Below are 124,445 nucleotides of genomic sequence, written 5' to 3'. Positions count from 1 at the left end.
GTGCTATATAAATAAAACTGAACCGACACCGACCCTGACTTTAATGCACTTGTTCAAGCCCAAAGCAGACTAAATTTCTCTCACTGAACAAGAAAAAAGAACTGAACAACAAATGAAGCAATCGAACTACAAGCAAAACAGCATGTTGTAGAATTGTTGTCTATTTCACCTTTTCATTGTGTGATCGTAACTTTTTCTTTACCAGTGGCAGTTCATAGAGACATAAAATTTATAATGAGTTCAGCAGTCCCAGTTTTTCATGTGGCTCTTGAGAAAATTAGCTGTGCACCCTTGACTTAACCCTTGGACACACCTTCTAACTCAGTGGTTTTCATTATTTAAAAAGTGTCTGTGAATACTAAAGTCATCCAAACTATGAAGAAACACATATGGAATATTTAGTAAACAAACAAGTATTAAATAAACCAGAATATGTTATATATTTTAGATTCTTCAAAGTTGGCACCTCTTGTTTAGATGACAGCTTTGCACATCTCGGCATTTTCTCCATCAGCTTTATGAGGCAGTCACCTGGGATGACTTTAAGTTAACAGCTGTGCCTCATCAAGAGTTAATTCCTTGAACTTCTTGCCCTCTTAATGTGTCTGAGACCATCAGTTGTGTTGTATACAGTGAATAGCCCTATTCGAGTAATCTTCTAATCCTCATCATTGCAAAAACTATGACTAAATGATATATATCTTTTTAGATCTCATGGCACAAACTGCGGCCTGAGAGAAGGGAAGTCAGCTGTTGTGATGTTGAGAGCTTTAATGCTGATAAGGCGCATTTGTTTTCCTTTAGAGTCCGTTACTTCAGCACCAACAGGTGGAATGAATCGGTCAGGTAAGCAACATCGTCAGCTTTCAGCTGAATAAGAGTGTGTTTGTTAATGTCTTTCATGCCAATAAAGATCACCAAATTTAAATACTGATGACTTTGGCATGAGATTTGTTTGTCACAGGTCAGATGTTTCACATCCTCAAGTGCAACAATGTAGATACAAGGCAGGATGAATCCATCCTCTGAATTCCTACCATCAAAACGATGCAGTCGAAATCAAGACTCCTCAGACCAGACAACATTTTTCCAATCGTTTATTGTCCAGTTTTGTTGAGCCCGTGTGAACTGAATCAGTTTCCTGTTCTTAGCTGACAGGAGTGGCACCCAGTGTGGTCTTCTGCTGCTGTAGCCTGTCTGCTTCAAGGTTCAATGTGTTGTGCATTCAGAGACGCTCTTCTGCGTACCTTGTTTATAACGAGTGCCTGTTTGGGTTACTGTTGCCTTCTTATCAGCTTGCAGCACTCTAACCATTCTCCTTGGCTGTGCGGGAAAATCCCAGCAGCCATTTTTCCCCATTCTTGTGCTCAGTCTGAACTTCAGCAGGGTGTCTTGACCATGTCTACATTGCCACTGAGTTGCTGCCATATGACTGACTAATTAGAGATTTGGAATAATGAGAAATTGAAAAAGTGTACCTAATAAAGTGAACACAAACAGCTGGAAATAGTCCATTTGTTGGGATCTGTTTTTAGGGACAGATTAGTCCAATTTTTAACCTCTGGTGGATATTTGGAGGCAGCAGAACAGAGTCTGCAGAACCGTTCCAAAGTAAAACATCTGAAAATTTTGTACTTGTCTATTTAAAAAAAATAACAGCCAGTGATCAGTGACAGTAGTTGTTGCCTTGTGAGATCTGTGCCTAAAACATAAAATATGATTTGAAAAGCTTTACTTTTCATAAGCTATAAATAATGTGAACAAAGCAGTTAATGTGTTTCTTTGTCTTTTCAGGTCTCACCTGGAGATTTTTTGTTCTTCACGCTTTGGCATCTTTGTTGTTTTGCACATAGAAAAGGAAATTTATATATTTATATACATAAACACATTAGCTTGAAAACCTGTGAAGTCACATAGAATCAAAGTCACAGCCGTCCAGCAGAAACCTGAATAAAAACTTTGCTACAGTTCATGTGTGTCTGCTCATTATTTTTCCACAGGATGGGGAAAATTAACAGATTGAAAGCAATGACAGTACACACCTTTGTGACCTACATCTGCACCACCCAACAAACACCCAACACAAACAGTGCAGCTGTTCATATGTGATGTTTGGAAGTCAATCAGGTGGCAACAAAGAAACAAAGCAAAGCAAGGTAAATAAAAAACCAATGCAGAGGCAAAAACACAGAGACACAAAACTACAAAGAGCTGCAAGATGACCACAACGTGACAAACTGACTGAAAGAAGCTCGAACAACACGAACTAGAACGAATTTCAGAACCAAAGCAACAGGAACCTCTCACACAGAGAGAAAAATGACCACAAAGAATCTCCACCTGCCGCAGCTTCTGGGTTTTGGTATTGAATTATTCACTTGTCTGGTTAGTATCACCTCAGTTTCTCTGGGTTCTTCGCTGTGGACCCTGCCTGTGTTCCTCACTCTTTTTCTTTACCTGTGTTCTTCATGTCATGCCAACAAGTTTGACTTTTGCCATTTTTGCTGTACTTTGAATGTTGGCTGAGGACTATCCTGCAAATAAAAATGAAAGGACACGATTTCCTAAAGGAAATCACTACAGACAACAATTTAGTGGAAGAAATGATGGATTCCTTTCCTTTTCATAATTTCAATTTCTGTGCTGAAATATTTAGTGAAGTTTAATGAGGATTTCTCCTCTGGGGAAGAGGGACAGCACGCTGTGGTCCAACAGCGAAAAGCAAGGCTTTCCATTCAAACATGCAGGGGTCGTCTTCAGCCCAACAGAAGGCTTCAAAAGTGTGAAATTCTTAGTGACGTCTTAATATCTTCAGTTATTCAATAAAATGTGTTTCTGTTCCTACTACACAGGTATGAAAATGTATTGAAATTTTCTAGCATTTCTACATGTTGACAAATTGTTTGAATCATAACGAGTAAAATATCAGTCACTGAATTCCAAAAAGTCTGTATGTAAAGGTTTTATACTTTCATAGATCCCATGTGTGTTATGATTTAGCAAGAAGCCTCAAGAAGGCAGGACATTCAACTAAAGTTCAACAGGTTTAATAAAAGCGTGTTTTCTTCAATGAAAGCCCAATCAGGAGTTAGTGAATCACTTTTCCTTCAAGTTCAACTTTCCTCACATGGCCTGAACAGCAGCGCCACACGGAGGTCAACAATCTAGCAATGAGTAGAGCTGAGCCAGGAGAAGACACACACACACACACACACACACACACACACACACACACACACACACACACACACACACACACACACACACACACACACACACAGGGAGGCAGATCAGCACCTGGAGGACAAGGTCACTGATCTATAATCACATGTGATAAGATCTCAGGCCAGTGATCGTCTATTTTATAAATACTTGATTCATTTAAATGTGAACATTTACTTCTGTACTTACAACACAGAAAAGTAAATTACTGCACAGTATTGCTTTACCAGTGCGGCCCTCTTGAGATCAAATTGAGCATGTGGCTCATTAACCGATGTGGGTTTGACACCTTTGTATTTACAAATGCATCAAAAAGAGTTCAAACGGGACACTTACTGATACACAAACGTCCTCCTTAAAGAGGTTAGCGCAAAAGTTTTAATCAGGAATCAGCCATTATTAAAATATGACATACCTACCATAACATACCATACCAGACAAGCTTGTGGTTCAACACTATCAGGAGAACATACAGAAATGTTCTTTTACAGTCATGTCCTGGATCTTTGGCTCAGATGAGCCAGTTTGGGGGAGTGATGGGTTAAAGTGAGTGCTGAGCAGTACAGTCCAGCCTGTCCTGAATACTATGTTTTGTGATGAACACACAGAATGATACAAAACTGAGATGTAGCCAAAATGATTCAGTTGATCATTACTCCACTGTCTGAAAACACTGCTGATAACCTGTGTTAATGCTTAATATGATGTATAATTTTACAGTATCCCTCACATTTGCTTTACAGGCTGTAATAATGGAGCTGTTCCACTTGATGGTGATATTATCACAACCTACTCTAGCAAATACTCTTATGATGGAAGGACATGATTTAAAATGAGGATGATGAAGTCATTTTAGGAATAAACGTGTAGGTCAGGAACTCTAGATGTTGACAGGAACTATTTCTAGTATAATATTTATTCAGATGTGTTCTGTGAGGACTTGAGAATAATACAGAATAAACTACTGTGTGTTTATGCTGGCTCACAGAGCACTGAGAACGATGGGGGAATGTATGGATTAATGCAGGTTGAATATATATAATGATTCCATCCTAAACAGTACATATTTAGCATATGTACTGTTTAGGATGGAATCATCCTAAACAGTACATATGCTAAGTACATATATACAGTACATATGCTAAGTACATATATACAGTACATATTGATTCCATTTAGGATGGAATCAATCTTTGTTATAAAAGGAGCACTTGTCCGTGGTGGGGGAGGAAGAACTGCCTTTCAATTCAGTTCAGTTTTACTTATATAGCACCAAATCACAACAGTAGCCTCATGGTGCTTTATATGATAAGGTGAAGACCCTAGCTTTCAACAGGAGGAGATCGAGGAGACTATAAAGAGACCACTAACAAAACACAAACCATAAAAAAGAGACGACAAAAGCTAATGATATGTAATAGTGAGTAGTAGAACTCTAAAATACAGGGAAACCCCAACAAACAGACAACCTATGAGTCAGCACTTGGCAACAGTGGAAAGGAAAAACTCCCATTTAACAGGAAGAAACCTCCAGCAGAACCAAGATTGAGGGGCAGTCATCTGCTGTGACCCGCTGGGGGTGAGGCGAGGGAGAGACAGGACAAAAGACACGCTGTGGACTGTATGTTGTGTAATTTGTTCAACTGAGGGAACAGGGTATCTGCTGTAAACCTGAATACTAGTATAATGACCCACAACCCTGAACAGGATAATCGGAAGAGAATGGATGGATGGATGGATGGACGGACGGACAGCAAAGCTGACTTGGACAAAGCAACCAGCAGTAACAGTCACTGTCACTGTTACTGAGTAACAGTGACAGTGACTCATGTGTACTTGGTCCTCTGGATTTATGTGTTATCCTTAGTTAGAATTCTTTGCAGGCATTTTAACAATGCTCATGGAGATGTGTTACTGTAGCTGCCTGCAGAACAGGTTGCAAGAGTGCCTCAGGTGCTGTGGTGACATCTGTGACTGATCTGAGGACAGGTCTGGGTGAGTCAGCCCCCCCCCCAATCCATATTTACAGTTCCCTTGTAATCACAGGGGTCATTCCCAAATAAATTTACAATTTTACTAAATATCTCAAAGGCTGCCATATTAAACCCATTACGCTTCTGCTTCGAAACCTTAAGGCTGTCATGTAGTCTGCTTTCTGCAGAACTTCCCGGTGTACTACACTCAGTGCTGAGTCTGAATGCATCATGTGTGATGACGGTCTTGAGGCCGATATTGATAAAAACATGCAGATGATCACACTGGCGGGTACTGTTCTCTGGAAGGATGCTTCAACATGGCTGCCAGACTGTAAAGCTGCGCCTCCTAAATACGTGAAAACCTTTTGAACAAGGTCGACCCAAATTAAAAAAATTTAGTGAGAATGTCAACATATTCAAACAGTTTGTTACAAATGCCTGAGACTTATGATACAGGACACATGTATTATTAGTAACCCTGATATTTGTGTAATAATGTTTATCATTGACATTACAATTCAGGATCTGCTGTAAAAGTGACTGTAAAATGTAAACATACTGTCAGCAGCCAGTCCTCCTCAGCAGGTGAATCTTTAGGTGGCACAAATCCCTGGAAGCACAAACTGTGGCGCACATAATTCCAGTTCTCTGTAGATCTTAATGGGGTGCACATGAACCTCAGTGACTCACAAATGACTAAGAACCAGGAATAAGAAATGCTAAAATATAAACCACTGAGAATACAGAATCATTATGGTAAGAACTAACTCATCTGAGATTTTTATGGCATCAATTTTAACATCCTCTGTGATGTCATTCTTGAGTTATTGTGTTCAAAAAGTTGAAACTCGGCTGCCAAGCAGAGTGACTACAATACCCCATCAGCCTTTTTAGGCTGAGGGCCAAAAACTAGTTGTGTATCCAGTCAAAGTTTGATTTAAAAATCATCTAACACAAAAGAAAGTCAAAGTGAGCAATACTGTGCAGCTCTAAATGCTTTTGTCAATATAATTCAGGTACGTATGCGAGTAAAAAGTTACTGTGTGTCAGATTTAACACCATCTGTATGGTTTGTGTTATGGTGCTGATGTGCAGATTTAATGTCCAGATGATATAAATAACTTAAGACTACCCACCACAGTTATTTCGTTCTCATTTCAAAGGAAACAAATGTTTAGAAGAGACTGCAGACAGTGACATCACTGACTGGCACATATTATCTTCAACATCTTTCTGATAAATTACTTTAAAATATGCATCATTTTTTCCTTACCTGAGATAAGCCAGTGTAAGTTTAATATATAATCACGTAACTTTACGTCTGCTTATAAGACGGAGCATCTATTGTGAAATCACCTTACATATATTCCCAGCTCTTATACATCCTCTCATCTGTGAAGTGTTATTTGCAGTTCCTTCATTAGAAGATCCCAAAGCAAAATAAACAAATGAACAGATAAACGTCCTGTTTAAGGTCATGCTAAAGCATCTCAATCTGACTTAAGGCCGGACTTTGATCGGGCCACTCCAAAACCTTCATTCTTTTCTTTGAGCCATTCAGAGGTGTTTTGGATCATTGTCCTACTGCATAATCCGAGTGATCTTCAGGGAACAAACTGATAACATTCTCCTTCTCAATTTTCTGGTAGAGAGCAGAATTCATGGTTCCAGTGATTACAGCAAGTCATCCTGAAGCAGCAGAGCAGCCCCAAATCATCACACTACCACCACATTCGACTGTTAGCATGATGTTCTTTTCATGACATGCTGTTAGTTTGGTGCCAGATGTAACGGGACTCAAAAGCATTTTCTCACAGGCCCAGGTAGGTTCGGAGTGAATCATTTAAAAACTGCATTTTGTATTTACTTGTGTTATCTTTGGCTAATATTACAATTTGCTTTGATCTGAAACACGTAAGTGTGACAAATATGCAAAAAGATGGGGGTGAATACTACACTGTACATATCCACGAGACGCTGTTTCAGCTCCACGGGGGTGAAGTGAAAGTCTGAAACAACCCTTTGACCAACAGCTCCTGCCAACAATTATTGTACAGTCTTTGCCTTACAATATAAAGCACCTTGAGGCGACTGTTTGTTGTGATTTGGTGCTATAAAAATAAAATTGAGTTGATTAAACACACAGACCTGTTTCCCCCACCTTATGTACGGTTTTTCTCCAGTTTATTTCCTTCCCTCCAACATTTGTGATATTTGTACTTCTGTAATGATTAAATGATGTCAACTTTCTGAAAGAAGTGCTTCTCTTTCATTCATGGAAACAGCCCCCCCCCAGCAACAGAGCAACAATCATTTGCAGCATTTATTGTCAGGTTTTCTATATGCTTTGGGAAACTCAGCATAGGCAACAAAAACAATAAATATGACATTTTCCTAATGAAGCATTTTACACAATATACAATATTTGTTTTTCTTCCTCCACAGCTTGCTTGATAATGTTCTATACACAAATAAACATACCTCCATGCAGAAACCCTGAAAATGGGATGTGCAAGTAAAGAAAAAAACAAATGCACTTCTTGTGTGGATTTGTGTCATTAAAAACTGCTAATAAAACAACAAAGACAAATGAAAACTTGTGCTGTATAAGGGACATAAAACAGATGTAAAAAAAAATGGCCCTTCTGCTTAAGAGTTTCCTATGATGGTGCAGTGATCCTGATGCATCTGTCTGTGTGTGCGTGTGTGTTTGCGTGCGTGCGTGCGTGCGTGTTCAGATATGACTGCCTGTTCCTGCTCATTTCTGTAACTCAGTTTATTTGTGTGCACGTGTTGAACTGTCTGCATCAGTAGTCAGTGTCGGAGCCCTCGGCATTGTCCACATTCCGGGAGAGCATGTAGTTGTCCATGTCGATGGAACGGCAGTTGTTGATGGCATAGCGCAGCCTCTCAGCCATGACAGCCTGGCTCGAGTACGGAGGCAGGCGCAGCTGGAAGAAACACGTCTGGGAGGTGGGCAGGCTGTCGTACGGCTGTGGAGGACGCACGACAAATCCCACGAAATTACTTCAAACTCATCCACCTCCTTCTTGTGGCAGATCAAACTGCTCTCTTCTTCTCTTCACTAAAGCATTTACACTCTGAACTAACCTTTCCAACAGGAAGATCTACCATAACAGCTTGTCAGATCTCTAAATATCCTCAGAAACCCCTCTATAGTAAGCCTTATCCACAGATGTAGTTTGGATATCAAAAAATACCTGTCATCTCCAGCTAAGTTACAATTAGAGGTCAAGACCTTACATTCCCAAATAACATGGAATTATCCTTAATTGTGGTATTTATTAATGATGAGCATGCACTGCTTTACTCACCCTGTCCACTTTCATGATCTGAAATCTCTGGGAGATATCGGCTGTGTTCGCAGGAAGCCTCGAGCGGCCGGAGACAAAGCGCATGAAGAGGACTCGCTCCTCATTGGAGAACTCCTCGAGGGTCTGCCAAAACCACTGCACAAGGGCGTGCTGTTCATCCACCTCTCTGTAGCGCACCACCTTCTTGAGCACATCGCAGCAGATCTCAGGCATGCCACACACCATCTGCTCCAGCTGCTTGGCCGTGAGCAGGGACAGCAGCGGCACCGGCACGATCCACGACATGCCCTCACGCACTGCTGCCACCTGGAAGAAGTCAGCCCACAGGAGCCCTCAGCCTTCATTAAAATATTTTTATAACCACAGCTATTGTCATCTGATGGCCTTCTGATAGGATGCAGGTTTAAGGCACTTCCACATTGGCTTCATTTTTGGCTTCATGCTGTTACTGTTGTACTGTTATTAAAGTTAAATTAAATTTCAAGTCATGTGCCACAGACAGTAAAAAACTACTTAAAAGGCAACCTATCACATACATTATATTGCCAAAAGTATTCACTCACTCAACCAAATCATTGAATTCAGGTGTTCCAGTCACTTCCACGGCCACAGGTGTATAAATCAAGCACCTCAGCATGCAGACTGCTTCTACAAACATTTGTGAAAGAATGGGTCGCTCTCAGGAGCTCAGTGAACTCCAGTGTGGTACCGTGATAGGATGATAGCTCTGCAACAAGTCCAGTTGTGAAATTTCCTCTCTGCAAAATATTCCACCGTCAACTGTTAGTGGGATTATAACACAGTGGAAGCGACTGGGAACAACAGCAACTCAGCCATGAAGCGCTGGGCCACGTAAAATCACAGAGTGGGGTCAGAGGATGCTGAGGCACATAGTGGGCAGAGGTCACCAAGTTTCTGCAGGGTCAGTTGCTACAGACCTCCAAACTTCATGTGACCTTCAGATTAGTTCAAGAACATAGAGAGCTCCATGAAATGGGTTTCCATGGCTGAGCAGCTGCATCCAAGCCTTACATCACCCAGCACAATGCAAAGCCCTGGATGCAGCGGTGTAAAGCACACCGTGTTCTCTGGAGGGATGAATCACGCTTCTCCATCTGGCAATCTGCTGGATGAGTCTGTGTTTGGTGGTTGCCAGGAGAACGGTACCTGTCTGACTGCATTGTGCCAAGTGTAAAGTTTGGTGTGTGTGTGGGGGGGGGGGGGGGGGGGGGGGGGGGGGGGGGGGTGGAGTGGGATCATATTTCAGGAGTTGGGCTCGGCCCCTTAGTTCCAGTGAAAGGAACTCTTAATGCTTCAGCATACCAAGACATTTGGGACAATTTGATGCTCCCAACTTTGTGGGAACAGTTTGGGGATGGCCCCTTCCTGTTCCAACATGACTGCACACCAGTGCACAAAGCAGCTCCATAAAGACGTGGATGAGTGAGTTTGCTGTGGACAGAGTCCTAACCTCAAGCCGATAGAACACCTTTGGGATGAATTAGAGCAGAGACGGTGAGCCGGGCTTTCTCCGCCAAAATCAGTGTCTGACCTCACAAATGCGCTTCTGGAAGAATGGTCAAAAATTCCCATAAACAGTCCTAAACCTTGTAGAAAGCCTACTCAGAAGAGTTGAAGCTGTAATGGGTGGGCCGACATCATATTAAACCCTCTGAACTAAGAATGGGATGTCAGTCAAGTTCATATGTGTGTGAAGACAGACGAGGGAATCTTCTGGCAACATAGTACTTTTGGTTTGGTTCTTTTAAAGGGTTTTGATGACAGTAAAACTTAGAAAAACAGCAGCATTATCCTTTCAGCCAAAACATTCCTATAAATGCACTATATTCATATTAATTTAAACTCTTAAAAATAGAAATATGAGAAGGTGTATAGTAGGGTAGAGTTGTACTTTCATTGCCAGGAAAAGCTTAAGGAGCAGTTAGCTTTTGTGCAATCTCATGCTGATACTCTTGTATCACTTCTTAATCTGTTCCAGTTCTGAAAAATACTTCACACTTTCAAAAAGGTAACCATAAAACTGTCTTGAAACAGAGTCGTAGCTCTGCAGTCTTACTGTACCTGACGGTCGATCTCATGCAGTCTGTACTCAATGGCTCTTTCCACATATTCCTTCCTGTTGGAGAAAGTAAGAGGGATGCTGTTTCCTCCCGGGATGATGGGCACCATTTTACCATCTGCACTCTGCCCGACAAAGGAATCCAGAGGAATCATCTGCAAAACAAACACAAAAACCATGAATACAACACTCAAGTCCTGGCAAAGATCGAACTTTTCTGGGGTTTGAAAACTTTTCTTTGTATAAATAAAGGGGGGCTCTAATGGAAATATATTTCTGACTGAAAAATATCCCCAGTATCTCCACAACTGTAAGGCCATAATGATTAACCTTGGGTATAATCATTATGGTATAATCATTCTCCCATTTGTCCCAGACAAATGGGAGAAAAACCATTTCTGTCTCTGGAGTGAAATAAGAAAAACTGCTGTTTTTCTTTGTGAATGTGTGGTTGAAAAGCAAGTATATCAAAGGCCTAAAAGGGCATGTAGAAGCAGATCAAAATGAGGCTTTGTATTAGAACATGGCCAAATATACTCTCAAAGAGAATACATTAATAAGATATAAGACGAGACAAAATACAAGCGTTACCTTCTGCAGTCTTGGTAAATAAAAGTCAGTTTTTCACAAAAGCTTTTAACTGAATGTCAGCCAGTTATTTATCTGTTCGTGTGTTCACCTGGTCGACTTCTGGCAGCTCATGTGGCAGAATTTAAATTAAAGCTAACAAAAGCAGAAAAAGCTACCAAGGGGATTCTTTGCCCCTCACACTCCTTCCTTTCATGCCAAAGCAGCAGCTGCAGACCTTTCCTCTCCTCCCTCACCATGGCTGATGGAGCTTGCCATGTCAGTGTTGGGAAATATGCTCTTAAATGCCCCTTCTCGCCTCTACAAGGCTGGGAGTGGGGCCAAGGCTCCACCATGCAGCATCAACAGTGGCCTTGGCATTCCTGCATGACCAGAGCTTTACAGATGATTCAAACGACCTCTGTGAAAGAGCAAAATCAAGGGACCAGTTACCCTGATAAGAACAGGGTTACCGGAGGCAGGCCCTGGAGCCAGGCCTTGGGAGGGAGGTCAAGGGAGAGTGCCTGGTGGCCAGGCCAGACTCAGGCCGAAGAAGTGGCATAGGCCTGCCCTCCTGTGGACTCACCACCCACAGGAGGTGTTGCTGGGTGGCAGTCGGGGCAGAGGCCCTGACAGTCTGACCCTGGCTGCTGAGGCTGGCTATTGGGAAACACCATGTTTGAGCATAAGGGTGTTCGTAAGTGCACGTGGCACCAGGACACCCTAGGTTGCAGGCCAATGATTCCTATCAGATCTGCAGCCTTATGTTCTGGATACTTGGGAACACTACCTGGTGGTTAGTTGGATCATGTGGTGGGGGAGGATGTAGTGAGGGTATGCTGGGAGCATCTGGAAGAGATCCCGGCATGTGGGATCTTCAATTCTCAACTCCAGCAGAACTTTGACAGCATTCCGAGGGAGGCTGAAGACAAATGGACCCATGTTCTGCACCTCCATTGCTGAGGCTGTGGCATGAAGCTGCGGCTGCAGAGTGGTTGGTGCCTGTCGTGGTGGTAATCCCCAAACCAGACATGGACACCAGAGATGAAGGCAGCTGTGAATGCTTATAAATTGCTGATCCTGACATTTTTATTGCCTATTTATTTATTTATAGATTTATAGAGTGTAAAGGGTTTATACCTAGTATACTCCTAATTAGTAAGATTTATGGCTGGATTTTGGGAGACCAAACTGCCCTGAAGATGTAAACATGTCAACAATGATTAATTGTACGTTAATCAAAGCAAAGCATACTGTAAGTAAGCACATTTTAAACTTTTGTTTTATATTTGGACATAGCAACTACAGAATGGCACAGAGTCCAGCCCCTCTCCTGGAGACTGGTTCCAGAGCCCGAGATCGGTCCCTTTCCATCCAAAGAGATGTCGCTCCATATCCAGTAACGATCCAGTTCCCATGGCAGTGGGAGCCACTCTACCTTTGACCGCCACCCAATTCACATTGCACCAGACCCCTCCCATGGGTGGTGGTTTCACAGGAGGGCCGGCTTATGTGGCTCATTCAGTCTGAGTCCATAAACTTGGCCACAAGTTGCTTGCCAGTGAAGCCCTCTCCCAGACCTGGTTCCAGATAACCCTACTTTAAGCAAAGTAACATGGTCCATCACACAGGTTTTCTGAATCATTTTTGTCTGGCCCCTTACCCAATATTAATTTATCTAAAGTGCATTCTCAATTTTGCTTTATGAAAAATAAAATCCTCCAGCAATATATTTTACAAAATATAAAGCCTGCCACTGGCTTTGATAACTTAACTTTTTTGTATTACTGTTTTCAATTTTTCCACTATGGTCATCACTACTCTCTGTAGCCTACTCAGAGGTGTGCATGCAACCAGAAAACAAGAATTGCATAACTGGTAAATTGTTGTTAAAAACAAAACAAACAAAAAACAAACAAAGGCAGAAATGTTTGTATTCTCTGCTATAGTAAAAATATACAGAATGGGGAATTCTGTGTTCTACTAAACACCTCCAGTTAATAGAAGACTGTAACTGTGAATGTGTTTGTGGCTGGTGACTTGCATTGGTGTGAATTGATGCTCGATTCATTTAAATCTAAGTATCCCTCACACAATTCACATCACTGCCGCTTTCACTTCACATGCAATCAAAATGCTTTTCTCACCTCATGGAAATTATCCTCAGTGATGCCGCTGTCTTCAATGTGAAGAATGCTTTTGAGCGTCTGCACATAGAGGAGGTCCACTTCCTCCAAGTCCTCCAGCAACAAGGGAATGCAGCACAGCTGTTTCCACACCAAAGGAGCCAAGTGCAGATCCAGAGGTTTCTTGGTGCGGATGGCTACGCCCATCAGGATACCTAAAAACTTGAACTGGAGCATGTGTTCATCCAGGCAGGCTGATGGGTTGAGGAGGAATCTAGACCAATCAAAGGCAAAAGAATTGTTAGTCTTTTACTTCAGAGGATGGATTACAGTTGCTCTTAAAGTCCTAAAACTTCCTGCAGTGGAAAAATGTATGTATATGTTATAAAGGTCTTCTCACCTGTCTCTGTTGTAGCCCACCTCTGCTGTGGCATTGGGGGAAGGGATCAGTAGGTCTACAACTCCTGTCTCCAACTCCTATGAAAATTACACAACAGTACTACTGTAACGTCAAGCATTCAGTAAAAAACTGAAGTAAGATTCATTTTAACAAGACCAGACGTTTACATACCTGACACATCTCTGTGATTGTGTCGTCAAAGACTCCTCCTGCGTCGTCAGCACCTTCTCCAACCAGTTTGACCTTCCAGGCTCTTGAGGGCAGTCTGAGATCTGAGGCATTTAACTTTACAACTTGCCGAGCAATCTGCACAAAGATTGGTTTACACTTCCGACCTCTGCAGAGTTCAAATGAAAGTGGAACAGAAGAGAAGAGGGGGAAGTTTAAACACAAAGGTCACATTTATAACACCATTAGCTGCAGAAGTACTGATATATAATATTAAAACCATATTGCTTGTAGGAATTTCTGACATGTTATAGAGATGTATATATTTTTTTAAAGGATGAATAACAGACTGAATGTTTCTTATGTGTTACATTGCACAAAGCTGCTGTAGCTTCTTATGATGTCATTGCTATGCGACGCTACCTGGTCAACTGCGCTCCATTTGCTGTCTACCTACTTTGGTTTGTTTCTACTTACTTTTGTTTGAATAACTTAATAATTTTGACAACTCACAGAATGTGCCTCTTAGCAGTCTTCTGCTCTGTGGATTCCACCTAAACTTTATAAATTCCCATACTCAGAACTGTTCATCTTATAAGATAAATCCAAGTATCTTTGATCCTCTGGATTCCTCTTGGTCTACAATTACTAATACATCATTATCACTAAGTTTCCCAAACCACTTTCTCATATTAAATAATAATTAACAACAGACCAGTGACCAACAGGAAGCCAGTAACAGACCTCAAAAACCCTCTGCTCTTGTCCACATTTAACCCACCCTGGGTAAAGAAACAACTGTTAGTGACAGCAACAACCTCCAGAGGGCAGGAGTGAAAATATCACAATCTAATGTTTGCAGAAGATTTCATGAACAAAAGTACAGAGGCTTCACCAGAAGCTGCAAACTACTAATTAGCGAGAAGAACAGGAAGGCCAGGCTGGAATTTGCCAAGAAGTACAGAGACCAGCCTCAGAAATTCTGGGACAAAGTTTTAAGGACTGATGAGACAATGATGAACAGTTTACCAATGTGATGGGAAAGCTAAAGTTTGGAGAAAGAAAGGATCTGCTCATGAGCCCAAACATACGAGCTCATCTGTGAAACACAGTGGAGGTAATGTCATGGCTTGGGCTTGCATGGCTTCTTCTGGAATAGGCTCATTAACCCTCTAAGACCGGGCGATCGCTGCTGAAGCACCTGTTACCTGCCCTTACTTGCCGTGAACAGCTGGTCAACACCGAGCGTATCACAGCTGAGACGTCAGATCAAACGTGCTTTGAATTACCGTAATTACACGACTGTTTGTTCTACTGGAAAAATTCAAACAGTTTCTGAAAGTTGAGAAATTGCGCTTTGCAACCAACATAGGGTTATTACGGTAACTGTTGCCGGAAGTCCGCTGAAGTACGTTCTGTCACCAGCAACATAAACTATTTTTAACTAAACAAATACAGAATATATTTATGCTTTCTTCAATGTTTCAGGACTGCATACATACAAATCTACTTTGTAGACTTACCTGCGTAACAAATTCAGGTTTAATTTGCACAGAGGTCTACATACACGCATCACCTACTTAAAAGCCAAGTTCATGCCAGGAAACCAACCAATTTAATTTAACTCTACCAATTCTGTCAAGAACAGTGGTCAAATATCCATCCAGAACTACACCAGAAACCAAAAGTGTCTGGTACAGGTGCAACCTGCTAAGGGACATTTAACCAAATATTAGTGGGGGTATATGCAGGGATCTAGCCAGAAAGAACAGAAAGATCACAGCCCAGCAGTATCAGAGGATTGGGGGAGGGCTGTCAAATGACAGCTGGCTAGTGCTAAAAGCTACGTCTGTTTGATAATTGTGGCAATAGCGAACAGTTCCCATAGGGAGCTGGTGAAATTCTAAACGTCAGTACCTCAGCCCAGCATAGAGCTGGGCGTTCAACCGCTGGCTACAACCCTGGTATGTACTGTATACTTTTGACCCAGTGTGGATGAGAGAAAATCTTGTGCATCCAATTTTTGTTTTTGAAAGTCATTAAAGATGTATGCTGTACAATCATTTCACCATGAAAAAAAAAAACAGTTCAAAGAAATAATTAAATGGCCAGAATTATCCTGACATTCATGCCCATGATAAAAGTACAGAAACTTCTGACCAAAACTATACACTAAAAATTGTTACCAAACAAACTGTGTTGAGTACTGACCGTGTGGAGATCCGTTTGACAGTGATCTGGGGGCCGTAGTTCTTGCCCTGCACCATGGTCTTGCCTATTGACCGCACCATAGGCAGTGTGTACACTCTGGGAGCCAAGAGGGGCCTTAACTGGCCCTGGACAATCCCCCAGGTACCAGCGTTGTAGTGGGAGGTACAGCTCTGCAGAATAAAAATTACATTTAATAATTAAGAAGAACGCATAAAGGTTTTCCTATAGTGCAATGTCTAAACTACAAGGAAGAAAAACCTTCCGAATAAGATCATTAAACAGGTGCATAATGTAATTTTTCTATAGTTTCAGTTTTGTTTTGTTAAAACAAACAAACAAAGAGTATACTTGGCTGCTATTGGTGCTTGTCATGCTGAGTTCAGGGATAAAATTGCTAGCCAGCACCATTCTGATTGCAGTTTAATGAAAGGCAGCCACGGGCTCCTCTCTGCCTCCTTGGGACTTAGCAGAGGTTTTGGATGGCACCTGTGGACGCCATCTGACCCACTGCAGGAGGGTGCATGTGTCTCTGAAGACAGTGTTGCTGGATTTTGTGACATTCATGCACTTTCAGCACACCTTTCATGTACTCAAATTTATGAGGCAGGCTAAGGAGTCACTGAAGCTCAACCTGGCCTGTGTTTGTGTTTTGCCTGCAGACATTCCTGTTAAGAAGACCGCTGTTCCCAATAGCACTTCAGGTGGAGGTGGAGCTTCCACCTGGGAAGAATCTGCACTGAGGACTGCAGGTTCGGTGCTGTAACATCTAACTTGTAAAACCTAGCAAATGTGTGGGACAAGGCCCATCATGCAGCTGTGCTCACCTCTTGGATGGAAACTCCCTTAAAGAGAGCTCATGAGGTTACCAGACCAGATCACACCTTTAACTACATTTCCAAACATGTTGTCTTTTGTCTTTATTCTGGTTCTTTGCTCACCTGGTTGTTAGGGCTGAGGTTGAGCAGTCTCCATGACGAGTACATGAGATCTGAGAAGTGGTAGAGGAGGCGCAGGCGGGCCCTCACTGCCTCAATGCTCACCTCTTTCAGTCCACTGTACTGAGGAGGCACCGCCACTGGCAGACCGAGCTGGAGAGGAACTGATGAGCCTGAGGAGGATGAGAAAGAGTGAGAGGTGATAACTCCATCACAGGTCTGACACTTCCAGGTGTGTCCCTCCTCCTGCTGTATACCTGGAGGCAGCATTTACATCTGAGTCTGCCTTTGGTGGCATTTTGGCAGGATCATCCATGACTACACAACACACTAAACATATTACACTACACATTAACTATACGATCAAAATTCAAATCTCGCTATAAATATCGCTGTCTGTCTTTTGCCCCATCACTCCCACGACTTTCACTTGTTGCTTAGCAACCAAGTGGCACATGTTGCCATGTAATTTCTTGATTGGTTGATGCGGTGCATTTTCCCACCAACAGGAAAGCGTATGACGTGTTTTTTGTGTTTTATTTGCTTGCAAGCACTTTCTACTAGCAAATATCCCATTTTTACCCTTTTTTCCTGGACCAACGTGATGACAATATACAGGAAAAAGCGTGGTATAAATTATTTATCATAAGTCTAGTTTTACTTGGCCTATCAACACAATTTAAAAAGTGGTATACAGTTTGACATCTGTACTTTCGACACAAGTTGGAATGGAGACTCGGCGAGCCTGCTGTCCTGCTGCTCTGTCATCTTAATTTGGTGATGTCATTTGGACATGGCGGCGCACCTGGCGGCTCCAGAAGGTTAATTGACTGACAGAAGTCACATTAAGCAGATCTTTTGCTGTTGTAGCCACTGTTGTTTGTTGTGCCGCCACAATCAGATGGATGAGTCTGGGTTTGGTGGTTCCCCGGAGAACGATACCTGTCTGACTGCACTGTGCCAAGTGTAAAGTTTGGTGGAGGGGGGATTATAGTGTGGGGGTGTTCGTAAGTCATTTTTGCAGTGCAGGAATTGGGCTCATCCCTTAGTTCCAGTGAAAGGAACTCTTAATTCCCCCAAATTCCCATAAAAACACTCCTAAATCTTGTGGAAAGCCTTCCCAGAAGAACTGAAGCTATCATAGCTGTGAAGGTTGAGTAGACATCATATTAAACCCTATGGATTAAGAATGAGATGTCACTCAAGTTCATATGCGTGAAGGTAGTCGAGCAAATACTTTTGGCAATATACTCTCAGAAGCTGAAGAACTGAAGAAGCCTTTCAGATGAGAGGTGAAAGGTCTTCAAGAAACTTACAGAAGTCCAGTCGCCTTTTTTTCAAGCTCCAGACACCACTGTGACCTTGCCGGTGGCTCATGTGACAACTTTATGCTGTACCTAACTTTGGTGTCCCAACAGCACTGCAGGAAATCTGGCATCTGTGATATAGTATCAAAATATCAGGACACATTATGTGAAGTTTGTGTGATTGTGTCTAACCTGGTGCTCGAGGCGGCACAGATGGAGCCGTCCACGCTGCACTATGGCAGCGCCCAGCAGAGATCTGGTGGATGTTCTTGCCCTGCAGCACTGTTACCAGTGTTGGTTCTCTTACATGGTTGGTGTGTCCCAGACCCAGCTACACAACACAGCCAAAAATCAACACAAATAAAGTCAACACTTAAAGTCAACACTCACCCAAAGTCAACACCAATTACTGATTTTCAACCAGAACATTTAAGAATAAGTAATCTGAGCTTGAAATATTGTCAGTCATCAACATAATCTGCCATGTTTTATCAGTGTGGTGCATATTATTAGGCTAATTATCCTTTCCTCATGGTGCTTATACTAACTGGCCACATGGAGCCATTGTTTGGGATGTTGATGCCTGATTAAATCATACTAGTCTGGTGAAAGCTGTCAAGTTTAAACATTTTTCTAATTAGCTGCCTTCACATACAGTGGATTCATTTTACAGTGAATATTTATATTTTAATAGCTCAAATTAGTTATATTTTTTATTTAAAAAAAAAAGCCTGCTTAATAGTTTTCTGTCATTCATGTGATTAACGGTTTCAGTGGTTTCAAAGCTTCTAGAAGCACGTCTTTGCAATTGTCAACCACACTGGAATGTCTGCAGGAACTTACAGTAACTGGGCAATTATTTTGATTATCTAAATTTCCTTTAATTTAATTTATATAAATGAATGCCTAGAAAGCCAAACTAATTTCAAGTAATTTCACTGGAATATAAAAGCTGCATGTGTAAAACACTCAAGAAGATTTTTTGAAAGCTTTCTGAGAAGTTATAGTTCTTCCACCATGTTTACTGTTCTGCAGATTTCCATTCAGGACTCACTGAATAACACGTCTCAATGTCTGTTTCTGCTCCATGTGTGAGAATATTTGTAACATAAGATGTTTAAAGTGGATGCAGATCAGATCACAAGGTTTTAATGAATATAATGTATTTAATTTTTAGTAATGCCAATTATTTATAAAAAGATGAGTAGGCATCAGTCTTACTGACACTAATATAGACTGAAGGAGTACTGTCAGCAGGCTACCTGTCCCTCTGAGTTGCTGCCCCAGGTGTAAACATCTCCTGTGGAGGAGAGCACCAGAGTGTGTTCAGCTCCTACAGCGATATCCTGGATGAGGATCCCTGACAGAGCCGGAACCTGCTGAGGCCGGTTGTGGTTCCTGGCTCGGCCCTCTGGCAAGCCAATTAGACGATCTTTAACAGGAAAGGAAAAAATATATTTGAATAAAATGTCATGGAAAAAAAAAGCAGCATGTCTTCATTTGTTTAATCCATTACAACAGAATTAATGTTAATGAAAATGCCAGTGACCAAATCTACCTATTAATATACTTATTTTAACTTGTGATGTAAGCGACTAATGTTTTCACAAACAAGTGCGACTCTTACTGAGACACCACAGGACCCTGCATTTTTGTAGGGCAACAATTTGTCAGCCAAAAGCTAAATCATATTCTGCTGTATCGTCATCATCATGTCACATTCAGTACATAGACATAAATAGTAAACGATGTACGTAGCTTCCATTCCTAAAAAGAAAAGCCAATGCCCAACCACCTTAAGCCTGCATTCTTTTTAATGGATACCAAGGTGTGATCCAGGTGGTTGTAAAAAGACTACCGGCCATATAGAAGTCTGGGGGAAAACATCCTTCAGCCCTGACCTCAGTAAACACCTTCCTGGTAAATTCATGAGCTCGTTTTGGGTCTTACAAAACACATGACAACCACATTACTCGCCCGGAACTGGTCATTAACAAGAATGCAGACTTAAGGCAGCCCTTAGCTTTTAAAGTCCTTCTTCAAAAAGAAATGGAGCAAAGAAACCAACACTTACCTTGGCCAAATGTGAAAACCTTGCCATCTTTGGCTAAAGCCACAGAGAACTGAGTTCCACAGGCCACTTTTTTTATGCCAATCCCACACAGCACATCCACTTTCTAAAGATTTCAAAACAGATCAGCGTCACAAACACCTTCACTGTTTCACAGGCAAACATTAACTTCACTTTACTGCTCAAGCATCACAATGCTGCAGCGTGTACCTGAGGTGAGGACTTGGCTGTGGAATTACCAAGTCCCAGTTTTCCATAGTCGCCATCACCAAAGGCCCAAACCATCATTCCATCAGCAGAGACCACCAAGGTATGGTTCAAACCGCAAGCCACCTGAGGAGGGAGCACATGTGTTAACCTCAACCCTCAACAGTCCTCATATTTCACCATAGAGTAATTAATTGAAAATGAATCAAAACTGACATTCAGATACTTTATTTGACATAATCTTGTACATGTTGATTTTGTTTTTAAATTCTGTTAATACTTCCCCCATTAACTACTTTCCCCTTTAAAACATACTACCATGTGTGTTGTCATGAGATGCTGCCCTGTCCGTGGAAAAGTCAGACACCGAGCCAACTGGCCATCTCGAGAAGTCTATACCAAATAAAAATCCTGTGTCCGTTCTTTTGGAAGCATTTTTGGCTTTATTTAAGACAACATCAAACACAATGCTAAGCCCTCTATGCTACCCAAGTCATACCGGCTCAGATGTTGCGTGCCTTAACAAGGCTTGCATGAGATGTTGAGGAACCAGGACACACTGACACTGATGACAAGTGGGCTACTGGAACAACGTATACATGGACAAGGACTGATGATATGGAACCCAACCCAACAAGAGGGGTTACATGCAACACATATGGGAACACTGACCAAAAAGCATCCAGTAGCTCAGCGCAATAATGTCAGCTATGATTGAAGCTGGAAATATAGAGGCTACAGCACAGTGAGAACCATAGAGAGCAGTATAGACATAATGACATAATAACGGGCTTGGTGGAAGACAGCAGTGAAAAAATACCAGATATACAGGACAGCTTGGCTTCTATCTCCTTCTTTGGCCAGCTTATTATCCCAGCAGGGCATTGGTCTTGATTGCCTGGATCTTGCTCTTCCCATTCAGCCGACTCCTCAGGACTTGACTTACCCTTAAAACACTGGGCCACCGGCCCAGGACAGCTGAGTTCTTTTAGTAAAGTTCTGTTTTTTGTTTTAATTCTGGCTGTGTTTGTAGTTATGTATTAGGATTTTAGCTTGCCTTTGTTTTTAGCTTAGTTTTTTTTTAGTTCCCGTTTCCCTCTTGTTGTCCTTCCCGTGTTACTGTGTTCTGTCTCCCCGTGTTTTGGCCCTCGTTCCATGTTTTGTGTTTAACTTTTCCTCCTGTTGTTTCCCTGAGTGTTGTATTTAGGTTTCCGTTTTATGGTGCTCCCAATGGTGCTTTAGAGTCTGGTTCTTCCTGTGATTTCCCTTAGTGTTTCTCCACCGTGTTGTGGAGTCTCTTGTGTCTGTCTTTCCCGTGTTGTAAGCCTGTGTGTTCAAGTAGGTGTCTGTTTAGTCATATGTTTAAACTGTGTCAGGTTTTCGTGTGCCAAGTCTGTGTATGCGTTATGGTTGGTCACTTCCTGTTTTATTTCGACAGTCTTGTGTTCCTTGTACTTTGTGTTTAGTTTTGCTTCCTCTGTGTTATTAGTTTCATTTGTTTCACCTGTTGTTTCCACTTGCCCTGGTTACCTTGTGTGTATTTAAGCCCTCAGTTTTCTTCTGTTCATTGTTGCGAATTAAAGATAGCAATGGACAAAATGCGATGGCTAATCAACTGGACACAGTAGTGGTGGACAAGCAGAGGAAGAAAGCCGTAGAGATAGATGCAGCAATACCAAGTGATGGTAACATCAAGAAAGAAGACTCCGAGAAGCTCGAGGGCTCAGAGAAGAGCTAAACAGGATGTGGCAACAGTGGTCCCCATGGTAATTGGAACACTCGGGGCAGTGACCCCAAAACTGGGAAAGTTGCTCCAGCAGATTCCAGGAGCAACAGAGCGACTGAGATCTCTGTTTAGAAGAGCGCAGCCCTAGGAGCAGGAACAGCTAAGATATTGCACAGGACCCTCAAGCTCCCATAATAATAATAAATCGTCAATTAATCAAGATCATGGTAGAATGCTTAATCATGATTTTGATTTGAGGTCATATAGCCCAGCCCACAACAGACACCACTCGTAATAATGGTTCTGATGAATGCCTTACCTGTCCTACATGGTAGCCCTCCAGAGCAGTGACCTTCTCTGGCAGCTTCTTGTTTGAGGTGTTTCCCAGCCCCAGTCTTCCATAATCACCATTGCCAAAAGTGAAAAGCTTCCCATCGGCTGTTACTACGGCTGAATGTTTGAACCCACAAGACATCTAAAGAGCACAAAAAGCAAAGACCATTGTAACTGAACTGCCTTCAAAGGCCCGTGCCACTATGAGTCTGTTGTTAAAAGGCTTTTATTGCTATGAGGTAGCAAAATGGCACATTACAGATCTACGGTATATAGTTATAGAACTGAATGAAATTTGTTTTCTGCCTTGTGTTCTAGTATTCTGTGTGCAAGCGAGGAGACTGACCTGGACCACTTCCTCTCCTTGCAGTGCCTCAATCTGTCGAGGTCGTCGTTGGCGGTCGCTGTTTCCGTGTCCCAGCTTGCCGTAGTCCCCGTCTCCCCAGCTGAACACCTCGCCACTCTCAGTCAGAGCCATGGAGTGGCCATCACTGCCACATGATGTAACCAACTGGGTCACAACAAAACCTGATACAACAGTGAAATAGGACGTGTTCAGGGTTTACCTCAATCTGCTGACCACATGCTCCATATTTGGTGTCCACCAACTACTGATATACTTTGTTTTTTAGCTGCTAAATGTTTCACTACATTCAGCAACCAACTGTGCTTTTATTTATCTTTTGGTCATATACAGATGTTTGTGTCACCTTGAAGAGCTGAGATGACAGTGAGGACATGCAGATCATCTGAGTTTCCTTGTCCCAGGCGGCCATAGCTGCCCTCTCCACAGGCCAAAACTGTCCCGTTGGGCTGGATCACAAAGGTGCAGTTCTGACCGCACACCACCTGCAGGAAAGAAGAACATGAACAAGTAACCAGAATGAAGAGCTCTGGAGACAGATTCTTACTCAACTGGGTAAATACTGGGTATTTATTTTGTTTCTTAAAGGAAAAAAATACAATATAGCTCACACCTGTTACAGTTATAGAAAAGTGCCAAAAATATGTCCAGTGGTGTTGGTTTATGTGTTGTTTATGTACCTGTTGTGCCTGAGAGAAGGAAGGGGCGATAGTTGGGACTAGGATATTTCTGCCAGCCTCTGCCAGCTGGCCATGTCGTCCTGCGCCCCACAAAAACACATCACACTTCCCTCCGAGGTGCCAGTCCTGCACACAGACACATACATGAAAAATGGAAGTCAAAAAGTGGGTTCAAACTAGGGTTGTGCATGAAATTCAATTCAATTTAAATAAAGTCAACTATAAGTAATATTTATTAATTGGGAAGACATTTAGTTTTCAATTTTGGGATCCAGTTATTACGTTTTTGCGTGGAAATGTCCACCATCTCAGTCTGACATCGTTCTTAGTGAACTTCAGTTCACCTCACTGTGGTGAATTTGGTTGATTTCGCCACTTTCCATATCCCTTTAGAATGTGATTAACAGTTTCATATAGCTCAGGTGCACCATTTGCAAGTACAACAATTAGATTGTGGTCAATTGTGACTGTTTTCTTGTGTTTAGACTAGTTGATAAAAGTGTGTGTGTTTTTTTTAATTGATCATCAGGAACATTCCTAAATTTGCTGCTTATTTCAGCTAAACTATCAGTTACCTCTGGCCTGGAGGTGGCCCAAGACATGATTTGTTCATCCATACTAGCCGACCATTTACTGTTGTCCTGTAAAAACAAATGCAAAGGGTGTTATTCTGAGCTGTACAGGTGTTGATCACAAAACTCAGAGCTCAGTCAGCTTCACTCACCATGAGCAGAGCCATTTCATCTTTAGGCACAGGCTCCAAGTCAGGAACGGAAAAGGACTGAGGGAAGGTTGCACCTCGAGCAAGGGCCTCCGCCGCCTTTACTGTAGTAGAGAAACAGTCCAACCACGCCCACTCGCTGGAGCTCCAGACAGCGGTGCCAGACTCTGGTGGGCATTGTCGGAGATGGGGCGGCACAGGGGGGCGACACAGGAGCTGGTCCAGGTGGAGACCCACAGCCAGGGAGGCAAGGCACTGCATGTATGGGCTGTGGACAAGCTGCTCCCCGCATACAACATGGGGCTGGAAGTGGAGAACAAAGAGTGACTATTAGTGTTCAATATCATTAAACTGTCATAAAAACTGCACATTTGTTTGGGTTGCATTTATTAATAAACCACTGTTTAGCATATTTTTTCCCCAGGCCCAAAGACAGGCGATGAAAAACCATTGCAACAAACAACTGATTTGAAAATAAATCAACTGGACATCAATAAATGCTGAGGCTCCTCAGTATTAAGTGATCATTACTGCAGCCACATTCTTCTGTCTGGTATGGACTAGTTCTTATATGCACTCAAAGCGCTTATACAACATGTTTACATTTACCCATGCACACCCATTCATACAAGCACTTCCATGAACTAAGCTAAGTGCTTTAATTATCCAACATTCACACAATTCACACTCCAACAGTTGCGTCAGAGAGCAACTTGGGGTTAAGTATCTTGCCCAAGGATACATTGGCATGCAGCCTGGAGTGGCCAGGAATCGAACCGCTGACCTTCCAATCAGTAGGTGAACAGCTCTACCGCCTGAGCTACAGCCACCTGAGCTACAATACTGCTGTATTGCACATGTACTTGTGTGAAAAAAAAAGAAAAACACCCACAATAGAAGCCTGTAGAGTGTTTAGAGAGCTCATCGTGGAAAAGCAAATGTGTTGGGCACAACAGTACATTCAGATCATGATTCTGATTGCAAAAGCTGCCTGACAAGACAGATTATTATCAAAAAAATAAATAATAATGTTGACACTTCATTCAAATATTAAATTCTTTATATTAAATCTGGGGGTGTTGTACAGAGGCACAATTATTCAAATTGATTCCAAAAACATATGAACCTGACTCATACTCATAAAAAACGGACACATTTTCCAGGTTTTAAAATTGAAGTCAATGCAGAACTGCTTTAAACTTTCATTGCTTCTAAAGGCCAGCAGAAGGCAACTGTGTTTCAAAAAGAGGTCTACTGGTAAGCGCTGTCTCTGTCTCTCTCTCCAAGTTTGAAGTTCTATTGAATACATTATATTCATTTTTGGTCCTCATTGCACTCAGAAAGAATGAGAAAGCAGGGTAAGACTAGGGTGTGACAACCTTGTGATAAAAAAGCTCTTACCATGTGAGCATCCTTCTGAAACATTTCATGTATTCATATATAGTCATTGGACTGTACCAGTAGAATTTCTGCCATAACTATATGAACCAGTGTTTCTCAGTCATGTCTGACATTTAATCCTAATTTGGCTCTGTGTATATTATAAAGTATTAGACTGAAAATAATTGTTGCTCTGCTGAATGCATGCTGTCCTGTCTTGCTCGCAAACAAATGGCTAGCTGTAGTTGAAAGCCTAGCAAAATTCTGGGCCATAATCTGATCATTAAAGGGACAATTTTACTGAAATCAACTCTTGATAATCATCTAAACAATAAACAACTGTCAAATGATCACAGAAATGGAACTCACTTTGTTGATATGACTCTGAGCTTGATGGTCATTGACCAAGATTATTTATGTAATTATTCAGTTTAATTACATATTTATTTCCTTGATTTAAAATGTTCAGATCAAAAATCATCCAGTTTTTAATAAAGTAATTGTCTCCAAATGCCCATCATCACATCAGAAGCCTGCGAGGTGGACTTCAAGCAGAGGTGACGTTAAATCTGTCCCTACCTTCTCATAGGCATACTGCTCCTGCAGCATGACAGGCAGTCTCTCCAGGAAGGCTCTCATGCAGGGCGCCATGTTGAGGCCGACCACACCTTGCTTCTTTAGAGCCGTGCGGCAGGTGGCCAGCACATGGTTAGATGCCATGAACTCTTTGGAGCAGTTCACAACCAGCACATCCTAGAAATCAGCCATACAAAGGCAAATTAAACTAACTGAGGACAAATACAACCACACTAAATGGTGGCGAAATCTGAGGCAGGTGTGACGTCTTACCTTTGACCTATTGGAGCAGACAGCCACGCCTACATCTGGGACCCAGACAATATTCTGAACTGCCCCTGACCCAGCTACTACAGTCTGGAGTATTGACCCATCCTGTTGGAACACACACACACACAAAATAAAACACACTCCAATGGAAAGGCATTCAGTGTCACTATAATCATGTCTGCTATGATCCACAAACACCAATGAGGAACAATGTGTTTCTTCCACGCGTTATTAAACGTTATTAAACTTATGCTATTAAACCCTAACCATCTGGGTGTGTAGTTACAGTATTTACATGTGCTATATGCGTGTGCATTAATCTCCATCTGTGTGTTTCTTACTCGCAGCGACCAGATGTTCATGAGGCCTCCCACTCCTCCAGATGCCAGGGCCAGACCATCAGGACTGAAGCCCAGTGTTCTTACTGGAGTGATGTGGCCCTTCAGCTGGAACACACAAACTGCTCCATTTTCTGACCACTGGGAAGACTGGAACACATCAGCAGTGACAGCAATGCAACAATACATTTTGTATTGGTTTAAATTTACAGTAATTACTGTATGAAAAAAAATTCTAACAATACCATTAAATTGGGTTTTGCTTCATTCTCCCACCACCCTTCTAAGCCAGAGGAACAGGATTCTGGGAAGTTGGAAATTTCTTGAGGAACGGTCCAGACGGAGACCAGACCATTCTGGCAGCATCTGAAAAGCACAATGACCCATTAATAAAACCCACCAAAACAGGACAAATGCTCCTCTTTTTCACACTATATAACCCGTTTTACACCAGGACAGCACTGAGGACAGATTCCTTCAGATGGCAGCGCATCAAATGTTTCCAGAAAAAGAATATTCAGACCTTCAGGCCTTACAGAAAAGACTCTCACAGACACTACAGAATGTGCTGAAAGACTTTTATAGTCAGCAGAAAATTTACATTTTAAATATGCTGACTTTTATCTGCTAGACTATTTTTGTTAATAGTTAAAATACGTAACACAGCCAAAGCCCAGGTAGAATACAATACCACTTGTGTCCCTTTGTCACTCCACATTGTCTTACATACACATCCTTTAAAAGTTTCTCAAAGTTACTAATTTTTCAAATAGAAACTGTGTTCGAAAGGAAACCAACTGGAAGGGCATGCAAAGTGTATCTAAACACTGCTTCAGACAAACAGACTGCCCCTGCTATTATTTTGAAAGTTCAGTCATTACTGACCAGCAAACCCTTCCTGTCTTCTGCTTTCCATATAAACTGGCCATAGCTACGATGATGTTGTCCTCAATATCATTCAGCTATCATTCAGCCCAGCCAGAAGCTCCAACTCCACCACCTTGCACTGCAGCTACTACAGCAGCTATTATGTGACTACAGCAGCTCACACTCGCGGATGCTTCATGAGCTGGAGCGCCTGTCAACCGTGGGAAATAGGTTGGGTGCTGCTACGTTGACCTCACCAGGGCTGCAGAGCAGAATAAGAACTACACTCACTCATCCAAATCATTGAAATCAGGTGTTCCAATCACTTCCATGGCCACAGCACCAAGCACCTCAGCATGCAGACTGCTTCTACAAACATTTGTCTAAGAATGGGTCGCTGTCAGGAGCTCAGTGAATTCCAGCGTGGTACAGTGATAGGATGCCACCTGTGCAACAAGTCCAGTCATGAAATTTCCTCACTACTAAATATTCCACAGTCAACTGTTAGTGGTATTATAACAAGGCGTCTTCTCTGGAGTGATGAATCCTGTTTCTCCGTGTGGCAATCCGATGGATGAGTCTGGGTTTGGCAGTTGCCAGGAGAACGGCACCTGTCTGACTGCATTGTGCCAATTGTAAAGTTTGGTGGAGGGGGGGGGGGGGGGGGGGGGGGGGTATTAATGGTGTGGGAGAGTTTCTCAGGAGTTGGGCTCGGCCCCTTAGTTCCAGTGAAAGGCAAGACCAAGACATTTGGGACAGTTTCATGCTCCCAACTCTGTGGGAACAGTTTGGGGATGGCCACAACATGACTGCACACCAGTGCACAAAGCAGCTCCATAAAGACATGGATGAGCCAGTTTGGTGTGGAAGAACTCGACTGGCCTGCACAGAGTCCTGACCTCAACCTGATAGAACACCTTTGGGATGGATTAAAATGAAGACTGTGAGCCAGGCCTTCATATCCAACATCAGTGTCTGTCCTCACAAATGTGCTTCTGGAAGAATGGTCAAAAAGTCCCATAAACACTCTTGAACCTTGTGGAAAGCCTTCCCAGAAGAGTTGAAGCTATTATAGCTGCAAAGGGTGGGCCGACATCATATTAAACCCTCTGGATTGAGAATGGGATGTCACTCGAGTTCATATGCGTGCAAAGGCAATTGAGTCAATACTTTTAGCAATATAGTGCACCAGAATCCAGGATTGTGGAGTTGAAGTTCATCCACAGGATGAGAGGCTCACTGGAGAGACAACTGATTATATCGCTCTGTTAGTCATGAAGTACTTGGCAAATAAAAGATCTGAAAAGCAGAAACTTTAAAAGGTATTCATTTTGTGTGAGGAATTACCTTAAATGGCACCAAAAATCCAATGACTAAAAACAGCAGAAGTGAAATCACAAAACCCAAAATCATGGTCAACGTACATGGCGAACATGTTGAGGGGCTTCGGACTGCGTCCAGGTAAGCTGCACCAGGCCACACCATTAACCTGGGAGGGGTTTCTAAGGCTCTGCAGGCAGTGCCAGCCAGAACCTGAGTCAGAGCGGGAGTCTGGATTGGCCCACAGCTTCACAGTCTCCTCTTTGGCACAGGTCAGCAGGATCTGACCAGATGGACTCCACTTCATGCTGCTGATCGACTCCTGACAAAAACAGAGTGAGTGTCACCTATAAATGTAGATTTAATCCAACTAGGTTACAGTTAAACAGCTTTATTTCTATTGAAAGAATTACCAAAAAAAAAAAAGAAAAAAATAGAATTACAGCATTACTTCACCTTGTGTGCATCAATGACAACAATGGCTCCTTTTTCTAATGGCTCTTTGGATCCAATAAGAAGCTTGCCATCTGCGTAGCCCACAGCAAAAGGCTTGTCTTCACTGTACCAGGCAATGTGCATTATCGCCACTACAATAGGAAAAAAATACTGTCAGCTACCAGTGCTCTCCTCAGCCTCCTGCCAGTAGAAACTTTAGGTGGCACAAATCCCCTGGACGTACAAACTCTAGAACACATAATTAATGGTCTCAGTAGATCTTAATGGGGTGCATATGAGCCTCAGCGGCTTTATTCACCATCTCAATTCAAAAGCAAATGGCTAAGAAAGAACCAGGAATAAGAAATGCTAAAATGATAATAACTACGAACCACTGAGAATCCTGTCACTTTCTGTGATTGGCATAATTATGGTGAGAACTCATGCAGGACTTTTGGTACATTTGAACATCCTAAGTCAACATCATTCTTGAGTTATGAAAATTTTCGGAAAACTTCACCTCTGACCTTGACCTTGAGGAGAAGGTTGCTGAGATTCAAACTTGTCAAAGATTTTTAGCAGATGCATCTACTACTGTGTTTAACACTGTTTTTCTTACAGTTATGTGAATAAATATCGAATATGCATAAAATGGAGACGATCTGGCAGGGTTGGCCATTCAAATTGAAAGAAAAACCTCATACCGTCCTTCCTGTAGCAGTGCTCCAACTCGGTGCGGTGCATACTGGAAGAATCCAGCACCTCGATCAGACCCAGTGATCCATCCATTCGACCCACAAGGAGCATGTCTTTGGGCTCCCCACACCACAAGGACTCTGCCTCCTCTTCAGGCCAAGCCAGCGCAGACACCCAGTGAGGCTGCACGTCTAAAAGCCCTTTGCCACCTTGGAGATGATGAAAGCAGATCAAGTTAGTGTAATGTAATTTTGTTATAATTATACTGCGCAAAAAGATTAAAGGAACTTCTTTTAATCAGAGTTTAGCATCAAGTCAGTGAAACTTCTGGGATATTGATCTGGTCAGTTAAGTAGCAGAGGGGGTTGTTAATCAGTTTCAGCTGATTTGGTGTTTATGACATTAACAACAGGCACACTAGAGTGGCAAGAATGAGACAACCCTCAAAACAGGAATGGTTTCATAGGTGGAGGTCACTGATATTTTCCCTCCTCATCTTTTCTGACTGTTTTTTCACTAGTTTTGCATTTGGCTACAGCATGGTTTGGCAACCCGCAGCTCTTCAGCCTCCTTCTAGCAGCTCCTTCTGGCCTTGCCAACCCCAGAAGCTTTGCTGTGTCTCCCAGCACAGTCTCAAGAGCTCCTGGAGGAGATTACAGGAGACAGGCAGTTACTCTAGGAGAGCTGGACAGGGCTGTAGAAGGTCCTCAACCCATCAGCAGGGAGGAACAGGATGAGCACTGCCAGAGCTACAAAATGACCTCCAGCAGCCACTGGTGTGAATGTCTCTGACCAAACAATCAGAAACAGACTTCATGAGGGTGGCCTGAGGGCCCAACATCCTCTAGTGGGCGCTATTGCACACTGCCCAGCACAGCAGAGCCCGATTGGCATTTGCAATAGAACTGGCAGGTCCACCACTGCTGCCCTGTTCTTTTCACAGATGAGAGCAGGTTCACCCTGAGCACATGTGACAGTGTAAAAAGGGTCTGGAGAAGCCGTGGAGAACGTTATGCTGCCTGTATCATTCAGCATGGCCGGTTTGGTGGTGGGTCAGTGATGGTTTGCTGCAATGAAATTTTGGCAAAATGGACTAGCCTGCTGCATCGTTTTTTCACTTTGATTTTTGGGGTGTCTTTGAATTCAGCCTCTGTAGGTTGATCATTTTCATTTCCATCAAACAATGAAGCATCCATTCATTGTTAACACATTACAAAGTCCATTTCAGTATACAGTAGATATGCAGCATGATTTTTTTTCTGATGTGTTTTCAAAGTGTTCCTTTAAGTTTTTTTGAGTAGTATATATATGTTGCCCAAGTCCTCACCATGAATGGTCACCAGGACATAAACTCTGCATGAATAGAACCATCAGTTTAATTAAACTTTTTTACTTGGATGGGCTGTCCAGTTATACTGACAAATGCCCAGGTATGCTGTATTTCTACGTGTCTTTGAGTTATTTCACATCACTAAGCTGAGCTCACTTAAGTCCATGAGAGGAGCTGGCATTTGTCTATGAAACTCACGCAAGAGGCGCTTTGTTATTGCTTCATTTTTTATTGCCATAATGTATATTCTGTTATTCATCAACTTTTTAAAGAAAGTGTGGATTCCTTCCTTTCATGTATATGCCTCCACAAATACAATGTAATTCTGTGGGAAACACTAAAACTGAAAATGTTTGCCTATTTTGAGCCAATTTAATAAGTTTTTTCTCCTGAACGTTGCACCACCATCTTTGCTGTTGCAGAATTCTCTCATAGATGTCTATCCAGGTTTCTTTGGGCCGCCTTCCTATTTAATGTCTTTAATATGGCAGTAGCCTGTTTACCCTGTACACACTGCATAGGCAAAATCACTTAAACTAATTAAACCACCAGATCCAAAGAAAGACTTTATTGGTTGTCCAGTAAAGCGCATCGCCATCTTTCTTTGTCATGAGTAACATGAGAGAAATGTGTTTGTGGACTTTGATGGACAGATGGCTCACGCTGCAGGGTGTATGGTGGGAGGCAGGAAATGATGACTGGAACACATCCAGTCCAAAATCACATTTATGTTTAATGGAAGATATAAAATCTTAATCGCCTCTCATTCATATTATGTGGGGATAAGATCACTTTATACTAAACCAACTCCTGAGAAGCTCAGTGAAGCACATCATTAATATACTCCAAGGTGACATAAACTCCCAGAGGAGATTGGACAAAATGAACTACATACCATTAACTTGCCAGATGTTGACCATTTTCTCCATGGCAGAGGCCAGATACTTTCCAGTGACACTCCATGCAAGAGGCGACAGGCAAGGATCGCTGGGAGACCCCAAACCTGACATTCCCTCCTCTGAAGAGCCATCACTAATGAAAGACAACAAAAAAAAACTAATGAGATTAAGTAAAATTGTATTCAAGTATTTGACTCCTTCGGAAGATAATCATACCTCTAACTAAAATTACTTTAAAGCATTACCTAAATGAACTTCATTCAGTGGTCATGGGGACATAAAAACTGTACGTATGGAAAAAAACACCTTCAAAGGTTTGCCTACTCTGACCAAAATAAGGTTTTAAAAGATTTTTTCAACTGAAAGTTTTAATCCTACATCATCTTTGGATTTTCCCACAGAGTTCTACATCTCTCTCTCTGAAGCTGCGTATGAGAAATGACCCAGCAGTAAATACATTATAGGGTTACCCAGACAATCGCAGCCTGGAGTGTCCGCGAGCGACTGGCCGTCAGCTTCAAAGCGCGTGTGACGAGCAGCTTTATAACAACTCCAGCTGCTGTCCAACAATCACTTTGTGTCTGAGTGAAAGTGCCACTTTCTTAACTATCTACTTGCTGCCTGATTGTTGGCATTGAACGGGTCCAAAAAAAAAAAAAAAGTAGCCATTTTTTTCAAAGACAATGAAGAAGAAAAGTTGATAAATTTTATATTTTAGAGCACATGACCAATGGAGCAAATACACATCTGAATTAAGAGATAAAAATGATAAAAATAATTTTAAAAATAATTATTTCCGCACCTCCAACAGGCACAATGCTTTAAGTTGTGGGAGCAGTGTGGGGATTTGGGATGAGTTTCATGTTAAACAATTGATTGAAACAATTACAACAAGTAGGTGTAACCTACTCTTTATTGAAGACACAGGTCTGCTGGAGGGTGTACTGGGTCTTGGTTACATTCCACACTCTGACGGTCCCATCGTTGCCACTGGTGGCCAGAAGGGCTTTCTTGCTGCACCAACCACACGTGATGACCTGAAACAGCCAGAAAAGGATTAATTACCGAACAGAAACTGTGCAACAAATCTCACTGTAAGATACAGTTCAGATAAAGAGGAAAGTGCTGACCCTGCTCTGGTGAGCCTCTAGCTTGATGAAAGAGCACTTTCGCAGGTCCCCCGCCATGTCGGCAAAGGTCTGCGGACGGCTCTGGTTGTTGTCGCGGTCGTGGGCGGCCAGCGTGCGGACTAGCTGCTGAGCAGCCCACTGTCGGTGCTGTGAGGAAAGCCGTGAGGACAGGCAGCAAGCTGCCAGAGCGTTGGCCAGCTCCAGAGGGCCTACAGCGGAAGGATTATGGGAAGGATGGGCATACAAATGCGCAATTAGACCTGCTCGACACGAAACACAAAGTGACAAGAATGTCCGGTGAGTGACAGAAGAAGCAGCAATGAAAAGAGAAACATGAAAAGACACAAAAAGCAAAGACAAACCAAAAGGTGACCCAAGTGAAGAAGAGCCAAACTATCACTAACAAATGAATTATGTCACTGCTGCATGAATTAAACAAATGCATGTATGACATATGTCCTTCTGTAATGCCAGATCAACATATTCTAATGTGTGTTTTTCCTATAACAGTGATGCTATTCTATAACAGCATAGCATCACTGCTTTTCTGAATACAATTGTGACATTAACAACAATTATACTAAGGCCTGAAAAGAAACAATGCAACAAATGTGTGAAGGATAAAAGTATGTTTATGTGGACATAAAGAGCATTTGAATTGCTCTTTAAACATTTACAAAAACCAAAACAGAACAAAGTATTGCTTTAGTAACATACTCAGCACAAATACCAATGAAATATAACTTCAATATAATTAAGATCAGTGGCATTAAAAAGACAATGACAGATTAAATGACATGGAACAGCTCACTGCCACCTCCTGCTCCTCCAAGTCTACAAACCTCTTTTCTCTGTATCAGCCTTGTCATAAGCAGGTCTGAGTCTGGCCCCTTTATCTGCCAACAGGGCCACAAGGGCTTGAGTCACCACAAAGTTAGGAGACGTGACCAACTTGTTCTCCTCGGCTACCCCGCGCAGAAAGCTGGGCAGGAACTTCCTCTGGATGGGGTCGTCCACTGTGGTCAGGTTCATGCCTGTGGCTGCAGAGATCAGGTTCTGGGGGGGAAAAAAAAAATCACTTCAATCAATGACAGGGATGATGAACACCGCTGAGGAAGGATAATCTGGTTTGATAATTGCAACAGACTGAAAAAAGAAAATCCTGTGCATAGAAATTAAAGTCAGTGTTTGTGCTGTAATTTTGCTATGCTCATATACATTTATTCATCTACTAATCGGAAGGTTGGTGGTTCGATCCCTGACTGCTCCAGTCTGCATGCCAAAGTATCCTTGAGCAAGATACTGAACCCTGAGTCTCTCCTGATGTGGTTATCTGTGTGAATGTTAGAGAGAAAGCAAAGAGATGTAGCAAGTGCTCGTATGACTGTGTATATGAACGGGTCAATGAGGCATGTTGTGCCCTGAGTCCTCACGTAGAATAGAAAGGTGCTATAAGAACCAGCCCATTTATATTCACATGCAAAAAGACCATGTAGAAAAAAGAAGGAACTTCATTTCTATCCATCACCTACATGCAGTCAACTAAATGTGCTGTTGTACCCCAGCACACAACATTTACATTTACCTGCTTTTCACTTCCTGGGCAAAGGTAGTACAGTTCATTTCACGTCAATTTAGGACAACCAACACTAGCAAAGGGTGTTCAGAACAGGGATAACACCAGGAGGTAATGGTAAATGGACCAGTTCTTATATAGCGCTTTGCTACTCTAATCGAGCACTCAAAGTGCTTATACAACATGTTTGCATTCACCCATTCACACAAGCACTTCCATGCATATCTAAGCTAAGTGCTTACTGTTTAACATTCACACACATTCACACTGCAACGCTTGCGTTGGAGAGCAACTTGGGGTTCAGTATCTTGCCCAAGGATACTTTGGCACGCAGCCTGGAGCAGCCAGGATTAGTAAGTGACCTGCTCTACCTCCTGAGCTACAGCCACCCCAGATACAGGTACAAAGACACAACACACTGAAAAATGTATGAAGCAAGAAGAGCTCAACTTTTATCCATCCATCCATGGAGCCTATGGAGCCTATCGCAGATGTCATAGGGCAAGAGGCAGGGTACACCCTGTACAGGTCGCCAGCCTGTCGCAGGGCCAACACAGAGAGACAGACAATCATTCACACTCACATTCACACCTATGGACAATTTAGAGTGACCAATTAACCTAACCCCAGTAATTGGATGTCATTGGACTGTGGGAGGAAACTGGAGTATCCGGAGGAAACCCACGCAGACATGTGGAGAACATGCAAACTCCACATAGCGAGAGGCCAAGGTGGAATCAAACCCAGACCTTCTAGATGTCATTCTAGCTGTGAGGCAGCAGTGCTAACCATCACGCCACCGTGCTGCCCTTTTATACTGGCTGATATTAGCCAATGCTGGGAAATACTTTTCATATATTCGCCAATAAATGAAAAGGGACAAACGTGCTTCAGTCTGTCCATCAGAGGGCACTCTGCAACTTCCCTATTAGCAACAAAAATCACAAACAACAACCAGCTGATCTGAACAAAGTCAGGCAGAGCATAAATGAGTAATTCACAACTGGTTGTGATATTAAAGGTTATTTTTGAACCACATTAACTTAGTAAGGATTCATAATAAATACTAGGAGCATCTGCTTTGTGTGTCTGAATGAAAAACAAATATTGGTTTAATGTGTTGGATTCTTCAATCACTAAATATTGGTATCAATCCCATATTGGTCGAGCTCCTTCTTTAAGTATTCTTCACAAATAGTTCTCCAGACCTCAGAAATGACCTCCTCCACATTTACTGATTACAATTTGAACCAATTTTATGACTAATGACTTTCAGATACAATTCATCTGCTGTAAATTGTTTTTTAGGCCTGCCACTTGTTTTTTTGCTTCCCTTGTCTAGTTTCCTCAAATTGTTTATGGCCATATCGCACACCTTACCGAGATATGACAAGCTTGGAGATTATAGCTCTTTAAGAATCACCTTGTTGATGCAAAAATACAATTTTATGCCTGTCAAACTGTCATCTTTGCAAGTTTTTGTGAATTCAACTAAAGAAATGGGAATAATTTAAGTTTGTACAACAGGCTGCTGGTAGCAAAGTGCCAAAAGTTACAATTTAAATTGTGATGCACTGAGTGTTTCTTTTTATTCACATCTTTTCACTCTGTTTATACCTCACTCTGCATTTAATCATTAGTTATTATTAATCTCTGTCTCTCTTCCACAGCATGTCTTTTGTCCTGTCTCTCTCCCCTCACCCCCAACCGGTCACAGCAGATGACCCCCCCTCCCTGAGCCTGGTTCTGCTGGAGGTTTCTTCCTGTTAAAGGGAGTTTTTCCTTCCCAATGTCACCAAGTGCTGCTCATAGGGGGTTGTTTTGACTGTTGGGGATTTTATATAAATATTATTATTAGTGAAATTGTGTACCTGAGTGCACAGCTGAACTAGCAGCTTGGCAGCATTGGGACTGTTGGAGGCAAGACAGCCCACTGCTGTGCTGAGGTAAGCCAGGCAGGAGATGGGTTTGCTCGTCTTGGTGGCTCCACGGGGCCTTTCGACGTGACCCGAGCCTGCGGTAGGACTGGTGGAAAGCCCGGCTCGACCTGCTGCTGCCAGGCACATCAGCCTGACCAGAGTCCTAATATCAGTCAGACCAAGAGACTCCAGACCTGCTGCAAGGCTGCAGCTTGAGCCACTGGATGGGCAGAAGGAGAGAAGGGAGAAACTGTATTTACTGTTCTGATTCCATTTACATGTGAAATACATTTTGAAATAATTCAGAAATATTTAAATTGCTGACAACTTTTTCTGAAGGGTTAAAATATATGTACTGTAATTAGTCACAGAATATCATCTTTATTGACAATGCCTTCCAGGAACACAAACATGACGAATTTCAAAATCCTAGAAAAAAACAAACTCATATTTTGTTAAAGCCAGGGTTTTTCTAGCAACCCTCAGTGATAAAAAAAAAAAAAAAAAGAAGGCTACCTGACGGACAGCAGGGACAAGGCTCTCATCACCATCGTCCTGGCCAGCAGCACCTGGGCTGCAGCAGTCACCCTCCTCAGCGCCATCACTCGGTCATGAGGGTTCTGCAGGGCTGCTGCCTGCTCACCAAGTGTCACCCTACCAGAGGAACTCTTGTCCACTGAGGTCTGACAGCCTAAACACAAACACCCAAATTTACTGAAAGTCTGCACCAGTGCAAAACCCTCTTATGGCATTAAAATGACTTTTACAAGGTGTGAAGATTGAGATTAAAAGGTGTGGACAGTTATTTTTGTGGCTGGCCCTAACGCATATGTATCTGTATATGTAACATTTTTGAGGGAGGAGAATTTCAGTAAAACATATTAGTGTGATTTGCTAAGGTTTGACTACTGACAGCAAATTGCACTGAATTTAACTCAGAAAAAAATATCTCATTATGCATGTGATGTAGCTGCTGCTTGGAGCGATGAACTGGAATGCCGGGGGAAGCTGGTGTCAGAAGGAGCAGCCCACTGTGGCACGGGTGCGTGGCTCTAAGCTGTGAATGTAGTGTCAGAGCTTTGGCTCAGTCCTGAGCTGAGCCTGAGATACTTCTGGTCCTCGATGATGTGGGTTTTAACCTAACATGGAGTATCAGACTGGAGACCTATCCCTATGAGAGCTAGGATAGGCTCCAACCCCATCCTGCCTGTGTTACAGGCTGCAAAGGCTGAGAAAAAAAAAAAAGCTGAGCTGAAAGCTGAACTTTTTACACTGAGCTGATCTGTTCAGTGTTTCAGGTTTTTACTCTCATTTCTACACAGAGATCCTTCCCTAATAAAAACTACAGAAAAAGCAAATCTCCAGAGCTCTGCAACATCACATCATCTTTTTGTTTTACCCGGCTGGTATTGGGATGTTAAATAATAAGCTGAAATACCTACAAAACTATTAATGCAGAAAAATGTCTAAATCTGAAAATTCCTAGAAGAAAAAAAGGAAGGACACGCACATTCCAATAGAAATGAAGGCTGGGTGCTGGGCCAAAAAATATACAACCAAGAAACAGAGAAAAGGGTCCGCACACCGGCAGAGCTCCTGAATAATGTTTAATCTGAACAAACCTTGACAGCCAGTGCCGTTTCGGGCCACAAAGTCTGAAGAAAGGCAATTTGTGGCCTGAAACGGCACTGGCTGTCAAGGTTTGTTCAGATTAAACATTATTCAGGAGCTCTGCCGGTGTGCGGACCCTTTTCTCTGTTTCTTGGTTAAATCTGAAAATACACCATTCTGGTGTCACTGACTGTAATTTGTTGCCCACAGATGGTTGAGGGTCACACTTTGTTTTGACAGAATGAAATCACTGCAGCTTCACATGGCATGAGGAAAAACTGACGTGCAATCTGATGATAAATAATGTTTTTTTCACATCTCTGCTGATTTTCTGTTTTAAATGTCTGTAATAAAGCAGTTCTCGGGTTAAATCATGCACTTCACTTGATCTGTCCATTTCATCCAGATAATGGCCCCAACCTCCAAGACCCCACAGAGTCTCCATCAGTTTCTAAGGAAAGACTTTGCCCCCATTTCAGAACATGCTGATTCTCTGAACTAGTTCATTGATCTGAACTGCCTTGCTGTCCAGGAGAGAAACACATGTCTAAAACCTACATTTGCACTTATGCTTAATAGGTTACTCACTCCCTCATCAGGTCTGCTCATTAGTGACCTGCTAAATTGCACTGTTCTTGGTAGGTTGGGGTTACTACTGAAATGATGTTGCTGCATCTTTGTTTCTAAATTACTGCAGATCACCTGCAGAATCTTCCACTTCTATCACCACACTTTAAACACTGAAAAACGATGCTAATCTGCCCCCACTTAGAAATTTTCCCACTAAAATTTTAAAAATGTTTTCTAACCTATCTGTAGTAAAGTCTCTTCCATGCTATTGGTTGCCGTCACCATGGCAACAGAGGCTCCCAGCGGGTCACTGTCTGGAAACTGGACAGCCTCAGGGACAATCCTGCGCTCGCTCAGACCCAAGGGACCGGCCAAAAGCTCAAACTCCTCCTCCCCTGTCAGCTTCTCATCTTCATCAACGTCCAGCATGTCCCAATCCTCTGCAAGGAGCACAGGCACCAGAATTTGAAATCAAAGGAAAACTCATGGTTACTTGGTTTAGTTCAACGCATCACATCCAATTCCAAATGATCTGCATGCATTACCTTCATAAACACTGTCCTGCTTTCCCAAAAGGTCAGGAGCCTGTCCCTTGTATCTGAACAAAGCACGAAAACACACAGCGCAAAATAAAATCACACAAAGTAAATCTTAATCTATAAGAGAATATGAAAGAGTACAGAAATGAATCAGAGTGTGTTACCATTCTCTAAAAAAGCAATTCTGTTTACAGACTGTTCTGAATATTAACCACGAGATGCCTAATATGCAGTGGCTAAAATATAAATCTGCAAGTTTTGGACCAAATCATACATGTTAAGTGAAAATACTGCCCCTCAAAGCAAGGACTTTGGAGGGGTGCAACAGTTTCCCAGTAATCTCATTTAGATCCTGGTCCCTGCCATAAATATACACACTTTTCCCAAAGTTCCTGCTCTCTACTGAATGTCCCTGTTGCTTTGTTGGCTGTCATATGCAGGAGTGCATACCTCTCCACGATGGGGACCTTGGCTTTGCTTTTGATTGCCAAGTACTTGTCTCTGCAGCCACCACACAGAAGGTAGTAGGGGTTTCCACTCCCACACTCCCCTCCAAACCAGCCGTCCACGTAGGAGCCGTTGCTGCGGTAGCCTTGCCGGTTGGCGCTGCGCCCGCAGCCAGGGTGGCTCTTCTTCATGTGCTGATTGAAATTGGCCACGTTGGCCTCACACAACTCGCACACCACCACTTCATCTCGATCGTCTGTCTCGCACACATGCTGTGAGTTGAGGGACGACATACATTCACATACAGGGAGATAAACTTGAGTTTACACGACATACAAAGGACACAAGGAAGTTTTAGAGAAACAAACATTCATGCAGTGTAATCTCAACCTCTGATAATTATTAATGAGCAGCCAGTTAGTTATCAGCACTGAGAATAAAGATCTAGTTTTAGTTAGTTTAGTAGTTTTAATTGCATGAGTCGAGCTTTCAGAGAAAATGTTTAAACAAATGAGGGTGTTTCAGATGTGTTTATTTCAGCGTGCATGTGAGTTTACTCAAAGTGAGCGGTAGAGCAGGTCAGTGAAAGAGCAGAATCATTCTCAGCTCTTTGGCCATAGCATAAAGTCACACACACCCATGTTGGCCAGTCCAGTACCTCCGGGATCCACATTCCCAGAATGTCAGTGTCACTGGCGAGGTCCTGGCCAAACATGGCTTCCATGGTCTCCTCGTCAAGGTCCATCTCCAGCTCTTCATCCAGGTTGAAATCATAAAGTGCACCTGGGTCCTGTTGCTGCTGGAGGGACGAGACCTCCCGACGTGACTGGCTGTGGTGAGCCTGCACTGAACGGTACAGCCCAGCTACAAAGGAACAGAATTTTACCTTGAGCTGCTGAGTGGAAGATAAATGTTCAGTGTGGGGTTTTTTGTGAAGAAAGGTAATATGCACTTGTAGAATCTTCTTACCAGCACGAGCTAAGAGTGTGCGTGCAGCCAGGTCAAAGCGGTGTTTCCTGACAGCAGCAGAGCGGCCTCTGTGCGGGGCACTGCCGGATGCAGATGCGCTGTCCTGCTCCAGGCCCTCAGGACTAGAAGGCAAATATATGCACACTTCATTTTTATCTGCTTAAACTGCAGACAACTTTAGGGTATTTATAACAGAATAGCTATCGTTTTGTGGAGAAACAAACACTCATTAAACCTCATCCCTGTGTCAGGGAGGTAGGCTGCCCACCTTTATTCTGTGGGGGGCTGGCTGCCTCCCTCTGCCCTCAGCATTGAGACACAGTCTGAGTAACTATGTTAAATATTAAATATGACAAATTTATTCTAATTTTTGCTTAGTTTTTTCATTTTTTCAATTTAGGTAGAGGGTTGTAAAAGCAACACAGGACTACATTTTTCCCTTCAGACCCTCACACAGACCCACAGTGGCTGCACGTGGCAGGACATCTTTGCAGTCCCTCAGCTCAGAACTCTCAGTATGGGTATTAGCAGGAATGTTCCATCTCCTAGATGACCAAAGAATCTCTTTCTCTCATCTTGGCTCCAGCTGAACTAAACAGTGAGTTTAGGTTTGAAAGCATCACTATTACTCCTCCAAACATACCTCTGGTCATTGTGGTCAGCTGAGTCTTTGTGTCGTCCGACCATAAAACATTTGCTGTTCGACCCAAGAAAAACACCAGTTCAAAGAAATCATTAAAAGCCCAAAATGACCATGAAATTCATGTCCGTGATGAGTGAATGTAAACTTCTGACCACAACCGTGTCTTTGTTTTTTGGACATTATTCATCATACTCTTTGTGACCATTGTAATTAAAAATGCAACATGCTGCAAGATGTGGGTCTAACATTTGGGATTCTTTAAGCTCTCTGCTATGAATACACTTTCGGAATTCCTGTTGTACCTTTCGCTGAAACCTTCCTCCATTTCTGAAGTGTCTGCACTGGCTATGACCCCGGGAGAGCACAGATACGAGTTCTTATCCAGAGATTTGCCCCCGGCAATTGCTGTGGCACCAGGACAGGACGAGTCAGAGGCCTCACCGGTGCCTCTGGTGTGAGGCTCGTCGTGCTCGTCCTCTGTACCTGGATGTTCTATCATCCACATGGCTAGCACAGTGATGTTCTGAGCATCTGCCTCTCCTCGAGCACCTGGGATAAAAATACAGCAGACGGGTCAACTTGCAGCAAAATTCAGCAAAAATGAACATTTATACTTGGAATATAATCCTTTTACGCTGACTTTATATATTTTTAAAACTTATAATGGTCTTAGCTGTTGTTCTGTCAGTTGAAATTAAGCCTGAAGAACTTGTGATGAATATATTTCTCTTCTTTCTGACATTTTACAGCCTGAAGAACTAATCCATTAATCAAAAATATTCTGCTAGTTGTACACCTGGCAGGCACTTGCTGTCTTAGAAAAGCCTGCATACAGTGAAATGAATAAGGGGGAGCAGGGGACTGGAGACAGACTGACCAGTGGCCTCCAGAGCTTTGGTGATCTGGCGCAAGGAGAAGCCCATCTCCAACAGAGGCACAGCAATGGCAGGCGGAGGGGGAGACGTGGACAGTCTGCTGCTGGGGTCTGACAGTGCTAAAGGACACGATGACAGCATCGTTAAATCTGGGTCAGGAGTGTGAATACAGTAGCAAGAGATGCAAAATGTCAAAGTTTGTGTTCCTATTGTCTTTTCTTAAAAATGTTAAATAAATCTGAATTACAATTTAAAAATGTTCATGCTTGGGGTTCTCGCTTTTCCATCTTTAAAAAATCCGTCCAAGCTTTGCACAAGACAACAAAAATAGCTTTGCACCCATTGCGGTGTGGCATACTTACAGGTACCTGTTCTGTTTTGTGGTCTGGTGGGCTGGGAGTCGGGGGAGGTGAGGCTCTGCCTGCGACCAACCTCATCTGACGGAGAGGTCGGCAAGGACGACACCGGAGGAGTCTGAGCGCGACGTGTTGGAACAAGAGTGGTGGTAGGGTAGCTGGAGAACATTTGCCTGTGGATGAATTAAAATAATCATCTCGCCCACACTGAAAACAAGGCTACTTGTTAGCACCGCCTGAATATCAATATGTGCCATCTGTTCTGACCTGAGAAGGCTGAGAGGCATGACCCCTGGAGACTCAGAGGCAGGGACGGTCTCTGTGTCGGTGACAGGCGTGGTAGCGGTGGTAGTGTCCTCCAGAGAGGAGCTCATGAAGGAGGTGGTGCTGGAGGCCGAGGGGCTGGTGGTGACAGGGGTTTGTGCCAACTGTTCACTCTCTGTAACTTCCCCCTCAACTTCTGGTTCATTTCTCACTCCTGAGAGAGAGAAAAAGAAAGCAAATTTGCAGCTTTGCTGTATTTTGCTTGATTAGAAACTGGATTCTTTTAGGGATTTTGGTACAATGGTAACATCAAATATCTGCGTACTCTCACCAGGCTTTGCTTTTCCCCCACTAGGCTCCTCCAACAGCTCATTTACAACCAGCTTGTAGATCATAGCCTGCGCCCTCTCCAGGTCTGCCAGGCCCAAGGCTCGCTTGATGGGGGAGCGCATCACTGCCCGCTTCACCATATGGCGCATGAGGAACTGCAGAGCTGCCCGCATCTCCACTTCCTCGTGGCACACTGGTGAGGTGGCAGTTGTGCTTCCACTGGTGCCGGCATTTAGATCAGCATTGTGCCCGCTGGGTGCTGCTTCCGGTAACACCTAGATGTCAGGATAGAACTGGTGAGTAGAAACCTGGTAACCTTTGACCCAGATCTGTTTTGATCATTCATTAATACACAGATTCCAACTCTTTCAGTTACACTTTCACTTCAATTGGAAATGGAGACCTGAAACAGCTTACCAGCTCTGTCCGCATGTAACATGATATACTATGTCTTATGTGTCACATTTTGAGTATTTCAAATTTGCTTCGACCCTTAGAAAGAGACGAGCAGTAGCAGCAACGACCTAATTCAAAACGCAGGAAATCACAACAACAACAGGACTGGAAGGAATGGTCTCCAAGCTCAGTGTTGTTGCAGTGTTGCTTTCCCTTGTTCTATGTGGCTTCTCTGTTCTTCATCTTCTGCATAAACACCACATATTGGGCTAACACGAAGTAGTCTGCTGTATAGTTGTGTGCAAAAATGACCTGAAAAATGACTATCATATGTCAGCTGACTAATCTGCCCAATCATCTCCACTGGTCTTCACACAGCAGTGAAAATGCAGACAACCTGTCCAAAGAAATCTTTAAACTCCTTGATAAAGGTTTATAAAACTGAAAGTACTTTGGTTGGAAGCATTTAACTACAGCGATCCTCTAAAAACAACATTGGTATTAACTGCACAACACGTTAATACCAATGCTACAGTTTGAGTAAACCTACTATGGCAGGCTGCTGTACCTTTGGTATGAGGAGCAGCTCAGCATACTTGCTGCAGCTGAGCAGGGCGCTGAGGGTCTTCATGGCTCCCAGGTAGAGGTAGGACAGTTGCACAGCATGAATCTCTGACTGGGTGGTGATGGAGGAAGGAGAGGGCTCATGACTGCGGGAGCCGTGATCGTGGCCTTTCTTCCTGCTCCCCTCAGCAGGAGCGTGAGGAGATGAAGAGAAAAGGGTTTCATTCCCGCCCACCCCACTTCCAGCCACAGAGGCGATCTCACTCTCCGACTTTGAGTTGGGTGCCACGTGTGCTTTCACCTCATCGAGGCTGTGCGACAATCGCAGGTCAGAGATTGTGGCAGTTGAAGAGGCTCCAGCATTATCTTTTGGGTCATTACGGTTGTGCCCTTCACTGTCTGCCCTCTCTTCACTGCTGGTCTGCTCGTTCCCAGTCGAGGCCGTGCTGCGGTGCTTCTTCTCGTGGCGTCGGGCACTGAGCTTAGCGGCAGTCTCCTCGTGGATGCTGGTAAGGTAGGTGAGGTCCAACAACAAGGATGCAGTGAGGCCCCGGAAACGAGCCACATCGAAGGGCAGAGGCTCACAAGGCTCCAGGTTGTACAGTGGAGTGTCACTAGGCGACCAGAAAGTTGGGAAGCTTTAATAGAAGGGAATGGAGAGTGAAAAGAGACAAGGGAAGGAAACACAAAGTGAGGGAAAGGGCAGGAGAGAACAAGCACAGCATGCGAGACAAATAAAAAGGTGCATTATGTGGATATGATACATGGCCATGCCAGAGGAATACATTAATAATGATGCAAAAGCCCAAGTCAAGATGTAAAAGCGTAAAATGGAGCGAGGGAAAATTAAGGATGAAATGATGAATAAGAGCCCACTGAGACAGCGGTGTCACAGTTTCACAAATGTTCTTGAATAAGTTTTTCATTAAAAAGCTTTTTGAAACTCTGAATACAGTGGGTGTGGACTCTTATGGGTTAAAAAGTAGGAGGCTGATGTAGTGCCAGAAAAAACATTAAGACCCATTTAGAAAGAAACATTCAGAAATCACATTCGGCTCCATCTGTGGCGTCAACACATTTCAGCAGCAATGTGCTCACCCTGCTGATGCATGCCAGGCGGGCAGCTCGTTTCACATTAAAAGCTCAGAATGCCATGCACAGCACTGCTGTTGAACCAGCAAAATTATGATGTTACCCTTTTTAAACACTGAAGTCATTATGCTGAAGTCTAAAGGTCACACTCTACTTTTTCTGACTCAGCAGCAGTGACAGCAAAGGCTTTACATGCCAGCTTTTACCAACATCTAAATACTGACGGAAGTACTTTGGTGTGCATTATGAATAAGCCAATAAACAGAAAAACAGCCCCCCCCCCCCCCAAACACACACAGAAAAGAGCCAAACAGAAAAAGGTGCCACAGAAAAACTTCTCATTCAATACCTGATTGTGACCTCAGCTTCATCCCACTGCACCTTAGCTGAAGTGCTGCCTTCTTTCGCCACCCCCAGCAGAGTAGCGTGCCTCCCGGTCTGTTTGTGGACACACCTGCCTCCAACGCGAAGTCCTGCGTCCGCCCCCCCGATCACTGCCAGGACAGGCCAGACGTCTGTGCAGAGGGTTCTCAAGTGGTGTTCCGACAGCTCTCCCAAGCAATGCTGTCGTCCGTGGCGACCCTTCTCCTCCTCTGTCCGAGTGGGTGTTTCCTGGTTTTCTCTCTGTGTGTCGTGCTCCTCGCGGCTCTGCACCGAGCGGCTCTTTTTCAGTCTCTGACCCATGCCGCTGCCAGAAGCACCGGCTGACTCTCTAAAGCACGGCTTGATTTTGTGAAGCCGTTCGATCATGGTCTTGTTGATGCGATGGGTCCAGTGGTCGGTGCGATGTAGGATGCGAATCAGCTGTATGGTGGCTTCCGCCAGCACCGTGGCCATTGGGCTGCAGACAGGGTCCCCGGGTAAGAGGTCTCGCGGTGTTCCCCTCATCTGCATGTCACATATTTTAACCTAGAGATCAAAGATAAGGACAAAATATATACCATAAGAAACATATACCCACAAATATCCTGTCTGAGGTGATTTCAGATTGTGTTTTGGTGTTTAATCAGTGTATCTAAACAAGTATCTGACCAGTCAGAATTCCAAGCGAACAAATCCGTAATGTAATTTTGACTATTTACAATTCAACAATTATCCTCCAGGGGAACAGGGAGATATTCCAAATCCAAGCCCAAGGACATAATCACTAAAAATCTCTACAATTCACATTTGACTGGCTGAAATTCCAAGTTGGCATCTCCAGAGTGGAAATTTGATTACTTGTGATTCATACAACAGTCATATCCCGTTGGTGATTTCTGCATCTGCTGTTACAATACAGATATCATAAGTATTTCAGATTTGTTACACTAAATTCTGATGGGTGGAAATTAAATTATTGATATGTCTGCGTGACCTATAAGAATGTAATTAACTAACTAATGAGAGCTGCAGTCCTACGTTCCTAAGAATTATATTTATGATATCTAATTCTTTCTAGAAACTGTCAAATTGAATTTTACATATTAAAAGTATCTTTCATGCTACATGTGCTGATGTGCAACATAGATCCTGAATATGTTGTTGATGTGTTCACAAAGAATATTAGTGTTGGACAGTATCAGCCTTGCTGTCAGAGATCTGTATGTGGGACAAACAGCATTTACTGATGTCAGTGGTCCATGTTTATCTGCTGTGTCACATCAGTTTTGTCCTACATGACCAAATGTTCAGAGACAGTTTCTAAGACAGGATCTAAAAGACTTTAAAATAGTTTCATTGCTGCCCCGAGTCGTCGGGCGGGGGATAACAACCAGATCATTTTATAATTGGTGCATCCTTGCTATAAGTCACAGATTTCACTTTTAGATATCTGTTATTCTTCCCAGTGATAAAGAAATTACTGATATTGCCAATTAAAGTGAAGATATGTGCCAATCAGGTTTGACTGATTAGCAGACATGTTGAAATGTAATGTGTGTATGTGAAAGCAAATACTACAACATGTGACATTGTTTTATAGATTAAATAAATATTTTCATTAATTAAACTAAACTGTTAGACGTCAGCCCCGATGACTGACCGTTTAAAGGGCTGGGCTCAGTCTCAGCCACCTACCTTCTCTCCTGGATTACTGCTATAGAACATCACACAGGGATACAGCTCCGTGGCATCCACGTCCTCAAAGGCTAACTTGGGCTCCTTTGGTAGTTAGAGAGGAGGAAAAGACACAGAACACTGATGACAGTGGATACAAAGCTGTAGTATTTATTTCTAACATGAGTCTAACTACAGTCTTTTCATTTGCACAAGTAACTACCAGCTCTCCTTTGTTCCCCCTCACCTCTCCATTCTTGCCAAAGGAGATGGTTCTTGCTTCCATGTCCAGGACGCAGGTGATGAAATCTCCCTGAGTAAAGCTGCTAAGTGTCAGCGTTTGCTCCCCGTTGTGATAGAGGTTTCCACTATACGCCCGGTACAGCCACATATCTGACGTGGTGCGGTGGTTGAAGTCATGCACGGGCCATCGTGAGACACCCACGCATGTTCCCTCATTGCCTCGGTTCTCCTTCACAATGTAGAACTACGGGTGAAACAAATGTAATCAATCATCAGAATGTAGAGAGCAAAAAAGAGAGACTGTTTCCACGTCTTTGTGATAAACATCTGTTTCTATTAGGAAAAGTAAATCACTTAAAACAGTATTAATCTTCTTTTTAGGCCTCTCTGAGTAACAAAAATCCAATAAGAAAAACTGTGTACCTTCCACTGGTAGCATCCCGAGGAGATACCAGTGGAGGCCAGGCCATAGCCTTTACCCCCACTGCCATGTGTCAGCCCCTGACCGTTTTCCACCACACAACACTGAGCCTTTTCTGGGTCAAAGGATACCTCCTGAATGGGAAGGTTCTCGTCCTCCTCCTCTGCGTCTCCCTGTGAATTCAAGCTGCTGTCAGCCACACAAACCAATAAAAGGTGAACATACATTCATTGCTAGGAGAGGCTGCACACCTGTAGTTTGAGCTCCTGAACTTTTTCTTTAATCTGGATTGAGTGTTTGGCTTGAGCAATGGGAGCTTCCCACATGCAGTCAGACAGCAGGGAGAAGAGCCGTTCAATGACCTAGAGGACAACAAAATATTAAAGCTGGCTAACTGATGGCAGTCTCACTGAAGACTTGTACAGAGACACTACTGGCACCTGGGTCATTTGGTCATCCTCCATATTGGCCTCACAGGCAGGCAGGACAGCCTCCAAAACGTGAAGCGCTAGGAGCCGAGTTCTCAAGTTTCCCACCAGAGGAACACCTACGTTTAACAGCCAGAGGGAATTCAATCTTCATCAGTTATTTTTATATTTGATGAAGCATGTTTATCTGTGTTGTTACAATAGCAGCTGTAGCTACCTGAGCAGCACTTCTGTGCTGCAATGTTGAGTAGCACTTCAGTCCATTTGGGAGATGCCATCTTGGACTGGATGGCCTTGGAGGACACCACCCTCCTTAGGAAGACCAAGAAGTCACCAAGGTGCAGCTCAGCCGTGTGCCGCTTACGGAGCAAAGCTAAAAATCAACAAAACAAACAAATAAAAGAAACATAACATGAGCATATTATCATATATGCTGTATAAGGTGTATAATGTGTATGACCACACAGATGATTAGGGGGAAACAACAACAAACACAAGTTTCACCTCTGAAGTCCTTCTTTTCAGAGTCGGTGCTCTCCTCGTGTTTGCCGTCTTCCTGGTCTTTTCCAGCAGAAAGAAGACTAACTCCTGCCTGAGACAGCAGGTTCTTCAGCTGACTGCAGAGCAGGTCCAGCAGTGATTGGACAACCTTGGGACTCAATTTGTCTGCATATGTTCTGCAAAGTCAAGGAAAGACACTGGTGTTGCACTGGTTCTAATTTAATTCCTCTGCTACACCATGTTAAGCTCTTACCCCGTGCTGATGGCCAGTATTTGTAGCAGCCGTGTGGAGGCCACCTTCAGGGCAGTGCTGAGCTGCGACACACCAGGTTTTTGCAGGAGCTGGAGGGGCTGCCCCAGCATGGTCTCTGTACCGCAGAGCTGGGACAGCACGTTGAGCAGCCCACTGGAGATCGCCAGAGACACGTCCACTGGCTGGTAGCGAACACTCAATGCAAACACAGTCACCAGCAGGAGGCGCTGCTGCGCTTCTACAGTGAAAGGAAAGGAGAAACAGAAGGAAAAGGGTCAGATGGGCTGGACCCTGTGTTTTAGAGGCTTTCCAGCCCAGCAGAGCAAGCACTTAAGAATTTAAGGATTTTTACATGTTTCCTGGGCCACCTGAAAGTTTCAATGAGCTGAAGAAATTTCATAGTCAATGAGCCTAAACATAAGCAATAAAACTGCTGACGCTCCTCAATTTATACAGCAGAAGTTTGGATTACCTATGTGATGCTTGTTCGCCTGAAGTGCTCGCTCCAGTGTGACAGACAGTTGCTGGTAAATCTTATGGACAGCAGTCTGGATTTCCATTTGGAGGCTCCTCTTGGCTGCTTTAACACCATCCTGTCAAAAACACGCACACACAGACACAGAAAGACACACACAGACACAGAGTTAAAAAAAAACAGTCATCACTCCTCTGCAAATCACTCACAATCAGTGAGGATTATCCTGTGGATGTACATTAAAGAGTATTTAAAAATCAATTCTGTGAAAATACAGAGACCCCTCTTTCTATCAGAGATGCAGAAACACTGTATTGAGGATACAGTGCACTTCAGAAAGCAGTAGGAACTGCTAAACAGTAAGCTAAGCTAAGTGAGCTGTGAGAGATGTGGCTGTGAGGAGTGTTTTTTTTTTTTGCTTTTTGACTGCAGTCAAGTGAATACTGTTTTCTTACCCCTCCCAATTCAAGTGCATTATCCTAGCTATGGTGGCCGCCACAGGACAAACAACTCTGGCCGCCGTTCACCTGTAGTGAGTGTACGCTGTCAGTGTGTCCACGCCTACTTACTCTGGAGGAGGCTGTAAAACTTTGTGAAAGGACTCCAATACAAGTGGATGTGTGAGTGAAGCTCACTTAAGTCTGATGACAGCAATGCTGAGCTGAGGTGATGAGAATACATTAGCTGGCAAAATGTTAGCTTGTAACCAGCTGTTTTGTTGTTTAGCCAGCTCGTCATCAGCTGTCTGGAGACTGAAGCGTCACATGTATAATCTGCTAAGAATAAGTAATTGTGACAATATCGGGAATAAATAAACATGTTTATGCACGTTTTTCCTGTGTTTGAACCCTGACTTCAGTTCAGGAGATGAGGCTTGAGGTGGAAATCAGGAAAGAGAGAGCAGTGGTGGAGGAAGAGAAAGATGACATAATGAGAAAGAGATGATGACAATATGCATGTACAAATGTTAAATAGTCATATATACACTACTCCAAAAAAAAAACAAAAACTGAAGGAACATTTTTTAAGAGTTTAGTCAGTGAGACGTCTGGGATACTGAGCTGGTCATTTAAGGTATCAGACGGGCTGTTAATCAGTTTCAGCTGCTTTGGTGTTCATGAATTTAACAACAGGTGCATTAGAGGGGCAACAATGAGACACCCCCAAAAACAGGGTTGGTTTTACAGGTGGAGGACACTGACGTTTTCCCCTCCTTATCTTTTCTGACTGTTTTTTCACTAGTTTTGCATTTGGCTACAACCAAAAACAACAACAACAAAAAAAAAACCATAAAAATGAATAACAGTTATTTCTTACTTTAATTTATATTAATTATTTTTTGTTGTTGTTGCACAGTTATCTTGGAGTTCAAAGTGATACTTTAGCAACAGTTTTAATCATTTGTCAACTAAAATATACGTCACATCCAAGTCTACAGCCCTCGCCTTTACCTGCAGGTGGCTTCTTGAATGTCCGAACTGTAAACTAACCATGAATAAATCCAAAAAAGGGAAAAGTCTCAGAGGAAAATAGAGAGTTTAATTCTGAGCTGTTCCTCATCCTGAGATCAGACCCATATACCTGGTAGTGATGCAGCTGCACGTTCTCTCTCTTCAGCACTCCGGTGCCCACAGTGCCGAGGCCAAAACAGCCAGCCAGGAACTGCAGCCTCACAGAGGTGAGCAGGGAGGAGGACTGGAAGACTGTGCTGGCTCGATCTGCATTGCCCTGTTGGCTGCCTTTCTCCTCCATGCCTGAGATCAACACCACGATCTGGTGGAGTGCTTCCAAACGCAGCTGGACACACAACACATCAGTAATCAAATGGATATTCTGACCACATCACAGTATTCCCTAATATTTGAGTATCCAGGCTTTGAACTAATATAAAATACCCTTTGCTTAGCAGACAGTACTTTTTAAAGTTCCTTTATAAGGCATGTTTAATTATAGTCGTTTTAGTTGATTTCCAAAGTAGCTCCAGTATTCCAAACACACCTACGCATGTTTAAGTTGCTCAAATCTCAGCTGATAATAGTGCTGTGCAAAGTCTGAATACAACTGCTGAGAACTGCAGAACTGTTTTTGTTTTTTTAATATTTTTTTTTCCAGGCTAAAATGTAAAAGTCACGTATATATTTTTGTGTTTCACATCTTCAAAAGGAATCAGTCAATTTTAGGCTGAGTGTGAGGTGAATAATATAATGAGACATCATGCTGATTTTGATATTTCCAAGTATAGAAAATCCTTCACAGCTTAAGTAAAAATATCTCATACAAAGAAATAACAAAACTGAGTATTTTTTATTTATTTTTTTATTCCTTCCCCTTTGTTTGTCTGCTAAAATATTCTGGATTAAACCGAGGACTCCCTCACCTCTGCTCTGCTCTGCTGCTGTTCCATAGCCAGGATAATCGCCTGTGGGCTGGTAGACATACTTTCTTCCGGCTCCTTAAAGGCTGGAGCCAGACCCACGTCTCCACTGATGAAGCTAACCATGTTGTCGATCAGAGCGTGGATGCCCAACGATCGGCTCAGGTCCAGGTCTGACTCTTCATACGAGTGCGTCGAACTGTAGCTCTGCTGGCGGCTCAGTTTGGCCCGAAACCAAGACTCAGCCAGGGAGTCTGGTGAGCTGTGAAGGAGGCCTGAGAAGGAGAAGAGGATCCTTTCAGATGCATTAGTGCCCACAGGGACTCTATTGAGGGATGGGCCGTGTTGCTTTTAAGAACTTAAAAGCAGTGCAGTCCATTATTACTCTATCAGAGTTCATCATATGGCCAAATGCTGATTCTACATGCCGGCACAAGCCTCTATGAGCCATTATGAGTTTCCCTGTGATGGATGCACTGAGTATCCAACACACACTGAAGAGGAATACTGCGGCTGAGAAGTGGAATGGTAACCAGGGCTAGCGTGTCCACATAACAACTGAGTCAAAGTATCAGCACTGATGACTTCTTCGAAAGTGCAACCCAGAAATTTCCATGAAAATTCTTCAGAGTAACAAATCACATTCTTCACGAGGAATGAGCCGTCATAGTGCAAAGTAACAGTGCAAGCAAAAAAAATGACCTGGATGGACACATCTAGGCGACCCTGATTTCTTTATGCTGCTCGTGTTTGAGCAAACTACACTACAGTATGAAGAGTTGGGGCTTAAAGAGGACAGGGAGTGGGTATGGCATTACAGTCATGGAGGTGTGAGTTAACAAGAGGAAGAAACATGCCATCGTTTACTTGCTTGAAGTTCCTCTTGTGTTTGGGGCTCAATTGCCCCAAAAGAAGCAAATAAACTATCCATACAGGAATCAAAAGACAGAGAGACAAAAGTAACATATGAAAGATAATAGAAAACCTGCATCGTCCTCTCGGATCATTAACTGAGTAAATTATCACTTGGTCGTTACCTCTTTTTTTGTGGGAGAACGCCAAGTCAAGGTCAACATTTCTCCTTCCACTCTGAAAGAAAGAACAGAGCCACACAGTGTTAAAACCAATCTGGGTGCACTCTGTTAACACAGAATACACCCAGATGAAAGGCCTTGGTGATATGGAGGGAAAAATGGCTCTTCTTCAACATGAGCAACAAGATATCAGAAATCAATTAAACTCAATATAATGGAATTCCATATTTAAAGCAGCTGGTTTCTCAGTCATATTTCTTTCTGATGATAAAACATTAACCATTTACTGGGTAACACATTTTCACTCAGTTTCACACAGGTGTGTTTCTTCAAAGTGGGGTTGTATGAAGTTCTGTTCCACAATCAATGTGTTAAGAAACTAAAGCACTAATTATTGCTGTTGGCACAGACACCTGTATTACTGATTTAATATTGAGCACTGTTGTCATACATCCAGTAGACAGCGATGTGCCTGACTAGATGACTAAACATTTAAATACTGTTGCCCTTGCTAGTCATCATTAGACATACTCATCAGTCGAACAAATTATTCTGATTTGATTAACGCACAACGTCATTTAGCTCTTGGTTCTAAGATTTTACAATACCACCTGCTACTGCACCACCAAAGATGGCAGCACCTCTCTGTCAGTCATGGGTTGTTATAAACAATCAAAAAGTAAGCAAATGACAGTTATGTAAACCTGCGTGCTTCTGCACTACTTTCATGCAGAAAGTAAGTGGCTATGGTTGGCTTTGTCAGAGTACTGTAACCGATATGTCACCACTTGATCAGAACAATGTGGAACCACATTCTGCACAGACGTGGACGATGCTAGTCTGCAAGAAAGGCAGGCTGCTGCTGCTAGCACAGCAGTCACAATCAGCAAACTAATCTGTGTGTGTGTGTGTGTGTGTGTGTGTGTGTGTGTGTGTGTGTGTGTGTGTGTGTGTGGCAGACCCATGGTAAATAAAGGGTCGGCATTGGTGGCCTTCCTGCACCAGGTGAGTGAAATTAACATAATAACCCTATGTTGGTTGGATTATTATCAAAATAGATCAGTATCAATTGAAGAGAATGCTATATTTAGACCATGTTGCTGCCAATCTTTGACAACATTTGCAAAGCTGGGGCCGGGTCACATTTCCTGTCCTGAGATCAAAATCACATTATTTTGTCAACAACTACTTTCTTAGTTTGTTTCTATAAATCACTTGACCTTGTCAACTGTTGTGTTTATGTAATGAAGCAGTGTGTACATGCACTTCATTTACCAAAGTGTAACCCTCTTCATCCGACTCTGGCTGGGAGAGGTCCGACTCACTTCTGGACTTCATCAGTCTGTAACTCGGGCTGCTCTGCACCAAGCGGCTCTCTGTGCTCAGACTCTCACTCCTACGTATAAACACATCACAAAACTGTTAGATCAATGCCAACAAGGCAGATAAAAAAAAAAATCACAATTAAACAATTATTTTAATTATTAATTAAAACTGAACTACAGTTTGATTGTTAAATTTAAGACCCTCTGTGGTGGCGTACAGAGGGAAAATTACAGAAACAGTGTAATTGTCCAAATACGTATGGCGACGTGTAGGTACAGGTCAACAACCCAACCAAAGTAGTCGAAACTACTGAAAAGTACATTAAGCATTTCAAGGACAGCATCAGATGTGTGTTGTCAGCAACATTTTGACAGAGGAGCAGTCTGTGGCTTTAGATTGCATAACCACATTATCAGCAAAGAGGACAAAGGTAAGAGAGTAAAGCCTTATCACAGAAACTGAGCACACAGGAAAGCCTCGTGCGCTCTGCTTGGTAGAAAACAAAGATCTGTAGAGTGGGCACTGTGGGCTGAGCCAGCTTGGAAAGGATGCAGTAACTGAGTATCAGTAACTTTGCCTCTGTACAGCAAGACAGCAGATCAGAAATTAAGACTTTCAGCTTTAATTAAATAGAAATATTTGACAAAATACGTCCCCTCAGATGTCCCTTTATACCATTAACAAAATATATATGCATGAATGTATAAATATTTTAGTTATAAATATTAGAAACTAAATCTAATATCTGTGGTGAGGTGAGGCAGAGGAGTTTTGTAGTCTCACAGAAGGACAGAAACTGCTCTGAGGGCTGCAGCAGGATGAACAGGCTGTGGGTCCCTTGGTTCTGTGCAGACATGTGACCTCACTGACACCGGGCCTTTTAAATGGATCATGTGACCGATTTGAACTACTTGCTGTAGAGCCTTCCAGTTGCGTACAGTGCAAATCCAGCACAACTTTGTAAAGTTTCCAGTTAACATGCTTTCTAATGCTGTAAAGTTCACAGCAGGAATTCAGTATTTTAACTTCAGAAGATTTCAGAACAAAACGAAGGCGATCGGCTGTGATTCTGTCGACACTGAACAGCAGGTTGTTGGCTGTGCAGTTGCTTTCTGTTTGCACAATGTGAATTTGGTGAGTGGGGCATTAGTTTGGTGGGTTTTTTCTTCATACTACAAACCTGATTCTATACAATTTTTATGTGCCACTGACCTCTGAATTTAAAGTTAAGGCTATTTCCCCATTCTTTCAAAATAACTGCCCAGAGCAGGACCTGCTTCTAGAAGGACTTTGCTTTTACACCATGAAAGTGAATCAAAAACATGCATAATGTAGACATCCTGTGTGTTCCACTACATTTATTCCCAAACTTTATTAATTGATAAATGGACTGTTATTTATACGGCTCCTTTTCCACTCTGAGTGAGCAGTCAAAGCCCTTTGAGGAGCCAGGAATCAAACCATAACCTTCAAATTAGCAGATTTAGATTAATTATAGAATATCAATATAACTTATATTAAATATAATGGCTCTATACTAGTATATGAAATAATTAAAATGAGTTTTGTTTTTTTCCCCCCAAACGTATACAAGGGACCCGTAAAACAGAGAAATGTGCAACGAATGAGTGTGCAATTTTTTCAGTGCCCAATCAGAAAGTAGTTTTTACAAGGCTGTCAACAGGAGCATCCTGCTCCTCTCTGACCTGGTCATGAAGCTCAGGCACTCCTGTGTCCCTGTAGCTGACTGAGTCTGAGCTTCCTCCTGGTTCTGCTTGGTCAGCTCGCCCAGTACAGGGCTGACTCCCAGTACCAGCAGAGCACAGCGGTGGATCACAGAGTTGCAGGCTGCTGTGTAAAGGTCTTGGCCTTCGGGAAGACTCGTGCTGCCCCTCCTGCCCTCCTGAGACAGAATGGCGTCCTCCTCTACACCCCCTCCTCCGCTTCTGGAGACAGAGCCAGAGCCCAGTCCTGTGCTGCTGCTGGCACGCTCTCTGTCCCGACTGCGAGCCACCTCCCGCGCTGAGAGAAAACATTGAAAGATTTCTGTGTTGTGCCACACACACACATACACACGCACACACACACACAAATAAAGAGACACACACAGACACACACACACACACACAAGATGCGGGGTTAGAGAACACAGCAGCAGCCACAAAGAATTACTGGAGTGCAATGTTCAACACCAAAGCCCATGCCAAAGCAGCACATTGCAAAGCCTCGTCTGTCACACTCACCCTCATTTATTAGAGGATATCAAGTAACTTCTATTTCTATAAACGCACCAGTGTGAAGGTATTTATCACTGTATGTCAGACGATTAAAGGCTGCAAAATTACTCATGCTCACAGCTGCTATGAAACACCTTCCTGTCTAGAAGGCTAGCTTGTATCTGTTCAACTTACACTTCTTCACAGAATAAGAAATATACAGAAATCACTCGACTATTCTGCCCCACTGTAATATCAGCAGAATGCAGCTGTATTAAAAAGTATACACACTACTCAAACTGTTACAACCTAAATAATAAAAATGTATAAATAAATAAATGTGCAAATAATAAAATTCTGATGAAACTAAAGCCCTTCTAAATTTACCTTTCACCAATACAACAGGCTCCAGAGCCAAGCACATTCAGTAAAACACTTCCAACTACAGTCACGAAACAGATGTGAACGATGCAGGCATGATTCATAGGTTTTACATTTATTCAGTGATGTCCGTCATTTGGCTACTGCACACTGAACACACACACACACACACACACACACACACACACACACGTATATGCTTACTTACTTCCAGCTGTCATAACTTCGTGTTCCCGGTCCTCCTCTTCATCGTCTTGCTCTTGATGGCCCTCTTCTCTCTCACGGTCAGCCCTCTCTTCGAGCTCTGCCTCCTCGTCGATGGTGCGTGTGAAAGAGTGCTCCTGGGGGTCCATGTCCAGAGAGTCCTGATTGTCAGAAATCTAGCCAAATGACACAAATGGCCCAATCCTTTAGTGTATCAGTTCAGGTTTTTCCACCATTATAGACTAATAAGCTGAATGAATGGAAATACTTGCTGTTGTTTCTGGACTTTTATTAAGATTATTTATTACTCAGGTAAATGTGTTCTCATTCTTTTAGATTCAACTGCTGCTTTTTTACGCAGTGGACCATAAAATCTTAATCTCTCGGCTGGAGCAGAGGGTGGGAATCGGGGGTACAGAGATGAGATGGTTTCAGTCATATTTAACAAACAGGATGTTCTGTTTTCATGTTCTGAAAACACATGATTGCTTTCCACTGCTATGCAGATGATAGCCAGACATATCTGTCATTCAAAAGGAAGGACTCCTATTCAGTGGAACCATTACTTAAGTGCCTAGATGATATTAAGGCATGGATGGCTCTAAATTTCAATGAGAGAAAAAACAGAGGTGATGGTTTTTGGTAGGACTTCTGTGACACCTTTATAGGTCTGGGTTCTCTGGCACAGTATCTGAAGCCAATGATCACAAACTTAGGAGTCAAAACAGATTCAGACCTGAAGGTTGTTATCCACATCAAGGCCGTAGTCAAGTCAAGTTTTGAATGGCTGCCCATTCACTTTAGGATCCTTTTCAGAAAAAAAGCTGAGCTGCTACACTTGTATGCTCCCACCCGATCTCTCAGGTCAAAAGATCAGCTGCTCCTGATGGTGCCTAAAACTAGACTTAAGCTCAGAGGGGACCGGACTTTTGCTGTGTCAGCACCAAATCTATGCAATGATCTGCCACTGCATGTTAGACGGGCCTCATCACTCACTCACTTTAAATCATTTTTAAAAACTCACCTCTTTTCTGAGTCTGTGAGCTGTGTTTAAATCTTTTGTGTATTTTATCGTAGGTATTTTTATGTATTTATTGAGTTATTTTATATGTTTTATTGTTCTACTGTACAGCACTTTGGCCCCTGTGGATGATTTAAAGTGCTTTATAAATAGAGCTGGAATGGAATCTACTGTTCGCAGAAGACTTCATGAACAAAAGTACAGAGGCTTCACCAGTGATGCAAACTACTAATTTGCATGAAGAACAGGAAGGCCAGGCTGGAATTTGCCAAGAAGTACAAAAACAAACCTCAGAAATTCGGGGACAAAGTTTTCTGGACTGATGAGACAAAGACGAACCTTTACCAAGGTGATCGAAAACCTAAAGTTTGGAGAAAGAAAGGATCTACTCATGATCCCAAACATAAGAGCTCATCTGTGAAACACAGTGGAGGTAATGTCATGGCCTAGGCTTGCATGGCTTCTTCAGGGACGGGCTCATTAATCTTCCTTGCTGATGGCACGCATGATGACAGCAGTACAATGAACTCAGAAGTCTACAGAAACATTTTGTCTGTCAATTTAAAGAAAGATGCAACTAAACTGACTGGGAGATGCTTCATCATGCAGCAAGATAATGACCCAAAACACACTGCCAAAACTACAAAGAAGTTCTTCAGGGGCAGGAAGCAAGAGATTTTAGAGTGGCCTAGTCACTCCAGGCGCAAACCCTACAGAGGATTGTACTTGCTAAAGAGGAGACTGGAGGGAGTAACCCCCAAAACAAGCAACAACTGAAAGAGGCTGCAGTGAACGCCTGGAAAAGCATCGCAAAAGAAGAATGCAAAAGTTAAGTGATGTCAGTGGGTCACAGGCTTGATGCAGTTATTGCAAGCAAAGACCAAAGGTGCTATATTCTGAACTGTGCATCAGATCCAGATGTAAGTACCTGGAAATAAAAGCTGAGATGTTGATCTTTTGTCTCATATTCATCTTTTAATGTCAAACCTAAATGTTTTCAGTCCACAGCAAAAATAAAGGGATTGCCTGTTCGAATACCTTTGGAGGGGAGATATGTCAGATTTCATGACTCAATTCCTTGTAGTTTTGGGGTCTATGGACTGGAAAGGTAAAACCTCATGAACAGATGCCTGGATGGACGGACATCCCAGTATGATGACGGAATATCTTCCTGCTTTATATCAGGCAGGAGGACACTAAAAATCCTTATTAACTCTGCAGGAGGCTGTGTTTTTGGTACCACTTGTGCGTGTCATTCTGTCTGTAAACACGATAGCTCAAAGGTTTGAATGAATTCTGATAACACTTTGTAGGAGTGTAGAGTGAGGTCATGTTAACAATCCATTAAAATTTGGCTTCCATCCACCAAGGTCTTCAAGGTGATTCATGATTTATTGGTCAAAAATTGACAGAAAAGAAAAAAATGAATGTACAGAACTCAGAGCGCTTTTTGTATTTAATATTCTTACTCTGTTTCTGAACAGTTTGTAGTAAATTTGCATAAATTCCCTTGAATTAAAGGTGAAAGTCTGCACTTCAATCACAAATTGAGTCGTATGATTTAAAATCCATTGCAGTGGTGTACAGAAGCAAGAGTATAAAAATTGTTTCTTTGTCCCGCAAATTATGGACCTAATTGTAAAGCTTTGTTTACTCACCCTCCTCTCCCGTGAAGAGGACCGTGTTTGGATGAAGTCCATGTTCTTACAGGCTAGCAGGCGGTTTCGTACCTTAAAAACATTGCGATAGACTTCTGCCAGGGACTTGGATGGTTGATACCTGATGGGAAAATATTTCATTTAGACAGGTACTATGGCACAATATATAAACAGTTAATCCCATATATTGAATGTAAATAGTGTTATAGTACCTTCCCTCTCTACAGGCTTTGCCCAGCAGCCCTGTGTGCTTCAGTAAGGCTGCTAACACAAACCTGGACACAGTGTCTAACAGGGTCTCATTATTGAGAGCTGCATTGTCCCAGTCTGCAACAGAATACACAGTGCACTCAGTGAACTGTGCCTATAGCTAATTACAGAAAAGAGGTAGTGTGATTCAGTACATGCCTAAAGCAGATGCAAACCTTTGCTGATTGCGTACTCATACATGTTGATCCAGAGGCTGTTGGCAGGTTCTTTAGAGGAACCCAGAGCCAAATCCACCAACACACTTAAGTCGGGACGCAGTGTACAGTCGAAGGGTTTCTGCTCTTCATTACCAGACAGTGCAGCCTCCAATAAGGAGCTGATGCAGGTGTCTGAAGGCCAAGTGAACAATTATTAATCACAAGTCACAAAAGAAACAATAACTGAAGTCAACAGGACGAGAACCCTAAAACTCTGACAAGGCAGCTGAACAAAGCACAAAATGTCCTGCTGTGATTGAAATTTACAGTAGATGGGACCATCAGCTGCTCGTGTTGCTAGTGCTAGCATGCGTCCACCCTGTACCTAGCTGTGGGATGTCCATCTCCAAGCCGTTGCTGAATAGCGGTGTTTTGAGCCAGTAAGCAGTATCTTGTTCCTCCAGTGAGGTGGGAGCTCCCTGCAGCATCCCACCAAGGCAGCGTCCAACTAGCAGGGCAACTGTCCTCTCCAGGTCCACAAGCCACACCCAAGAGAGCGCTGGCTGCGGCAGGGACATTCCTGAGGCTGGCTCAGCAAAGTCTGAGGTACCTGGAAAAATACAAATATGTTCTCCGATTCAGTATTTGACCAGATGTCAAAATGGTTCCAATTTTTTCTTTATGTTATTGAATAATGGCCAGAAAAGTGTTGTTGCACAACCTTATGATGCCACAGTAAAAAATCTTTACTTCTTCATTTTTTCATATTAGACATCAGCGACATCAGTTACGCCCAAAAATGTGTTTTGTGATGTCACATCTAGTCAGTTCATCCTCAAATTCTAGTGAATGTTTGTGCAAAATAACAAAAACACATCCATGAAGCCCTTAAAGAGAGCAGGACAAACAGAACTACATTATTACCTCTTACTATACTGTCTAAAGTAAAACGTCCAGCAAAACGCCAGTACTGCACACAGACTCTTCCTAGGAGGGGGACTGACTTGATTAGTACTTAGTTACAGTTACCATAACTAGTAACTGTAACCAAGATAAGCATAACCTTGATCTGAGCTCACCATGAAGAGGCCACTGCAACTCCTGGTCCTCCAGCGGGGAGGCAGCAGGCAACAGTCTGTTCAAACGATCCAGAGGAGGCAGCAGTTCCAGCAGGTGGCTCAGCAGAGGCCTTGCCACTGACACCGGAAGCAGCAGCAAGGAGTTGATTATCTGGCACAGCATGCTGCCTGCTGCTGACACGTAGATCACATCTGCAGATGACAAAAGCACGGCACTATGACAATCATGCAAACAAAATAAAGTAACTTCAATGCAAAAATTAAAAAAAAAAAAAACATTGAAATTATTGCTTTCGGAGCAAATCTGCTAAACACAAACGTCACAGAAAAGAGAAAAACAGGATGTGGAGAAATGAAAATCCTGCATTTTCATGTCAACATGCAAAACATTTCAGCAGAATGACGTTGCGATAACAAGAAAGTGAGAAGTGGCCTTTCAGCCATGCTGTAAGACAGGTCACTTGATCCTGTTCACCTTGTAGCTTCTCTCGTATGCTGCCGTTCCAGGAGCTCTCCTTTATCAGAGCTGCAGAGCGGGAGTAGATATCTGTGGCATGGGGCAGCAGCAGCTGCAGATGTTTGTGGAGCAATGCCACACTGCTGGAGTTCTGCAGATAAACAGAAGGACGACAAGGTTTTTATACACTAGGATCATTTTTGTTTTGTGTTTTGTTTTTGTGTGTATTTTATTCTTTGAATAAATTACACAGAATGAATACAATTAACATATATTGTGCGCAGAAGAGAATAATGCTGTGGGACACAGGACATGCCCAGCACCCCGTTTCAAGCAGGATACCAGCCACATGCTACAATTACCCCGTTCATTTCTCTGAATATTCTTTTTGTCACAACACTCATTGTCACTAATGACATTTAAATGGTTGGAACCGTATATGATCTGAGATTAGACCGCAATCAAATATAAATAACTTCTTCAAATAAAACACTGAGAACACTGCTGACTATGTTTTAGCTGTGTAAACACTATTTTCTCAATTATTGTCATCTCCACAGAGAAGCAAATACATGTGTTTACATATTCTATGTATTTATGAACACAAGGACATTGCCATACCTCAGTGACAGAGTTGATGTGGCAATATGCCAGCAGTTGCTTCTGCAGGGAGCAGAGGAGTTGATGGAGGTGAGCTGGTTGGCTGCTGTCAGAGGAGGATGTGCCCTGCTGCAACTTATCACTGTTCTTCTCCAGCTCACCAAATGCTTGATCCTGTACAACACAAGCATACAAACATGAATGTGTGTGGGTTCAGTTCAGCTCTATGTGTTTAGCACTGGTTCACAACAAGATTAAACAGGGAGTACCAACAATCAGTAAACTCCGTACAAGCAGCACTGGAAAGAAGAACTCCCTTTTACTGCATCATCATGGGAACCCCCCCCCCCCCCCCCGCAAACTGGGCCTATAGCAGCATAACTAAGGGAGGGTTCAGGGTCACCTGATCCAGCCCTAACTATAAGCTTTATCAAAAAGGAAAGTTTTAAGCCTAATCTTAAAAATAGAGAGGGTGTCTGTCTCTCGTATCCAAGCTGGGATCTGGTGCCATGGAAGCGGGGCCTGAAAGCTGAAGGCTCTGCCTCTCTAGGTACCACAGTCTGAGTGCTCTGTTGGAATAATGTGGTGCTATGAAGTCTTTAAGATATGATGGAGCCTGATCATTCAAGAAGGATTTTACTTCAGCTCTAAATTAACAAGGAGCCAATGAAGAGAAGCTAATATGGAAGAAATATGGTCTCTCTTTGCAGTCACTGTGAATCCTCTTGCTGCAGCCTTTCGGATCAGCTGAAGGCTCAACAGACTGATGAGGAGGAACTACAATATTCCAGTGTAGGAGTAAGAAATGTTGTTTTTGTTTTTCAGCATCACTCGGGAAGAGTTTCTAATTGTGACAATACTGATCAGAAAAAAGCCATGCTGGAGGACATATTCCATTCAGAACTGACTCCAACACTGTGGCTAGAGGCCTAAACAATGCCATCCACAGAAAGAACCTGCTTATAAACTGCCTCTCTGAGATTTCTATGGCCAAATATAATAATTTTGTTTTTTGTCTGAATTTAGATGGAAATTGCAGACCATCCCAGCCTTGAAACATGCCTGTAAACAGAGTCCATATTCATGGGTATAAAAGGTCAGATAAGTTGTCCTCAAGGTAAATTAATAAACCAAAGGGTTTATCAATGGTTCATAAATGGGTATAACTGAGTGTGTGTATGTATAAGGCATACTTCCTTACAAATTACTTCCCCCACAAACTTTATACAGGGAGCTACAAGGTTCCTTCAGTTCACATTGCAAACACTAGGAAAATTCATCTGCAGATATAAAGAATTTTTTTGTTTGTATGTTTACAGGCATGACTATAAACTGGACTAGAAAATATCATTTTATTTCTGTGTTATTGTTTTGTTTTCTGACACTGCTCCCTCTGTTCCTTCATCAGTATTAGCCTATCACTCTGCCACTCTCTCTCTCTAAACCCCTCTGAGCATCATCAGTGGGGCAATAAGTCAAAGAAAGAAAGAAAGAAAAAGAATTATTACAATTATTTCAGACCTGACTTGGATTTTCTTTTTTCTGACTGTTATGCTGCTCTGTATAGGGCTTCTTCTCAGTTGTTGGGGTTTTAAAAATGGCGCTTGCCTCAGGACATACACCTGGGTTAGAGCGCCTTTATGAACAAAATGCAAATGAATGCAGATAGTGTTGCTGTCTAAACATCACTCAGTGTAGAAACCTGAAAAATTACACTAGAAAACTGTGTGTGTGTGTGTGTGTGTGTGTGTGTGTGTGTGTGTGTGTGTGTGTGTGTGTGTGTCTGTCAAGAATGAGCTGCTGCTGTGTCCGGAAAAGAGGCAGCAGGTGATTATAACACAGGATCAGATGTGGCCGCCGGTCAGCCTCCAGCACTGACACAAGTGGAGATCAAGCAGAGAATGACAGTGATGCTACAGCATGAGTGTCAGCTTCCAGGCTTTGTCTGCCATAATCGATTCTAAATGGATCCTAATGATACCATAAATATAGCTTGTTACTGAAGAGAGCACACTGTAAAAATTGCTAAATATCCTCTGTATCAACTTACAGTATAAAAGCCCAGATTCCTGAGCAGCGTCTTCATGAGAATCTCGGCCAAGTGGGTGTCGGGGTGGCCTGCGGTGGTGCTGTACGCGGGGTCAGAGAGAGCTGTAAAGGCTGGGCCAGATGAAAGTACCTCTGGTCCATCGGCAGGAGAGCTGTAACCCAGGAGCGAGGCCACGTGGGTGTGGTCCTGGAGACTGGTCAGGATTATATCAAGCTGCATCCTCTGTGGCACACATACAAACATTTATCAAGAAAGAGCGCAAAGCAGAAAATGAACTGGGCCAATCAGCAGATTCCCAAGTCTTTCAAACCTCAGTAAGGATAAAGGAGGGTAATGCACAGAATGTTTGTCCATAAGAAAAGATTAATGTTATCACTGCCCACCACTAATCTCACTTTTGTTCTTTCTTGTCTCCCCTCTGAAATGATTATACTATATAAGTAAAGTGTCTTTAGCATAGCATCTTTAAACAGGTCTGCAAGCCACAGCAGAGCCCTCTCAGTGGCTCTTAGCCTGATGTTTACAGTAACTTGATGGATAACAGAGTCTGAAAAACTAGCATATTTTTTATGCAAATATTTACCACTGCTGACTATCAAAAATGGAAAAACTATACATAAATTGAACTGTATGAACATCCAGGGACACCAATATTGACAGGCAGCTTCACTGTTCTTTACGGGCCGTGTAAAGCACTAAGCAGCTCCATCTGTGCATTAGGTAGCATACGGTACCTGTCCTTTGGAGAGACTCTCCCATCTGTCAGGACCCTGAGGTAGCAGGGAGTGAAGGAGCTCCATCCTCTCCCTCAGCGGAGGCAGCAGCATGGTTGCCCCCACAGACAGGGTCTCAATCACTGCCTGAAGGAACAAACACACAACCAATCACTGCAACTGCTTCAGCGTAACAGACTACAGATTCAGAAGGCAGTGACAGTTTAAGAAATGACCATCTAAAAGTCCTCTGTTCTAATCGAAAGAGTGCACAGAAAGATTAAAAAACATATTTCTCTTAGGCTGTCCCAAGTGTTTGGCCTCGATTTCCCCACTAAGGGCTTTACAAATATATTTGCCAGCATTTTTGTGTGTCTGCACATCTAATTAATCACCTCAAAAGCATTAATTGGAGCCATACAGACTTACTACTCGCACTGCCCCTTCCTTGCTAGCTTCTCTCGCTCTCTTTTGGTTGTGACAGTGTACATAATCAGAAAAGCCACAAAAAGACATAATTAAAAAAGGAACATCATCTTCAAACTCACAAGTAAAAGTAAGTGTTTTCATTATAAACTGGAATTTTGAAAATCAACTATTTTTCTCACTTTTGATCATACTTCAGCAGAGGGTTTTACAAATCCACACACTAAAACCTTCACTACAGCCGAGGTGAGCCCCTCACAACAAAACTCTGCAGATGAGTTAATCAATCCTCCTGAGTCATTTTGAAAAAGGACACAGCTCAAAGGAAACACGGCCTTTTCTACAAAGTCAAGGACACTTGTTTTCTGATTATTACAAAATTTCAATGTGAAGACCCCTCTGTATTTATACTGATATCAGCCTCGACATCATTCACTGATAAAACAACAACAAAAACAAAAACAAAAAAACTTTTCACTGATGTCAGTTATCAGTTCCTTTTTTAATACCGTTCTCAGTGTTGATCCTACTCTGTGCTCGACAGTTTCCCACCATTATCCAAAGAGCAGCTTTTACCTCCTGAATCTCATCTGGCACAGAGGAGTCCATGAGTCTGAAAAGCAGGTTCCTCAGGGGCCTGGCTTGCCGACCCAAAATACTTGTGGCTACGCCACCCGCCAGGGCCAGTGCAAGATGATTGGACAGAAGCCGAAGGCACAGCTTGAGGAAATTGTGATGCTCCCTGCAAATAAATACAATTATTTATGCAGAATTTGCAGTGCTATATTCTAATTCATCATATATGATTTCACTAAGTGCAAGGGAGGCTGTACAGCAAGCATCAGAATCAGACTATGAGGGGTATACAGCTGTCAGGGGTTTACATCTGCAGTGATGGCTGCTGGCTAACAAGCTCACCTGGATGAGGGGAAGGGGAGAGGAGGAACTTCACTGTTGATGCCATCACAGTAGCGCTCAAGGAAGGAGCGCAGGTGGGAGAACGTGCTTTCTTCGAGGTCAACGCAGTACGGCCGGTGCCAAGCCACCACTTGCCTAGACAGACACAATGAGCAAATATTAGTAAAATTAAAAGTACAGTAAATTAGTTTGATCCACATTAAAGTGGACGTCATAAATATAAAAGAAACAATAACTCTGATAACATATTTTAAATGAGAGGGGGGCTGTGGCTCAGGAGGCAGAGCAGGTCACTGGATCCATGGCTACTCCACTATGCATCCTTCGGCAATATACTGAATCCCAAGTTGCTCACAATGTGTTCATTGGAGTGTGAATGTGTGCGAATGTGAGACTGAAAGCATTTAGATGTAGAATGAAAAAGTGCCTGTATGAACGTGAGTGTGAATGAAACATAAAGTGCTTTGATTGCTTACGTAGAGCAGGAAAGCCCTATACAAGAACCAGCGCAAACTGATGTCACATCTGGAGCCTTAAGTGTGTCCTCAGGATTTTTTTTTTTGCCTTTATTGATGAGACACTGCAGGGGTGGACTGCAGTAACTAAGAGGGTAAAATCTGGAAAATGTCAAACAGTAAAAAGGTGTGGCTGATCATAACTCAAACCGCAGACATTTGGTGGTATGCTTTTTAATCAATCGCCACCTAAATATGTCTTTGAAACCCCAGTCCTCCCACGCTGTGGCCCTCATTAACCAATGCCTGCCGGCCTTCTCTTTTTCAGCCGGTCCTATTAAGCAAAGCACATATCTTTAAAGACCTTTGCTCATTTTTCATGTAAAGAAGCTCAATTACTCATCCACACACACACACACACACACACACACACAGAAACCATTTGCTCAAGCTGTAATCACGTTAAATATTTGGTTTTGGTTTTTCAAAAGAACAACTTCCAACATTATGCAATTTGTTGCTTTCTATATGCTGTTTTAATCTGACCCTCCAAGCTGAACAAAGCCTTTTTTTCTTTTTTATTAAACCTCAAAACTGTGCATCCATGTGGCATTCTGCAGGAATGAGTGAAGAAACATGTAATTCTTTGAATAAAAAAATCCACTACTGTTACCTTTACTCTGAATCACAAGATCAGTGTGTCCATTTTGCAAATTCAGTACTTTTCACATGCAGTTACTGCCCTTTGATTTGTGTTTCCTAATACCCAATAAACAAAGAAGTCTAGTGATGTTACAACATCAGCTCCTTACAGCCCCCATCCCCCCATGTGAATATTTCCTGGAAAAAAAAAAAAACTAGGCTCAGTCAGTGGAAACTGTTCTGGTAGCTGACCTGTCTCTGGGCAGGGCAGTCCAGGCCAGGCTGTGAGAGGTGCCAGCTGAGATCTGCTGAATGGCAACTCCATCCAGGCCGACGACCTTTTTGGGTTTGGTGATGGGCCCTGTGGAGTTCCCCTGGCCACACTGGCCCATGGAGTTGTTGCCCCATGCGTATACTTCATTGTCTAGATGGTGGTTAAGTACAAGACAGTCAGGACAGATATTAGATGTCATATCTGAAGCTGCAAGTTACATATTAGACTAAACTGACATGGTCTGCAGATTTGCTATTACATCACGCTACTTGCAACAGCCTTCAACAAACATAAAATGTTACTGTGTCAGCAAAAAACAAACTGTGACTGACAGAGGCAGTTTTAGCATGTACTTGAACTCCAATCCCACACAGCAAGAGCATGACATAGGAAGAGAGTAGTACCATGTGACAGGGCCAGGCAGTGGCTGTCCCCTATGGAGATGTCCACCACTCTGGTGGTAGCCAGCTCTTCGATTAGTTTGGGTCTGAGTGCCGTGGCCTCAGAGGAACCGCAGCCCAGGCAAGCACCGCAACCCCAAGCGTACACCTGAAAACAAAAGCAGGTCCAACCTCAGCACAGGTTTCTGTGAAGTCCTGGTTCGGTCCCAGCAAAACAACTGGATCAGGAAATTGCATCTCAGAGACAAACAAGTGGAGGAACTATATTACATAACAAGTCTTGGCCTTAAAATACTGAACTGTCAGTACCCAACCAGCTGTCAGGTCAGCAGGAGTGCATAAACAGCTGCATAAAATTCTTTCTTTGGGACACTTTGATCAGGATTTAAGCAGGTTTCAACAAGTTCATTTTAAGATGTTTTCAGACCTTCCTAAATGCAATTTAAGGCCTTTTTCACATCCATACTGACAAAAAAATTACCAAGAATATTTTCAACTTGTTTAATTGTGATTGAAATACTTATGAGTTTTCTGACTCATGTTAGTACAGAGTGAACCGTGCAGGGGCAGGACTTTGATTACCCTCCTGCTGTAAACACAGAAAATACAGGGTGACGGCAGGTGTAGAGGGTGTAAACCCATCACAGTTTTTGTTGTCTCTTGGTTACTAGAAACACTGCATTAATCACGTCCTACCTGTCCCGTAGAGGTCAGTGCCAGAGACGACTGACTTCCTGCACACACTTTTCTGATGAACATGCCTTGCAGGGCCTCCACTACTTTTGGCTTGTAGACTCGATTGGTATCACCATGACCCAGTTTCCCTGCAAGACACAGGATGGATGTTCTTAGATTGACTTATCTGCAGTATAAACATACACTGACTGGCCATTTCATTAATTACATCTTGCATCATGCAGTTGTTGCATATTTATCGGGAACATATCCTTGATGCGAATTTCCTGTTCCACCACATCGCAAAGGTGCTCTGCTGGACTGAGATCTGAGATCAGTGAACTCACTGTTGTGTTCAAGAAACAAGTTTGAGATGATCTGAGCTTTGTGACTTGGCACATTATCCTGCTTTTAGCAGCCATAAAAAGAGTGGTACACTGTGGACAGTACTCTGGTGGGCTGTAAACAATGCTCAGCTGGTACTTAAGGGCCCAAAGGGTGCCAAGAAATTACCCTCCACACCAGTATACCACCACCTCCAGCTTGAACTACTGGTACCAGACAGGATGAATCCATGCTTTCATGTTGTTTGCACCAAATTCTAAAACTTCCATCTGAAAATCAGGACTCCACAGACCAGGCAACGTTTTTCCCATCTTCTATTGTCCAACTTCCATAGCTGATCTGATTCATAGTTGTACATTCAGAGATGCTCATCTGCACTCAGAGAAGTGATGATGCACATGTTGTAAAAATATTCACATTTATATCCTTTGTACATACAACAAGTGAAGAGGGTACATACCATTGTCCCCTCCCCCAAATGACCAAACAGTGCGCCCATCCTTTGACAGAGCAATAGTGTGGGAGCTTCCACATGACACCTCTCCAACATTGCTGATGTCTTTGACCAGGGTAGGAATGTTGCGGCTGTTGCTGTCACCGTGACCTGCATTCACAGAGAATAAAAAAGGTCAGGCTGTTTACAAATGGAAATTCTACAACACAAATGAGGGTGTGAAAGGCGGCACATCCCTTTGGACTCTCGTGAGGGCCATCCTCTGTCATTTACACAGTTTACCTACTGGCATAGCACAGCTAATCTTGTTTTTATCTTGTGTCTGTGTGTGTGTGTGTGTGTGTGTGTGTGTGTGTGTGTGTGTGTGTGTGTGTGTGTGTGTGTGTGTGTGTGTGTGAGAGAAAGAGTGAGAGATCATGACAAAATACAGTCCCTGAGACCTCTACTGTAGTAGGAACATAAGCACTTTAACAAAGTCAGTCCGTGCAGAAGTTAAAAGATGGGTGTGCGTTTCATACATTATACTGCCAAAAGTATTCACTCGTCTGCCTTTACACACATAAGAACTTGAGTGACATCCCATTCTTAATCCAGAGGGTTTAAAATGTTGTCGGCCCACCCATTACAGCTTCAACTCTTCTGAGAAGGTTTAGGAGTGTTTATGGGAATTTTTGACCATTCTTCCAGAAGCACATTTGTGAGGACAGACACTGATGTTGGATGAGAAGGCCTGGCTCACAGTCTTCATTTTAATTCATCCCAAAGATGTTCTATTGTCTTGCGGTCAGGACTCTGTGCAGGCCAGTCACACCAAACTCGCTCATCCATGTGTTTATGGACTTTTCTTTGTGCACTGGTGTGCAGTCATGTTGGAACAGGAAGGGACCAAACTGTTCCCACGAATGCTGAAGCATTAAGAGTTCCTTTCACTGGAACTAAGGGTCCAAATGGAACTCCTGAAAAACACCCCCACACCATAATCCCCTCCACCAAAATTTACACTTAGCACGGTGCAGTCAGACAGGTACCATTCTGCTGGCAACCGCCAAACCCAGACTCATCCAGCAGATTGCCAGATGGAGAAGCACGATTCATCACTCCAGAGAACACGCCTCCACTGCTCTGGAGTCCAGTGGCAGTGTGCTGTACACCACTGTGTTCGATGCTTTGCATTGCGCTTGGTGATGTAAGGCTTGGATGCAGCTGCTGGACCATGGAAACCCATTCCATGAAGCTCTCTACACACTGTTCTTGAGCTAATCTGGAGGCCACATGAAGTTTGGAGGTCTGTAGTGACTCTGCAGAAAGTTGTGACCTCTGTGCACTATGCACCGCAGCATCTGCTGACACTGCTCTGCGATTTTACGTGGCCTAACACTTCATGCTGTTGCTCCCGATCGCTTCCACTTTGCTTGGTTTCACACACCTGTGGCCATCGAAGTGATTGGAACACCTGACTTTGGGTGACTGAATACTTTTGGCAATACAGTGTACAAGTACTGAGTGCTCTAAGAATGTCAACATTATGACATAATGTATTTTACGGTTAATGAGAAGAAACAAATTTAGAAATGAATGAATAAGTAATTTTGTCAGAAAGTGTGCAGATCCTGTATTTTGACACAAAAAAACAGACAACCTGATGGACTGCACATTACTTGACAGCATAGGCTAAAATTAACAGACTGCAGTACAATGTACCTAATCTTCCAAAGTCTCCTTCTCCCCAAGTGTACAGCTCTCCATCCTCACTGACTGCAGCACTGTGTCTGTAGCCAGCAGAAACACACACCACCACCTGACACAAAGCATACAAACACATTGGAATGTTTTAACGCCAGTAAACACAATCTTTAGAGTGTTTCCTATGAGCTACAGGAGGAATTAGAGCATGCACCTGTTACCTCACTATCTACCATTTACCATTACATTTTCTAGTGAAGTGAAGAAAATACACAATCATATTTAGAACATCTAGACTTCACTGCTGCTTTAAATGCACTTGACCTAAAAGAATAAAAGGCAGGAATGTTTAGCAAAGGTATAAACATAAACTCTGCATATGCTGAAGCTGTATAAATCCTACCTTTCCCTGCAGCGGCCCCTGGATGAGTTTTGGGTATTTCTGTGTCGAGCTGTTTCCGTGACCCAGTTTGCCATAATCACCGTCTCCCCAGCTGAATACTTCACCCTCTGTGGTGAAGGCCAGCGTGTGGCCGTCTGAGCCCTTGGATGATGACACCTTTTTGATGGCACGGTGGGGTTCAAAGGTCAATTTTTTGAGGGTTGACTGGTTGTTGGAGTCTCCAAGCCCCAGGCGGCCGTAGCTGCCCTTTCCACAGGCCCGCACAGACCCATCGGAGGAGATCACAAAGGTGCAGTACTGGCCTGCCTCAATCTGCAGAGAACAGAGAAGTTTGGTCTCTGTGGTGAAAGGCAGCAGGCTGAGTCAGCACCATTCTTGTGTTGCTGAGTGAGTTAGTGAGTGCTATGGTGTGATGCTGGAAAACCTACCAGCCATATTATAGTTTACGGTGACAATCTCTGAACAGACAATAACACCTAGTTTAAGCTTGTCATCATTACCCACAAAAACAGCAGCACATGCCAAAAGTGACATCCCAATGTTGTTATTGCAGCACCTCTCGGTGTGTGTTACCCGGCACGTGCAATGCAGCCAGCAAGTGTACAAGTCGGTTGGTCTTTACAGCCATTTCTGTGATATACAAGTACAGGAGCTCAGAGAGTCTCAGATTACAGAGACAGAGATGTTGTTTCCTGTTTGGATTTCTAGTCCTACTTTGCTGCATCAGTGATCTACAGCTTCAGGCTCAGGTCAGCGTGGCCACCGAGCTCACAGTGGATCTCCAAAGCATAACACTGCCTGCTGCCAGTTGCTGCAGTCCGTGATGGCGGTGTTGGAGTCTCTGAGACACTGGAATTAGCTGAATGACGCTGAGGACCAGAGCTAGCTGGCTAACAGCAACTAAGCTTTCAAAATAAGAGCTTTTACAGTTGTAAATCAATTGTGTTTTTCTCTCAGATGGATGAAAAAAGTGTAATATAATATAAATGTCAGTATGCCTGCACAGCATGCCCAAGATAAAATCTTGGTGGGAAATAGGAAATTTATTAGAATATTTAACTCATTAAAACCATGCTTGGTTATTCAGCTGTGCTCTTGATTTTCTCTGTTACTCCAAAAAGAAATTAAATCAGAACACACTGAAGCACAAACAAGATGAAACTGGGTGTCAATAAACTGAAAGTGCTGTGAGCAGGAACATGTTTTATAACCATTTGTTTTCCAAAACAGAGACAAACTAGGGGGAAATTAAAAATCAGGATATTTTCTGCTTCCTCATCTTTAAGATCATTCCTCGTCTCTATAACAAATACAGCTCTGATCAAAGGATTTAGATTCTCTGTAGGAAAACCTGTGAAATCTCAATTTGATTAATTTAACCCTGATCAGTAATATTCATGCCGTGACTGAAAAAAAACCTTTAAAAGTGAACAACCAATTTGCCATTCCAAAACTCCTTTTGAAACTCGTGTTTCTCAAATAAAGAAAGCTGAAGAACCAATGTTTGTGTAACATGAAGCTTTACCGCAGAAAAGGACTGTTTCTCTTACTGTCTGTGCATCTGCGAAGCTGGCAGCCAGCTTGGGCTGCAGGATCTTCTCTTGTGTACCTTCCACTAGCTGGTGGCTGCTGTTGCTGCCCCACACATACACCTCACAGGTTTCAGACACCACAGGTGTCTCACCAGTCTGTATGCTGTCCGGACTAACACAGGTGCGAGAGTAGTCTGATGCCATTCGACATACCTGGGAGAAAAAAAAAACACAAGAGGGGTCATTATACTAATTTCCTGCTCCACACTTTTACTCTGGAACTCTACTAGAACTGCATTATATGATTCACAGTTAAAAGATCTTTCTTCTCATGGGCTCTCCCTTTCAAACAGAAGGTTTAAACATGAGAGATAAAAACTGTTTAGAGCCAAACCTGAGCTTTGGGCTTACAGGATTTACTTGTATATATATATATATATATATATATATATATATATATATATATGTGTGTGGATGGTTGAAGACACAACATCCTATGGTTGAAGACAACTCTATTCACACCTTCAAGGCAGATGATCTGTGATGACATATGTGAGGCTCTGCCTGCACATATACACCTCTGTCATCACAGTCCCCCCTCAGTTCCTATGCTCTTCACCTCACTAAGAACATCTTTCTTGAGTCGTGACAGCTACTGTTTCTGGTGACTTAAAGTTAGCTTACCACAGGCTGCCACCACAGGCTGCCCACTGAGCACCAATTTCAAATTGCCCTGTGCTGTGTTTTTTGTCTTTGGTACGAGTACCAACTGGAAGCAAGCAAAACAGAAATCTAGGGAAGTGACCCCCACTAGGAGAGCAATAACTGAGCCTGAAGCCTGTGTGTTCTGAGGCCAGCACCTGCACCTCTACTCTGGAAAGACGATGACGTCTGTGGAAAAATTGTTGGGAAAGACAGGTGTCACACAGCATGGCCCTCTCCTCTCCGAGGCCAAAGGCAAGGAGTTTCCGGTCAGTGTCCCTGCAACTAGTTTGGCTGACCACATGGAGCATGTTGATGGGTTTACCGAGCACGAGATAGATCCATACAGTGGTGCCAGCCAGCTTCAGCCTGAGCTAACCGCTCGGCAGGCTCATGATGACATGCTTGGACATTTTTTGTCAGAGGATGAACAGGGGAGCCTGTCGTTGGCCCAGTGTTCTGCTGCTACTGTTGCGCTGACTAGCCAAGACAATGTGTCATTAGGTTTCTCCTTATCCATGTTGCCAGGTTTGATCTTGAGCTACCAGCATCACTGTGCCTGGCTATGGACAGTATCTAGAACTGGACAGTGTGGAGGCAGCTAGCTTACACAATCAACATCCTATGGCACCGTTCCTGGTGGTTTCCACAACCACAATGTAGGTTCCACATCAACTCTTCCATCCAAGCACTGCAGATTCTCCACCTGTCAGCTGGACAAGATTTACTGCGCTCAGGTGGGCACTGTAGGCACCATGAACTCTGTCACTATGCACCAGACATACCAGGTGAAGAGCCTAGTAGAGCTCAAGTAACTGGTTCCTTCACTCGCCCACCTCTCATTGAGGCGAGATGCCCACTGGAAACTCTCCTCACTGAGGACCTCACTGATTACATTTTCTGTGCATGGCCTCAACAGTAGTCACACAGCAGCATCTGTGGCTGACCCTTTCTGATGTCCCAGATAGGGACAAGGCCAAGTTTTTTTGGATGAACCAGTGTCCGCTGTTATTTGGATAATCACTCCAAGCAAGACAAATACATGTGTGTGAATGAGAGAAAGAAAGACAGGTGAAACAGTGTAGCTGCAAGGAGGAGAGTCAGGAAAGGTAGATAAGTTTAAATACCTGGAGTCAACCATCCTTTGCAATGGACAGTGCACAAGATGAAATGAAGAAGAGAGTGTAGGCAGGGCGGAGTGAGTGGAGACGAGTGTCTGGAGTGATTTGGGACAGGAGGATAGCAGTAAAAGTAAAAGGGAAGGTTTACAAGATGGTAGTGAGACCTGCTATGATGTAAGATTTGGAGACGGTGGCACTGACAAAAAAAAAAAACAAAAACAGGAGGCCGAGAAGATATTAAGATTTTTGTTAGAAGTGACCAGAATGGACAAGATTAGAAATTTTTACATCAGAAGGACAGCTCAGATTGAGCGGTTTGGAGACAAAGTTAGAAAGGTGAGGTTGACATGGTTTGGACATGTGCACCAGAGGGATGATGGATATATTGGACAAGGTATGCTGAATATGGAGCAGCCATGAAAAAGGAAAAGCAGACCACAGAGAAGATTCATGGATGTAATGAGGGAGAGGAGAGAGTTGGTGTAACAGAGAAGCATACTAGGGATAGGGTGAGATGGAAGTAGATGATCTGCTTTGGCAACCCCTAGAGAAAGCAGCTGAAAGAAGACAAATCAAAGTCACTCAGGCTAAATTTGAGCTGAAGGAGAACCAGAGGGAGGATATATGCATTATCATCCCCAGAGATGAAACACCAGAACTTGGACCCCACAGTTCTAGTGTCTTGGCTTGGAGCAAAGGTCCACCTTCCCAGAAGGAAAACACTTCAGTCCTCTTAGCTGTGAGACTGAGTGGAGAGGGCATCGCCAGCGGCAATGAGATGCTGCTTTCGCTCATCTGTTGCCGCCAAAGTTCTTTTTGGGCCGTCAGTCCCAAAAGGTGCTGAACTTTCCTAACACAGTCTCCCAACCAGAAGTAGATCTTTTTGCACTCAACCTGTTTTTCTCCATAAACGAACACAGTGCTCACAGGATGGACACACTAGCACACTCATGGCCAGACATGCTCCTATATGTATTTCCCCCAGTGGAAATGATATTACCAGTTCTGGAGAGAGTGTGCCTCTCTCTGATTCTAGTGGCCCCATGGTGGACAGAAAAGTCACGGTCTACCGAGATAATCAGTCTGTTGGCAGCGAGGCCCTGCTATCTTCCTCCCCACAGAGATCTCCTCTTTGGCAGGAAGGGAGGTGTTTTACCCACGCCCACAGCTGTGGAGGCCCATTCCAGTGCTCTACTGCGGTTGTGTTGACATGCTTGCAGGCTGTTAGTTTAATTGGCAGCTATATCTGCTTGTCATAGTAGCTTTAATAGGGTGATGCCAGATGCCCATCCCCTTGCCATGCGCTTTTGGAAAGTGGTCTACCAGCTGTGAAGCGCATTCCAACAGGAGAACGGTAACCTCACGGACCCTTTTTAAAGGGGTTCTATGAGTGATACTTGTGCTGCAGCCAGCTGGTCCTTTGCTCAGTGGCTCATTCTGCCCATTCTGCTTGGTCTGCCATGTGCACCAAGCAGAAGATGGTGGTCTGACACTGGTTTGCTGACTGCTCTGTGGGGCACGTATGTATGTCCCATACTATATGTGCTGTACTGAGTGAACCAACTGAAAGGGAATAAAGTGTCATGTGTATAACGTCCATTCTCCAAAGTAGAAAAACAAGGTGCAGCACCAGGTTGCCCCACTGCACAGCTGGGCTCAGTAAAGAGTGGCTATCAAACTGAGGGATGACTGTGATGACAGGGGTGTATATGTGCAAGGGGGCCTCACATGTGTCATCACAGGTCATCTGCCTTAAAGGTGTGATAAGAGATTTTTCAGCCAGGACACACAGGGGTGTGATATTCCAACTAATACCCTTAAACTATATGTGTTATACCTCATTCCTTTCCTTCAGGGAGCAGAAGATAACACTTTGTTTCATGTGATCAGCCACTGTTGGAATGGTGTAGTTTTAACCACTTTAAACCTTTGAGGTGATAGTTATGTTGGTATCAACACAGAAAGGAGGAAGTGAAAGGCATTTTTTGCACTATTCTTACAAACCCAGAAACACGCCAAGTTGGCAAAGAAAGCCTGTCACACCCACATCCCACTTTGCTGTTGCCCAGATCACATTTCCTTTAAAAATTCCAGACTGTATTAAATAGTCAAGTTAAATGTTCTCCTTTAAGTGAATGCCTATCAGAGCTTTAGTTTTCCTTTTAGTTTCTATCACTCTCCCTCTGGCATTCTTTGCTTCCTCTAAGAACACAACTCATTGCTTTTGCAGATAGACTTTCCACAATTAAATCATGTCAGAACTGGATGACAATCAAAACAAGACAGTCAAGAAAAAACTGGGTATTGGACGACCGCTTGCTAGTGGTAATAGCCACGCCCACTTGCTAACTGAAAGTAACTACAGAAAAATGCAGATTAAAAAAAGTTCTTACTTCTTCAAAAAGACAGAGTGCTGCCTCGTATAACGAGCACAGGCCATCAGAGGTTCGTGTGGGTTCTCGCCACTGGCTGCGATCTGCTGAGGAACCCTGAAACAAGATAATACACCAATGACATACTTCAACGATGAAAATACTGAGCTTCAAAGCATGAACATTGCACGTAATAACATTACATTACCCTTATAGAGTCGCAGCATACCACGTCTTGGACAGATGAGGAATGAAATACATGTGCTGGATTCTGACTGGATTTATTATGATGCTAACAAGAAACACCCACATTTTTAGCATTTACTTACCAAAGAGCGCCTCATCTGCATGAGAATGTTCATGAAGCAGTCATAGCTAATGAGGCCTTCTTGGTTCTGTAGCACCTTATTCTGTTCCATCGTACTGACCACAGCTGATGCAGCCAAGGCCATCTCAATCCACTCCAGCAAGTAGCGCAGAGAACCCCTCTGTGAAGCCAACCCCAACAGTAGCTCTGAGGCCAACCGCCGCCCTAAGATATCTGCCCCAGAGTTTGGCATTGTCACTCCCTTCAGAAAGGTGGTGACCTGGGCTAGGCAGTCCAGGCCCATTGGTGGGATCTTGCTCTCATTGGCCAGAGAAAGCGCTGGCAGGGAGCTAACGACATCAATGGCTGTGTGAATGACATCATTACACAAGTTGATGTTGCTCCCAGGACTTCCACCTGGGTTTGGTGGAGGAGGCATCATCCAGCTCTGGTGGAGCAGAGCAAAGAGGAGGCTGAGGCCTGTGCGAACGCCCATCTCGATGAGGGCGTCGGTGCTGGACCGTGGACGCTCACTGACAGAGTGCAGATCAGCTGAACCCGAGTTGTTCTCTAGAGAGTGCTGCTGCTGCTTGACCTTGCCCTTATCATGATACTTGTTGGAAAGTGCGTAGAAGACGCGCTGGAGCACCAGCACACGTTTCCGCAGCGCGGCAGCAAATGGGGAATCGGAGCAGACCATCTTGGCCAAAGCCAACTGGCTGCTGAGTAGAGCATCCAGGTAGTGCTCCTGCTCATCACTGGAGAGGGACTCCCGCTCAAAGTCTGGAAGCTGGGGGCCCTTCAGACACAGCACCTGCTGGGGCAGCAGCACGACCTCTTTGTTGGCCAGCAGCTTTGAGTAGAGTACCGAAACTCCCTCCCGTGTGGCTATGGATTCGCTGTCCTCCGTGATCCATGAGCTGTTCAGGTGCTCCAGCCATTTCAGTTTCACAGGGGGGATCATTAAAGCCATGGCATGTCACTCTGGAGCCATCAGTCCTGAAAACATGGGGTGGAAAAAAATGTTAATATCACACCTGCTTCTAATAAATTTATACACATATTCTGCCTTTGAAATAAGGACAGTCTTCTCTTTAAAATAGCTATCAGAAGAATCAAGCCGATATCATCTATTATAAATTAATAAATATACACTCCATTTTACCTCGTGTATATCAGCCCCACCTATGTCATCAACTGGACTATGTGCTGGCTATATATTTCTAATTTTTTATTTCTGTACACTGATTACATTCATCACTACTGCTGTTTGTGAGGTTTAGTTTTACTTTTGAGAATGAAGTCAGCCTGAAACACTACACAGGTGTTATGCTTTACTAATGATTAGGGCTGTAATAACTCTGAAACTGAGAAAGAAATAGCAACAGAAACACCTTTCATCTTTCTGTACAATGATACCTATGCGGAGCTGTTAATGCCAGTGTGGTGAAAATGTTTAAAATACATTTAAGTGGCAAGTGAACAGGAAATGCATCAGAATTTTTTATTTTTTGTTCATGATCTTATTGTGCTTTTTGTTTTTCATCCCCTCTAGAGAAAAACTGAGGCATGAACCAAATCGTGGATCTGGAGAATCATTCCTCCTGTAGTAATCATTCCAGCCAAACACCCGAACTTTAAATAATAAACAGAATACACTGGATTTGAGACTTTTAGGCAAAGACACTGAAGACATCACCTTGGATTCTGCAAATATCTTACTGACATATTTCCACTTCTTGAAAGCTTCTTGAAATTTTATACAGCAAACAATTAATACAAAACTGTGGACAGATGTGAGTTACAGGCCTAGAAACTGGTCAAACAGTCATTTCAAGTGAGAACTGGTTCCACTATTCTACTTTTACTGCACAGAGTGAATAGTGACATGAAGTACACCAGGTATGTGATTAGTAACGTGTGTTTTGTGGATAAAAACGAAGGCAATATCCCAACCAAATTTACACAGATCAGCAACAACACTAAATCCACCTGTCAAACCAGCCCTGACCTGATGTCCTGTGCTTCTGGGCTTTAGGAGTGGATCCTTGGGCCCTGTGTTGTGGGCTGGAGTCTTTGCATTGTATGCAGGTGGAGGCCACTGGGGTGTGCTTACTATTTGGCTGGGTGGTACATGTCAGTGTAACAAGCATATGAAAGACAGGATTCAGTGTTTCAAGCAGAACATACTCTGCAAGATGAGCAATTATATTCACTTCAGCTCTCAGTGGTTTGATCTGTGTAGAAATATGCAGATGCTCGTGTGCATGAATGCAAACCTTCTCTGGGATGCCAGTCATTCATACTGTAATAATGTTCAGAGCAGTTCACATTACATCAAGCATGTATGGGAAGGGCTGAGCTGTTCTATGGGAACAATTAAGCATCACATGTAAAGTGTGTCTCTGAGAGGCACACTAAACACCAGCGGCACCGCACCAGCTTTATAGACTGCACAACTGCAGCACTGAAAGCCATGCAGTCTGGTTGGCAGTATTCTCTGACTTATTCATACAGTTTCAGGATCAGGAATCTACGATAATGCTTCCAAACCTTGCTACATCAACTATAAACACTAAATAAGCTACAATACTGGAATGTCGCCATGGTGTGGTATGGTGTATTTTCATTATTTTCTTTATCATGGTAATTGCTTACCATGGTAAATATGAGATAAAAAATATCCAAAAGGATGCTGACCAAGACACAAATGTGTTTTGTTATAACATATTTCCATAATCCAGTGCTGGTGTGCAGCATATGAAATGATTTCCATTTTGTAAGCAAATGCTTCTAAAACTGTGGGCCATCATAATCCAGCCTGTTTCTAATCGTGCTCTATGTTTAAGATTTCTGCACCTTTCTGCGCTCTTAATTCTTATAAACTCTGTCCAGAGGCATGATGGGACATATTTACAGCTCTCGATGTGTGAGGGGTCGGTGAATCTGCTGCAGGGTGGTCGGCTCATGCAATCGTGCTCAACAGCAAAGTGAAAAGCTTCAGATAACATGGTCGGATCCAGCAACGACCCGTACCAACACTGCGTTACCGTAGCTTCCAGCTGAAGCCGGTAACGCCGGGCTGGTACACCGCTGGCCTGGAGGCCCAGCGGTTTGGTGACCCGCTTCTCACCTCCGATCAGCAGGGCTGTTTTACTGTCCCGATCGCCGCCAGCTCAGTTTCCCCGCAGTGACAGCACCGCACAGGGCTGCCGAACACAACAGCACTGCCAGCACCTGTGGTAGATCCACCCGCTCCGTGCTGGCGGGGAGTTTTTAGAAAAATCTAATAACAAAAACCTTTAAAAAAGAGCCAACTAACCGTAACCCACCCGAACAACCAACTGCCGCTGCTGCTGCTGCTGCTGTCAGCGGCGATGGCTAACTCTGTGGACGACCCTCAGCTAGCCAAGGCTTATACCTGAACATAAACGTGACACCTTCGTGTGCAGGTGTAACAGGGGGTAACAACCTAGTCATGAGCATCCACAGGTGCACAGAGAGCGCAGCTTCATGTAAGGGGAGCTATTTTGGCCAGCATTAGCTTATCTGCTGCATCATCAGCTCCGTGCAGGTTAGCTTGTTAGCTGCAGCTGACTAACATTAGCCGGAAAAAGCTCGCTCACCAGGATACTGAAAGGCCTCCTTCCCTCTGCGCGGTTACACAACAGCCCGGCGGAGCTCCATCTCACAAACAAAAGCAGTGCGGTCAGTATCGCGGCGGTAACTTTACTGTGAACGGAAACAGTGGCGTGCAAGGACTTCCATGCCTACGCCTGCTCCTCCTGCGGTGAATCCTGGAAGCAGTCTGGCGTTAACCTCGCGCAGAGCCCCAGCCCCGGGCTATGACGCTCAGACCTGTCTGTCTGTTTGCCTGTCTGTCTGCCCCGTCACTGTATTATCTGCGAGTGTGCGCTCATGCTGTCACTCACGCCCACAGAGACAAAGGGCTTCATGCTGTGAGCTGACTCTTCATCATCACTCACGGCGTGCCCATCCTTTATACTCTGCAACATTACAGGCCAGAAATATTTTTCCATTAGCGGGTATCACATTGCAGTCAAGCCTACTTTCATCCTTGAATACCTTCAAATTGAAACCCAAGTATATATAAATGAAGAAGCACAATCCACCCAGTTTCTTCGTTTTTGAGTGTTTCCCCCCCTATCTATTCTGCATTTATGTAGCATTTTTATTTGTTTATTTGCATCATTATTGTTGTTATTTAATTATTATTGTTGTTATTTCAGATCAGGTTACCCACATATTATATGACTTTGTATTATATCACTGCTGTCACTCATATATTGTCTTTTTCTAGAACATGCATTTCAGCTGGTAGCAGCAAAGTCTTTTTTTTGTTCGTGATTGCGGTGCTGGTGCAAAGGTGAAGGCCTGGAAGTGGAGATATAAGTCCTTTCTGCCAACAGTCATCATGGGAAATGTCAACTCTGCCCAACAAAAGTGATGAGATTAAGATTAAGATTAAGATAGTGTTTATTTGTCACATGCACAGTTATACACAGTACAATGCACAGTGAAATGTATTTTGTACCTGCAACCATATATACACACACATATAAATAAGAAGAATAAAAATAAAAAAAGTAATTCACACTATACACTATACTCTATATACTATACACTATACACACTTTTATAAATTATAATATTTACATTGTGCAATAATGGTCCAGTTAGGGCTCAGAGTTGAGCAGACGGATGGCTTGTGGGTAAAAACTCTTCTTCAACCTTTCAGTCTTAGCCCTCAGGCAGCGGTAACGCCGGCCTGATGGGAGCAGGGAGAAGAGAGAGTGTCCGGGGTGGCTGGGCTGTTTTAGGATCTTCATGGCCCTCAGCCTGCACTGCTTGGTGTAAATGTCCTGCAGGTTGGGGAGGGTGGTTCTGATGGTCCGTTCAGCTGAACGAACCACCCTTTTTAGGGCCATGAAGTCCTGCTTGGTGCAGTTTCCCATCCAGGTGGTGATGCTCCCACGCATGATGCTCTCGATGGTGCAGGTGTAAAAGTTCCTGAGCACCTTGAGTGGGAGCTTGAAGTCTCTCAGCCGCCTGAGGAGGTAGAGACGCTGTCTGGCCTTCTTCACAGTGATGTTTATGTGATGAGTCCAGGACAGGTCCTGTGAGATGGTCACTCCCAGGTATTTGAAAGTGTCCACTCTTTCCACCTCAGCACCACTGATGACAAGTGGATGGTAGTCCCTCTGCTGCTTCCTGCTGAAGTCCACGATCAGTTCCTTTGTTTTGCTGACGTTGAGCAGGAGGTGGTTCTCCTGGCACCAGTTCTCCAGGCGGGAGACCTCTCTCCTGTAGGCTGTCTCCTCATTGTGGGAGATTAGTCCCACAACAGCAGTGTCGTCAGCAAGCTTGATGATGACGCTGGACTCTGACGTGGCCTCGCAGTCATGGGTGTACAGTGAGTACAGCAGAGGGCTGAGCACACAGCCTTGGGGGGATCCAGTGTTGAGGGTGAGGGAGGATGAGGTGAGGTGACCCACTCGTACCACCTGTGGTCTGCTGGTCAGGAAGCTGTGAACCCACCTGCACAGGGATGGGCCCAGGCCCAGGTCCAGCAGCTTAGAGACCAGCCTGGAGGGAACTATGGTGTTGAATGCTGAGCTGTAATCTACAAACAGCACTCTCACATAGTTCCCCTTACCAGTGTCTATGTGTGAAAGGGTCTTGTGGAGGAGGAAGGATATGGCGTCATCTGTGGATCTGTCTGGCCGGTATGCAAACTGTAGTGGGTCGAGGGTGGTGGGCAGTGAGGAGGTGATGAATGTCTTGATGAGTCTCTCAAAACACTTCATCACCACAGAGGTGAGTGCTATGGGCCTGAAGTCATTGGGGCTGCTGGGGTGTGGTTTCTTTGGGACAGGGACTATGATGGACTTTTTAAAGCAGGTGGGAATCACACACAGTTTCAGTGAGAGGTTGAATATCACTGTAAACACAGGTGCCAGCTGGTCAGCGCAGGTTCTTAAGGACACGTCCACTAATACCGTCTGGTCCAGCCGCTTTCCTGGTGTTTACACGTCTAAACGCCCTCCTCACGTCGCGATCGGTCACAGTGAGTGTCTCCGCCCCTCCGGCCGGGAGCGTAGCGGGCTGTCGGCTTCCTGACTCGAAGCGCGCAAAGAAGATGTTGAGTTCATCAGCCAGAGAAGCATCGGCACTCACCGGGGGTGTGTGTGGTGCTTTGTAGTCCGTGATGGTGCGTAGTCCCTGCCACAGTCCCCTGGAGTCAGACTGTTGTAGTTGCTGTTCCAGTCTGCGGCCGTAGCGATGTTTAGCCTCTTTCACCGCTGGAGATACTGGTGAACACTCAAAAGTATACCATGAGTGCAGTCTCAGGTGTTTCACTGAAACACCGTTGAATCAGAACTTCTCAGACTCTAATGTGGGTCTACCTGGTTTCACCCTCATACAGTCACAGAGATGCTAAAGCAAGAAAAAAGGCAACAGCTGAAGTTCCATGTGAAGTTCTTCATGAAACTTCCTAGGATACGGAGTAAACATCCAGAGGCACTCTTTTCAGGAGACTTCAGTCATGTTTCTCTCTCCTCCCACCTGACTGGAGGAAAACGGGCTCTGTTACTGGAGCCAGACTGGACACGCTGGGAGAGGTGGTGAAGAAAGGCACACTAAAGACCTTAGAAGCCTTCCTGAACAACTCTCATCACCCACTTTGTAACATCTTTATGGAACAAAAAATCATCAGTACTGGAAGACTCCTCTCTCTCTCTCTCTCGCTCTCCCTCTCTCTGCTATAAAACAGAGAGATACAGAAAATCATTTGTACCCACAACTCTCATACAAATAGCAGATGAGCTGTCAGACATATGAATTTCCCTCTGGGATCAATAAAATTATTCTTGTTCTTATCATATGACTCAAATGGTGTTGCTTATAGTTCATAATCATTCGTTTAGCTGTTTTTTTGTGTTGTTGATTATAGTCAGTCAGTGATGAAATGATGTAATGCTACACGGTGCCTACTTTGCAGACACAGAGAGTTGCTGTGTAAGCTTCTGTTCCCACCTCTGCGTGTCTGCCTCATAACAGTACAGTCACCACTCAGCTGTTCCTCACTAATATTTGCTTGACTGGGTATTATTCTGCAGTGTGTTGGTAGGTCTTTTTTCTATTTTCTATAATAAGTTACATGAAAACAGCTGATTATTTTCTCTCCTTTTAACCTGTGCAGATTCATCACCAGCTATCAGTAAATTCTTATGAGCTCCTTGAAACTCGTGAGCTTGCAGCATTTTTCAGCGTGACCTAATTTTATGGTTGGTTTCAGTTTCGTTCTCGGTCACTGTGTGAACGCTTTTAAACTTCCTGTTTTTTTCTGTTCCTGTGCTGCTTATACTGTAATGCAGTGTTTTTCCTTTGCTTTTTGAATGTTGCAGTTATTTATAATTTCCATTATGGTTTTTAAAAGAGGATTAAAATGTCAGTTCTACAGTTTTGTTTTGTTTTTTCTCATGTACAACATTTCCAACTAGTTCATCTGTCTAACGGCTGCAAGTCATATTTTTTCATATGTGGCCTCTTTTTGACTTTAAGGAATAAAGTACTTGTGTACTGATTTGTGTTTCTTGTTTGATGTTGATTCTTTTTTTCATGAGGCCTTTTTGTTGAGATTCATATTAAGTGTCTTTCAGCTGAGACCTCAGACACTAGAGTAGTTTTGCATGATCCTGATTTGTCTCATACTGCTGCCTATGAAGACCCTCAGTTCAGTTGATCTGAAACAAGCTGTTTTAGCTCCTTTCTTCCTCCTTTTATGACAGCTTCCTCCTAACTGGCTGCACCTCCTAAACAGAAGGTTTGAACGGCAGCTGGGTGGGCTTTCTGTGCTCACAGCCAGATCTGTACCTGAGACGGCCATATTAAAATGTTCTTACTGATGTCATAAAGAGCCAAGAGTAAAAATAAAGAGTGTCTGTCGCTCACTTGTCACAAACTTCTGAGCCTACTATCTACTATTCTGTTATTATTAAAATAAATGTGCTGCCCTTTTGTGCCATTACGGTTGTACTGTGTGAGTCTGTGTCGAAATCTTTTTATCATAGTCTGATATTTGTGCCTTTTGCCTTCATTCACACTGGGCAGAGGACGGACTGGTTTTGCTGGTTTTGCCTTAAAACAAAATATTACTTATTAAAAAGTAGGTAAATTACTATATTTACATTTTGGAAAAAAGGCACTTCACCATCGCCTGTGAAATAAAATTACTAAAACTTACCAACTTACCAAGATCCAGATAAAAAAAAGAATTGTCTTTTAAAAGAAAAATGTCCGGCAGGTTTAGAGGGTTGTGCATCTGAACTCTTCATATATTCCTATATTCATTAAAAAAAAAAAAAAAAAAAAAAGGCTTCTGAAAAGCAGATTGTGCAGAGATAAACTCGTTGCTCTCATATTACATTTTATTGTTTCCTGTGCTCATTAAATCTATTATGAGTGCAACTGCACACAATTGTGGTGTTTGTATTGCGGTGAGTTGGACAAAATTCCGGCCCTTGGACAAATGTAGTTGATGACCCCTGCTGTATATGCACTTATGCTGTGGATTTGCTTGAACACAGTCATTTTGTATAGTCAATAGATTTGAATAGTCAGTGAATTGAATTCGGGAGACAGACACCCTCTCTATTTTTAAGATTAGGCTTAAAGCTTTCCTTTTTGTTCAAGCTTATAGTTAGGGCTGGATCAGGTGACCCTGAACCATCCCTTAGTTATGCTGCTATAGGCCTATGCTGCTTACTTTGTTTATACTCCACTCTGCATTTAATCATTAATTGTTATTAATCTCTGGCTCTCTCCCCTCAGAGGACTGCCCCTCCCTGAGCCTGGTTCTGCTGGAGGTTTCTTCCTGTCACCAAGTGCTGCTCATAGGGGGTCGTTTTGACTGTTGGGTTTTCTCTGTATTTTTGTAGGGTCTTTATCCGCAATACAAAGCACCTTGAGGCGACTGTTTATTGTGATTTGGCGCTATATAAATAAAATTGAATTGAACTGAATAGGTAATATAGATGCAACTGCAGGGAGTAAATGTCAAGAATAGACTCAGATGTGGACTCACATCTAGACACGATGAAAAAAGTTCAACAGATTTGTTACAGAGATGGAGATGACAGCATGTTTGAGTTTGGCAGCTGGAACAACAGAGCTGGCAGAGGTGCCGGCAGAGCATTCACAGTGTTTTGGTCCACAGGCAAACCACAGAGTCCCATCCTTTACTCACAGCAGCCCTCAGAACAGGAAGAGTTCATCAGCAAACAGTGACCAGGTGCATCTGCCAGGAGGGTGGAGAGGCAGGAGGAGGACCTGCCTCTGAAACAATCTAGCAGTGTAAAGAGACCCATTCTGACAGGTGAGAGAGAGAGTCAACACAGGAGGACCAGGACAGTAAAGATGCTTTTAATGCCTCAAATGTTTATTATGCTGTCACATTATTCATGCACCAGTCTTCAAATTTTGCTATGCTAAATACAAGTAGCAACTGCAGATGTCATGTATCGCTGTGTCAGGAAGGTAGAAGAGCCCAGGGCAGGACTCATGAGATGCAGGATTAAGTTTAACTTCAGCTTTTATTGGCGTGGACGGGCCAGCAGAACGAATCACAACAGTTACTCGAGCAAAACTGACTGACAAGAGCACACACAGCAGGAGGAGAACCAATGATGAGGATGTGACAATGGCAAAATGCAGACAATATATACAGGTGCTGGTCATAAAATTAGAATATCATGAAAAAGTTTATTTATTTCAGTAAATCCATTCAAAAAGTGAAACTTGTATATTATATTCATTCATTACACACAGACTGATATATTTCAAATGTTTATGTCTTTTAATTTTGATGATTATAACTGACAACTAATAAAAACCCCAAATTCAGTATCTCAGAAAATTAAAATATTGTGAAAAGGTTCAATATTGCAGACACCTGGTGCCACACTCTAATCAGCTAATTAACTCAAAACACCTGCAAAGGCCTTTAAATGGTCTCTCAGTCTAGTCCTGTAGGATACACAATCATGGGGAAGACTGCTGACTTGACAGTTGTCCAAAATACGACCTTCCACAAGGAGGGCAAGACACAAAAGGTCATTGCTGAAGAGGCTGGCTGTTCACAGAGCTCTGTGTCCAAGCACATTAATAGAGAGGCGAAGGGAAGGAAAAGATGTGGTAGAAAAAAGTGTACAAGCAACAGGGATAACTGCACCCTGGAGAGGATTGTGGAACAAAACCCATTCAAAAATGTGGGAGATTCACAAAGAGTGGACTGCAGCTGGAGTCAGAGCTTCAAAAACCACCACGCACAGACGTATGCAGACATGGGTTTCAGCTGTTGCAGTCCTCGTGTCGAGCCACTCTTGAACAAGAGACGGCGTCAGAAGCTTCTCGCCTGGACTAAAGACAAAAAGGACTGGACTGCTGCTGAGTGCTCCAAAGTTATGTTCTCTGATCAAAGTCAATGTTGCATTTCCTTTGGAAATCAAGGTCCCAGAGTCTGGAGGAAGAGAGGAGAGGCACAGAGTCCACGCTGGCTGAGGTCCAGTGTAAAGTTTCCACAGTCAGTGATGGTTTGGGGTGCCATGTCATCTGCTGGTGTTGGTCCACTGTGTTTTCTGAGGTCAAAGGTCAACACAGCCATCTACCAGGAAGTTTTAGAGCACTTCATGCTTCCTGCTGCTGACCAACTTTATGGAGATGCAGATTTCATTTTCCAACAGGACTTGGCACCTGCAAACAGTGCCAAAGCTACCAGTACCTGCTTTAAGGACCATGGTATCCCTGTTCTTCATTGGCCAGCAAACTCTCCTGACCTTAACCCCATAGAAAATCTATGGGCTATTGTGAAGAGGAAGATGCGATACGATACGCCAGACCCAACAATTCAGAAGAGCTGAAGGCCACTATCAGAGCAACCTTTTTTTCAGAGCAATGATATTCTAATTTTATTATCAGCACCTGTACATGGGTAAATGAGACAATGGGAGACAGCTGGGTAGAACAGGTGGACAGGAGCACACTAACGAGGTGGGAAACAAAACTCAACAGGATACACAAGGAACAGGAGGCTAGGAAAATAAAATAGGAAGTATGTAAACAGGGAAATAGAAATGCAGCCTTCACAACACGGGGAGACAGGCACATAAGAGAACACAAAGGGAGGAACTAAGTGGAAATGTGATAATCATACAAAAGACTGAAAAGCAAAACCAGGGATAACAGAATAACAAAGCAACGAAACCTCAAACGACCACAACTCAAAAACCCTGGGTTCAAGACCCAGGGACCATGACAGCAGGCACTGGTTAAATATACTTAGTCTGAAGTGAAGAAAATACCTGAAAGAACAGTGGCTGGGGGAGATTATGTATTTAGATAGCAATGAAAAGCGGTTCTCAGGCCACCGTTTAAAATGAACATCCCATAAATACATACAGTCTGTGCTCTCAGAATAGCAATGAGTATCTAAATACAGTGTGCTCTCCAGGTGTTGATTTCAGGAGGTCTGAGGTCTCAGCGGGTCATAATCTGTTCTGCTGCAGTGCACCCCCCCAAGGATCTCTCCTCACTGTCCCTTAGGACTGACGTGCCTATTATCTTCAGCACCTGGGCCACCGTGTCTGCAAGTTTGCTTACTTTATCTTTTAGCAAGAGCTTTGAGACTATTTTGCAACTAAAGAAACTGAAAATAGTTTAAAATGATTTTGCACCTTTCAGCAGAACAATGCTGCTGGAACACACTGGAAAATACATTAAAGTATTCTTAAAGTTTGGAAATACAGTATAAATGAAATGATTGTAATACTGCTTCCTCTGAGGAATCCCCTCCAGTGCTTCCACCTTTCATTTTGATCCAGTTTTGTTAAATGATAAAAAAAAAAAGTTCCACACAGACGATTTTACAGTTACCACTCAGCTCCAGTATAGAGGATGCCATACCAGCAGAAACAAATTTTTACACAGATATAGTTATTTTTTTCCTGATGAGACTAAATGCTACTAGTTAACAAGATACCTATGAATTTTTTAGCAAACACAAAAACTGAAAATACATAAATGTGCATATTGTGGAAGCTTGTTGTTTGCTTGTGTCAGTGCGATTGGAGTGCTGCACATTTTTAGAGTTTGACTTGTGTACTTCCACCTTAACAATCTGGTGAGACAGCGATTATTAACCATTTAATGCAAAGCGTATCATATTTGATATGTGAGTTTTTTCCATCATCAGTTTGATTTCTTTTCCCCTGAAAAACTGAAATAAATTGCTTAATATAATTTTAACCAATAAATTGCAAAAAACGCCAAATGTAGCAAATATGATACAAATAAAAAGTAATAAATTCTAATGAATCTAGGTTTTTTTATCAGCATGTTCGAAGAACACTTGATTTAAAAAAAAAGATTTTTCTGGTAATTATTTCATGGTTCAGGCTTTACGGGGTTAAAATGACAATCAGCTGCTCACCCAGACATCACAGCAGTAATTGTTTCAGACTCATTATTAAAGAATATATCTAAATATAATATATGTAAAGGTTGAAATACCTAAAATGACTTTTCCAGGTGTGGGTTTTTGTCATGGTCCTGGGCCTTTTGTCCAGTGTTTCGTGTTTGTTTTTTTTGAGTTCTGTTATCACTGATATTCTTCTGTGTTTCCGAGTTTTCCACTGGTCTGGATTTTCAGTTCCCTGTATGTTTTGAGTTCTGGTCTTAGTTATCGTTATAGTAATTCCAGTTTCCCCGTGTCCCTGTGATTTAGTTAGTTGTGATTCCCTCAGTGTGCCTGCCTCCTCATGTGTCAAGTCTGCATTTCTGTGTTCCTGTTTATTCACTTCCTGTTTTATTTTCCTAGTGTCCTGTTCCCTGTGTGTTGTGTTCAGTTTTACTTCCTTTCTTTCCCTCCCAGCAGTTTCCCATTGTCTCCTTGGTTTCCCGCTGCTGTGTGCTTTCCTGTCCGTGTTCTTTTTGAGAAGTTTAGTGGTCTGTTCTGGTGGCCCCATCCAGCTTTGTTTTTCTCTGTGCTTTCTGGCAATCAAGGTGAGGTTTTTGAGTTTTCTCACGAGTCCTGCACTGGGGTCCTCAACCTGCCTGCCACAGCAGTTCATGACAATTTTTTTAATTGTCTGATTAGAAAGCCAATAGTTTAAAATGATTTATATAATCATGACTGAATTCCTTTTGTTTCTTTGGGTCTTACTTCTGCATTATTTTGGAATCTGTTGAGAAATCACATCATCATATCCTTGAACCTCTGAAGAGACGGGCCAAATTAGCATAACCCATAGAGCTCCAGTAGAAACACTGAAGAAATCCGCTTCTGCTCATTTCTAGCTCCATATTTTTTAAAAATTTTTTTGGGCTCTATTAGAAAAGCTCTGCATGGTTCACAATTTAAAATGATGCTTATTTATCTTGTACTGAATGTTGGTGCCGCCCTTCAGTTCATCCTCTGTCTAAATCAAACCTGTTTAGCTCCTCCCACTTAAGACAACTTTGCTCTGATTTTGGCTGCCCCTCCCAAACAGAGGGTTTAAACAGCTCTGACCTCTGACCTCTGACGTCATTATTTCTAACTTTAACAATGTTTAATAAGAATATCCACAATGGTAACAGGAAACCAGATTGTTGTCTATTAAAACAACAATCAAGTAATTGTTCCTGCTTATCCACATTGTGAGATGAACCAGCACAGTCTCACAACAAGCTTTAACCGTTCCTCTGAATGGCTTCACGGCTGTGGCTCAGTAAAGACACCAAGACATAAATCTTTTTTTTTTATTCTTTTCACACATCAGTGTCACGTGACCTTTGAGTTTCAGGCCAAAAAAGTCACAAAATCCCCCTGAGGAGGGGATGGCTCTAAGCAGACTGGGGTTCATGTCCTGGATCATGCAATTATGTTGAGATCTATTTTATTATTATATTAGACTTTGATTTGTTTCCAGTGCAGCTTGCTTTCCTTTACACTTGCTCTCCTTGACCCCAACATTAACTACATGCTTTAAGCTCTACTTTTTAGTTTGTCAGGGCAACAGTTTTATTGTTTTTAAAAAAAAGCTGTGAACCAAAGTTATTACACATTTTACTGAGACTGTGCTGGCAGCTTCAGAAGTCTGAGTTACACAAATAAATTACTGGAAAGGCCACCTGTGGGATACAGAGTTGTACTAAAAAGACTTTCACTAACATCTTAATGTGACTTAGTTATACTGTTTAAGATAACATTTGGAAAGTACTTTTTATCCCCTTCAGTCACCGTGTACTATTGTGTCCATCTCTTTCTATAGTTATATATTGTAAAGTAATTATTTTCTAACATTTCCTACCTAAAAAGATTATGTATGCAGAAGATGAAGTTTCTTTTACCAAAATCCCTTATCGTGACTAAAAGGCTTATATGCCTATTTATTTGTAGGCTTCCAACAAAATAATACATTTCTTCATACAGAGCAATCATGACTTACATTGCCCACTCTTTTTTTTCTTCAGCTGAAAAGGACAACAACTGAAAGTGATCTGTTCATGGAAGTAAATGCATGATTGGACAATTGAAGACTGAAGTGGGACAGGGTGGTGGGTGTGACAACGGTTCTCCAAATCTGATGGGCTAAAATGTTGGACTTTTGAACAGGATGCAGGACAAAGTGACTGAAATGAACCCTGAACAGAAGTTTGTCTGTTTACACTGTATTTTACATCAGGAAATGTTTTTTTTGTAAATCAGTGTTAAAAATGAACCATGTTGTTGATGTTGTAATTAAAGGGTTAGTTTCATCAGGGTAGAGCATTAAACCACAGACAGTTTGATGCACTTTTGGAGGACAATGACACTGACATAGACCACCACACATCTGTCAGGTGGCTCAGCCTGGGAAAGTGATTAAAGAGTACAGAACCTGAGAGCAATGACATCCTCCAGCTTTCAGATTCAGACTGGATTGCAGACTTTGGATTTTCTGTAGATGTGACTGCAGTACTGAATGAACTAAATATCAAACTGCAATGTAAGGGCCTTTTTGTGCATGAAATGTGCACCTTGGTAAAAGCTTCCATGAGAAAGTTGCAGCTTCCTTCCAGCCAAATAAAGGACAACATTCTACACTGAAGGAAGCCACACCATCAGCAGATCAACTCTGCCAGTACTCATGCATGTTAGAAGCACTGCATGGTGAGTTTTCAAGGTGCTTTCAAGACTTTTAATCACTTGAGAAGTCAGTTCACATGTTTTTTATTCGCGATTTATGTGCAACATGGATGATGCAGCCAGTGATGTTCAGCTTGAGCTCAGTGACCTGCAGTCCAACACACTTCTGGCAAAGCACTTCAGGACTTTCTTTCTGCTTAATTTTTACTATTTGCTCAAAGAGGAGAACTTTCCTCACACGAGGAGGCATGCTCAGAAGATTCTGGATCTACCTGCACATGTGAACAGACATTCTCAGTGATGAAGTTCGACAGATCTAGATCCTCAATCACTGATGATCACCTAATTAGCTGTCTTTCTCACATCCACCTCAGACATTCAGCCAGATTTCAGTGCACCTGTTCAAGCCCAAGAAAAATTGGATTATTCTCACTGAACAGGTAAAATGAACTGAAAATCACTGCTTTCTATGTAAAGCTGAGTAACTGCCTGCTGTTAACATACTGCAAAATTCCTTTTCAGTATTGTTTTGCATCGTGTGTAACAGGTCCCTTATTCTTTTGATTATCAGTAGCAGCTCATCAAAACTGTCACATTTTTATGGGAGGAATTAAAACATTGAGCAGAATTGAGTTTAACTTATTGTTGGTTTGGTCCACCAACAGAACTTGGGCTTCCCATGTGGCCCCTTGGAAAAATTAATCAACCTTCCCTGCTCTAGATCTCGGTAGTCCAATCTGCATCTCTCAGCCGAGCCTCTGACTGCTCCAGGTATCCTCTGTCCTGCCTCCCCAGCTTGATGATTTCCTGACTTCACTTCTATTTTCACATTGAGGGAGGCACTTAAAACTCCTTTGCTGATCTCATCCACCAAGTTATCTATCTGTTTGTCATCCACCATGAACTGCTGCAGAAGGCGCTTGCAGTTCTGGGTGAATTTCCTATTTTCTGGACCTTACAGCAAGCTTACTTTCATGCAGAGACATTACCACTTCAGTTCTCGATGTTTCATCAGCCAGCTTAAATCTCTTGTCTTCTAACAGGCTAGAATTTGGTCAAGAGCTTCGCTCTCACAGTCCTCAGACATCACACAACTCCCCTTGGAAAGTCCATTTTAAGACAGATCAAGTATTGACATATTGTACTGATTTGGGAACAGATTTTTTTGGGACTATGACAACAAGGAACATTTCCAGCAAGCATGTTTAAATTAACCCTGAACATAGTGAACCCTTCTTTTAGATGATTATAGAGAAATTACACGTAGTTTTTTTTAAAGACTAAAACAAAATCTTTGTACTTATCTTCAACATACAGCATAACAAATTAATATTGTTTGCTAAAAATGTTACAGCAAGGTATTTGCTGAACATTTTACTGTATTGCAGAACAGCTTCAGTTGTTATTTACAAATCAACAATCACTCGCTTAGTGTGTGTATATGTTTGTGTAATATTTATTTGGGCGTCATACAGTACAGTCCTGCTAATTGCTGCCTCTTGAACACACTGTGCTTTTAAATGGGTGATCGGTGATTTAGCCTTTGCTGAATCATTTTTGCTGTTCAGTCTCAGAGAACTCCAGGTTGATCCCAGACAGCAGTTCTCCTCCACAGGAACTGAGCAGCTCTTTCAGGGTTTCATTCATGTCACTGTTGAAGACTGTGGAGAAGCTGCAGTTGGGGTATCCTCTACCTCCTTCATCTGTATGAAATGAGCCCATGACCTCCTGCACCCACTTCAGCTTGGTGCTAAGCTCCAGGTGCAGGCTATCAAAGCGGCTCTGCCTCTCCTGGTAGCGGTCACTAATGGCACTGAGGCTGCAGCTGAAAGCCTGCATGTCGTCCTGCACGCTCCTCTTCAAGGCCTCTACCTTACGGAACTCGTAGCGGATTTGTGAGAGCTCCTGGCGCATGGCCTCGCTCTCCTCCTTGTACCAGGCTTCCTTTTCATTGTATATAGAGACCATAGCATCTATATCTTCCTGCAGAGAGTCATGGGCTGCAGCTAGGCTAATGAAGGAGCTCTCCATCTGGTCAATATCCTCCACAACCTGGGCAAAGCGCTCAAAGTTTACGTAGGTGTTGTTGGGTGGCATGCTTGAGTGGGACTTGATGGTGTACTCTCTCAGGCGCTTGGTCTTTAATTGGCGCCGCTCACATTTCTTTGGTCCCTTGTGTTCATTGGACTAAAGGATTTAAACAGAGCGAGATCGATTAACTATCTTTTAAAGAAGGAATAATAATAATATCTTTTAGAAAGCACTTTTAAAAACATTGTGAAAATCTTTGCATGGAAATAAAAAAACAGTTCAGCATAATAAAAGAAACAGAAGAAAACCATGAAAACTGCAGAGAGTAAATCTAGGAGAAAATATAACATTAAATCAACATCAAACTTTTAGAGCCGGCATATTAAAAAATATTAAAAACTATTTCTAAAAACGGACTAATTAGGGAAGAGAGGATAATATGCTCATATTTTTTAGCTAATTGCAGGCAGTAAATTTATTTTTGGTTTAATCCTGAATACACTGAGTTACAATAGTTAAGATGCAAAATCTGAAGACCTCGCAGGGTTAAAATGAGGTGGCACGGGGTGCCCACGGATAATCAGACGGCTCTGTCAGAAATGATGATCAAACCAAACTCCTGCGCTCCCGGGAACACTCGGAGCTTCAGAAATGTTTTTCCTGTTTCCTTGATCTATACCCAGTCACAGTTTGAGTGTCAGTAAGACTAGAAAAGGCCTGAATAAATCCCAGTTCCCGTTCAGTCAGTTCACTTTGGTACAACACATGCAGTATGGGATATCACACCCTTGCATGTCCTGGCTGGGGACACCTCTTCTAATCATGCTTTGAAGCAGGGGCGTCAAACTCGATCACTGAACGGGCCAAAATTGAAAACACATTCTAAGTTGCCGGCCAAACAGTTTAACATTTACTGAACAGTCTAAGACTGAAAATATTTTAATCAGCACTATGGATTTGAATGGCCAGAATACAGCAACTTTTTCCTCAACACATTAAATAAAATATAAAATTACATTTTCTTCAAAAATAACATCAGGAAAAATGAGAATATTTCAAGCTGATTTGTTACGAATGAGAGTGTTTCAGCGTTGGATTCTCTCACCGCCTGTGTCCATTGCGTCACCTCTGGAGGACGCCCTTGCCATGTATTTTTTGGAAGTTGTCCACCACCTTAGACCTATGGTTAAGTCCAACATTCCTTCCTGGGATTTAACTTTAGTGCTGAAGACCCTTTGTGGGCCCCTTTTGAACCCACTTAGTCTAGAGATGTGAAATTTCCTTCACATGAGACCGCGTTTCTTCTTGCTCTGGCTTCTGCAAAGTGAGGGGGTGACCTTCATGCTTTGTTTGTACATTCTTCTTGCATGCAGTTGTTTTGTGATGGCCTCAAGGTCAGATCACGCCCAAATGCGGCATATTTAAGATTATTCCTGCAAACTTATGCCCCCCCACCGCAGAGCAGAGGCTCCATTTCTCGTGTCCAGTGCAGGTGCTTTGCAGCTACATTGACCACACTCAGAATGTGATAGAAACTTTTCTGTTTACCTTGATCCATGGGTGATTAAGGGCTTCTTGAACTGTTAATCTTTTCCTATGAGACAAAAAAAAAAAATCATGTTGCTGAATTTTCATTATGTAAAAGTGGTGAAGTGACTATAATGAGCAGTCCAGAGATCAAATCATTTAACTCTCCTGCTGTGGCACAAGTGCCCTTCACTGAGTTATCCCTGAGCTCTTACTTCTTATCCTTCTCGAGCAGCTGGCTAATGAAGTTCTTGGCCAGCTCACTAGTGTGGCAGAAGAATTCTTCATCAAACTCATAATTTATGGCTGAAATATTCCCCAGTGTGTCCTGCTTGGTTTCCCCGAGGAAAGGAGAGGCACCACTCAGCCTGGAAGAAAGCAATAAAACAAGTGCAGTTTCTTATTATCCTGTTGCATTATAATGTAAATGATATTGTAGGAGATACCATGATAATGTTGTTTCTGGTTCACTTGCAGGATGTAAGTGATGACACCAACGCTCCGCATGTCTGCTTCCAATCCCAGCGGCTCATAGTTGACGATCTCTGGTGCTTAACAGGCAAACAATAAAAACCAAGATGAGTTTTTCCGTACCTCTGACAGTTTCATTTCACAAACTCCACGTTCTATGTTTTTAAACACATGGCAGTTCAAAGTTGGATTACCAGCTGGGTACCTGGAACCAAACTCCTTTCTTTCTTAAAAATAAAGTGGTCTAGTGGAGCCATTTTTTTCTTTTCTTTTTCATTTTTTGTCTATCATTTAGACTCAGATTCATTTCCCAGGGGTAGCAGTCTAAGCAGAGATGTCCAAGTCTCCCTCTCTCCAGCCACCGGCTCCTCCAGGGAATACCAAGATGTTCTCAAGCCACCTGAGATATAATCTCTCCACCGTGTCCTGGGTCTGCCCTGATGTGGTCTCCTCCCAATTGGACATGTCTGAAACATTGAAAGTGCCCAAGTGGCATCCTAATCAGATGCCTGGACCACCTCAACTGGCTCCCCTTCTAGCCAGTGTCAGAGAGGAGCCAGCTGAGCTACTCTGATTCCCTCATGAATGACAGAGCTCCTCACCTTATCTCTACCTATCTTTGGAGGCAGCTCATTTCTGTTGGACTTGTTAATTTTTTTAATTCAAAGAGTCCTTAGGAATAGGAACCTGGACCTGTCACCCAGATCAGGAAGACTGGGAAACAAACTTTTTAGTGGCCAGTGGGGTGTGGCCTGGAAAAACTGCATGGGAGTGCCTCATCTATAGCTGGAACCATGAGTGTCCAGTGCTTTTGCACTCCCTGCTGCTCCACTTTCTACATCAAGAGCAGGGAAAAAAGAATGATCTTACCTACAAACTCTGGAGTTCCAAAGATGTTCTTGAACTCAACCCCAGCTTCAATCTTATGGGCAAGACCAAAATCAATCAGTTTTATTCTCGGCAACGGCGCATTCTTGTCCAAAAGCATTATGTTTTCAGGCTGCAGAAGACAAAAACATCTACTGAGCAACTTTGAACTCTTTATATAAAAATGGTTCAGTATAGCCTGTGTGTTGATTTTGTGGCACATAAAAAAAAAAAAAATCAAGACTTCTAGAAACTGTTCTGGAATTGCATTCATAAATAAATCCATTAGAAACTTTTGTTTCAAGGAGTCAAGAACAATCTGAATCCACAAGGATCAACCTCAAAAAAAGATGAACTATACTGATCAGCTCTGCTAAGGGCTAAAATAGCTAAAACAAACAGTGTCAGGGACTTGATCTTTTCATAGGAAATGCTGCTAAGTGCTGTACATTATTGGTGACTTTTGCTGACAACCCAATGATTCACCCAATTAAAAATGACTGACCTAAACCAAATTTATCTAAGACCTTAAACAAGTGCAGCCATCCCAGTCTCTTGAATGCCTTCTCAGCACCAAGAGCTACAGTTATTCATTTTAGTGCATCTTTCTCTTTTAGAATATGATCCAGTTTATTCTGCTATTAACTCTTGTTTGGTGTTGTTTATTGGACTGGATGATTGAAGTCTGAAGAAACTAAACATATTGACAACAGGGGCCTCAGCAGCATGTGGAAGAACCATACACAGCCACAACAGTCTGGCATCTCCTCCTCATGCTGGTCACCAGCTTGGTCACACACTGCTGTGGGATGGCATCGCATTCTTCAAGCAGCATTTGTCGCAAGTCAGCCAGTGTGTTGGTCACTCTGGTATAAACAGCACGCCCAAGCTGATCCCACAAGTGTTCAGTGGGGTTGAGGTCAGGACTGCAGGCAGGCCCTTCCATCCTCTCCACTCCCAAATTCTGGAGATAGTCTCGGGAAGGGGTGGGGTGGGGTGGGGGGTGGGGGGGGTGCAGCCTTTCGCAGGGCCATCACAGAGAGAAAGACAACGATTCACACTCAGATTGACACCTATATCCAATCTAGAATCACCAATTAGCCTAACCCTTGGACTGTGACAAGAAACTGGAGTACCTGGAGAAAACCCATGCAAACATGGGGAGAACATACAACGTCCACACCTGGGCCAAGGTGGATTCAAACCCAGAACTTCTCTCTGTGAGGCAACAGTGCTAACCACCATGCCAACGTGCTGCATTCAGTTTTATTTATATAGCACCAAATCACAACAAACGGTTGTTTGAAGTCACTTTATATTGTAAGGTAAAGACCCTACATTAAGAGAAAACTTCAACAGTCTGATGAACCCTACAAGCAAGCACTTGGCAATAGTGGGAAGGAAAAACTCCCTTTTAACAGGAAGAAACCTCCAGTAGAACCAGGCTCAGGGAGGGGCAGTCATCTGCCGCATCCAGTTGGGGGTGAGGGGAAGGAGACAGAACAAAAGACACTCTGTGGAAGAGAGCCAGAGATTAATAAGAACTAATGATTAAATGCAGAGTGGGGTATAAACAGACCACCCTAGGCTAATTGCAGCATAACTAAGGGAGGGTTCAGGGTCACCTATTCCAGTCCTAACTATAAGCTTGATCAAAAAGGAAAGTTTTAAGCCTAGGCTCCCCCAGCTGCCTCCTGTTCTACTTTTAAATACCCCAGGAATCACAAGTAAGCCAGCAGTCTAAGAGCGAAGTGCTTTATTGGGGTGACACAGAACTATGAGGTCTTTAAGATAAGATGGAGCCTGATTGTTCAAGATGTTATGTGTATATGAGATAAAGCTCTAGCTGCAGCATTTCGGATCAGCTGAAGGCTTTTCAGGGAGCTTTTAGGACAGCCTGATAATAATGAATTACAATAGTCCAGCCTAGAAGTAATAAATGCATGAATTAGCTTTTCAGCATCACTCTGAGGAAGGATGTTTCTAATTTTAGAAATATTGCACAAATGCAAAAAAGCAGTCCTACATATTTGCTTACATATCCTGGTCAAAACTGACTCCAAGATTCCCCACAGTGTTACTGGAGGTCAGGGTGATACCATCCAGAGTAAGTATTTGGTTTGACACCATGTTTCTCAGATTTGTGGGGCTGAGTACAAGAACTTCAGTTTTATCTGAATTTAGAAGCAGGAAATTAGAGGTCATCCATGCATTTATGTCTTTAAGACATTCCTGCAGTTTAAAATATTATGGTCAACAGTATTGAACGCTGCACTGAGGTTTAGCAGGAAAACATGAAAAATGGCCTACTTTATTTGGCTTGAAAAAGGCTTGAAAGTTAGCAATCTTGGGATAAGCTGAGCTATAAGGTCTTGTGATAGTTTTATGCAAACAGTTCCAAAAAGATATGAAAACCATGCCATAATTAATGACCTTTTCTTTTTAATATTCAATTCCCAAAACTGGTCTGGCAGCGTGAACTGTGGAAAAAGTCTTGATGTGTTATAAAAGACCAAGGCCAAGTAATGCTGAATCATTATGAGTAAGCTTTGATACAGTGTCAGGGCTAAATGAGCTGAGGTCTACTGTGACCCTCAGACTTTGCCGTAGCTCAGAAATGTGACAGCATCTTATCTCTGGTGGAAAGAGAGCATGAAATGTCTTGTTTGGACAAACCTTGAGATCAAAGTGGGCTATTTTTCTGGCGTGAAGGTAGTTCACCCCCTCGAGGATTTGTTTGATAAATTGAGTGGCCTCCTCCTCACTCAGAGACTCCTTCTGGGCCAGGAAATCAAACAGCTCACCACCAGAGACCCTGAAATAGGTTTAAAAAATACTGATGTAAATGTGGGGAGGTACAAGAGCCTGACAACAGAAACACAAACATTTGTTAGTTAAAATCTCAGTATGCACTTTTCTTCTCTATTTCCCACTGAATGTTTCCAAGAGCATTCTGTCTGACAACATTACAAAGTCAATGAGCGCATATTAGGAACAGCATATTGATTTTATCCCTCTTTTCTGGAAACCGTCACTTTGATTCTACATGCTAACATGATTGCATCACATCACTACTGCAGATTTTTCATCTTCACATTCAAACACTTCCCAAGACGGGCTAATGAGATTCAGATCTGGTGACTGGGGGAGTCCATTGACCTCACTGTTATGTTCATGAAAGCAATTTGAGATTCACTTTGTAGCACAGTGCATTATCCTGATGGAAGCAGCCATTAGAAGATGGTGAGCTTCTAATGACCATTAAGAGATACACATGTTCAGGAACAACACAACAAATGTGGCATTCAAAATATGATCAACTGGTCTTAAGTGTCCAAAGTGAGCTAAGAACAGGGGCAGAGCCAAGAAGTGGCCAAGAACTGCCACGCCAAGCAACAACATCCAGGGCTGAAACCTGAAGCCAACTGGAAAGTGCCAAAAACTGCAGTTCCCCTGGTGGCCATTTGAGGCAGGCTCAAAAAGTGAGTCAATCTCCACAGACTCCCAACTTTACAGCTTTATATCATATTTACAGCCTGTTCAAGAAATGGTTTGGCATTAAATGGACATTTTTTTCCTTTGATAACAGCTCTAATTTTTGGATTATTATGGATGCGATCATCCTTATGGATACTGGAGTTATAGAGGCGTGGTTGCTTCGATTGACTGGTGTCCCTAGGCCAACTTCTCCTGAAAGGTGTCCCTGAATTAGACTTTTCCACAGTGTTTGTGCTGCTGGAGCCGTTTGCAGAGTTTAAATGGAATAATCTCTTAAATATCTAAATTAAATAGATGTTCTACTGTTTGGAAACCTGGACCGCCAAACCTCAGCCCTTTAAAGATTTATAACTAACCCTTTGTGAGGAACCTGGGAATGATTACTGACAGCACTTTTACTTCTGATAAACAGATAAATGCAGCAGTTAAAACTCTTTTTTTTTCAGCTTGAGTTACTTGTAAAGGTGATGCTGTATCTCTGCTTCAGAGATTTTGAAAGCGTTTTCCATGCCTTCATTTTGCTTAATAAACCGCAAGTGCGCTTGGGATCCGCAGCAGGACAATGACTGGAAACACACCACCTCTGAATTGCTCAAAAAAACAAAACAGAATGATGGTTTTGGAGTGGCTTTTTCAAAGTCTGGACTTAAATCTGATTCAGATGCTTTGGCATGACCTTAAACAGGCTGTTCATGCTCAAAAACCCTCCAGTGTGACTTAATTAAAACTATCCTGCAACAAAAAGTGGGCCAAAATTCCTCCTCAGCGATGTGAACGACTCATTGCCAGTTATCACAAATACTTGACTGCAGTTCTTGCTACACAACCAGTTATTAGGTTTAGGGGGCAATTACTTTTTTACACAGGGCCAGGTACAGTAAGTATGGATAGAAACTTTCCCTCAATAAATGAAATCATCATTATTAGTTTTGTATTTACTCTGGATATCTTTGATGATCTGAAACATGTACGTATGACAAATATGCAAAAAGAATAAGAAATCAGAAAGGGGGCAAATACTTTTTCACCGCACTCTATCTCAGCGTGTTGTGAAGTGTTTCCTTAAAACCGTTTGAGGAAACTGGCCAAGTGGAGCACAAAAAATGACATGCCTAAAAAAAAGCAGATGAACAGTATCTTAAAGTCATGTCCTTCAGAAATAGGAAAAGACGTGACACAGGACCTGAGAGATACACTTGGCTCTTCTATTGATCCACCTCTAGCCTCATCAGAAAATGCTGCTCATACTAAATATTGATTTTCAAGCTCTTTAAGACAAACTCTGGGCACCGGGGCGGCTCAGTGGGTGAGCAGGCGGCATTGTATGCCGCAGTGCCATGGTGCATCCGACCCGCCGCCCTTTACTGCATGTCATTCCCCCTCTTTTTCTCCCCCACTTTCCTGTCTATGTTCACTATCTGATAAAGGCAAAAGGACCAAAACTGATATTAAAAAAACGATTGTATAAACTCTGTATTTGCATTATATACTGTATTTCCGTGTATGTTTGCATGTTTCAGTCAATCTCTGCACTCTTTTCCAATTTTCCGTAATATAAAGAAATGAGGGGCCTCCTCCCGGTGGGACATGCCCGGAACACCTCACCCAGGAGGCGGCCAGGAGGCATCCTAATCAGATGCCCGAGCCACCTCAACTGGCTCCTTTCGATGTGGAGGAGCAGCGGCTCTACTCCGAGCCCCTCCCGGATGGCCGCACTCCTCACCTTATCTCTAAGGGAGAGGCCAGCCACCCTTCGAAGGAAACTCATTTCTGCCGCTTGTATTCGCGATCTTATTCTTTCGGTCACTACCCAAAGCTCGTGACCATAGGTGAGGGTAGGAACGTAGATCGACCGGTAAATCGAGAGCCTCGCTTTTACGCTAAGCTCCCTCTTCACCACGACGGACCGGTGCAGCGTCCGCATCACTGCAGAAGCAGCCCCGATCCGCCTGTCGATCTCCCGTTCCCTTCTCCCATCACTCGTGAACAAGACCCCGAGATACTTAAACTCCTCCACTTGAGGCAAGAACTCGTTCCTGAGCCGGAGATGGCACTCCACCCTTTTCCGGCTGAGGACCATGGCCTCAGACTTAGAGGTGCTGATTCTCATGCCAGCCGCTTCACACTCGGCTGCGAACCGTTCCACTGCGAGCTGGAGGCCCCCCCGTGATGAAGCCAACAGAACCGCATCATCTGCAAAAAGCAGAGATGTGACTCTGAGGCCACCAAGGAAGAAGCCTTCCGCCACCTGGCTACGCCTAGAAATTCTGTCCATAAAAATTATGAACAGAATCGGTGACAAAGGGCAGCCCTGACGGAGTCCAACACCCACAGGAAACAAATCCGACTTATTACCGGCTATACGGACCAAGCTCTCACTGTGGTTGTACAAGGACTGAATGGCCCGCAACAATGGGCCAGACACCCCATACTCCCGCAGAACCTCCCAAAGAACACCCCGAGGAACACGGTCGAATGCCTTCTCCAAGTCCACAAAGCACATGTAGACTGGTTGGGCAAACTCCCACGCACACTCGAATATCCTTGAGAGGATAAAGAGCTGGTCCAGCGTTCCACGACCAGGACGAAAACCGCATTGTTCCTCCTGAATCCGAGGTTCGACTAACGGACGCACCCTCCTTTCCAGCACCCTGGCATAGACCTTACCGGGGAGGCTGAGGAGTGTGATCCCCCGAAAGTTGGAGCACACCCTCCGGTCTCCCTTCTTAAAGATGGGGACCACCACCCCGGTCTGCCAATCCAATGGCACTGCCCCAGATCTCCACGCGATGTTGCAGAGGCGTGTCAACCAAGACAGCCCTACAACATCCAGAGCCTTCAGGAACTCAGGGCGAATCTCGTCCACCCCAGGGGCTCTGCCACCAAGGAGTTGTTTAACTACCTCAGTGACCTCACCCCCAGTGATGGTCAAGTCATCCCCCTCATCCCCAGACTCTGCTTCCACTACAGAAGGCGTGTCAGTGGGATTCAGAAGGTCCTCGAAGTATTCCTTCCACCGTCCGACTATAGCCTCAGTTGAAGTCAGCAGCACCCCCCCGCACTATAAACAGTGTGAGTGAAGCACTGCTTTCCCCTCCTGAGTCGCCTGACGGTTTGCCAGAATCGCTTCGATGCCGTCCGAAAGTCTTTTTCCATAGCCTCACCGAACTCCTCCCACACCCGAGTTTTTGCTTTGGCCACTACCCGAGCTGCATTCCGCTTGGCCTGTCGATACCTGTCAGCCTCCACATCGAAAGGAGCCAGTTGAGGTGGCTCGGGCATCTGATTAGGATGCCTCCTGGCCGCCTCCTGGGTGAGGTGTTCCGGGCATGTCCCACCGGGAGGAGGCCCCGTGGTAGACCCAGGACACGCTGGAGAGATTGTGTATCTCGGCTGGCCTGGGAACGCCTTGGGGTCCCTCCGGATGGGCTGGAGGAGGTGGCTGGGGAGAGGGAAGCTTGGGCTTCTCTGCTTAGGCTTCTGCCCCCGCGAACCGGCCCCGGATAAGCGGAAGAAAATGGATGGATGGATGGATAAAGAAATGAGGGGTGGCGTAAGAATTTTGCACTGTATTTTACAGATACTAGTTATTATCTTCTGCTTCTTGAAGCTGAAAAGTTAAATACATAGTTATGTTTTTGATTTGCTTTGGTTTGTTTTTTTTACCTAAAGTGTGCTTAGTTTTGAGTTTGGCAAGTTAATAAAAATGTCATAATGTAACTGTAATCATCTGCCACTCACAGCTCCAGGATGAGTGCCACATCGGTGCGGTTCTCGTAAACGTCGTGCAGCGTGACGATGTTGGGGTGCTGAATCTGCTGAAGGATGTTCACCTCACGCTCTATTTCCTCCCGCCGCACTCCTCGAGAGCTGGCCATGCTCTGTCGTTTCTTGATGAACTTGGCAGCAAATTCCAAGCCTGTAGTTTTCTCTTTGCATTGCTTTACGATGGCAAATTGCCCACTCAAACACAGAGGGGAAATCCATTTGGAACAGTTGGGAATCACTGGATTAAAGCTTATTCATGAATTACTCTGTGGATCAAGCATCTTATCTTAACATGCCAGTTTAGCAACGGCCTGATAAGATAAAGGCACACCTATTGACCACATCTAGCTGTCAGTTATATTTGGCAAAGTGAAAGACTGGCCTGATGGGGGCACCTAACACCAAGGAATATATTTCAAACTTCATGGAGGCAGCCCGTCTTCATTCATGGACTGCTTTAATAGAAACTGCTAGCATGTTTCCTAACTCTCAGGAAAATTAGGAATATGATAAAATACACCAGTTCGTTATTTTGTTATTTGTTGGACTGCAGTACCTACAGATAGATTGCACTGCACAAACACACAGTTTGTCCCACATTTGCCCCCCCCCCCCCCCCCCCCCTCACCCCATTTACAATGCTGAACATTTTTTTGTAGCAAACTGCACAAGATGATTCTTCCACTCACAGTTACACAAGCAAACAAGTCATGCACGAATACTTAAAATTCAAATTCACTTATATGACAGTACAGCTGCATCTATTTTTTCCTGGTTCATTTGAGTAGTTTGTAAGATGACACCCCACTTCCTGCTCTGCAGCCAGGCTAAGAGCAGACACTAAATATAGACGAATCCTTTAAATGACGGCAGGCTGCTGTCATGCACACACAGCAACAAGACCAAACCCACACATACAGCTTTGTTTGTGTCTTCTCTCAGAAATATTTCTGATTACTTTTAGAAATCATCTTTAGCTATAGTGTGAGCCCTGTGCAGCCAAAGAGAAATAACGACTTTTTATAGCTGCAGTGAACAGATGTGGCAGGTAGTTAATGATTGAGTATGTAGTGCGCTACAATGCAAATATTTCTATGGTTCTGTTTTTAGCAGGTATAATCCATAATGACCTTATAAAGTACGCCTCTCAGCTGCAGCGGGTTACTGGTTGGTTTCTGGGCTTGTCTACATTGGAGGTCAGAGCTCCACCAACACGTTTCTGCCCCTCCACCATGCATAAAGTGCATGCCTCACTAAGTCTCACTATCTGAATTCTGATTTCCATTAAACATGCCGCTGTTACTCATTACAGAAAACACATGCAAATCCAGTGCATGTCTCTACCTCCCGAGCTCTTCACCAATTTCATAGAAATCTTCCACTTTCTGCTGCTTCACAAGCTCCATTGCCGCAGTCCTCACTTTGATATTCGTATTTCAGCTTGTGTCAGTCAGCCTGCAATGACAGACAGCAGGAGTTCAACAACCTGTCAAAAGTGTGCACAACGTTTTGAACAGCACAGACTAATGTTAAATAACATGTAATGTAAATAGCGATCTACTAATAATGAAAGGAAAAAAAAGGTTTGTTTTAATCAGCGAGACTGTCCCTGAAAATAATCATCGCAGCTGCCACGAACAACTGAAACACGAACAGCAGGAAGAAACCAACGTTATTCCACCGCTAACACACAAGACACCGGATAATGCGCAGAAAGCGTCTCACCGTTTGAAAAGTACTTCGTGTGCGCCTCCTCATGCCCACTCTGTGCCTCCAGGGTTGTGTACAGATCACGAAGCCTCGGCCATCCCAGCCCTGAGAGCCGCACCAGACTCCCCATTTAATGTGGCGGCGGCCCTCAAGGACATGATTTTAATAGTTATATGGGGATAAAACCTGTATTCAGCGAAACACTGTGCGGAACGAGATGAGCGGAGCTACATGATAATTTTGCGTTTGTTAAGGTCAGCATGATTAAAATAGTGAGCTCTCATTAAAACAAACAAACAAACAAACAAACAAACAAACGGTTTGTGGCTTTGCACTCTGAAGGCTTTTTTTTCCTGATACACCTGCTGCATTATCCGGCTGTGACTATGAAAAGAAGGACTTTTCACGTTAATGAGTAGCAATAATGCAGTCAGTGACTTATGGTGTAAGTTCCTTGAGCCTCCTAAAACAGCCTACTTAAAATGTAAATGGCGATAAGCTAGCATTTGACAGTTTTAAAAGAAAAAAAAATCTGTAAATATTTTAAGTAGTTTTTAAAAGAAAGGAGACTTCAACTCATACTTTGGTTAAACACATAATCATGATGATATTGTAGTTATAGTGTAATTAAAGTACAACTTATTTATCATTTCCTTGATGACTGCCACTTGTTACATCCTTGTTCAGCTGCAGCTACATTTTTCATGTTTTGACATCCACCTCATCACCTGCAGTTCCATATCGGAGACTTGTTTCAATACAGCGGACATTGCAAATGCAACCCTAATCCATTAGGGGTAGGATTACCAATGTTCATAAACTAGAAAATCTCCTTTTAGCTGGTCATTTTGGTGATAAATAATTTTTCTTTTAAAAACTTTGGGTGTTCTAAGTCAAGTTATTTATGCAATCACTTAAAGCCATTTATGCTGACAGAAGCTGAAGCTGACAGAGGCTCTGCTCGATAGCATCCCCAGATGTGTTACAAAGACCAAGCTCACAGCTAGTTCTTGTGGTCCCACCTGCCCACTGCCAAGAGAGTGGTGCACACTGCACTGTGGGTGCACCATCAGCAAGAGCACAGCCTCCAGGTCAGGTTCCATGCCAGTCAGCTTGGAGCAAAGGTCCACCAGAGGCCCCCAGAGGGATCCAAGAAGCTTCAGTCTTTCTAGCTGTGGGACTGAGTGGAGAGAAGCTCCAGCAGCAGGGACACGCTGCTTCATCTGTTGCCACCCAAGAGGCGCTACCTAGGTTCTGTTCAGGTTGCCAGCCCCAGAAGGTTTTGCACTTTCCTAGCATAGACTGCCAAGAACGAACCCCCTACAAAAAAACAAAACAAAACAAAAAAAACCCTCCTACTTTGGGTGTGTTAGATGCTCATGCTCAGGTGAACATATCAGGTGCTCCTACTCTATATCCTTGTTGTGCCCCAATAAAGATGCCTCCAACTAACCCTAAGTCAACCCCCTGTGACCACGCACTTTGCAATAGTGGAAAAGAAAAACTACCTTTTAACAGGAAGAAATTTCCAGCAGAATCAGGCTCAGGGAGGGGCAACCGTCTGCTGCAATGCAGAGTGGTCTACAAACAGAGTGAAAAGAAGTGAATGAAACAGAAACACTCAGTGCATTATGGGAAGCCCCGAGCCATCTAGGCCTATTGCAGCAACTCAGGGAAGGTTCAGGGTCGCCTGATCCAGCCCTAACTATAAGCTTGATCATAAAGGAAAGTTTTGAGCCTAATCTTAAAAATAGAGAGGGTGTCTGTCTCCTGAATCCAAACTGGGAGCTGGTTCCACAAAAGTGGGGCCTGAAAGCTGAAGGCTCTGCCTCCCATTCTACTCTGAAGTATCCTAGGAACCACAAGTAAGCCAGCAGTCTGAGAGCGAAGTACTATCAGGTCTTTAAAATAAGGTGGGGCCTGATTAGTCAAAGCCTTGCATGTACAAAGAAGAAATTTTAATTCTAGAGCAGCCATTCCCAAAATCAAGAGTGCTGTGGCCCACTTAAATACAAGCATGGGCCCCATGTTAGCTCTCCACTCTTGGAGGGAGCCTAGCCTGATGCACCAGGGCTCTCAGATTGGGAGAATGTTATTTTGCAAGGTGGTGTCCCAGTGTGAGCAGCACATCAGTCACTTGGAGCTGCTAGCTGGGCCAGAATGTCTTAACCAGGAAAGACAGATTTGGGTGGTTTCCTGTCCTTGTGAGTCCCTGTTTTTCTTTCCTCTCACCCCCGTGCGCTTTTGGACTTTGTTGCACCCTGAATTTTTTGACCTTCATTAAAGTTAGTTTTTAAAAATTCCTTTAACCTGCATTTGGACTCCTCTTTCTGAGAAACTTTGTTTCTTGAACTGACCTTTTTGATGCGAGGCGACAGTATCTGTTAAATGTTACTGTACTATCTTATTTACCAACAGAGGGGTAGACAGTTAAACACGATGAGCATTGTTTCAAATTCAAAGGCAATAAAGAACTCAAACTAACAAACTTGGTTAATCTGACAAACCATATTCTCATAGTTATACAGTTCTAGCATACATAAATTTCCTGACCTGAGGTGTAAGCATTATGGGCCACTTTGTTTCACCTGACACATTGCAGGTGAGTCTTTTCCAGACAGCTGTTTGAGAATGACACCACAGAGATGAGCCTGAAGCTGACACTCTAATTCCCTCCATTCTTCCTTACTCACGATAAAAAAAAATAACTAGGGAATGTTTTTTCATGGTTTTGGATTATTTCCATTTCCTTTTTTATTTTGTAATCCCTGTTCTCGTTGCACTGTTATCAGCTTTACTTCCTGTCTTTGTTAGTCTTCCTTCCTTCTGTCTGCTCTGGTTTGATTAGTATCACCTGTGCTTATTCACCTCCCTCTAAATTGTCTCTGAATTCATACTCAGGCTTTCCAATATTTCTTGTAGTCTTATAGATGTTAGATTCAACTCATTGTCATTGTGCGCACAAGGCACACAACAAAATGATGGTTCCAGATCCCTCATCCAGAGACGAGCATCTGTGGTCATGCAGCCAGAGACTGGCACTACTGTTAGGCAATGTGGTTTAAGTGTCTTGCCCAAGGACACAACTCAATGCAGGGACAGGGGCTCGAACCAGCAACCCTCCAGCTGCAAGGTGAATGCCTACCCACTGCACCACTGCCACTAGATCATAGACTTCCTCTACGATCTTTTGTAGTGATTCTCTTCTTTTCCTCCCTTTGCTCACCAGGGATTGCAAAATAAATGTAGACGAGGCCACTGGCAAAATTCCATTTTTATTAATGTTGACCATAGCACATACACAAAGTAGCTATTTGGCTTTAATAGTTTATATGCAGTACACGTACATTTTGATAAGTAATGACATTAGCTGTAGAATGAGGACTGGGTAAGGATGGCTGTGTTTGGAAACATGTGAAATGTTTTTTTTTCTAAAGCTGTGTGTGTTTTTGTATAGATCTGTTAAAGCAAAGAGCAAAAAAATAAAAGATATTTACTTTGTGACCAAGCTGTTAAAGTTCAATCTGGAACAAGGAACACAGATAGTAAAATGAAACGGGTTGTGCAGTGAGAGGTAGAAGAGTTGATGGCAGATGAACTAGATAAGCTGGAACAATACGACTATTCAGGACAGAGAAACATCCACCAGAAATAGTCAAATGAGGGACCTCTTCTTCCTTTGGAGATATAAACGTCAGCAGAGCAGAGAGTATGCACGCTGTCCTGCCTCTGCTCTGTTAGCTGCTGACTTACGGGCGCAGATGGAGAAGAAGTCGAGTGTTGAGCTGAATATGGAGCCACAGGAAGGAGGCCTGAAGGAGCTGGTGCTCAGGTGGTTCACTGAGACACAGACTCCACTCATCCAGCACAACGGAAACTTCCCTGACTGGTTTCAAGGCCTCGCCACAAGAAAGTAAGCAACGTAGAAAAGAACAATGTGAGAAGATAGTTTTCATTAGGATGCTTAAGAATTTCTACTTCTTTGGGGTTTTCGTACTTCTACTGAATTATATTTGAATATTAACATCTACAGGCTACTGTAAATATCTCCCATCATTATTATGGTTTTACCATGTTTGTTTATGGCTAGCTACTGAGGAAATGCAGTGTTTGAATATAATTTTCATTCCATGCTACCTGATACCTTTTATCAGAGCTGCTGAACTGGTGGGAAAAAAATACAGGTGAACATTATATTATATTTATATCAGTATGTTTTATTTAGGGATTCAATTAGAGTCTTTTTTACATTTACTTTTCTTGTTGCTGGTAACGATTGGAAAAAAAATGGGATGTGATCAGTTTAGATAGTAACGCACCAGCGGTGCAGTCAGTAAAACCGTTTTTCCTCTTACACATACATATGTTTTGCAAAAAGCAGCTTTTACCTCACTGACTTCTTCAAAGTGGAAATTTAGCTATTTTCATGTTAAGTCATGGGAATAGAGGTTGTGCCCAGCAAATAAAGAGCAGACAAAATTCTGCTCCATATGAATGAATAAGACAACAATTTATAAGATAAAACATTATCTTCGTTCCCGTCATACTATACAGATCAAACGTGCAATAAAATCACATCACTACAGTGAGACAATATTTGCAGTGGCCACAGTCGTGAGAGTGAATGGAATAGGTTTCATGACATGGAAGTGATCTATTAAAATCTAATTGGATCTGTTTTGCTCTCTGCCACAGGGACGCAGAGGATCTACTGAGAGATAAAACTATGGGCAGTTTTCTCATTCGCCTCAGTGATAAAGCCATTGGCTACATCCTGTCCTACAAGTGAGGCAAATCATATCCATTGAACCTTGTAAAACTGTTTCTGTATTCTTTATCATTCATTTTTCTGTCTTCTCCCAAGGGGTAATGACAGGTGCCGCCATTTTGTTATCACCCAAAATCAAGATGGATATTTTGTCATATCAGGAGACTGCCAGACGTACAACAGTCTCACTGAGCTGATAGAGCACTACAAGGTCAGCCCCATCCAGCCCTTTGGAGAATATCTGACCTCCAGCTGTAAAGAGGTGAGGTTGTCAGGGTTTACAAACTTAGTCAAAGTCAAGTCAAAGTCTCTTTATTGTCAATATTGTCAATGTGCAGAACATACAGAGGAATGAAATTGTGTTACTCTCAGACCTGATGTGGATCGGTGTAAACATAAGTCTCAATCTGAATTTTTACAGTATAAATAAAAGTGCAAAAAATGTAGATGGCACCGATGGGCTTCTCAGCTGCTCTCACGATTTGCTGGACAGATGCTGTGCTGGCTCCATGCCACACTGTGATGCAGCTGGTCAGGATGGTCTTGATCATGCTTCTGTAGAATGAGGTAGTGTTGTAGTACTCGAGATCGGTCTTGGTCTCGAGACCGGTCTCGAGACCGCTTTTTGATGGTCTCGGTCTTGTCATGGACTCGACCACATTTGGTCTCGGTCTTGTCATGGACTCGGACCTTGCGGACTCGGGATTTTATTTCAAGACCAGTCAAGACCACAGCTGTGGAAATATCACTAAATTGCCAGAATACTGTCCAATTTATTTGTTAACATCTTTGCTTTTATTGGATGCAAAACGTACTGATTCAAATCCAACAAAGATTGCGCTCCTCTGCCTCTCAAAGGAGCGCACCTCACAGACTCCGCCCCGGCTAGGTCGCTGCTATTATCGCTGCTTACGCCTGTATCATTTCACCGCAGTTTGCAATCTACCACAGAGCACGGACAGTTTCATTCACAGTGTGTACGTTTGATCTCACTATGGTCACGCGTGTGCTGCATAAATCGAAATAACCGCATGAACACGAAGAGAAGTAAGAGGGAAAATGAAGATCAAAGGAAAATTTCAGGCTTCCGATTCAACAAAAAAATCCCAGCATGAAAGGTAAATACCAACCTTCATGTATTTTGATACACAAACTAAAAATTTAATGCAAGTTTTAGGGCTGCAACGATTCTTGGAATAACGCAATTCGATTATTAAAAATCCTCGACACAAATTTGTTGCTTTGATGTTTGGTTTCAGCTCTGCAGCTCAGGTGTCTCCGTGTAAGCGGAGCATTTCCAAAAAAACAAAAACGAGCCTTTAACACGAGTGGATCCCTGAGATGTTTTTTCACGCCCCCACTTCTCTGTGCTGTGAGTGCGCATGTTTGAATGTGCGCGCGTGTTGTGCAGAGGATGTCAGCTGTTATTTTTTTCTTTACGTCAGCTGTAGCCACCAGAACAGATCTATAACCACAGTGTACTGGGGAAAGGGGGGCTGCCATTAGCACTAGCAATCGTTCGGTGCCCCCTCCACCACCTTCAGTACAGAGGGGCTCCTTCAAAATGTTTTTATCAACCACCTGATCAGCAACATGAAGAACAGAGAACTTTGTAGCTGCTCCATCCACCCTGTTTGTTTCACACAGAGAAACATCTGCAGTACGGAAGTTAAAATATGCTGATGAGTTGTTAAAATGAAAAATTATTTCTTATCCAATTACTTGATTAATTGACGGAGTAATCAATTAAATACTTGATTACTAAAATAATTGATAGTTGCAGCCCTACTTGTATTCAGAAAGCCATAGTCAAACATTAGTTTTCAGCACCAGTAGAGCTATGAGAGGCCTTCAAGAATAAAATACTACAGTTCCCAGCAAGATGATGTCACTTCCTATTGTTGCATTAAAAACGTGATAGTTTATGCTCACAACATGGTGGCTGATATTCAAATGTAGGAAATGCTATTAGCAGCTGAGGAATCTGGATTATGTTTTTGTTGTGTATTTTTTTATGTGATTTCTGCAAACACAGTGGAAGGAAACGGCACTCTGGGACACATTAAATACTTGATGTATAAATAACTTTTCTGGATTATATGCAAAAATTATCATTCTATCAATCTAATAAGGCCTGATTTAGAGTTCTGCATTGATCCTTTGTGTATAACTGAAAATCCTCTCTGAAGCAAACCTGACATGCACCTCGAGAAATGTAACTACACGTCCAAAAAAACTGATTACTGCTTTCTGGTTATGTCTTAGGCCCCATCACTCAATTAACAAGTGGGAGCGGCATTTAGTGGTTAGTATTAGCTTACTAATTAGCATTAGCATTAGTGCTGGGGTGAGAAATATTTCTTGCTAGAACCCGGAAGTTACCATGGCCACCACCAATGGTAACAGCAGAGAAGTAAGTAAGTTGTTTCTCCGCCATTAGTACATTGAGCTAGTGGTGGGCAGATTGATCCTGATATCAATAATATGGATGACAATGTTGGTATTGGTATTGATCAATTTCAGTGTAATGAGATCGATACTTTGGCTTCAGTTTCTCTCCTGTATGCAGTGCTGAGGTTTCATCAAAGATGCGAGCTGACTGTCTAAGTGTCGCTCCTGTCACAGCACAGAGCACTTTGCTCCTCCCCTCCCCACAGTGTTTTGTTATACTGTCATGTGATGCATAACATATTTTATTTGGGAAAAAAAAGGATTTTGCTATGAAACATTTAAATCAAATTTAAATTTAAATTTAGAGAAAATTAGTGAATGAAGGAACATTTTTTTTTTTTTTTTTTAAATTAAAAAAAAAAAAAAATTTAAAAATTAAAAAAAAAAAAAAAAAAAAAAAGAAGGAACATTTTTTATTAAATTTTTTTATTATACTTTATGAAAAATCTACCTGGAAAAAAGTTTGCATTTGTTCTTGAGTGATTTTGTACACTTAATTTATGAAAAAAAAATCCAGACATCAATGTATGGGGAAAATTGTTTTGTTCTATTGTTTCAGAACAATAACTTTTATTTTGATAAAGTATTTTCTACTTACATATAAACTTTGCCCAATTCTATCCTGGGTTTTAACTAATTAATGATCCAAAGGAAAAAAATCTCAAACCAGTTAAACTTCATGGAAATTCTTCATAATTATTAAAAAGTATTGGTATCAGTATCGGTGATAATGGCCCTGTGTTTACTTGGCATAGGATCGATACCAAATTATGAAGTGTTGCACACAACTACACTGAGCAGCATACACCAGGAGTGATTGACAGTGCTAAGACCCTCCTCCTGGCTCTGACTGGTTGTTTTTGACTGGGAGCGGTTCAGGGAGGAGGTGGAGGAGCTCCATTTTTTTCGCAGATTATCGGTCTCATACTGTCTGACATGGTGACAGTTTTAACAAATATGTAAAAACCAGATTTTTTATAAAAGTTACATCCTGCAGCTTTAATCTGTATAAGATTAAAGGCTTTAGTTCTTACTGTTGATGAGTGTTTGCCATTTTTTCAGTTTTACACATTTAGCTATGTGGTTTTGAAAAAGCACCCATTTTTACAAAGGTTGTTGGTTTAAAAACAACACAACTTTATGCATAGTTTATGAAAGGCAGAGAAAAGTTAAGACTATTGTGATGAACTATGAATAATTGTTTTACATTCTGTGATAAATGATGGAAGTCACCCAGGAGTATTAAATAAAGATGGTTATATTTATTTGAGCTGTGAGTGTTTAATATCAGGGTGATTTTATGGGAATGCGGATCTTTCAGATCAATTTGAGAAGTGATTTTGATCATGTTTCACATTTTATTGTGTCATGTAGTGTCAGGCACTGGTCTTGGTCTTGTCTCGGTCTCGCCCCCCCTCGGTCTTGGTCTTGACTGGTCTCGGACCCTAAAAGTCTTGGTCTTGTCTCGGTCTCGATACCCTCTGGTCTTGGTCTTGTCTCGGTCTCGGGTTAGGTGGTCTTGACTACAACACTAGAATGAGGCTCTGGCTGTTCGAAGCTTGCAGAGAAAGTAGAGGCGCTGGTGAGCATTCTTGACCAGAGAAGTGGTCTTGAGAGTCCAGGATAGGTTCTGTGTGACATGCACACCCAGAAACCTGGTGCTGCTCACCCTCTCCACAGCAACACTGTTGATGGTCAGAGGGGAATGCTAGGGGCACACTCTCCTGAAGTCCACAACAATCTCCTTTGACTTCTCCACATTCAGAGGAAGATTGTCGTGGCTGCACCATAAGGCCAGGCAGCTCACCTTGCTCCTGAAGTTTGTCTCATCATTGTTGTTGATGAGACCCACCACGGTCGTGTCATCCGTAAACCTGATGAAGACATTAGAGCTGTGCAATATTGTGCAGTCATGAGTCAACAGTGTGAAGAGGAAGTAGTCTTGAGATGTTATAGTCGAAGGAGTTCACGAGGATGTGGGTGAGTGCAACTGGATGGTAGTCATTGAAACAGGTGGGTGACGACTTCTTTGGAACAGGGATGATGGTGGTGGTTTTGAGGCATGTTGGGACAACAGCCTGGATCAGTGAGCTGTTGAAGATGTCTGTGAAGACATCAGCGAGGTCCCCTGCACAGTCTCTCTGCACACAGCCTGGTATGTTGTCAGGACCGGGAGCCTTGTGGACGGGACAGGAGGGGGATTGGAACTTCTGAGCAGGCATGTTGTTGTGTACCTCACACTGAGCAAAAAACTGTCTCAGCTCATTCAACAGGGAGGTGTTGTAGGTCTGCAGTGGGGGCTTGTAGTCCATCATTGTCTGTATCCCCTGCCTCAGGGTCTGTGAGTCTCTGCTCTTGTTGAAGTGAAGTACTGCTTCTTAGCCTTCCTGATGCTGCGGGACAGGTTGACCCCAGCTGCCTTGAAGGCAGCATTTCAAGTGTTCAGGAGCATGTAAACCTGCCCTGTCAGGCATGGCTTCTGGTTGGCCCTAACAGTGATGGTCTTGAGGTCTGTCATATCATCAATGCACTTGGTGATGTAGGCAATGACGGTGTCAGTGTACTCCTGAAGGTCAGTGGCATTATTCAAAGTACCAGTCTGTTTGAACACATCCCAGTCTGCAGTGTTAAAACAATCTTGGAGTCTCCGAGGGCCCTTCGGCCAAGTTGTTTGGTGGTCCAAGGTGGGCGAGGGCTTTGTAAGCTCCTTTCTGGGTGGTGTATGTCTCTGTAAAGACAAATACACAACAGTCTTCTGGGTAGTCCATAGAAGCCATAGGTCATTCAGTTTATTGTCTAAAGAGCGTACACTGGTTAGTACGATGGTGGGGATGGCTGGCTTGTGTAGGCTAGCTACTAGTTTGACTTGGATACCACCGCGCTTACCCTGGAGCAGACCGTGGTCTTGTAGCTCTTCTCTTTGCTCAGGGTTTAACTGAAATCAAAAACTGCCAGTGTCGAGCAGAAATTTGTGGGTGTAAGTGTGCCTCCTAGCAAGTAGCTGTGACGGAGACTTAAAAAGTATTAGAAAAGAAAAGAACAGAACATAAACAATACAATAAACTCAAATCTAAACTTAATACACAGGAACAAGACAAACAAAACAAACTTGAATATATTAACTAAGAATTCAAAGCAGAAAACAAGGCTCAAAACTGTGGACCATGACAGAAATAATACAGTATTACTGCCCAGATGATCACCTGACCTTTCCCAGAACACAACATTCACATGGTTGACATTTTACTTTTGTAAAATATTTTAACAGTAATTCCTATGATATTAGTTTTATGTCCTTTTAAGAATTAACAGTCAGATGAACACTGGCTCAAAGGGACGTGCCTTTAAAGACTTGTTTCAGTCAAAGGCTTGAACTGGGAGGCTGCACCGAGACCCAGTATAAGAAATAAAAATTTAAATTGAAAATTTTGCAAGATTTTTCTAATAACAAAAAAGCACGCACCCCAAAATATAGAGCTGGAAATTCACGGGGACTTTATTGAATTATTTTTGTTTGAATTTTAATTCCTCATTGACCTCACGCAGACCAGTCAGGAACAACAAAAAGATCAGATACTGCCCTGGCGCTGTCCAATGCCCGGGTCTGATATAAACTATGAGGTGGTCATTATGTCACAGCAGTGTGTGTATTGGGATTTGTTTTACCATGTTAACACAATTCAGATTATATAAGTGATAAAATGTAAAGAATATTAGCATTGTAAGCATGTTAGCATGCCAATGTTTAAATGTTATACAGTCAAAAACAGCCAGCATGGACAAACTCACTGATACTGACACAGAACAGAAGGAGGACGCAGACAGTATAAATACACAAAAGATAATGAGAGGAGAGTGGAAGCAGCTGGGGGAACAGAGGAGCTGAAGCACACTAACGAGACAAGGGGAAGCAAAAGCGCTAAAAGCACACAATGCAAAATCCTGCCAAAGTGAAACAGGAAGTGACAGTTAACAGACCGACATGTGAACTTGGCATAGACAAGAGTGAGGGAACAAGAAGGGGAAAAACTAAAACCAGACCGGGGCCATGACAGATACATAAACTAAGTAAATGCTGTTAAAAAATGACACCCAGACATACTTCCTTTTTAAAAATTCTGAAAACATACAACCCTGTCTTTCATAAATCAACAAAAATGTCTGTAACATATTCTTCTTCTTTTTTTATTCTTTTATTTAAAAGTGTTTTATATACAATCATAACAGCATTATTTATTATGTTTGCCAAATAAACTAATGACTTGATTTTAAAACAAATAACATTAAGTAAGTTTATTGATTTTCCAAATCTGGAACTCTTCGGGAGGGATGAACACAATCTTCCAAAAGATATTCCCTCATTTGGTGTTTTCATGATGGTTTTGGAGAGGTGTTCAGGTTTCCTGACTGCTTTGATTTCATTTCATGTCCACATCTCTCTGGTTTTCCTTGTTGAAGCCACATGTGAAAGAAACCACTAGGAGACAATAACGCTGCTGGTAATTTTCAGGCAGACACAAATGATCTGTATGATGTGGTGAACTACAACACCACAAAGAAGTCGGCAGTGAGCGTGCAGGCGCTGCGGACTCTGTGGGACCAGAAAGGTCATCATCACAGCCATACGAGTGCTAACCAAAGGATTCAGCAGCAACATTACCCTCCTGCAGTGCAACCACCCACACTGCCATCTAAATCCAGGAAGCTGACAGGGACCGTGTCTGTGGACGCAATGTCTCTGTCCGAGGTAAGATGGACATTTGAACTGACCTCTTTGAAGTGCCAAGAAGCTTGGCACCAACAGACCTATGTGTTTTATATAATTACAGAATTATGGCTTTATGGAATTATGGGGAATTATGGCTTTATATTTTAGTTTTTAATATAATAGCTTAAGTGGCATCATGCAACACTAAAAGCAAAATACAGAAGTACTTAAAAGTTTGTGAAGCCTCCATAATTTAGCATAAATATGACTTAAAATATGAGCCAGACAAGGAAACCGAAAAAGACACAGTGTTACACTTCTGTGAGGAAACTGTATTAACCTCTCAGTATTATGGTGTTATCTTCAGCAGTAATTGCAACAAAGCATTTGAGGTCTCAGCCCTGCACCTCCACTCGGAGGTATTTCAGCCCATTCTGAGTACAGACAGATTTAACTCTGCTGGTGGGTTTCCTCAAATTAACTGCCTGCTTTATTGTCTGTCTCTTACATGTCTGTTGGATTAAGATCACAACTTTAACTTTGCTGCTTTTTTGTTTGTTTGTTTTTATGTATACCTTGTATACCTGATGGCAAAGGCCTCTTTCAGCATCCCCGTCAAACCGACTTTGAGATCTAAAGTTAAATTTTGACCAAACAATTATATCAGAAAGTTCTGCCTTTAAAAATCTGGGATAATGCTGATCTACTCAGTGTTGAGAATAAAATCTTAGACATACTTAAATAGACTCAGTATTTATCACATTACCCAGTCCACATCAATATAGATATCAATATAATTTTTGAGATTTGATGTGTTTTCAAAGTGTTGCTTTGTTTACTTATTTATTTGAGCAGTGTAGCTCTTTAAGTGGACAGAAATCGAAGTGTAGCATAGCTCCAGTATGCCGTACTGCCATCTGCCACAACCCCCAACCAGTCGTTCTTCTTTCCCCAAAGGGCTCAATGTGATTGTTGGGCTTTTCCCTCAAATACTGCAGGGTCTTTACCTTGCAAATAAAAAGCACCTTGAGGCAGCTATTGTCATGAGCTGGTGCTAAATAAAATAAAATAAAATAAAATAAAATGGAACTGAGTTGAATTAAAAAGTACTAATGGATTGTGTCATGGGACTGTTTTGTTACACTGTCATTGTTTTGCAATGTTTTCAAGGGTCCACCTCCAGTACCAAAAGGGGGGATTCCTCTAGGCTTCTCCCTGAGTGGCTCCTTGTCTGATACAGCTTCACATCCAAATAAATCCCAGATGGACTCATACAGACCAGAGGGACACATGGCAAACACAAATTTGGCGCTAATGTCTAATAAAGACTCATTTAATACCACTGACACAATATATCCTGGTGATCTTTTTCCTGGCATCACAACCTCTCAGCTGACGCAGGTAGAGAGCAGGAGCAAATCCCTACCAGAACTGGACAACAGCAGCTCGGAGGAGGAGTACTCCAGCCAGCTTAGCAGCTCATCTCTCACATCATCTACTCCAGTAAAGAGAGTTACCTGCCAAACTTACTCCCTCCATGTACACCGTGAAAGTTTGAGGCTGAGCAGCAGCAAGCCAGAGGAGCACAGTGATGATCTGGAAATCTTGAGATCCAACCCGCTGTACCAGACTTCTGCGGGACCTGAAAGGAGTTCTCCTCAGCAAGGAGACGGCATGTACGCTGCGGTCCCTCAGGCAACACCTCCTGCCAAGCTGCCTGATAACACCTATGAGCAGCTCCCTGGTGAGGCTACCACTGTTCAAGGCAACACTTACGAGACACTGGAGGACATAAAGACCAAGAAGTCCAAGTCCACCTGGAGTAAAAGTGTAAGTCTGAAAGGAGAACCTGTATTCCAGATATCGTTGTAAGCAGCAATATATGAATGTAATGACTTTTTAAAAAATTTTCTGTTTGCAGAATATGAAATGGAAGAAATTCCTACCTGATCATAAGAAGAAATAAGTGCAGCATCACTTGTGGATCATCTCAGTGAAATGTTCTGGGCCTCCTCCCTTTCTTAATATAAATAAGATAAACCCCTCATCTTATATGCAGATGACTCTGTGCTATGAATGACATACAGATACAGATAAAGACAAGATAGGAGGTTAAAAAAAAAAGTCCTGCCTTACACACGGGCAACACTAAGAAAGGCTTTGTTCAGACTGCAGCAAAATCAGAAATGTTGTAAAATCAAATAATAAGAATCAGTTTGGCCTGAGGTTGGGTCCTTGGATATACCAGAAACAGACTGTGCTGGAAGTCTGAACAATTTCTATGATGTGTTACGATTTGGCTATGTTGTTGACAACAACCTAGGAGGTGCCACTATGGATTTAAATGGGCAGAAGGTTTGAAATCATTAGATTAATCCTGATCTTGGCCCCATTTTATCTCACTGTATCGGATCCTCTGAAGCAAAAGTAATACAAAACAATTTTTATTAAATGGTACAATAAGCAATTTTTTGAGGTTATTTAATAGAAAGAAGAATGTTATACTCATAAATATACAATGATTAATGTGTAATTACGTCTTAAGGTGTACTAACGCTAGACTATCTTTACCCCCCAAGTCCAGTTTAACAAATTAATACATATGTGATTGAACAGTATGTCACAGTCTAAACAACGAAGACACAAAATGCATACAAAATGTATGTGTGTGCGTGAAAGCGAAAGCAGGTGCAAGACAGGAGTTGAGAGATGCTCATCTGCCTTCACATGTTGACATGTGTGTGAAAGTACATGAGGGAATACTTTTGGCAGTATAGTGCACCTTCCCAATGGAAAAACCTTTTTAAAATCTTGCTCAAAAGCAAAGTCAACAAACTTTTTCAGCGATTTCTATCAAATAATAATGAACTAATGAAATTAAAGTTAAATTAGATAATTTTTCAGTTAACTAACCAAAGAAGTTACATGCTAATGGATGCACTGGACGACTGTTTGTTCAGTATCTTCTTGTTCAAAGACACAACGACAGGCTTTGACTGCAGGGGCGAATCTAGGACCAAACCTATAGGGGGCTCCGCCCCCAATCATAATGTCATGCATACAGTGCCTTAATATTAATATTAATATTAATATACAGCTTGAAAATGTATTCAACCCTTTTTGCCTTTGCAAACCTCAGTTCAGTTGGATACACATTACAATATTACTTTCAAAGCAGCCTAATTAGTTGGATTACCTATTGTAATGTTTAAGGATGATTCAGAATGAATAATCAGATTTCAATATAGTACAGTGTTTTTTAGGGTGGGCCCTGTAGTTATTAAAACTATGGCAAAGGCTTAATCATGTTAACCAGAATGTCCCAAAGTAAGAACAATTTGTAGCAAAGCAGAAACACGCACAAGATGTTTTCACTCGCTTAACCACCTACTCCACCAAATCATCAAGCAATTAAATCAATTACAAGTAATTATTCAGCACAGACACTGGAAATTCACACTGCCACTTCATACTGCAGGACAAGAAACAAACTGATAAGAGAGCTGCCTTTACAGTAAAGTTTTCAGATTCATACAAGCCCTCGATTTATTGTGCAGACTCAACAAAAGGCATCAGGTGCTCCAACTCCAAGACCAAAGAACAGATTTGAGTGTAGTGTTCAAGCTATGTTCAGAGTGATGTGAACTCTGTTAAATGCCACCATTCATAACCATGAATACCTGCACTGTAAAAAATGAAAAGTTGAGTAAACCTAAAAAAGTAAAGCAAAACCGCTGCAACACATTTTTGACTTTGAGGGCTAATGTGTCGCGTCAGCTTAAGAAGTCAGTGTTATCTTACTTTTCTCAGACTCAAGATTCCTATTCAGATCTACTCATTTTCATTCCGTTCAGATCCACTTTATTTATATAGCGCCAAATCACAACATCAGTCGCCTCGAGGCAAATTCATATTGTAAAGACAACCAAACTGTAAACTGTGTTCATAGAAATTGGAAACATACATTGACAGCACTGCAGATTTTTAGTTCAAATAATCTTACTTTTAACTTGAAATGTTTTGTTAGTTCGGCTTCACCACCTGTTAGTCCAGTATTATCAAAAATCTTCTGCAATGTTGACGTCATTTTTAACCACCTAAAAACTGTAGTTTTGTTGTGGAAACCTTCAAACCAGAAGACTTTCAACCAGGAGCTTCTTAATATTAAAATTTGTAAACATTTTCTGTGAATCAAAATGACCTCATCTATAAGATCCCTTTTAATATCAAACATTAAAATGGGAGACAGCAGAGGGTCGGTTTATGTCCTTAAAATCTTTCTAGCAATCCAATCCAGTGTCACACACTAAGGTGTAAAGTGAATTGAAAACAAAAAATCAGCTGCCAGCGCTCCCCTCAGGCTCCTGGCAGCAGCATCTTTAGGTGGCATGAATCCTCTAGAAGCACAAGCTCTAAAACATAATTACAGGTGTTGTAGGTCTTAATGAGATGCACATTCACTGAGCCTTTTTAGGTTGTGGGGTGAAAAACCAACTTGTTTCATATGAAAAATGAGTAAACCAGCAGTTAAAAAACAAAACATTAAATTATAATAAATCCTCAGCACAGAACCAGCACTGGATAGCGCCGCTAGCAGTAAGATAAAAAAAAAAAAGAAACTTCTGATATAAGATAGTCAAAACTGAGGGGACTGCACTACCAGAAGGCAACATTGCAGATATTGAGGACAGCTACAAGTACCTTGGAATCCCACAGGCAAATAGGAACCATGAACGGGCCGCTAGGAAAGCTGCAACTGCCAAGTACCTGCAGAGAGTGAGGCAAGCCCTGAGGTGTCAGCTGAATTGAGAAGATCTGGGCTGCTGGGAAAATAAGCTGGCCAAAGCAGGGGATAGAAGCCACTGACATCAAGACAAAAAAGCTCCTTACCATGCCTGGAGGCTTTCCCCCCAAATCCAGCACCCTGAGACTTTACACTAAGTGGAAGGAAGGAGGCCGGGGACTAGTCAGAACCACTATCCTAAATGAAACAACAAAGATCCATGAATACATGAGGAAGCTGGCCACAAAGGATCACGTGCTTAGT

At 42.8% G+C, this 124,445-nt stretch overlaps 3 protein-coding genes across 12 annotated transcripts; 1 reads left to right on the top strand and 2 right to left on the bottom strand.

Moving 5' to 3' along the window:
• Positions 1-7,508: 7,508 nt before the first annotated feature.
• Positions 7,509-82,263, bottom strand: herc1 (HECT and RLD domain containing E3 ubiquitin protein ligase family member 1). 8 transcript variants are annotated; one of them, XM_030725115.1, is made up of 79 exons: positions 82,036-82,262; positions 78,432-79,408; positions 78,124-78,219; positions 73,926-74,120; positions 72,376-72,687; positions 71,991-72,087; positions 70,296-70,439; positions 69,512-69,639; positions 68,819-68,963; positions 68,393-68,564; positions 67,044-67,178; positions 66,702-66,867; positions 65,721-65,846; positions 64,987-65,208; positions 62,958-63,110; positions 62,355-62,487; positions 61,880-62,071; positions 61,186-61,410; positions 60,819-60,992; positions 60,606-60,720; positions 60,394-60,514; positions 57,719-57,890; positions 56,620-56,959; positions 54,863-54,983; positions 53,591-53,642; positions 52,557-52,828; positions 51,761-51,976; positions 50,177-50,297; positions 49,705-49,942; positions 49,455-49,627; positions 49,168-49,323; positions 48,963-49,069; positions 48,774-48,884; positions 48,525-48,695; positions 48,106-48,345; positions 47,880-47,963; positions 46,171-46,730; positions 44,734-45,367; positions 43,765-44,044; positions 43,443-43,653; positions 43,182-43,348; positions 42,822-42,938; positions 42,247-42,493; positions 41,302-41,423; positions 40,970-41,196; positions 40,336-40,604; positions 39,892-39,944; positions 39,586-39,786; positions 37,682-37,856; positions 37,118-37,385; positions 34,513-34,726; positions 33,671-33,930; positions 33,450-33,577; positions 32,537-32,673; positions 30,320-30,520; positions 29,637-29,767; positions 29,285-29,502; positions 27,239-27,359; positions 26,997-27,143; positions 26,659-26,760; positions 26,389-26,562; positions 24,433-24,732; positions 24,284-24,349; positions 23,709-23,834; positions 23,375-23,513; positions 23,011-23,192; positions 22,651-22,806; positions 20,609-20,731; positions 20,402-20,504; positions 19,590-19,759; positions 18,520-18,658; positions 17,024-17,193; positions 16,086-16,255; positions 13,878-14,043; positions 13,707-13,783; positions 13,328-13,580; positions 10,616-10,768; positions 8,534-8,839; positions 7,509-8,191 (listed from the first exon to the last, which is right to left on the bottom strand). In XM_030725115.1, exons 2-79 carry the CDS (start codon positions 79,380-79,382, stop codon positions 8,006-8,008), a joined length of 14,925 nt encoding a protein of 4,974 aa, XP_030580975.1. In that variant the 5' UTR covers positions 79,383-79,408; positions 82,036-82,262; the 3' UTR covers positions 7,509-8,005. The 8 variants fall into 8 exon arrangements, with proteins under 8 accessions (XP_030580975.1, XP_030580982.1, XP_030580979.1 ...); XM_030725122.1 differs by having other exon boundaries at positions 33,671-33,879; XM_030725119.1 differs by having other exon boundaries at positions 40,991-41,196.
• A 12,765-nt stretch (positions 82,264-95,028) lies between these two features.
• On the bottom strand, positions 95,029-107,611 carry LOC115777298 (death-associated protein kinase 3-like). Of its 3 annotated transcripts, XM_030725155.1 has the most exons (9): positions 107,487-107,611; positions 107,106-107,216; positions 105,735-105,956; positions 101,172-101,310; positions 98,499-98,628; positions 97,633-97,708; positions 97,373-97,525; positions 97,179-97,224; positions 95,029-95,786 (listed from the first exon to the last, which is right to left on the bottom strand). In XM_030725155.1, exons 2-9 carry the CDS (start codon positions 107,165-107,167, stop codon positions 95,151-95,153), a joined length of 1,464 nt encoding a protein of 487 aa, XP_030581015.1. In that variant the 5' UTR covers positions 107,168-107,216; positions 107,487-107,611; the 3' UTR covers positions 95,029-95,150. The 3 variants fall into 3 exon arrangements, with proteins under 3 accessions (XP_030581015.1, XP_030581017.1, XP_030581016.1); XM_030725157.1 differs by lacking the exon at positions 105,735-105,956; XM_030725156.1 differs by lacking the exon at positions 107,487-107,611 and having other exon boundaries at positions 107,106-107,432.
• A 3,578-nt stretch (positions 107,612-111,189) lies between these two features.
• On the top strand, positions 111,190-121,469 carry LOC115777274 (SH2 domain-containing protein 7-like). Its single transcript, XM_030725113.1, has 6 exons — positions 111,190-111,384; positions 112,167-112,256; positions 112,336-112,501; positions 119,201-119,437; positions 120,569-121,228; positions 121,320-121,469. The coding sequence occupies exons 1-6, from the start codon at positions 111,233-111,235 to the stop codon at positions 121,362-121,364; spliced, it is 1,350 nt and encodes a 449-aa protein (XP_030580973.1). The 5' UTR covers positions 111,190-111,232; the 3' UTR covers positions 121,365-121,469.
• Positions 121,470-124,445: the final 2,976 nt, after the last annotated feature.

This window comes from Archocentrus centrarchus, unplaced genomic scaffold (assembly GCF_007364275.1).
Source record: "Archocentrus centrarchus isolate MPI-CPG fArcCen1 unplaced genomic scaffold, fArcCen1 scaffold_48_ctg1, whole genome shotgun sequence".
Taxonomy (NCBI): Eukaryota; Metazoa; Chordata; class Actinopteri; order Cichliformes; family Cichlidae; genus Archocentrus; species Archocentrus centrarchus.
This window is presented reverse-complemented; position numbering and strand designations above follow the sequence as displayed.

Coding starts and splice junctions, on each gene's coding strand:
- LOC115777274 (XM_030725113.1), top strand. CDS start 111,233: ATGGAGAAGAAGTCGAGTGTTGAGCTGAATATGGAGCCACAGGAAGGA. Junction 111,385..112,166: donor CAAGGCCTCGCCACAAGAAA/GTAAGCAACGTA, acceptor TCTCTGCCACAG/GGACGCAGAGGATCTACTGA. Junction 112,502..119,200: donor TGACCTCCAGCTGTAAAGAG/GTGAGGTTGTCA, acceptor GGTAATTTTCAG/GCAGACACAAATGATCTGTA.
- herc1 (XM_030725115.1), bottom strand. CDS start 79,382: ATGGCTTTAATGATCCCCCCTGTGAAACTGAAATGGCTGGAGCACCTG. Junction 51,977..52,556: donor AGCAGCAGAGCAGAGCAGAG/GTGAGGGAGTCC, acceptor TTGTGTGTCCAG/CTGCGTTTGGAAGCACTCCA. Junction 32,674..33,449: donor ACCTGTGTCTTCAATAAAGA/GTAGGTTACACC, acceptor GTCTTTCATTAG/TGATGGCTCTTCAGAGGAGG.
- LOC115777298 (XM_030725155.1), bottom strand. CDS start 107,167: ATGGAGCTTGTGAAGCAGCAGAAAGTGGAAGATTTCTATGAAATTGGT. Junction 105,957..107,105: donor ATTGGTGAAGAGCTCGGGAG/GTAGAGACATGC, acceptor TCTGTGTTTGAG/TGGGCAATTTGCCATCGTAA. Junction 95,787..97,178: donor TTAATCACCCATGGATCAAG/GTAAACAGAAAA, acceptor TAAATCCTTTAG/TCCAATGAACACAAGGGACC.